At 53.4% G+C, this 136707-nt stretch overlaps 9 protein-coding genes and 1 long non-coding RNA gene across 15 annotated transcripts in view; 5 read left to right on the top strand and 5 right to left on the bottom strand.

Annotated features, from left to right (window-relative positions):
• GZMM (granzyme M) overlaps nucleotides 1–496 on the bottom strand; it is a 5831-nt gene extending 5335 nt beyond the window's left edge. Inside the window, exon 1 of the mRNA XM_037042273.1 lies at nucleotides 389–496. Within this exon, the coding sequence (XP_036898168.1) occupies nucleotides 389–455 (67 nt within the window). The 5' untranslated portion in view covers nucleotides 456–496. The remainder of the gene's footprint in view (nucleotides 1–388) is intronic.
• Nucleotides 497–6903: 6407 nt separating this feature from the next.
• CDC34 (cell division cycle 34, ubiquitin conjugating enzyme) lies at nucleotides 6904–16401 on the bottom strand. Of its 2 annotated transcripts, XM_037042271.1 has the most exons (5): nucleotides 15937–16393; nucleotides 12592–12678; nucleotides 12358–12455; nucleotides 11311–11445; nucleotides 6904–8065 (listed from the first exon to the last, which is right to left on the bottom strand). In XM_037042271.1, exons 1-5 carry the CDS (start codon nucleotides 16111–16113, stop codon nucleotides 7852–7854), a joined length of 711 nt encoding a protein of 236 aa, XP_036898166.1. In that variant the 5' UTR covers nucleotides 16114–16393; the 3' UTR covers nucleotides 6904–7851. The 2 variants fall into 2 exon arrangements, with proteins under 2 accessions (XP_036898166.1, XP_036898167.1); XM_037042272.1 differs by lacking the exon at nucleotides 12592–12678 and having other exon boundaries at nucleotides 15937–16401.
• A 2335-nt stretch (nucleotides 16402–18736) lies between these two features.
• TPGS1 (tubulin polyglutamylase complex subunit 1) lies at nucleotides 18737–25929 on the bottom strand. Its single transcript, XM_037042270.1, has 2 exons — nucleotides 25556–25929; nucleotides 18737–19559 (listed from the first exon to the last, which is right to left on the bottom strand). The coding sequence occupies exons 1-2, from the start codon at nucleotides 25927–25929 to the stop codon at nucleotides 19022–19024; spliced, it is 912 nt and encodes a 303-aa protein (XP_036898165.1). The 3' UTR covers nucleotides 18737–19021.
• Nucleotides 25930–26963: 1034 nt separating this feature from the next.
• On the bottom strand, nucleotides 26964–32138 carry MADCAM1 (mucosal vascular addressin cell adhesion molecule 1). Of its 2 annotated transcripts, XM_037042269.1 has the most exons (6): nucleotides 32033–32138; nucleotides 31520–31738; nucleotides 30804–30854; nucleotides 30033–30350; nucleotides 28270–28644; nucleotides 26964–27287 (listed from the first exon to the last, which is right to left on the bottom strand). In XM_037042269.1, exons 1-6 carry the CDS (start codon nucleotides 32091–32093, stop codon nucleotides 27178–27180), a joined length of 1134 nt encoding a protein of 377 aa, XP_036898164.1. In that variant the 5' UTR covers nucleotides 32094–32138; the 3' UTR covers nucleotides 26964–27177. The 2 variants fall into 2 exon arrangements, with proteins under 2 accessions (XP_036898164.1, XP_036898163.1); XM_037042268.1 differs by lacking the exons at nucleotides 31520–31738; nucleotides 32033–32138 and adding an exon at nucleotides 31368–31468 and having other exon boundaries at nucleotides 30804–31073.
• Nucleotides 32139–43882: 11744 nt separating this feature from the next.
• Nucleotides 43883–48556, top strand: CIMAP1D (CIMAP1 family member D). The gene is made up of 4 exons (XM_037042735.1): nucleotides 43883–44009; nucleotides 44810–44917; nucleotides 46880–46993; nucleotides 48021–48556. Exons 1-4 carry the CDS (start codon nucleotides 43883–43885, stop codon nucleotides 48503–48505), a joined length of 834 nt encoding a protein of 277 aa, XP_036898630.1. The 3' UTR covers nucleotides 48506–48556.
• Nucleotides 48557–51392: 2836 nt separating this feature from the next.
• On the top strand, nucleotides 51393–64223 carry SHC2 (SHC adaptor protein 2). The gene is made up of 13 exons (XM_037042267.1): nucleotides 51393–51904; nucleotides 54457–54527; nucleotides 54951–55011; nucleotides 55203–55322; nucleotides 55688–55741; nucleotides 55872–55923; nucleotides 56014–56140; nucleotides 57536–57698; nucleotides 58316–58373; nucleotides 58865–59008; nucleotides 60263–60570; nucleotides 62380–62513; nucleotides 64025–64223. The coding sequence occupies exons 1-12, from the start codon at nucleotides 51431–51433 to the stop codon at nucleotides 62506–62508; spliced, it is 1761 nt and encodes a 586-aa protein (XP_036898162.1). The 5' UTR covers nucleotides 51393–51430; the 3' UTR covers nucleotides 62509–62513; nucleotides 64025–64223.
• Nucleotides 64224–69369: 5146 nt separating this feature from the next.
• Nucleotides 69370–72938, top strand: C2CD4C (C2 calcium dependent domain containing 4C). Its single transcript, XM_037042266.1, has 2 exons — nucleotides 69370–69480; nucleotides 70045–72938. Exon 2 carries the CDS (start codon nucleotides 70085–70087, stop codon nucleotides 71342–71344), a length of 1260 nt encoding a protein of 419 aa, XP_036898161.1. The 5' UTR covers nucleotides 69370–69480; nucleotides 70045–70084; the 3' UTR covers nucleotides 71345–72938.
• Nucleotides 72939–87092: 14154 nt separating this feature from the next.
• Nucleotides 87093–101863, top strand: SPMAP2 (sperm microtubule associated protein 2). Of its 2 annotated transcripts, XM_037042733.1 has the most exons (9): nucleotides 87093–87400; nucleotides 88524–88640; nucleotides 88884–88955; nucleotides 89351–89412; nucleotides 93820–93889; nucleotides 96541–96658; nucleotides 97528–97687; nucleotides 101621–101767; nucleotides 101802–101863. In XM_037042733.1, exons 1-9 carry the CDS (start codon nucleotides 87093–87095, stop codon nucleotides 101861–101863), a joined length of 1116 nt encoding a protein of 371 aa, XP_036898628.1. The 2 variants fall into 2 exon arrangements, with proteins under 2 accessions (XP_036898628.1, XP_036898629.1); XM_037042734.1 differs by lacking the exon at nucleotides 88884–88955.
• Nucleotides 101864–103306: 1443 nt separating this feature from the next.
• On the top strand, nucleotides 103307–134899 carry MIER2 (MIER family member 2). 3 transcript variants are annotated; one of them, XM_037042263.1, is made up of 14 exons: nucleotides 103307–103361; nucleotides 115153–115243; nucleotides 116848–116990; nucleotides 121188–121313; nucleotides 121949–122072; nucleotides 122568–122659; nucleotides 123061–123130; nucleotides 128719–128870; nucleotides 129579–129660; nucleotides 129745–129839; nucleotides 131625–131749; nucleotides 131968–132095; nucleotides 133031–133460; nucleotides 133863–134899. In XM_037042263.1, the coding sequence occupies exons 1-14, from the start codon at nucleotides 103353–103355 to the stop codon at nucleotides 133882–133884; spliced, it is 1689 nt and encodes a 562-aa protein (XP_036898158.1). In that variant the 5' UTR covers nucleotides 103307–103352; the 3' UTR covers nucleotides 133885–134899. The 3 variants fall into 3 exon arrangements, with proteins under 3 accessions (XP_036898158.1, XP_036898157.1, XP_036898160.1); XM_037042262.1 differs by having other exon boundaries at nucleotides 133844–134899; XM_037042265.1 differs by lacking the exons at nucleotides 103307–103361; nucleotides 115153–115243 and adding an exon at nucleotides 115892–116150 and having other exon boundaries at nucleotides 133844–134899.
• Nucleotides 117998–123476, bottom strand: LOC118984368 (uncharacterized). The gene is made up of 2 exons (XR_005065922.1): nucleotides 123424–123476; nucleotides 117998–118147 (listed from the first exon to the last, which is right to left on the bottom strand). It is a non-coding gene; the product is annotated as an uncharacterized LOC118984368 (long non-coding RNA).
• Nucleotides 134900–136707: the final 1808 nt, after the last annotated feature.

Below are 136707 nucleotides of genomic sequence, written 5' to 3'. Positions count from 1 at the left end.
GTATGGTTGGTTAGAGTGTCCACCTGTTAAGCCAAGGTTGTGGTTTAAATTTCTAGTCAGGGCATATACAAGAAGCAACCAATAAATGCATAAATAAATGGAACAACAAATGGATCTATTTCCCTCTCTCCCTTCCCCTTCCTCTCTAAAGTCAATTAAAATTTTTTTTTAATGAGAAAAACTGAAAATGCCTGCCCTGATGTGACCTGACCTCTTCCTTGGGGCCCCTGCTCGGGCCTCACCTCCTTTCTGGAGCAGCTGCCATTTCTTCCATCGGTCCCCTTCTGGGGAAAGGGAATTTATTCCCAATCTCTGTCCTGACACCCATCCACGAACGTCCAGGGGCCTAAACCTTGCGCATTTCCTCCCTTGCTTTGCTCCCACTCACCTGCCCGAAGGGCCTCTGGGGCCAGCAGCAGCAGCAGCAGCAGCAGCAGAGAGAAGGGGGCCTCCATGGTGCTGGGGACTCAGCTGCACATGCTGCCTGGGCCTCCAGCACCTTTCACACCCCACCCACCCCTTCCTATGCGGGAGGGGACTTTCACAGCTTCACTCCCCACAGCACCACCCTGGCTGGTTTTACTTCACCCAGAAGCATTTCAGAAAAGTCCTCCTAAAAGACACAGGCTCTCTGGAGAGAAAAAGCACATTACACATCCCACCTGAGAAATCAACAAAAATTCCTCCTCCTCATCGCATATCCTGTCAGGTTCTACTCCCATCTCATGCACCTTTGCGTGTGTGTAGTTTTAACATGATTGTTTTCTTTGCCCTATTTCTTATCGTAGCAAAATACACTTAACCATCTTTAGTGTGTGGCTCAGTGGCATTCAGCACATCACACTGTCGTGCAGGCAACCCCTGCGTCCGTCTCTAGAACTTTCTCATCTTCCCAAGCTGACACTCTGACCCCAGTAAACACTGACTCCCCTTCCCCAGTCCCTGGCACCCACTACCTCCTTCCTGCCTCTACAGTAGAATCTCACAGTATTTGTTCTGTGTCTGGCTTATTTCACTGAGCATAATATCCTCAAGGCTCATCCACACTATAGCAGGTGTCAGCATTTCCTTCCTTTTTAAGGCTGAATCATATTCCGTTATATGATTGGACCACATCTTGTTCATCTGTTCATCGTTCCACGGATATTTGGGTTATTTCCAATCTTTGTTGCTCTGGATAAAGATGGCACACACATTCATGCGCTATGAACACTTGGGGGACAGCCACAAATCTGAGGGTCCTTGCCAGGCTCAGCTGCATGGAGTGCTGCCTGGAGCAGCCGTCACTCTCAGCTGGACTTGGAGCTGGAAGGACGTCAGCCTGGGGGTGGTCCCAAAGTGACAGGAGTCCCCCTGAAAAGGAGGCCCACACACAGAAAGTTGAGCTTGGGGATATTAGTTTCCTCTTGCAGCTTTAACAAATTAATGAATTGCTTCACATTCAGTGCCTGAAACCACACAGACTTATCCTCTTAGTTCTGGAGGCCAGAAGTAGTTAGCGAGTGTCACTGGGCTGCACCCAGGTGCATGCAAGGCTGATTTCCCTGGAGGACCAAGAAGAAAATTGTTTCCTGCCTTTCTTAGCTTCTAGAGGCACAGACTCTGGGATCAAGGGATGGACATCTTTAGGGCTCTTATTCTATTGACCACAGGTTGGGGGAGATAGAGTCTGGACAGAACCAATGCCTGGATCCTGCTGTGCCTGAAACCCCCAGCCTTGTCAGATACAGAAACCAATAAATTTCCTTTTTGCTTAAGTCGTTTTGAGTGGGGCATTTTGTCCTTTGCTACTGAAGGGATCACGGCTATTAGAAGAGAAGAGGCAGAAACATTGATCCCACATGGCAGGTGAATTCACCTATGTGTTGAATTCACCACTGAGCCAGCCCCTATGTGTTGGGGCTCTGGAAGCAAGTCACCATCTCTTCTCTGATTAGATAGCACCTGAAACATGAGGCTCTGGAGTTCTGTCTTCACCCAGTAGAGTGTATGAGGCTAGGGATGAGTTCATCAACCAAAGGTTGTCCCAATTCAACACTGATAGAAATCCTCAAATTGGGGTGAAGGGATACTTTTTTTTGCAGCAAACCAATGTAATTGTGATATGGCGTGGCAGTGGGAAGGCTTGGCTGTGAGACAACTCAATTATGATACAGCACAGCCGTGAAACAGCCCAGCCAGCCCAGCTCGGGTGAGATGGTCCAATGTTACAGCTCTTGTGTCCCAGCTCAGTCCTAGCAAGAGAGCTCTGTTCAGCCACAGTGTGGGAATCAGTCTCCATCAGGAACTGAAAGTGAGCGCCATCAAAACAGGGGAGACTACCACATATAGAGACGTTCCCAATCCTGGTTCCTGATTCATTCATTTTTATGCAAATAAGACTCCAAATCTCCAGAATTTTGTCCAAAAGGCAGTGTCCTGATTACTTAGAATGGAGCCACTCTAATTGGTTGGTAAAGATACAAATGAGATTATAGCTGCACAGCTCTGATTGGAGGGCAGGTCTTCAGCCTATTGGTGAAAAAAAAATTTTTAAGATTTTACTTTTTTTTACTTTTTAAAAATATATTTTATTGATTATGCCATTACAGTTGTCCCATTCCCCCCTTCATTCCCCTTCACCCTGCACACCCCTCCCCCACCATTTCCCCCCTTTAGTTTATGTCCACGTGTCACAAGTTCTTTAGATTCTATATTTCCCATACTATTCTTGCCCTGCCCCCTGTCTATTTTCTACCTACTTTCTATGCTACTTATTCTCTGTACCTTCTCCCCCCTTCTCCTCCTCCCACCCCCCTGTTGCTAACCCTCCATGTGATCTCCATTTCTATGGTTCCACTCCCTATCTAGCTTTCCTCTTAGTTTGCTTTTGTTTTAGGTGTGGTTGTTAATAACTGTGAGTTTGCTGTCCTTTTACTGTTCATATTTTTATCTTCTTTTTCTTAGATAAGTCCCTTTAACATTTCATATAATAAGGGCTTGGTGATGAGGATCTCCTTAAATTTGACCTTATCTGAGAAGCACTTTATCTGCCCTTTCATTCTAAACGATAGCTTGGCTGGATAGAGCAATCTTAGTTGTAGGTCTTTGGATTTCATGACTTGGAATACTCCTTTCCAGCTCCTTCTTGCCTATAAGGTCTCTTTTGAGAACTCAGCTGACAGTCTGATGGGAACTCCTTTGTAGGTGACTGTCCCCTTTTCTCTTGCTGCTTCTAGGATTCTCTCCTTCATTTTAATCTTGGCTAATGTAATGATGATGTGCCTTGGTGTGTTCCTCCTTGGGTCCAACTTCTTTGGGACTCTCTGAGCTTCCTAGATTTCCTGGAAGTCTATTTCCTTTGCCAGATTGGGGAAGTTCTCCTTTATTATTTGTTCAAATAAGTTTTCCACTTGTTGCTCCTCCTCTTCCCCTTCTGATAACCCTATAATTTGGATGTTGAAACATTTAAAGATGTCCTGGAGGTTCCTAAGCCTCTCCTCATTTTTTTTTGAATTCTTGTTTCTTCATACTTTTTTGTTTGGTCAGTTTTTTCTTCCTTCTGGTCCACTCCCCTGATCTGAGTCCCAGTTTCCTTTCCATCACTATTGGTTTCCTGTGCATTTCCCTTCATTTCAATTAGTTGAGCCTTCATTTGTTCCTCTAATTTGTGACTAAAATCAATCAGTTCTGTGAGCATCCTATTCACCAGTGTTTTAACTGTGCATCTGAAAGGTTGGCTATTTCTTGATCACTTAGAATTACAAGCTCTGGGGCTTTGAGTTCTTCTTGAGCCATAGTGTTTTGGTCTGTTCACACCTGTTATGTATGAGGGGTAGAGCCTTAGATGTTCACCAGGGCGGGCGACCCAGTTGCCGGGTTGTGATGCTGTATGTGGGGGCGGGGTCAGAGAGGCAATGGCGCGTGTTCCATGCTCTCTCTCGGATTTTGGTCCCTTCTGCTGCTTCCCACAAGCAAATTGGGCCCTTCTGGTGCTGGTTCCTGGATGTGTGGGCTTGTGCACCCCCCAGGACCCTGTGGGTCTCTCCAATAAACTCTCTGTGAGCATGGGAGCCTCTCCCAGCACCTTGACCCCTGAAAGTTTTTCCAATTGGTGCTTTTAGGCTTTATTTCCCAGAGCTGGGGCCCTGGGTGGTGTGGTCTATCTCACTGCTCACTCCTTTGCCTGGTTTATCTATGCGTAAATGTGTGACTGTGTGACTGAGCTGCCTTGTGCCCTCAATGGGTCCGCCCGTTGCTACCCCACGCCTGGGTTCTGCCAACCACTGCCTGCTCGCCTGGGTCAGTCAGGCCGCTTTTTCCTGCGTGACCCCACTCCACCCGCCGCTGACTCCGCCCCTCTTACCAGTCTAGCTGAATGGTTCAGTGTTGTCAGACTTTCGTACAGTTCAATTTTTTGTCTGTTTTGGTTGCGTTTTTGTTACTAAAACTTTGTTGTCTTTAAACTTGGTTGTGCGAGGAGGCACAGTGTTTCCACCTATGTCTCCAGTTGGCCGCCCCAGATTTTACTTATTTTTAGAGAGAAGGGAAGGAAGGGAGAAAGAGAGGGAGAGAAGCATCAATGTGTAGTTGCCTCTCATGCAACCCCTACTGGCGACCTTGCCTGTCACCCAGGGACATACCCAGAATCAAACCTGGGAATCAAACCAGCGAAACTTTGGTTTGCAGGCCAGTGCTCAATCCACCAAGCCACACCAACCAGGGCCTATCGGTGAAGTTTTGATCCCAGCTCTCTTATAAGGTCAGCTCACACGGTGGCAGGAGTAGTGTCGGAGGCTGGCAGCTCAGTTTGTGGCTTTTTCCGGACATGCAGCATTCATGAGGGACTTCCGCAAACAATGGTTGCTCAACTCTGGTTATGATTTTGGACCCAATTAACCACAAGGAGTCCTTTTTGGCAGATATATTCTTCTCGGAGTCAAGAAGTTAGAAAAAAATTTGTATTTATAGCACGAGTTCACAGGCCCATCTTGTTTAATCCTAACAGTCCTAGAAAGTAGATTCTATTAGTGTCAGGATGGTCAGATTTAGCAACTAAATGTCGAGTGTGCCTGGTTAAATTTACATTTCAGATAGTTAACGGATAATTTTTTGTGTGTAAGTATGTCCCAAATGCTGCATGTGATACCCTTATAGTAAACACTTTGTTGTTTATCTGAAATTCAAATTTAACCGGACAACTCTATTATCTCCATTTGCAGCTTACAAAACTGGAGTTCTTTTATTTTTATTTTGAAAGTACCTTTATTAAAGCTAGGGACAATGGAACAAGGAAGGGCTTAGGACAGAAGCAGCAACAGGAGAGGGTCCAGGTGAGGCTGCTTTGACTCTCCAGAAGTCAGGGAGAAGTGGGCCTTGGAGACCCAGGGTCAGGGGTTAGCCCAGGCTGAGCTGCCGCTGCCCATTGCTACCCTGGTTGCAAGTCTCATGGGATCCCTTAGAGTTTAGGAGATGCACGCCTGTGGGGGAAGAGGCGGGGAGAAGGAAAGCTGTGAGCAGGCTCCCGGGAAGGAGAGTTCGTGGAGCACTGGGTTTCTGACTGTTGAAGCCATTTGTCCTTGGCTTTGTCAGTAGAGATGATTCAAATCTGGTCTCAGATACTACAGTCAGATTTGTGTGTGCAAAACGTCTTTTGAAAATCATGTGGAGTACGGTCTGAGGAGGAAGAGGGCAGGTTGTGGTGGCTTTAGAACCACCGGTTCTTGGACATGTTCCCATCAAGAGGTGGGGTCTGTCCTCTCTCCTTGAATCTTGCTGGGCTGGTGCCTATTTCAACCAGTCATGTGAAGCAGAAGGGGCACGGTGTGACCTCCAAGGCTGCTCAGAAACAACCCTGCTCCTGGGACCCTCGTCTTGCAGCCTGTGCTGCCATGCTGGGAGGAAGCCCTGATGATAGATGTGGGGCCGCGTGAGGGCACTCTGTCCCACTGAGTCTGGCCTTGAAGTTGCCCCAACCCAGGCACCCAGCTTGAATGCCTCCACATGACTCCAGTCCCCAAGGCACCTGATTCCTGACCCACAGAAGCTGAGCACAAACTGGCCGCGGCTCTATGTCACCAAGTTCAGACGGTTCAGCAGCAGTGGTGGTGAGGGACAGGGAAGAGGTCCAAGGGAGAGGATAGGCTGAACCAAGTCTGAGGAGGTGGCAGTGGGTGCTAGCATTAGGACAGAGGCTGGCAGTTTTCTGTGGACAGCCAGACTAGGTATTTCTGGGGTTAGTATTGGGGTTACACACCCCAGGTTGCAATTACTTAGTACTGAAGCTGCAGCTCATAAACAGCCAGACACAGGTAAAGAAGCAGGCATGGCCAGAAGCGGCTCCTGGTTTGCAGACACCAGGGCCTTCTAGTGCAGGCCAGCAGCTCCTGGGCCCCAGGAGGCCCTTCCTTCCCACTGCCATTCTGGAGGCTGCCATCCACTTGCTGGGCTCACAGGAAACAGGAAACGCAGCCCAGGTTCATACTGTGGGTGACAGCGGCTCCCTCATTACCCCCGAGGTGCAGTTCACAGCTGCCCCCTCAGGAAATGCTTCTAAGACGAGGGGAGGGGAGGCTGCACATCCCCAGGTCTTAGCAGGAAGAGGTGCCTGTGAGTTAAAAACACAGGCGGGTGGCCTGGCCACGGCCCTGGCAGAGCATTTGGGGAGGGTTGCACCTCAGCTCTACTCTGGGAGTCCAAGGACACCTGTGGATGCCCTTAGAGCTGAGTCACCTGTAATGCAGTGGGGCCCAGTGGGGCCTGGAACTAGGCCTACAGAGGAGGGGACTGGTGTGCTTGCCACACAGATTGGGCTCAAATCTAGTTGAGAGCTATGGTGAATAGGTGTCCCCTTGAGAGTGGCCCCTCACTGGCCCTGCCCTCCTCCCCTCAGTCAGGTTTAAGGAAAGCCAGAAATTAAGACAATTAGGTGAAACCTTCCATTTTAATGTAGGAAAATCATTCATGTTAAAAAAACAAAATTTGTGAGGCCACCTGTGACAGCTGTACTGTGGCACCTAGGCTGTTGTGCATTTGTGGAGCGGGAAGCAGACGAGGTGTCCGGGCTCCGGCTGGTCTCTGAGGTGTACCTGTCCCCCACCTGCATGGGGTCATATAGGCGCCAGCCTCCTTGACCAATCAGGTCAGGGCTCACTCGGACTTTTGTCCTGATGACGCTATCCAGCTCTGAATCCAGCTTGTGCCAGGCTTTCCAGCTACACGGAAATAGTCAGAGGCCTAAATGTTGCAGCAACTGCAAGCAACAGCATGGGGCCACCTGGGAGCCGCAGGTCGTCTCCAGCCTAGGGCTCAGGACTCAGGCCCACAACCACAGCCTCACGAGAACACCCCTGGCTGCTGGGCCTGCTTTCGGGCCCCACACATTCAGCTGCTGCAGGGACCAGGCCTGGCCACTGCACCCCCATAGTCCTTGGGGGAGGTCAAAGAGAGGTTGGTTCTCTGGCTTCTTATAAAGTCATTTTATTTAGAATCCAAACAAACCAAAGCAGAGAGAAGAGGTGGCCACAAGTTCATCCATCCACTCATGAGCTGGGAACCCCAAGTCTCTGGCTCCAGCCAGCGGGGTAGCAGCCAGGACTGGGGTCTGGGCCCCTCAGGCCACCTTTGCCCCCAGGCCTGCCTGCAGGTGCCCAGCACTAGTGAGGCCCTGGGGACACGATATGCTGGCCCCTCCTCTCTGAAGCAGAGGAAAACCCAGAACAACCACAGGAAAGGAAAGTGAGACCAAGGAGACAACGCAAGAGCGGAGCCACCTCCCTGAGGTAGTCTCGGCGTCAGGAGGTGCCCGAGAGCCCACACAGTCTGGGCCTGGTGAGGTAAAATCTGTACGTTTATTCGGCGAAGGACTCGGTGTCATGACTCCTCATTGCCAGAGTCGTCTTCGTCGTCCCCGAAGCAGCTGTCGGCCTCAGCCTCAGCCTCGGCATCCTCGTAATAGTAATCATAGAAGAGGTCTGAGCCCTCGTCCGGCGCAGGGGCCTTGGTCTTCACACAGTACTCGGCCAGCGTGGTGGGCACCTTTACGCCATCCCGCTCTGCATCCACCTTGGTCCCTAGGACCTGCTTTCTGGAGGAGAAACAGGCAGGGAGTCAGGTGAGTTATGGCCTCGTCGGAACCCACAGCCAGGAGCCTCTAGAGGGAAGGAGGTGACCTAGCTTAGTGTGGTGGGCATTTGCACACTAGGCCGTAGGGAGGGCCCGACTGAGGCCACGCCAGGGACCAGGGCTCCAGAAGATCATTACACTAGGTCAGAGCGCTGCCAGCAAGCTGTATACTTAACCCTCCTGAGAAAATGCCAAGGGGGGTTAGTTCAGGATCGGAGGACTCTGACCAGCTGAGGAGTGGGAGGCAGGCACAGGGGGAAAAGGGGATGGTGGGGACAGCATTCTGGAAGAGCGAGAGGGGGTACAATGGGCTCGCCCAAGGGAAGGCGAGCTCAGCACCGCACTGTTCACGAGGCAGCAGGTGAGGTTAGGAAAATGCTTCTGTTGACAGTCAATGGGAGGACAAGTGAGGTGACAGAGGGTGGTGACACCCCATGGGCTGCATACCTGGTCATCTGATGCCCTAGCCCCACCACCAGGTATGTCTGAAACTGGAACCTCGAGGGACCAACCTGCACATGCTAAAACCTCTTAAGCCCACCAGGCACTCTGCCTTGTCACCGACAGAATGTGTGGGAACACAGATGGGGGTGAGCAAACAGGCAGACGGCAGCCGTCACAGCTCCCCACGTGGACACATGTGAGCTGGCCCGCAGGGAGTCTGGAGGGACAAAAATAGTCTGGATTTTTATTTCAGCACCACGTGGAAGGTGGTGAAGAAGAACTGGCAGAGGAGTGGGCCACGTGGGCAGGATACTCTGGAGGTGTCACCCAGCTCTCAACCTGCGACCCTGAGACCTGTGCACAATTGAAAGGCTGGCAGAGCAGGAGGTGTCTGCCAAGCACCCCCTGGGATGGCTGCTGGTGGACTAGCATGGTGACACTCATCACAGCTCTGCAAATGAAACACTGACTGCCCAGCATCAGGGACAGCTGTCCTGGGACAACAAGGGGACACAGAGAAGAAGGGCACACCCTGTATGCTCAGAGGTCCTCTGAGGACTGTGTGTGCATGTCAAAGTTGTTTAGAGAACTCTTACATAAAGCACCACAGAACAAGCAGCAAAAACAGCCCAGACCTAGGTAAGGAAGCCAGCTCAATCTAGTCAGGGAGAAGCAAGCGCAAGTAAAGAGAGAGGAAACCGGCAGAAGACCCAACACTGCGAGGTCCCCGATGCCCCAAACAAACACCTGTCTCTGTGTGTGCATGCACGTCTGCTCACACATGCATACGCCCCTGTGTAAGATGGGGGACTAGTCAAACTGCAGGGGGAGGTGAAACAGAACCAAGGGCTATTTAGAGACAGGGGAGAGCTGGTTTATTAGGAAGAAACAAAGCAGGCTACAACATGGAAGCACAGGGGCAGCCTCCAAGGTCAGGAACTAGGAAGCTACAGAAGGCTGTTTCCTACTTTCTAGGTAAGAGCAGTGGCTGATGGGGTGTCATGGGCAGGAAAGGACAGCAGAGTAGGAGAGAAGTTGGGGGGGCGGAGCTGGATCTGTGCCTTGGTGAGGAGGCGGTCACGCTAACCGTCAAAACTCACCAAACTGAGCCCAAAAGGATGAGCTTTATGGTAGGTTAATGCCGCAGTAAATCTGACTAAAAAGCCAGTTACAAAGTGGCATATGTAGTGTGGTCCATTTTTGGATAAGCATCTGAAGGACACACCTAAACATTGACCATTAGGTATTAGAATCATGGGGTTTTTTTTTGTTTGTACATTAATGTTCTTGCCTTATTCCGCAGCCTTATTAGCATGAACTGCACCATGTAAAGTATGCCTTGTGAAAGCACCCCACAAATGAGCTCACAAATGTACCCATCACCACCAGAGGCCCCCGGACCTCTTCAATTCCACATCCCTGAGGGCTACAGACACACTTCCTATGCCACCTGTCTGGGAGCATGCCATCAACTCCCACGTTCACCTGGCTTCCCTCCCGAAACTTAATGCCTGGATACGCGTCTACCTGGCTGGTGGAGAGGCCAGGGCTTGCTCACCCTTCACCTGAGGATGTACATTTGGGGTGTTTGTTTTTGGCAAACTGATGCTGTTTTGAGTAGTTGCATGGATGCTGGTACGTACCTGTATCTCTTGGGTAAATACTTAGGCCTGGGATGGCTGGGTCATTAGGCAGGGGTGTATCTAACTTATTTACTTTCCTAATTAAAAGATAAACTACAAACTGAAAAGGTTATTTGAAAAACAAGCCTAATAAAGGGCTGTTTGTCCTGAAACAAGTCAGTAAACCCCATGATGAAAAGCGACAATGGACAATAGACAGAGTAGCTCATAGAATTTGGTAAACAGAACAAGGCAGAAGCAGTGGGTCACGCAGCCTGGAGAGAAAGCTGGTGGCTTGCACACCCAGGGTATCACACAGGTCCTGTCCCCAAAGCGGAACCTACGCTGCTGAGGATCCACTCCGCAAAGGCTGTGGGGTGCTCACCAGCTCATTCTTGAGAGGAAAGCACTGGGAACTGAGAGGAGGACAGGCTAGTTCTGGCAAATCCTTAAGTTATATGCTGTGCTTATAACCAGGCAAAAAATTATTTTTTGGAAAGAATGCTACTTTCTAAATATGCTGACACCTTAATAGTTTTCCCGCCTTTAGATAATGATTCAAGTTTCGAAGTTACAAACTTAAGGGAGGCTTACAGCAACAAATCATTAAATGGAAAAATAAAACGTTACACAACGCTTTACACACAGTCTCGGTATGTGATAAATGAACCCATGAAAAACTGCAGTGGAAGGATGTGTGTGCACCCAGATGTGGGTCGTGGGCACCTAAAAGTGGACAGGCAAACCACACCATTTGCTGGACACACTTACTCGGGCCAAATGAACAGGAGAACCCCCATCCTCAGATGCGCTGCCTGGGAGAGAGGCGAGCAAGGGGCAAAGGAAGATCAGAAGGACTTCTTTCTGGAGCTTGCGTTAGACACCTGAGTGTCCATTTCTGTGACACACTACCGTGTCCCTATGTGGAACACACTCACACCCCAACACGCACCTGTATACCCAAGTGGGTACACGTGCATGTGATAAGTCTGTGGACTACACCAAATACACAGACTTCAGACTAGTATGACAGATAGTTCAAGAAAAACAACCAATTTTCTCTAAAAGAAGTTTCCCCATTAGTGACTCCTGCTTGTGGGTAGACATAAGAAGCGAAGCTGATCTGGGAGCCCTTCCTCACCGGATGATGTCTGTGTACTCCCGGTCCTTGCCTTTGCTCTCTTTCCATTTTCTGTACATCACAGAGGCGTCCACATTGGCTGGGGAGAAGGTGTTAGGCTCGTTGAGGAGGGAGATGACACTCAGGAGGATGGTCCTGGGGGAGGGAGCGTAGAGTCACTGGGTGGAGGGCGTGGAGTTTATTCACTGGCTGCACCACCCACCCTGGAAGCCGGGTTCGATGCTGCAGCAGGAACCACAGGCTAAACATGGCCCCCTAGCAGCTCCGATTTATGGGAAGATGCACCCAGCATTGCAGCCTTTTATGCCTGAGAGTCAATGGGGGAGCTCTGGGGTACACCCTGAAGCCAATTCGCATCCAGAGACCCCCTGGCACAACCCCCACCCCCCCAAGAGCCATGTCTGTCTGGACTTCACACTGGCCTGCCTACCTACTGGCCTCCTCCTGCCCTTTGCCACATGCCCACCTCCCTGGACAAGACATGTGTGGGCATCAAAGCCCCAGACCACCTTCCCCACCTGAAACATGCCTCTCCCATGCCCTAGTGCCCTGCCTGGCAAGTGGGTTTCTCTGCGCTACCATCTCTTATTGTGGCCCGGACTAAGGATATGCAGGCAAGGAGGCAGGGTGCCTGGCCCTGGGACTTGGGTACTCAGAGGAGGGGGGAGGGGGGCATGGCTCACTCATAGTGAGGAGTTCACCCCTGAGGATGGAGGTGGCTAGGCTCAGCAGAGGCTGAGGAAGGAGGGAAGACCTCAGGTGAAGGCAGAGAGGAGTCCCTGTGGGCAAAAGATATGGACATAGGATACCCACTGGATGGGGCAATGCACATCAGGAAATGGGGGGAGAGACCAGCAGAGATGGCCCAGGGCCCCCGAGGCCTTACCACCCTGGTGGAAGACCAGTTTTAATAGATGCCACAGTGCTGCAAGGACCTATGGCCCTGAGGACAACACAGGTGTGTCTCCCCGTGTCTGTGTTCCTAGGGCTAAAACAAGGAGGTCAGGAACGCCAGGGGTGGGGTACCTACCTGCTGACTAGCCTCACCTGACGTTCTGGGTGGGGTTCCACCGCTCCGAGGGCAGCTCACCACTCTGGGGGTCGTCGACAGGGGGGTGGAGAATGGAGATACACACATCACCTGTCTGCGGGGATGGGAAGGAAAGGGGTCAGTGCCCTTATGGGAAGATGCACCAGCTCATCAGCCCAAACAATGCCCCTCCCTTGCCCACTCCCATTACAGAGAGATCAGGAGGGGTAGGATGGGAGAGGCAGGCTCACCTCATAGATGTTGGGGTGCCACATCTTGGTCAGGAACCGAAAGGCTGGTGGGGAGTAAGGGTAGTCGATAGGGAACTTGAGGCGTGCCTGAGGGTTGGGCAGAGAGCGAGAGGACTCAGCCAGGGCCAGCCCTGTTGTCCCCTCAGTGCTGTGTATGGGTTCAGACTGGACAGGACGAGCTGCCTCTTAGACTCTGCCCGTAAACGCACAAGGACATTGGCCTGGGTGGACACCCCCCACTCTAGGAGGGCTGCCCAGCACTTGCATGTGTGAGAGGACATGTACTTATATGTGTGTGAGTACACAAGGAACCCTGCATGCTGTCCACACCACTCACAGGCCGGGGGTCAGGCACATAACAGGCTACCTCAGGCTTTTTGGGGGGTCCCTGAGCTGACCCTGATCCCTACCCTGCTACTGAGGATTGTGGGCACCTGCCCAGGTCTGTGGTCCAGGCCTGCAGGAGGGTCAGGAGGCCGGGCCCTAGGGTCTGGTGGGCTCACACCAGCAAACACCTCCGAAGACCAGCAGGGGCCTGGGGCCTTCTGAGAACTGTGCGCCTGAAGCACAGTGCTGGACTCCCTGCCTCAGCTCCTGGTTGCAGGGAGCATTAAAACAGATATGTGTTTACTTGGCAATCCTTTCCCACACCTCCGGGGCCTGGGCCTGCGGAAGGAGATGAGTCAATGCTGTGTGAGCTCTGACTCGTGTGTGGGCTCTCTGCTTGCAGGTGTCCATCTTGGGGAATCAGAAAGGCGGGCAAGGAAGGTCACAAGGTAGGTAGTGGAGGGCCACCTGACTGGGTGACAAGAGCTACACAGTCTCAGTTGATAAGGAAGCCTCATCTGTTTGCTGATGCCCCAAATCCCAGGCTTTGGGACATTTGGCCTGGGATCCTGGCAGTGCCTCAGGCTCTCAGGGGCGAGCGAGCGGTAGGCTGAGGGCCACAGCAGGGCACCTCTGCTGGGAAGGGGCCACTCAGGGCATTTGGGTCAAGTTTCTCTGTTCTTGGGTGAATGGTGAGGGCACTGGCCATGGCCTCAGAACAAGTCTGGAGCCTGGATCTCACCACCTGCCCTGCGGTCCCCCAACCCCAGCAATGGGCTTCTAAATGACAATCCTGAGAAAGGCCGAGGCCTCCACAGCAGGGAGTGGGAGAGGCCTCCCTGCACCAAGCACCCACCAATCCCCATCTCACCTCTTGTTTATCTCCAGGGGTGTCCAACCTTTTAGCGACCCTGGGCCACATATTAAATACACTGCAACACGTAATCACCAAAAAATCTCCTAACGTTTTAAGTAAATTTACAACTTTGTGTTGGGCCGAATTCATAGCCATCCTGGGCTGCATGTGGCCTGCCCACGGACTGTAGGTTGGACGCCCCTGGAAACCAAATCTCCAAGAAAAGCACCTTGCTCAAGAGCACACAGCAAGTGAGATGTGGAGGGGGCCACAGAACCTGGTTTCTCTGGCACCCCCGCAGCACAGTGCACTGCCCAGGGGCCTGTCCCGGGTCAAGAGCTCCCGTAAGGCTCCTGAAGAGAATGAGCGCTGTGTTGGACCTTGAGGGATGCGCTGCAGGAAACCATTGGGCAATGAAGGTGGCCCAAAGGCACTTCCCACCACTGCATTTCCACATCTCCTTCCTAAGGTTTCCCCCACTCCCCTCCTAACCACACTGGACCTGAATGGGAGGGTCGGGTGGGTGGCAGAACTGTTTCTTCAGGACAGATACTATGGTGCCCATGGCAGATGTGATCCAAGTCTGGCAGCACCCCTTCCCCAATCTGTACTTTTCTAGAAAAATGGGATTATGCTCACAACAGCCTGGGAGGTTCTACCCACAATCCTTTGCAACTACTTAGTTGGTAACAACTAGACACCTACATCCTTTCCTTCCAGTCCTGCAGTTTTGTTTAGGGTCCTGGCCTGACTTCATCTAAGGGTGGGACTTAGTTATCCTAGTTCTGAGAGAGCCTTATCTTCATAAGCCAGGTGATCCCAAAGAAGATAAAAAGGCTGATCAACCCCAAATCCATACCCTGGTTCAAAATGTGGAACTCAGCCCAGGGCTCTTCACACTCCTTTTCCCATCCCACCACCCCCATCAAGGAATCTCCCCATTTCCCCTTCCCCTACCAGCAGACCAGGGTGCTCCCTCATAGACAACTGAGCAGGTGAGGCCAAAATATTAGTCAAAAGTGCTAACAGAGGTATCTGTCTGGGCAGCACTGCCCCTCCCCCTTAGCCTGGCCTAGCTGTGGTTTCTGCTCCCCACCCAGGCCTCCCAGCCAGGCAAAACCTGGCAGGTCAGAGCCAGGATCTTGGCAGGCTGTGATGGGGCGTGTTCCTATTCTGAGGGCTCATTTCACACCTCTCCCACATGGAGACCCCTTGCCTCATCTCTCTGGCTCAAAAAGTCAAGTTCTGAGATCTGAAAGGGGTCCTTCCAAGGCCACGGTCTAGACTGAGATCATGAGGTTGAGAAAGCTGCCTGGTTTTTGGCCTGAGTTCTTTGTCACACCAGTCCCAGAGAAGGCACTAACCTTTCTTTCCTGACCCCAACAACAAAAGGGAACTGCTTGAAATCAAACCACCACAGAGTGCAGAAAAAATGGCCTACAGTGTAAGATTCTGGCCATTTGCTCAGTGGAATCTGAGAAAGGCCAGCTGGGGTTTAGGCCAGGGTCTGGATGATGGTAGGAGGTAGAGGCCTGGGTCCATAGGGTCGCCTCTGCATTGTGGCTCGCTAGGACAAGGTAAACGATGAGAGTGACGGCCCCACTTCAACCTTCCCAAGAGAACAAGTTACGTAAAGCTCTGGATAAAGCTGAGAGGGCTTGGCCCGCTGCTATCGGCAAGTGTGGCTGCTTTCCAACCAGGCCCTGGCTGCCAAGGCCCCATCCAGGCCTTTGTTAGAATCTGAGCAAGTGGCAGAGCCAGACTCCCACCCCCACCCCGCTGGCTTCCCTCCCTCTCTCCCTCCCCTAGGCCGGTGCGCCCCACAATAGTGCTGGCTGGTTCTGGGGAGGCCTCTTTGTCTCCTCAGGGCAGGGGGCTGGGAAGGGAGCTGAAGGCTGGGTCGGCTAGGCGGGGCGGAGGGAGGGGGCACCAGGGCTAAGCCCTTCCAGGACTTAGGTAAGCAATACACCTAAACAAAACAGGGAGTGTCTTGGGCCTCCTCTCTGGGGGGCCTGAATCTTAGAGGAAGCAAGGAGGTACTCGGGGACTCCTGAGGCCCTAGAAGGGGTGACAGAAGAACCCCATGAGTGACAGCGGTGGGCCTGGGCAGAGGGAGTGGGGGACCACTCCCCCGAGGCGTCCTAACTGGACTGCGGGCTCACCTTAAAGTAACCGCCCTCGTAGTAGGTGTTGGGGGGCCCGAAAATGGCTACCTCCCAGTTGTACAGATCGCCCTCGTCCACCAGAGTCACCCGGAAGCCCTCCACTGGTTCCTCCTGCAGCCCCTTGAGCTCGAGCAACAGCGCCTTCTGCGAGCTGGGAACCAGGGGCCGGGCCATGGCGGCGGCGGCGGCGGAGGGGCCTGGGATCGGGGGCGCGCTGGGTCGCGAGGCCGCCGCAGGGGCGCGGGACGGGCCGGGCCGCGCACCGGCCTGGGGGGCGCCGCTGGGGCTGCCGCCGCCTTCCTCCTCCTCTACGCCGCCGCCGCCGCTGGCTGGAGTGCCTGAGCGCTCCACTCGCTCTGGCGCCGCCGCCCGACCGGCGCTCCCTTCTGCCGGGTCCACGCGCCCCGCCCCGCGCTGCGCCTACTCGCTACTGCCGGGCCCCGACCGCGCCTGCGCCCCGCGGCCAGGCCCCCGACCACACCTGCGCCCTCACTCGCGGGACACGCTGGGAAATGGAGTTCCCCCCTCCCTCGGGCCGCCGGGTGCGCGTCGAACGCGACAGCCGGGAGGGAGGGGGCCAAACGCCCAGGCGCCTTGGTGCTTCTGACCTCCAGGGAGGCCCTAACAGCGGCCCGCTGGGACTGGCACCCCGGACGCCTGTGTGCGGGGAGGCGGGCGAGACTGGGCTGCGCAGCCGCAGCCCGGACGGCCGGGCTTTTGGGGTCTTTTTTGTGACGTCCGTGGGGCTGGGCGGGGCAGGGGCGGGAATTGGGAGCTGGGCCGGGGCAGGGCGGGGCAGGATCCCTCGGTGGTGGAAGGTTGGGGAAGCGACCCGCCCTGATTATGTTTCCTCATCAGTGGATGGACTGGCGGATTCCCTTACCAATTCGCTGAGGGCGACCAGAAAGGGCACTGGGCCAATTGTGAGGTGGGAGGGCAGGTGGGAGCCAGCGCTGGAGCCCGCACACCCAGTCCTAAACGGGCCGTGTCTCATTTTCCCGTCCGTGGGGCTGAGGCTAGGGCCCAGCTCCCGGCAGGTGCGAGGGCCCCACACAGGCAGTGTGTATGTGACGGAGGAGGCCTGAGCAGGGCTTTGGCCACTACTCAGATCGACAAACTGGAATCAGAAGAGATGGACAAGCCGCTGCTCCACCAGGAAACTGGGGAAGCAATCGGTGCACTCGTGTTCAGCACTCATTCAGCACCCATCCTGGGTGAATCCCCAGACGATCCCTGACCCTGGCTGGACCCTATTATCAGGCTGACCTTTGACCCCACCCAAGTTCTGACCCAGGGCTTCACCCTGATCTGCCTGAGCTCTGACCTAGTTGAGTCCTCAGGTCCAGACACCCACACAGCACTGGCCAGGACACTTGATCAGCACAGTGAGGTGTGGTCCCCTGGTATCAATCCCACCACCTCCACAGGGTGACAGCTCCCTGTGAGGGTGACCTGTTGTTGTGGCCCAGGCTTCCAGCTCTGCCTGTCTTGCTGGCANGACCCAGGGCTTCACCCTGATCTGCCTGAGCTCTGACCTAGTTGAGTCCTCAGGTCCAGACACCCACACAGCACTGGCCAGGACACTTGATCAGCACAGTGAGGTGTGGTCCCCTGGTATCAATCCCACCACCTCCACAGGGTGACAGCTCCCTGTGAGGGTGACCTGTTGTGGCCCAGGCTTCCAGCTCTGCCTGTCTTGCTGGCAGGTGTTCTGGGTAGCCAACACCTGCAACACCTCAGGCTGGACTGAGGTGACTCCCTGCCTGCGATGTCCCAGCACCTGGCACCTTGCTGACAGGCAGGTAAACCTGTCTGGGGAAAGGAAAATAACATGTCAACCATGGGGTTAGATGGAGGAGTCAGAGCCCTGGCACAGCAGCAGCTCAAATGGCTACCCAGTGCTGGACCTTGGCTTTCTCAGCCATAAAGCTCTAGGCTTCATCTCTCAGGCCTTCTGCCCTGCACCCTGAGGACCTAGAGTGGGCCCCCTCATCTGTCAAATAGGCTGTTACCTTTGTTGCATGGTCAGGGTGTTCTGACCCTCATTGTCTGCCTATAAAACCAATGGCATAGCATTGGCATGTGGCAGCTCATCAATAAATATTTTTGCAGAGAGGTTTCCCAAGGTCTCTCCCTATGTACACTTCATGTCCCTAGGGAGTACCGGAAATGTAAAGGAAGGCACCAGGTTTTTGCCCCCCTCTCTCTTGGGAGTGGTCCCACATGGGGCCTCGTCCCTCAGGAAAGTATTCCTCAAGCTCTGAAACCTGTGATGGTAGATGTCTAGGGTTTCTGCCTGCCTGTTTTCTGGCCACACCACCTAGTTTTCCTGTGGGGTTTCCTCATCTGTCAAAGGTAGTGACTTACCTTATAGAGCCATGGTGAGAGTCAAACAGGACATCGCAGGGCTTGAACACGTTAGCAGTTTCTGTCATCACTGCCATTAGGATCTGCCACTGACCTCTTCATCTCACAGCTGGTGACTGAGGCCCAGGGAGGAACTGCTTGGGTGGGGCATATGTAGAGAGCAGGGCTGGGGACCAGGTCTCTGTCTTCCAGAGCAGTTTGCCATGAGGGCCCATAGACCTGGGGTAGAGCCTCCTGGGTCCAGGGTTCCTTACCAGATGCCCCTTTGCCCTCTGCTTCCATAAAGCTGTGTCCAGGGGCACCTGGCATTCCCGTGGCAAATCTGGCCTCTGGGCAGTAGTGGGCCTGTTGGGGGTGGCTGACGTGCATGGGAGTGGAGAGCGTTTCTCGGCACGGGGCTGGGGAGTGGGGAGCGCACACACACATCAGGTCTGCCTGGGACACAGACTTTATTACTGCTGAGAGGAGGCTTTGCAGATGTGTGGGGAAGGGTGTCCACTTCCAGGGGCTCTCGGCCTCCCCTCTGAAGGGGGCTGGAGTATCATTCCAGGTCTGAATCTGGGTGAGGGCTCCGCACACCACCCCTGCATGCAGTAACACCAGTCCTGGTTCCAGACCCATGTTCCTCTCAGGAGCAGGTAAGCTAGGCCTGAAAGCATCCCCAGCTGTCTGGGTGGAGGAGACAGGTGAGGTGGGTGGGGTAGGCGGGGCACATTCAGCCCACTGGCTTGACCTTGGCAATGAAGAGGGCAGCAGCCTTCTCCAGAAACTCCTCCCGGGTCATAGGGGAGCTAGGCCGCTGAGCCACCAGAGCACGGTCCATGGCCAGCGCCAGGTTGTCAGGCCCCAGGAGTGAGCCAGCCTCCAGGTAGTGGGCAGGAGCAGTAGCACTGTTGCTGGCCTGCAGGGCCCCCTCCAGGGTATCCAGCACGGCCTGGCCCATGCGACGGTCAGCAACAGCCAGGGTTGGGTCCTCCAGAAGCTGGTAGAGGGCACTGGCTCGTGCCACAAACTCCAGGAGTACAAAGCAGGTGAGCATGCCTGTGCGGAAGACATCCAGGGGTACGGCCTCGTGGTCCCGGCACTGGATCTTGCGCAGCAGGGGTGCCACCACCTCCTCCGGGGCTTCCCCATCTCGGCAGATGCGCTTGAGCAGCTCACTGTAGGTACGCCCATCCAGCCCTGGCTTCTTCTTGCGCCCACTGGCGCTCAGGCACTCGTAGGCCACACCGACATTGTTGTTGAAGGCGGTCCTGCAGGCAGACAGGGGTGTTGGGCTAGCCCAGCAGACCCCTCAGCCCCCATGCCCACCTGCCTAGCCCTAGTCTCCTGTCCCCTTACTCTTCCTCCCACAAGCCAGGCTGGGTCCAGCCTCAGGGCTTTTGCACAGGCTGTGACCTCCTCCTGGTGTATCCTTCCCCCAGCTCTCCCCATGGCTCCCTGAGTCACTTTTCTGGTGGTGCCCTCCCCTCCTTAACCCTTTCCTCCTGTTTTTCTTTGCAGCAGTTACCACCATTAGATTCACTACATAGTGTGCTTATGAGTTTCTGTATTTACCCTCCAAATGTCCAGGAGTCCACACCAGGGTGTATCTGTTGGTCACTGTACAGCCCCAGTGCCTGGCCCACAGCAGCTGCTCAATAAATGTCTGTTGAATCAGCAGATGGGCATCTGCCCCACGGGACCCTGCAACCGCCTCCTGATGAAGGCATTTACACACACAAGGTGGTCACTCTTGGACAACACTGTGCCTATCCACTTAACATGGGTTAGCTTACTCCATTCCCCCAGCAAACTACAGCCATGGGTCAAATCCAACCCACTGCCTGTTTCTGTAAATAAAGTTTTATTGGCACACAGCTAAGTCAATCCACGGACATGTTTGTGGCAGTTTTCTTGATGCAATAGCAGAGTCCAACAGTTACAGCACATACTGGCCTGCAAGACTCACAGTACTTGCTACCTTTACAGAAGCCTGTCAAGTCTGCTGTCAGCTGTGACATGGGGGCTATGAGGTGGGTATGGTTCCCCACCCCATGAGGGACCTGAGGTCCTACCATGTGCCCTGGCCATGCTGCGAGCTTTCTGAGCAGAGTAGGGGAGCCCTGGTTAAGTGTGTGGGCTATCATGTGAGCCTGGGTGGCTAGTCACCTCCCCTGATGTCTCCCTCTCCTTGTCAGATTGACGGCCCAGCACCTGGCCTGTGGCCCAGTGCTTAGGGGAGCTGGTGGTTTACTAGTTCTGCAGTCATGACCAGGAAGTGAAGTTCAGAGCAGGCTGAGGGTCAGGTCAAGGATCCCAGGGAGTAAAGAGCTGAGCCCGTGCCTCATCTCCACCCTTTGTGGGGGCTCAGCTCCATGGTAAGGGAAGGCCACACTTATCTCATGTGTGACCTGGGCACACCACTTCACCTTTCTGTGGGTCAGTGTGCAGTAGATGCCTAGTAAATACTGGCCAGTATGCAGTGGGAGCCCAGTAAATGGTGGGCAGTGTGCAGCAGGTGGCCATAACCTTGGACACTGGTCATCTCTGCTACCTAGTGCAAGGCCATGGACGGATGTGCTGACCCGGTGAGCTATGTGGGTTAAAGCACCAATACAGACGGAGCTGAGGCCCAGAGGCGACGGGGCAGTGTCCTGGGAGGTTGCTCTCCCAGCCAGCATCTGGTTTGCATCCATCTGGCTATAATCTCTTTCTTCCCATCTTGGGACCTCTGCGGAGTGAGACCATGCAGGGAAGCATGGAGGGTGGTGCCAGACGCAGCCTCATGATCCAAAACATTTGTTCTGATGGCTACTACTGTTTCCACATAACAGCCCTTTGTAGGAGATTTTACTAACTCCTTTCCCCAGAAGAAGGAAGTCAAGGAAACCCAGTGTCACTGTGGTGGTTGTGAGGGCCCGTGTCAGTTACCCACTGCTGCGTAACAATCTACCCTCAAACTCAGTGGTCTAAAATAGCAGTAATAGTTAATAATGTTGAGGTTTCTGTGTGACAGGAACTCCGGGGCAGCTTAGCAGGGGCTTCTGATCTATTCTCTTGTGAGGCCGAGGTTAGGGTGTGAGCTGTGGCCGGGGTCTTCTGAAGGCCCGGCGGGGGCAGTGTTTCACATGCTGGCTCCAATCGGAGGCCTGGGCTCCTGGCCTTGGGCATCCCCACACACATCCCTAGGGGATGGTTTAAGCACCTCTTCCCATGGTGGCTGTTCCCCCAGAGAGTGTGCTCCGAAGAAAAAGGCACTGTCACATCCACGACACCTAGTGTTGACACAGGCTGGCCCTGTGGATGTGGAAGACAAGTGCATGCAAGTGCAAATACCAAGAGATGAGCCTCAGGGACGACCTGAAGGTCTCCACCGTGCTGTGCAACTCTCTCCGCCCTGTGACTGAGCAGCGACTTGCCTCGGCCCCTGAAAGGTGAGTGTGAGTGAAGTGTGGGCCAGCCACTGCGTCCCCCACAGTCCACTCACCATTGCCACAATGTGTAAGCTCACAGCAGCCTCGTGGCATGAGACAACACAACCTTTGCTGTGTTGAGGCCACCGAGGTTTCAGGGGTGTTTGTTCCTTTGGTGGAACAAAAAGATAGCCCACGATCCACCCAACTGTGGCCCCTGAAGCCTCTCTTCCAGGAACCTGGTCAGCCCACAAGGGGTGCTTGCTGGATCCCCGGTGTTCACTGAGCACCTTCTATGTGCATGCCTGTGCCCTGGCCCCAACTTAGACCTGTGCCAGAGCCCCAGCCACTGCCTCTCACCTTCCTCATCTGGAGGACAAGGGTTGCAGTCCCTGTGCCTTGGGAGTCTCATGAGGACAGAGGGTAGATTTTGTGCCAAGTGCTCAAGACTATGCCAGCACATGGGAGCGGCCCATGCATGCATGCCATTCGCTATAACTTGGGCTGCATTTCAGCTGGGTTGTCAGGACACTGTTTATCTTCGACTCATAAGGGGGTAACTACAGCCCAGCCTGTGAAATCAGAGCTGACAAGGATTGGGCAGGAAGCCAAGAGGAAAGCACCACCCAATCTCTAGGCCAAGGCCTCCTAACAGGCCCTCTGGGTGCTCCCCTGGTGGTTCCCAGCCATCTCCTGAATCACGGGGAGTGGAGGCAAGAAAGCAGCCTGCTTTGGACTTGGTGGTCTGGGCTCTATCTTGGCTCCACGGTGGGACGCTGGGCCTCAGTTCCTTATCTGTGAATTGGGACTGGGCACTTCCTCCATTCCTGTCAGCAGTTTGCAAATATGTGAGCATTTGTTAAAACAAAGGAAGAACATGGGACGTCTCCAGAAAGAGCCACAGAGATTTGTTCTTTAGACCAGGGCTTCTCATCATGGGTGACTCTGCTCACAGGGCCCACTTGGGTATTATCTAGGGACACCTGTAGTTGTCACACTGAGGGCATTCCAGGCATGGAGGGGATGCAGGCCAGGGATGATGCTCAGGACAGTGCCCAGGACATCCCCCAGAGGTGATGTGAGCTGAGAGCCTTGGCCTAGTCCTGCTGGTGCCTTTCAAGTGCCTTCCCAGGTCACAGGGACCTGCAGGGGATGGCACTCTTGCTGTTACTATTAGCAATGTGGTAGCTTAGAAGGAGGCCTTGCAGCTTCACGTGGAGCCTGGGTCTGACTCTGGCTCTGTCTCTTTGTGGCCATGCAGCCTTCACACGTCCAGATGACGCCCAGGGTCTTAAGGCCAGCGGGGCCAGGGTCGAGAAGAGGATGATGGAATGCAGCTGCAGCTATTACCACTCCTGCAGGCCAGCAATTGACTTCTCAAGACACTGGCAGAAGGGGTTTAAGTTGACTTCTCCCCAAATCTTTCGTGATAGCATGCTCAAAAACAGCCCTCCGATGACCTGGTCAACCTTGCAGCATCAGACGAAGCTATTCAACCTTGAAGCACCTGTCTCCCACACCTGGGACTTGCCTGGCCAGGTTTCTGCTCCTGACCCGTCAGGCATGGTTAAGGGCCTCTTGCCTTTACCACTAGCTTGTCTCTGGGGAGATGCATCTGCCACCAGCACTCACGGCGCAATCCCAACTGCCTACAGCAACAGCCCCAATGTCCCTGCAGTGCAGTAGCTCGTGTCCCCACAAAATGCATGTCCATCTGGAATCTGTGAGTGTGACCTTATTTGGAAATAGAACCTTTGATGTGTAGTTAGTTCAGGATCTGGAGATAGGATGAGGTGGCTCTAAATCCAATGCCAAATGTTCTTAGAAGAGATGGGAGAAAGGAGAGACACAGAGGAGACGCCCCGTGATAATGATGAGGCAGAGGCTGAAGTGATGCTTCCACAAGCCCGGAGCTGCCCAGGAGTGGGAAAGAGCAGGAAGAACCCTCCCTTAGAACCTCCACAGGGAGCTCAGCTCAGCCCTGCAGTTCCTTGATTTCAGACTCCTGGCCTCCAGAACTGCGGGAGAGTATTTTTTCTGTTGTTTTCAGCCACTAAGTTTGTGGTAATTTGTTGGAGCAGTCACAAGAAACTAATTTAGTTTCCTGTTGACCCTAAATCCGACTTCTCAGCCCTCATCCACTGGGCTATTGGACATTAGGCTGCCACCAGCCCACAAGATGCCTTTGTATGAATTAGGGAAAAACTCTGCAAAAAGCCTTCATACAAATGTTCTCATCTGTGAGGTCTATGGGGCAAGTGGCTTGTGCATTGCTTGACCTGAACAATTGTGGCCCTGCCAATCACCACTTTTCCTCTTTCAAAGGGGTCCTGGGATACCACTACCTTCTAGTTCCCTCCTTCACATCTGGCCTTTGCATGTTTTTTTTTTTTGGTGGTGGTGGAGGGGGTTCCGAGGCTGCAGCTACTAGAGCTGGGGCCTGGGCTCTTCTCAGGCCTTCACAACCCCTCCCCCTCTTGTCCCAGTGACACAGCTCAGTTGCAGACCTGCCTGCAAGGTTCTCCCAGCTCCTGACTTAAAGTCCCCAAAGGACTCTGGGAACTTCCTCCAAACCAGTGCCCTTCCATCTAAGTAGGCAGCCCCATGGGCTCACCTGGGACTGTCCTGCACACTCCTTTTCCATCCGGGCTCTAGCAAACTCATCAGCTTGGCCTTCACAGCATGTCTCGAGCCCACATATGTCCCACCAACCTGTTCCTCTTCCCAGGTCCCTGTCTCAGAGGTAGCTCCAGCCCCTAGACACTCCACTGCTCCCTTGTCTGGCTGTCATCTTGTTTCTTTCCTTCTGTGGTGGAGATGTGACTGTTCTGCTCAGATGCCCGCTATCCATACATACCCCTGGGCTTCCCCAGGTGCTTCCCCAGCATCTCAGTGCTTTCCTCCTCGTGGCCTGCACCTGTGACTCTCTTGGGACTTCTGCCCGGAAGCACCTGGGAGTACCCCAGGAATCAGACGGAAACATTCCCTTGTTTGGCTTCTGCCCCCTTCTGAGGCCTCGTGGGAACACCCCTTACAAAATCACCCCTACATGAATGCTTGCCTTAGGCTCTGTTTCTGGGGATGCCCCTAGCCAAGACCCGGCCCATTCACATCCAGTCACTGACTTCGTCTGGTTGATATTGCTTCTCTCCAATCCACCTAATGCAGACGGTGCATACAACACATATTCCTCGCCCACCTTCCATGGGCTCACAACTGTGAGGAAGGAAAGATGCCTGGGGAGTGGGCGGGCGCCATCCCCTCCACCCCACCATGCTTCAGCTGTGAGAAGGCTGTGCACCCCACAGTGCCAGTGCGCCTGAGGCACCACCTCCTTCTGTGCATCACAAGGGGTTCTTCCTGGACACCCCTCCTGCACACTGGGAGCCTCCCCTCCAGGACAGGGGCTTTGGGGTTGCTCCAAGGGTTGAGACAGGGTTGCTCTCTGTCTCCACAGCCCAGCCCTATAAAATACTCATTTTCTGGCAGAATGGACAGGGATGCTATACTTGTAACGAGCTAGCTAGGAGGGACAAAGCTCACAGGGCTTGCTCTGCGACATTGGGCTAAGTCCTCTCCGGAATCCATGGTTTTCAAAAAGGTACCGCAAAAGACGAAGCCAGCAGCAGCTACGGACGCCGGCACATGGCCGTCATGCAAACTGCTAGGCAACGCTGGGGACCTCCAGGCAATCGCGGTCCGGGCCCATCGCGCGCTAGAGGCACTGGGGACTATAGTTCCCAGCATGCCACGCGCTCAAGCGCCAGGCCCGGGGCAAGGAGACGCGCAGAGCACTCTGGGAACTGAAGTCCGGTTGGGGCCCCTACCCGCCCAGGCCCGGCCCAGTCCCGCACCTCTGGGAGTGGTGAGCCAAGCGAAGGTGCCACAGCGCACGGCCCAGGCGCTGCTGCTGCAGCAGGAGCTGGCCCGGGGGTTCCCCGGCGCCGCCGTTTGCAGGCGTACTCAGGCCCATGTTCTCGAAGTAGTGCGCCAGGAAGGAGATCGGCTCCTCGGGCCGTGCCTCTAGTACCTTCAGCAGGGCTGCGCGCAGCATCTTTGTCACGCCGACCTGCTGCAGGAAGTCCTCTTCGCTCTCGGCCGTTGCTGCTGCCCGGGACATCGACGGCCGGCCGCTGTCTGTGAGACCGGCCGCGGGGGTTATGGCTGGCCGCCGCTTCTCCACTGCCGCCATCTTCGCTGAGGGCAGCGGGACCGGAAGCCTCGCCATATTCCACAGTGCGCTGGCGCCTCCTGGCGGTCATTTTGGTTAAGGGCAGAAGACCCCGGATTCCCCTGGGAGACGGGAGAATGACTACTACAGGCCACCCTTTCCCATAGGTTCTAATTGACATTCTTCCTCCAGTGTTTTCTTTACGTATACTGCTTAGGTCCAGAACCTGAACTTTGCCAGGCTCCAACATGGCTCTCAAGGAGGGGCTTGGTTTCTGGCATGAAGCTGGATTGCTTGCCATCTTGGTAGTGGTCTAGTCCTTTCTTAGCGTGGTTCCCTAGCAACCAGTCTCCTCGGTTACCAGAGAAGCTGTACTGCGCTGGAAAGGGAGATGGATCTACTCAGATTGGAGAATTGATCTCTGCTCTGTCCCATTTTTCTGAGTTTCATCTTTGAAACTTTGGGTTCAGCCTGGCGTTTACCGGCTGTTGCTCTGATCTCAGTTCTTGCTCTGAGTTTATAGCTCATTTCGTGGGGACCCGCCCCTCAACCCGGCCCCAGCCACCCACCAGGCTGCGTTAGAGTCTGCTCTGGCCTCCCACGGTCCCTAAGTCACTGTGCGTGTTCCAGGAATTAGTAGACCACTCAAGGCCTCGGGCTCCCTGTCCTAAGCTGTTACCTTTCCTCACCACCGGATGGGTCTTTCTCACACTGCATCCTCGAGCGTTTTCAGCTCTTCCGAGAGCCCACAGGCTCTGCTGACCTCATTTCTAGTCTCTGTTTCCCCCCTCTCTCTCCTCCTTAGCTCCCTTAATAAGCCGCCTCTCTACTGTGTCTTTGCCCACAGTGCCCCGCAAATACATTCGCTACTTCTTTTGATGACTCCTTAGTTATTCCTGAAGCTACAGGGTCCCTGCACCCAGGGAAAGGCACAGCATTTGTATTTTCCCTCCCCAGGCAGAGCGCACACCCCTCCAACCCAGGGCCGGGGGGGTGGGGTGGGCTGGGGTGTCTGTCCATCCTGTCTCCCCAAGGAGTCGCCCCTGGGCAGAGGAATCCAGAGTCCTTGTGCCACAACGGAAGCCACTGAGGTCAGACCAGATGCTCTTTATTCTCCCGTTGGGGAGCGGCTCCCCAGGGGTCCCGCGAAGGTGAAACCCAGCCTGGTGGGGAGCCTGGATGTGCCAGTCATCAGGGCGAAGAACCCTTAGCCCTCGTGCTGTCCAGAACCCTGCAAACGTCCTCCAGTCACAACTGAGTTGAAGGAAAGGCAGGCCACTTCAGAGGCACTGGTGAGCCTGGCGGTCAGGTGGCCAGCTGGCAGTGTTTCCACAGGCGATAGGCGAGGAACGCCAGGAGCAGCAGCCCTAGCACCAAGCTGCCGACCCACAGGGCTTCGGACGTGTGTGAGGAGCCTGGAGAGAGAAGTGGTGGGAGCCTGAACACTCTTGGCAGGTTGTGGGGAGAAGCTCAGTGGAGCTTCCAAATTTACCAAGTTCCCTAGAATTTAACAAAGGTCTTAATGGTTTAGAACAGCCATTTTCAGCCTTTCTCATCTCCCAGCACACATAAACTAATTACTACAACTCTGCAGCACACCAAAAGTATATATTTTTTGCCAATCTGAAAAATTGGTGTGATTTGATTAACTCACAGCAGATGATTATTGCTCTGTTGGCTGTTGTAATTTTTTAATTTGACAATCTAAGGAAAAAAAGGTTGGCACCCCTGATTAAATAGGTATTGCATGTGTTAAAAATTCTTGCAGTGTACTGGTTGAAAATGTCTGGCTTAGAATGTCTTTTGAAATGTACGAAAACCACTGGAATATGCAAAGGACTTTGGAGTCAATCTTTTGAAAGGGATGTGGGGCCTTATTTTTAGTAAGATGTGGGCTGTTCAGGGAGGCGGCCACTTGGACGTCTGTGCTTGACATGTGGCTCATCTGGGCGGAGAAGTGCTTGCATCGGTGTAAAATACACATCACAGACACATGCAATATATCATTCATACCGTCTTAAAGATTACATGTCAAAATGATGATATTTAAGATATATTGGGTTAAATAAAATGTATTATCTAATTTATTTTTACTTTTCCCCCCTGAATGTGGCTAGAAAATCTGAAATGAAATAAGTGACTGTCTTCCGTGTTTACCCCACAGGCTGTTGTAGTCTGTAAAGTTCAGAGTTTACAAACTGCTGTGAAATCTACATAGTCCCTGAAATTGATAGTGATTGCGATGCCAGGCAACTGTAATCTTATCGTGTCGGTGAAGCCTCCTGGACAGTTGGGAAAAGTGAGGCTGGGCAGGGGCACCTCCTTGTCTAAGGTCTTTATGCAAGGCTTCCTCCCTCCTAGCCTCCCCTAGTGCCCTCCCCAGTCCCCCAAACTCACAGATTTCTGGGAGCAGGTACAGACTGGCCATTTGGCCCCCTGGGTCCAGGCGACATTGGAACCAGCCCTCGGGGTGGCATTCAGCCCACAGCACTCTCAGCCAAGCCTGGCCTCCAGCTCCCCACCTCTTATAAGCTTCGAGATCGCCGGGTGCCTGGGTCCAACACACAGTTGTGCCAGGGCCACAGGCTGCTTCGCACAGCAGCTCCAAACCCCCTGATACTGGCGACTGGTGGATCTCAGGGCGGCAAGGCCTGGTGGAGCTGTTTCCAGGCTTGGGGTCAGGACTCCAGGGGCTGCGGGTAGAGTCCTGCTCCAGGGTGGCCTCCAGGGAGGTTGTGATGGGGGGCTCCTGGGAGGTCAGGATGTGCAGAACTGGAAAAGAGGGCAGCCATTTATCTCCCTGCTGCATCAGCCCCCTTTCTTGCCTGTCTAGCTGGACCACAGAGTTGGCCCAGTACTGCTCCAAGCCCTGACCTGGGCCACTTGGGTGAAATGCAGTGTATCCCAGGGGGCAGGAGTTAGGTTGGTCTGTTGTGCTCCACCCACCGCCCCGCCCCCTTCCAGGGAACTTTTGAATTTCTTTGTCTCAGTTTTCCCAGCTGTAAAGGAGGTGAGAGCCCTTACCTAGGCCCATACATGCGCCCAGGTCAGTGAGTGCTGGGTTTCACTATTATGGGATTGGGAGGTGCAGAGAGGGGAGGATGCATCTTACACAAATTGAGCACCTACTGTGTGCCACAGGCTCATGTTAAATATTATCATTCAGCAATTATTTATTGCCACCTGCTATGTGCTGGGCACCATGATAACAGTTACTCATTTATTTAGAGTGTATCTACTCACACTGACCATGCCCCGGCACTGGCTTAGCCACTGGGAGGACAGCTGTGAGCAAGACGCACATTTCCATCTTGGTGAGGCCAAGAGCAGGGGAGACAGTTAATGAAAAAAGATAAAGAGACATACAAGATGTCAGATGTTGATAAAAGGTGTCAAGAAACACTCAACAGGAGAGAAAGAGCTCATGTGTGCCTGTGTGAGGGGTGGGGGAGGTCAGGGGAAGCCTCACTGGGCAGGTGACCTGAGGGAGGTGAGTGAGGGAGTCATAGAGAGAGCTGGGGGGAATGCATTCCCAGTGGAGGGCACAGCACATACAAAGGCCTTGAGGCTGGACCGGGCCTATTAGAAGAACAGTGAGGAGGCCTGTGTGCCTGGAGCAGAGTAAGTGAGGGGGGACATGGGAGGGAGGAGGTGAGGGCAGGGATGTGACTGATAAGTTGTGCAGGGCCTTCGGGGCCTCTGGGAGGACTTGGGTTTTTATTTGGGTGGAGGTGGGAGCCCTGGAAAGCTGTGAACAGAAGAGGGGTGAGCCCTGACTCAGATGCTCACAGGCGCCCTCTGGTGGCTGCTGTGCAGAGGACAGACTGGAAGGGTGAGGGTGGGAGCCAGGAACCAAGGAGGGGGTGGGAAGGGCTGGTAGGTACCCATGGGACCTGGCACAAGTAAAGTGCTCAGTAAATCTGTCCACTAAACAAATGATTAAGAAGTATCACTCTGGCTGCCACCAGAGGACAGACTACAGATGGAATGCAATTTTCCCACCTGCCAGTAGATGCACTCAGCAAATGAGGGGGCAGAACCAGGATTCCAGGGGAGCTTCTAAACATCCATCATCAAGGCTCACAGGAGCTGGGTGGCATGACTTCTCCCACTTCCAGGGGACACTAAGGTGCAGGGCAGTCAGGACCCTGCAGACTCACCTGGAATGGGCTGGTTGTGGCTCTGCTCCAAGCCGGGCAGCCTCATGGTCGCCTGGCAGTGGAGGGCAGGTGGGGCAGGTGTCCACAGAGGGGGCAGCAGCCAGCGCTCTGTCACTCGGAACAGCGAGTCCTCGCCCTCCTCGGGCTCCTCCTCCTCTTCCCGGCCCAGGGCCTGCACCCCCTTCAGTTCCTGGTCTCCCAGGAGCAGGGACAAGGAGAGGGCTTCGGGGTTGGTGATGTTGTGGGCCGTGCAGGCCAACTCCTGGTGCCGCCCAGTCACCAGGGCCACTGGGAAAACCGTCAGCTGGTTCGGGAAGGCTGTGTAGGGAAGGGTGGAGGAGGGCAGGCTGAACGGAGCGGATCAAAGCTGGGCCCTGAGGAGGGGGCTTGGGGGTGAGGCCAAGTGGGGAGTGGGGAGTGGGGAGTGCGGGTGCACAGGGCCAGGAAGACCCAGTGGTCACATCCTGTGTGGCTAGAATATAAGGTGCTGAAAAGGGGTCAAAAGCAGGAAGGGCAGGGGCGTCAGATACGGGAGGTTTGGGGGTGGATTGGGGGGAGGGAGTGAAGACTGAGAAGCCTGGAGATAGGGAATGTGGAGAGGATGGAATGGATTGGAGTGACTCAGGAGCTTCAAAGCAGGCTTTGAGCTGAGGTAGGGCAGGCAATCCAGGAGGGCTCTCAGGAAGAGATGGAATAGGGATAGAGCCAAAGCAGGGCTGCTGGGTGGGCCCGGCTTGTGCAAAGGTGGAAAGAGGAGGGGTGGGGGCTTACCGAACACCAGGAGTTTCACGGTCTTCTGGAAGGTGCTATTCCCGCAGGAACCCACACACACGCGGGTCCCCGCAGCAGAGAGAGAAGCGTTGTGCACGGATAGGACGCTGCTGTTGGGGCCCGACTGTACTGCTCCCAGACTGGTGTCCAGGCCCCGCCACTGCACCGAGGCGGCCCTTGCCGCGCAGGTGAGGCGACAGGTGAGTTGCGTCGATTCGCCCAGGGCCAGCGCCACCACCGGCTGGCGGGGCTCCACCTCCAGGGACCCACCTGAGGGCAGACGGCGCTCTTAGCCCCGTCCCCTTCCCAACCCGCGCCCTCAGCCTCAGACCCCTGCCTTGAGCTTCCTCTCTGCCAGAACCCCCAAACCACTCAGCCCCGTCTCCTCCACAGGGCACCCTCATGTGAAGCCCATTACCCTCCCTGAACTTCTCCCACCTCCCCTCGCCGAACTGCCTCCACATCCGACCCTTCTCTTTCCTAAGACCCCCTTTCTCAGAGCACCCTTTTTAATCTAAGCCCCCTCCTCTTCCGAACCCCTCCACATTGGCTCCCTCCTTTTACCCTGCTCACTGCGGCTTTGCTGGAGGAGCCCCATGAAAAGAGGAAGCAGCAAGGCTTCCATGCTGGGTCCCCTGCTCTGTCCACGGCCCTGCAGGGAAGTGGCTTAAATAGTGGTGCCTCTGGCTCCTTCCCGNTGCTATTCCCGCAGGAACCCACACACACGCGGGTCCCCGCAGCAGAGAGAGAAGCGTTGTGCACGGATAGGACGCTGCTGTTGGGGCCCGACTGTACTGCTCCCAGACTGGTGTCCAGGCCCCGCCACTGCACCGAGGCGGCCCTTGCCGCGCAGGTGAGGCGACAGGTGAGTTGCGTCGATTCGCCCAGGGCCAGCGCCACCACCGGCTGGCGGGGCTCCACCTCCAGGGACCCACCTGAGGGCAGACGGCGCTCTTAGCCCCGTCCCCTTCCCAACCCGCGCCCTCAGCCTCAGACCCCTGCCTTGAGCTTCCTCTCTGCCAGAACCCCCAAACCACTCAGCCCCGTCTCCTCCACAGGGCACCCTCGTGTGAAGCCCATTACCCTCCCTGAACTTCTCCCACCTCCCCTCGCCGAACCGCCTCCACATCCGACCCTTCTCTTTCCTAAGACCCCCTTTCTCAGAGCACCCTTTTTAATCTAAGCCCCCTCCTCTTCCGAACCCCTCCACATTGGCTCCCTCCTTTCACCCTGCTCACTGCGGCTTTGCTGGAGGAGCCCCATGAAAAGAGGAAGCAGCAAGGCTTCCATGCTGGGTCCCCTGCTCTGTCCACGGCCCTGCAGGGAAGTGGCTTAAATAGTGGTGCCTCTGGCTCCTTCCCGCCACCGCCAGGATTCTGCTTCTCCGCCCCCTCCTCCCCCTGTTCCTCGGGGGTTTCCCGGGGGGGGTTTCCCACCCTGACCCCCGACCCTGGAGGCGACAGAGAGGCAGGGACTGGGGGCCAGAGGTGGGAGGGCGGGGCCGAGGTCACAGTAGATGGAGCGGAAAAGTCTAGATAGATTCCGACCTAACTTCCAGAGACGGGAATATCAGAACATGGGGCCGGAGAGGGGTGACTGTCAGGTCAACTGAATGGAAAACCGAGAGTCCCTGCCACCCACCTGTGTGCTAAGTTGCCCAAACCTCTCCGCCTTCACTGCCCTGAGCACACGCACCAGTTGGAGAGCAGCCGCCTTCTGGGTCCCTCCTATGCGGTGCTGTGGGACCTCCTGGGGGACGATGGACTCTGGCGTTGGAACCTCCTGGGGCAGGGGGTCCTTCGAGAGGTGGTGGGGTCTCCTGGGGTCATGGAGCTGAGTCCCACCCTCGCCTGGGACACATCAGGACCTATTGCTGAGCATGTCTTCCCTCAGTCAAAGGGGCAGGCTGGTGGAAGCCTAGGGGGGCTGGCACAGGGGTGCCTCCACACTCTGTTCCAGAGATATTGGGGTCAGGGTTCCTCAGGAGAGGCCTGGGAAGGGAGCCTGGCCAGGCTCCCCACCACAGCAGTGGTCAGCCCTTCCTGAACACCTCACCTTCCCAACACCCGAATCCATCCTATGCTCTCTCGGAGCCCCCAGCCTGGTCCTGTTTCACTGTCTGCCCTTCCCAGCCACTCACCACTTGGCACCCAGAACGGTTTCCGAAACACCCTTCTAAACACACAGACATCCCAAGACTGCCTGTGGCATAAAGGAAAAACCCCAGCTCCTTGCTGGCCAGAGCCCTTCAGCATCCGGCAGCCTCAGGACCTTCGCACGGCTGTGTCCTCACCCTGTTCTATGTCCAAATATTATCTCCTCAGAGCCCTCCCCAACCACCTTCTCACAACCCCCACCTTTCACTTGACCCAGGTACATTTTCCGCACAGACCTTAATGAGGCCGTGTAGCTGAAGCCATAACTTCCCCTTATGGGGGCGGGGGGGGGGCTTGTCTGCCATGGCTCTCTCCGATCCCAGACCCCAGACCCTGTCTGTTGTGGCCTGCACTGACCACAGCAGGCACGCAGGAAGGAAAGAAATGAGGTAGCCCGTGTGCCCAGCCTCAGGGTGTGGCCTGTGCGTGTTTCCCTCTGGCAGCAGGAGATGGGGTCTCTAAGCTCCACTGCCCTGCTTGTCTGTGTCTCCTCAGACTCTTGTCAGAGGCAGAAACTGAGGCCCAAGAGGAGCGGAAGGGGCACACTGGGGCTCAGAGGGGCTGGAAGCATAAAAGGGAACCTGAGGCCTCAAGAGGTGAAAGTCCATGTGTGTGAACCCAAAGTCCATCTTCCTTGGTCCCAACCCCCCACCCCCTGGTGCCAGGAAAGGCCCCGCAGGAAGGTAGACTCTAAGCTTCAGTCCTCCCAGCCCGGAGGTGTGGGCCCCTCTCGGGAAGCTGGGCCCTTAACCCCTGCTGGGAGCAGCTGGTCTGGTGAATGGGCCTCTTCACAGCCCCTGACCCCACTTCCTGCTGCCCTGGCAGCCGAGGTCCCTTGCAGAGTGTAACTCAACTCTCTGGCCTTGCCTCCCCCCTGCGACCCATTCCAAGCTGCCAGATCTGAGTTCTATCTGTAGGAGTAGCGGGTGAGGCTTTACATTCAGACTCACATCGCTGGGGTGGGTGGGCAGTCACTGCTGCCACCTTGAGGACAGGTGGGCTGAATAGATGAAGATTCTGGGAAGAGGTGAAGCCTGGGGATGGGGAGAGGAAGGGGGTGGAGAAAGAGATGGAGAGGAGGGAAGAGGGGGGAGGAAAGGGATGGGGCAGCATCCTGGGGAGTCTAGGCTGATCCCAGGCACATCTTATGAGAGGTGAGAGAGGGACCCCTGGGAGCCCGAGGCCAGCAGTATCTGGGGGCTGAACCAATTTCATGCCTGTGCCTGGGATGTGTGCTCCTGTCCCTGGAAGGCTGACTCCATGGAAGCTGCCTGGTTTGGGGCTAAGGTCCTTGCTGTACTGCTCCCTGGCCCACCCCCCATCCCCGGCCTGGGCTTCCCGAAGAGCCTGCCCTCAGATCCCCCTTCCCGTCACTGTCCCCACCCTAGAGGAAGTCCTCAGTGGCCTTGGCAGGAAGCCTTCTTCCCACAGAGGGTCCCAGCCCCCCTCCCCCCGCCACCCGTTCAAGATCCAATATCCTGCCCTCCCCATCCACTGCAAGGGACTCGGGCCAAGGAGGGTGTCCAGGAGAGAGCATCCTGGAGATGTCTGTTCTCTCCAGGGACACCCTTCCCACTCGTCTGGGCAAGTTCCCCTCACTGGCACCGCTGGTCAAGTGGAGGCCTTGAGGCTCTTTCTTTGGGGTCAGCTGCAGCCGTGCGAGCAGGGCTGGGTCATTTGGGACCCGTGTCGGATCCTCTACTCAGGTCTGCTGCTGGAGGCCCCAGAATGGAAATGTCAGCCCGAGTCATGCCCGCAATTGCCACTCCCTGCTTTGGTGGGTCTCTGGGATGGTGGAATCCTGGGCAGGTCTGTTTAATAAATAACCACACAGAAAGCTCTAGAATGGGAAGGGCTGTTCCAGTCCACAAGACCTTCGATCTCCTACTGGCCCTTGAGCTAGGCCCAGGGGGCGTGGCAGGAGGGGTGACACTCAGGGTACCAAGCTGGGGAGCCAAGACCCCGAATAAATAGCATGGAATGTCTGTGAAGACAACATTGCTTGATGAATCTGTCTGTGAAGCTGAACTGAAGTTTAGCAAAACAGAGTCTGTATGGTGGCCGGCCCCTCAGGCCATCTGGGGGCCTGAGACATAAGTCATCGGCAGTGTCAAGGGAAGTGGAGGCTCTGAGTGGTGACGTCTGCATTCAGACTGGATGGAAAGGCCAGGAAGCGGGGCCTGACCTGCCAGGGACTGCAGCTGGTCCCCAACTCCGGGAGGCAGGCTCAGGCAAGCAACACCAAGGGAGCTGGGCAGATGAGGGTGGGGGCCTTTGAGGGTGTGCAGGCCCCTCACCTGTCCCACAGGGCAGAGAGGCACATCTTATGAGAGTGGATTTGGGCGTGCTGGTTCCCCCACTCTGAAGCAGGGGGACCTGAGCAGAAAGTGGTGGGGCTGGGGCCTCAAGGAGCTCTACTCCGATCTCAGGCCCTGTGGCTACCTCAAAACATGCTGTCCTTCAGCAGCAGCTCCTTGCTCATGGGGCCCTGGCTGGGGAACTGGGGGGTGGCGCAGGGGCCCACCCCTGAGCTTCCTGCGTGTGTTGGGCCACAGGGCCAGGTGAGCATGCTGGGAGATGGAAGGGCACTGGGGCTCTGGGAGCGGGAACAGAAATGGAAGGATGGTCTGAGAGCAGTCTGTTTTGGAGAGAGCGGGTGGTGGCGATGAATTCAAATAGAAGGATTTGGCATGGGTACCACTAGAGCTAGCTTTGGGCTCGCTGTGTACAATTTCCTGCCCCAGACCAGGTGGCTGCGGCCCGGATGATCGACCCCACCCAGCAGAGACATGCCAGGGTCACATAACAAACTCAGGTCAGGGCAGAGCCCCCCAGCCACCCTCAGGTACTGACCACCTGAAATGCAATTTTTAATGTAAATTTCAACTTAAAAGGACACACAACTCAGTTACCGGAAAACTTCAGGCAGGGAAACACGGTCCTCAATGGAAACTGAAAGTGCCCTCCCTGGAGACAGTGGTAAAGCTGCTCTATATAAACAAGAGTTCCAGCTTCATACCTGATTGGTTCTCATGTAAATGAGGATTCAAAATCTTCAGTTTGATTGGTAAAAAAAGACACTGTGGAGTAGTTGAAATGGAATGCTTCCATTGGTCAATAAAGATGCAAATGAAGATATAGCTGCACAGCTCCAGTTGGGTGTGGGACACCTCAGTCCCATTGGTCAAATTTCAATCCTACGAGTTCTCTTATAAGTGCCGACTCGATGGGCAAGGAGCACAGTGTAGGAGGCTGAGGCCCAATCTGTAGCTTTTCTCTGATGCGCACCTTAGGTGAGAGACCCCCGGAAACAATGGCTGCTAGACTCTGGTTATGAAGTTGAGCCTAGTAAATCACAGGGGGTCCTTCCTGGCAGTACACTCTTCTCAGGGTCAACATGGGTTAAAGTACATTTTATTTTATATTTTATAAAACTCATTTCACTTTATGCCACCCATTTCACTGTGTTTTTCAATGAGGTTGCTGGAGAATTTAAGTGACCTGTGCAGCTCAAATTCCATTTCTGGCCGGCAGGGGGCTCTGGCCCCAACCTGGGTCTATGGCCTGTCTGAAGCACAGATTAGAAACATTCTTTGGTTACAAGGGGAGGTCCCCTCTCCACCACACCTCAGGTTGAGACCTGGGCACTCCACTGTTTTAAGAGATTGGGACAGTGGTTCTCACCTGGGGGTAATTCTGCCAACACTCCCCCTCCCCCCAACAACCCTATGGAAGACACTGGGAGGTATCTGGAGACATAGGTGGTTGTCACCACTGGAGGTGCTCCTGGCATCAGGTGAATGGGGGCCAAAGGTGCTGTTCGCCGCATCCTGCAGCCCAGAGCCTGCGATCGCAAGATCAAGGTCTGGCTCTAAGCATGGTGCCTTGGGAACATTGCCAGCAGTGCTGGGAATGTCAGAGTTTGGGAAACCCAGGGTGGAAGAGGCAGCTGGTGGAGGACTTGGGAGAATCACATGCTCCTAGCTGTAGAGAAGCTGTTAGGGTCAAGGTCAACGCCCAGACCAGAACCCCCCAGGGGAGTTTTTTGCCCAAGGAGCTTCACCCAGCCAGGCTCAGTGTCCGCACCTGCAACATGCGTGGAGCCAGGGGGCTTGGGTGGGATGGGAGCCCGGCAGCCTGGTCTGGATGATAATGAGGTGGGGCCAGTTTCAGAGAAGGGTCAAGGTGGAGTTGAGGGTGGATGGAGAACTGGGGTTGCAAGACTGTACCTGGCTGTCTGGGGCAGGGGTCTGGGTGGACAAGGCTGAGTTTGGGGGTCCTGGGTAAGGAATGCGGCCAGGGTTCAGTTTCTAAGGCCGACGCTGAGTTGACGCTGAGTTTCCGCTGGTAGAAACAGGCAGGTCCAGGTCCAGACCTCAGGGGCAAGGGCGGACGGGGTCGAGCCGCGCTTGGGTATTCAAGGCACCACCAGCCTTGGGGACGATCTTCTTGGTCAGTAGAACGTTGATGTTCACCCGCTCCTTCTTCTCAACTGGTCTCGTTGCCCAGGCTGCTGTCCCCGGCTCAGCACCCGGGGGGCAACCGCATCCTGCAGCCCAGAGCCTGCGATCGCAAGATCAAGGTCTGGCTCTAAGCATGGTCAGCACCAACGATCCAGAGTCTGCCGCAATCTCCAGGTGCTCTCGCCTGCGCCCACAAGTCCCAGCAGCCCGTGCGCCCTCTTTGCCTCTATAGGACTACAGCACCCAGCATGCTGCGAGGGTGGTGGTGTTGGGGTCTGCGTTCAGGAGTTTCGCTTTCCAAAGGCCAGGGGCGCCGTGTTGCTCTTCTAGCATACCCCTCCCTCCACTCGGTGCCGCAAACCTGCGGGACCTTACTTGCTCAGCTCCGGAAGCGGGCGTAAGGACATAATGCTACTTTTTAATTTCTCTTTTTTAAAAGTCCTCACCCAAGGGTATGCTTGTTGATTTTTAGAGAGAGAGAAAAAAGGAGGGAGAGAGAGATATTGATGTGAAAAATAAACATTAATTGGCTGCCTCCCTTTACGCGCCGGGGGGCAAACCGGCAACCTAGGTACGTGCCCTGATGGGGGATCAAACCCACAACCTTCTGGTGTAGGTGGGGGGGGGGGGAACACTCCAACCAATTGAGCCGCCCACCAGGGCACTTGGTGCTTCTTGAAACCAACCCCTCCTCCGCAGTTCCTTAGCTGCATTGCATCGTCTGGGCCGAGGTAAGAGGCCAGGGTAAGTCTTTTTTTGCCTTGGGTCAGGTCCCTGGGAAGGCAAGATGATGGCGAGGTAGTTAAGATGATCTCTTAACTCAGATGAAAGAAGACGCTCCTTAAATAGGTGCTGAGGCTTTTCCCTGGGACTGAAGCCTCACCCTCAGGGCTGGCAACGGGACACCCGGAGATGCTGGAGCATCTCAAGTTGCTGTGAGGCGGGGCTCATGATAAGTTCTTGTTGCTTGGACGGAGTCATGTCGCTAAGGTGTCCAGGGTCTTAATGCCTGGCCAAGGTCAGGATGCTAGAGAACACCACTGCTTTGTTTAAGGGTGAGAGGGTGTTTCTGGGGACTGGCACAATGGGGCTAGAGACTGGGGCGTGCTAGGGGTGGTTTTGCAAAAGGGTCTTACTTTCAGAGTATGAGTAACTGTTAGGGAGGAGGATCACTCATTAATTCAAAAAGAATTTATTGAGTGTCTACTAGACACCCAGCATTGTTCTAGGTGCCAGGGTGACAGTAGAGAGCAAGGAGGGCAGACTCCCGCCCCAGAAACTTACATCCTCATGGGGCCCTGGGTAACCAGAGATCGTGACCACTAAGCATAGTAAACAGGCAGTTGTGTGCCTATAAATGTCCAACGACTGGCCAAAAAAGGCAAGGGGGCCAAAGGGGCTGCACCAGAGCGATGGATAAAGCCAGAGGGGAGAAAGGACCTGGTTGGGTAGGACTTTGTGGGCTTCAGGAAAGCCTGCTGGGACCCCTGTCCAGTCCCCCAGTCTTCTGAACATGAGCCCTTTCTCTCTCTGAACCTCTGTCCTGGTCTGTGAAACACAGCGGTGTACCCAGCGGAACTGCTCCCGTCCCTGCTCGGTCCCATATAGAGAGCCAGCTTTTTCCAGGATAGAGGGAGGGGGAGGCGGGCAGGTTCTCTGCGTTTTTGTCCTCTGGGAAGAACAAGGCTTCCTTGTTAGAGTCCCCAAGGAAAAAGGGGCAGGCAGCCACAGAGGCGCGTGAGGCTGAGTCAGGGGACTGGCCACTGGACAAAGGACAATTTTGAGGCACTGGGGAGGTGGGAAGTGACATATCAACCGTGAGCTGACACTGGATGGGGTGGCAGCCTCTGTGAACACCTGGCCTGCCGCCTCCTATGTACCAGGGATGGAAGACAACAGGTCATCCAGTAAACCCAGCCTCCTGGGGTGTGTCCTCGCTTTCAGCCCTGAATGGTTTTTAGAAAAGGGTGGTGAAAACTTGGACCAGCAATAGCAGCAATGTTGGTGAGAGCTCCCCTCTGCCCCTTCCCTTCTTTGACAGGTGTGTGTTGTGCACCTGCAGTGGGCAAGTGATGTGCTGGACCCTCAGGACACAAGGGCTACAGCTTCTGCCTCTTCCTGTGCATGTGCGTACCTGTGTGTTTTATGGAGGGTCATGGAAGAAATGGATAACGAGCAGCCAAAGAAATCAACAGTGATTTTGACTCTCCCTTTCTTCTTACACGCCCCTCCTCTGCCCCAAACCTTCCATGGCCCCCAGCCTCACTTGGGATAAAGGCCATATGACCAGAAGCCGACAGCCAGCAAGAAAGGGACCCCCAGTTCTATAAAAACAGGAAAATAAATCCTGTGACAATCTGGGGGAAGCTGAGAGTGGACCCTTCCCCAGTCCAGCCTCCTGATAAGGCCCAGTGCTGGCCAACACCATTGGTGCTGACTGAGCAGAGAGCCCAGCTCTGTGGCCTGAAAATCATGTGTTGTTTTAAGCCACTGCTTTTGGGGAATTTGTTATGAAGTGGAGAGAACCAACCTCCTGCATGGATGGCTGCCCACCAGCGTCCACATGCACCTCCCACCAGAGCCTCACACTCACATGCTGAAAAAAAAACTTAAAAAAATTTTATTTATTTTTAGAGAAAGGGGAAGGGAGGGAGAGAAACTTGGATGTGTGAGAGACACATCATCAATCTGTTGCCTCTCACACGCCCCCAGCTGGGAACCTAGCCGGCAACTCTGGCCTGTGCACTGATGGGGAATGGAACCAGCGATCCTGTGATTCTCAGGATGGCACTCTAATCCACTGAGCCACACCAGGCAGGGCCAAAATAGCTCTTGATCTTCTCCTAAAACCTGCCCCTCCTGCATCTTCCCCCCTCCTCCTTACAGAAGCTCCGTCCTCCAGGTTCTCTGGCCCAAATCGTGGAGGCAGCCTCAACACATCTAGTTCCCTCAATCTCCCTAGTAAATCTACTGCAACCTTTCGGGGTCTATTTTAAAAATACACCCCAAACCAACCTGTTTATCAACCCCATCCTCCAGCTCCACCTGGATGGAGCCCATCATTTCTCCACATTATTCTCCCCCAGCCCCCCACCCCCTGTCCCCTCATCCCTCCTCGCAGCCTTCCCCACTTTCTTCTGGACCAGCGCAGTCCCCTCCCCAGCGCCTCCCACGGCCTGTTCTCTGCAGCCAATAAAAGGCGCTCCTGAGTCCTGGAATCAGATTTGGCCTTCGGACCCCACAGCCTGTCCTCCCAGAAGTAGCCACCAGATGGCGCGAGAGAGCACCGAGTGGGTCTGGTCCTGCTCTGCCCACCGCCCTCCATGGTTCTCCTGGCTCTTAGTGTAAACAGCCCAAGTCCTCCCGCGTCTACAGGACCCTGCACGACCTTCTCTGATAGTTTCTTGCCCTCATCTCCTCCCTCTCACCCCCTCACTCATCCCTCCAGGGTCACATCCACCTTTCTGCTGTTCCCCCAACATGCCAGGCATTGTCCAGCCTCTGCAGGTGCTGGTGCTGCGACTTCTGCTTAGCAGACTCACCCTGGCTCCCTCCTCACCTCCTTCAGGTCTCTGCTCCAATGTCACCTTCCCAGCAGGGCTTCCCCTGACCACCCCATTTCAAACGGCAAACTCCCTGCACCTCCAGCTCCTCCTTGCCCTTAATCTTTTTTTCTTGGCGCTGTTTGCCTTCTAAAGTAATGTGAAACTCACTTATTTGCCTCTCCTGACAAAGACATGAAGAAGAGAGCTTATGTGTTTTGACTGTACCTGTTTACCCAGCACCTGCCAGTCAGTGCCTGGCGCACAGAGGGAAAACAGATAAATACCGGCTGAGTTAGTAACTAGGAGAAGGCTATAATTTAGGGAACACCAACTGTATTGATTCTTCAGGATCCTGAGGCCCAGGGAGGTGGCCGTCCTCCCCTCGATCCTCACACTGTCACTCCAAATTCAGCCCGTCCCCCATTTTTTTCTGATTTGCTCTATTCTGTAAGTGAGTCAGACTGGATTAAAAGCATAGCTTGTGAAAGCATATGCTTTAAAATGAAATAGGAGCTCATTTGCATGTCATTTACTTGGCATCTGGAGAAGAGCTCTGAGCCGAATGTGAGCCACGTAGAGAAGTGGTGCCATCAGTGAGGGACCTGTGGAGGGGGCTGATCTCTGGTGAGGTGGTGGCCCTGGGGTCCTCAAAGCTGCCCTTCTCAGGTTCAGGCGGCCATTCCACTGTGGCCCTCCTCCGTGTTAGCTCTCGTTTCCTTCCCAAGTCACAGTGGGGGAACAGGCAGTTGGGACCGAGTCTGGGCTGGAACCAGTGTCTCCAGTGGTCCACACCCCACGGCTGGCCGATGTAGCCTCGGCATACAGCAGGCTGGGTTCAGGGAGCAACCTCCAGGGGGACATTCGTCTTTCCTGTGCCTGGCTGACCTCCGTGGTGGGGCCTTTGGGCTCCTGCACTCCTTGGTCAGCGGGAGGCTCTGCCTGTTCATCTCCCTCCTCAGTGCCCAGTTCTGTCCACAGCTCTAGGGTTTCTGCTGCTTCTAGGGAAAAAAATAAAATGGCTTGTCCAATTAGGGGGCCCATGGGTGACTGAGGGTGGAGCTGACTGTGGGCTCATTTGTCGGCCAAGGCAGCCATGTGGAGGGAGGACAAGTAGGGGCGTCCAGGTGGAGAGAGGGCAGGTGCAGGCCCTGAGGTGGGAGTTGTCCGGGTGGCTCAAGCAATAACAAGCTAGGGCTGATGCTGCCAGAGCAGCGTGAACGAGGACTGAGGGTGGGGGCAAGGGCAGAGGGCTCAGGAGAGCTGTGTGTGGCAGTGAGGACTTGGCTTTTATCCTCAGGGTTGCGGAAATCCACCGGGGATTTTCAGTGCCCCCAGAAAGCTGAGCTGGGGTTAGAACCTGGAGTAAACCTTTGACCCTTAACCCTCCACTTTGATCTTCCTTTTTTCTTTTTCTTTAAAGATTTTTATTTATTGATTATTAGAGAGAGGGGAAGGGAGGGAGAAAGAGAGGGACAGAAACATCACTGTGTGGTTGCCCATCGCATGCCCCCTACTGGGGACCTGGCCTGCAACCCAGGCATGTGCCCTGACTGGGAATCAAACCAGCGACCCTTTGGTTTGAAGGCCAGTGCTCAATCCACTGAGCTACACCAGCCAGGACTGATCTTCCTTCTTTTCTAATAAAAGCATTTAAGACTTGTTTTATGATCTTTTACATAGACTGTAACATTTTGATTAAAAAGTTTAAGTGTTACTGAATGTAACTTATTAAATGTAATTAATTAATGACAATTAGATTGGGGAGTGAATGGTGCAGCATGTGAATTATAACTCAATAAAGTTGTTAAAAAATTACAGTGCCAAAGGGTCCAACGATACAGCTGTAAACAAGGATACCGTGGAAGGGACCGGACTGAATTCTGTTCAGCCAGGTTTCGGAGCCCGGCTTTGCAGCCTGACACAGCGGCAGCCTTTGGCGTGGGCAGTGATGTTACTCTAGATTAACTCTGGTTTGGACTGCAGTAGATTCCTGTTAGCTTCTGTGAGGCAGTGGCCGCGCTGGAGGACCAAACTGCCTCCTGGCCATTCCCTTGTGCTCCACTCATCCCTCCTCAGCGCGGCGCCCTCTCATCCTGCCCTAACTGGCACTCGGCAGTCCTCTCTTTGCTGCCTTGAACTCATGACCCTGCTGTGTTTCACAGCACATTTAACACCTTGTAGTACACTACGCTCATTTACTATTTTTTGTTTATTTTCTCTTTCTCCTCCCAAGAACATCAGCTCCCTGTCACGCATGTTGTGACCCCACCAACCCAAACAACTTAGTACACAATTGGTGCTCCATGAATGCTTACTGGACAAAGAAAGGAAAGGAAGGAAGGAAGGAAGGAAGGAAGGAAGGAAGGAGCAAAGCAAAGCAAAGAAATGAAAAGAGAAGAGAGGAGGAAAGAAAGGCTTCTTGGCCCAGTGGCAACTTGCTGTGGACCTGGGGCCACACCTCAGTTTCCCCAGCTGCAGAAATGGGGCCACGCTGCCGGTGACCTCACCAGTCCCTCCTGCTACAAGGCCGTGGGTGTTGTGTTTGTGGCTCCAGCTCCCCCGGGGCCTGCTCTGGCCCCAGCTGCCCAGCTCCACCGTCTCCCAGGGGACCCGCTCTGCTGACACCGGATTCTTCCCTGGACTGTCCAGCCATCTGGCCGACACTCGATCCCAGCCCCACTTCCAGGCCAGCGTCTGCCGACCGGCCTGCTTGGGCCAGGGCCCCAAGACTCCCTGCTGAAGGACAAGGGGCCGTCTGTGAGGTCCCTGGGAGGGTGTGGTGAGTCCAGGGCTCTGCCAACACAGGCAGAAGCCTCGAGGACTGGGGACTGCACTGGAACTTGCGGCCCAGAGCCACTGCAGTTGAAGAGACAGTGTCCAGTGCGTGTGCTGTGCAGCCTCGTGCTCCTGCTGCCATGGGGACCCTCAGCTGCGACCCTGCTCCCCGGTTGACCACCGCGCCCCTGGGCCGGCGGGCCACAGAGTGCCAGATCCCAGAGACAGGCCTGAGGAAGACCTGCAGGATGGCCACCTTGGAGAACGGTACATCAGACCATGGAGGAGGGGGGTCTCGGTAGTGGGGCCCTTTCTGGGAGCCCAGTGGGAAGGCAGCAGCCTCTCTGGAGAGTGTCTGCCCTTCAGTGTTCTGCCCAGTAGGACAGGGTGATCCCAGTGTTTCTGTGGCCCCTGAATATGCCTCCACCCAATGAGAACTGAGCATTTTATGGGCCATGTGCCCTTCTGGGGGCTGAGTACACAGCCAAGAACCAAGCAGCTAAGGGCCTGTGGCGGGTGGATGGCCAAGCGAACCAGGGGGAAGAGTTTATGGTGTATCAGGCAGTGAGCCGACTATCCCAACTGTGACATTCACTGTGGGATCCTGGTTATGGTCTTGGCCCGTGCCTCAGTTTCCCTGTCTGTAACAAGACACCTGGAGTTGGGCCCCATGGCAGTATTTCCTGGCTCTTGTGGCACTGCCATTCCTATAGAGGCCGCCAAACATTGCAGCTGTGATACTATCTTGGTGTCTGGGCCTCAGTTTCCCCACCTGTGACAGTGTGTTTCTATAACTGGGCCTCAGTTTCCCCACCTGTGGCAGTGTCTGTCTGTGTCTGGGCCTCAGTCATCCCATCCCATGTGCCTCAAGGCGGGAGGAGGATGCTGCCCCGCAGCCCCTCCCGCTGTGATTCATGTCCGACACACAATGCTTGTCTGCAGCAGGCAGCTCCTGCTCCCCCCAGCCCTGCCATGGAGGATGGCTGGTGGCCATGGTGGGGGCTCAGGGGCTGGGCCCTGAGCTCCCCTCACAGGCCCAGGTTGTGACCGGAGGGCTTTGGTTGCAGGCTCTGGGCCGGGCTTGTACGCCCTGCCGTCCACTGTGGGCTACATCGACCATGACCGCACCAGGGCGGCCGGTCCGGCCTATTCGTTGCTCCGGAGACCCAGTGAGGGTAAGGCTGGTCGGGGTAGGGAGGCAGGGGCAGGGAAGGGGGTTCTGGGAGGCCTCCTAAACCTCCAACCTCCACCCAGGGAGCATTTTCTCACTTGATAGATCCAGGCTCCACTGAGTGAGGCAAGAATCCGGCTGGGTCACTCGATCCCTGGCTTGCTCTGTGACCTCAGGAAGCCACTGTGCCTCTCTGGTCCTCTGCTTCCTTATCAAGGGAGAGTGGAAGGAGTAGTGTGGGGTTAGGACCTGCATTTGCCTCCTGCACTTTGCACATTTCTTGCCCCTTGACCGCTCTGTGCCTGTTTCCTCCTCTGTGAACAATGGCAATACACTCCTTGCTCAGCTGTCAGGGTTAAGTGAGAGTTAAATGCCTTAAAAGTAGCTGCAGTGCTGGGTATCTTGTCAGTGCTCAGAAAACGGGGCTTGGAGAGTGAGTGCCAGCCTCAGTTTCTCCATGAACAAGCCAGGGGGCTCCCCAGGCCTTGCTTACCGCACAGCATGTGGTGAGGGTAGAATGAAAATTCTTTGTTGTTTAGGCAGTCAGGGGTGGAGACTGCAGTCTGTGGGCCTCTCCTGGTCAGTGGGTGACCTGACCTCTGTGATGTCTGCTTTTCTCCTGGCCAGAATGTGGGTGAAGGAGTACTGGGCGCAGGGATGCCGGTGACCCCTGGCCATGGTCAGCTCTCCGTGGCTATCTGTGGAGTTATCACCATTCATCCGCAAGCCTGCACTTCTCATATCAGTGCCCATGTGCTCCTTCCACCCATTTTCCGGAGCTGCTCTGCAGCCCCAATGAGGCCAGAGCAGGGACCAGAAGGGGCCCGTGTGTGGAGTTCGATTCTCGTGGATAGAGGTTGGGAGGGAGTGGCTGGCAGAGGTGCTTTCAGAAGCAGCAAAAACCCCAAGCCAACTGAAAGAGAACTCAGGGAGTGTCCAGAGGCCCCAGAAGACAAGTAAGGGAATCAGTGTCACATCTGTCACCAGGAAGGTTAGGGACTTAGCTGATGGCTCAGAGCAACCTGGGTTCCCAAGTCTAATTCTAGCCACAGGACATACATGGGGAATCAGCAATCAGGGTGGACATGGTTGGTGTAGACTTTTCTGAATGCTCAGGGACTTCTTGGTGGTAGAGCATGGGATCTGGGCTTTGTAGGATGAGTAGGAGTTCACTGGGCCCCCCAAGAGAAGAAGGGGCTCCAGGAGAGCCTGCAGCATAGACAAAGGCCTGGAGGTGGGAAATGGGCTGAGTTGGGATGTGCTCATTTATCAGGAACATGCTTCAGGTGTGTGCTGGTGTCATGTGTGTACATATACATGTTCATATGTCAACCAATGAGTATTGATCAAACCTACTATACATTTGTACCTGAATGTGCCTATAACTAGTAGTAATGGCCTTCATAGTCATTGATCCCAATTACTAAGTGTCAGGCATGGGACTACCCCTTCCATGGATGGCCTTATTTTTCAAGCTTCGCATCCTACTACTGAAGAAAAGGAGGTGTTGACAGGTCCAAGGACATGCGCATAGAGGCCCTGCTGGGATTTCAATGTGACTTAAAGCCCCTCCCCTTAAGTGTCCCCATGCCAACAAGCCCAGGCACTAAAGGGCCCTGTGCAGACTCTCAGTCAGAGCCTAGTCACTCTCACTTTCTGTGCAATTCTAACCAATGCACGAGCTGGTTTCTCTACAGCTGATCCCCCAGCTCGAGGCAGAGGTGAGGCTGAGGGGTGGCACAGCTTCCATGGGGAGGGGGCACATAAACACTTATCACAACAAAGTCAGAGATCCAGGTCCCGGGTCAGGGTCATCAGACCTCTGCAAGCTGAGGCGGCCCCTACTCTCCCGGATGGGGCCAGGGGCTGCCTGGAGGCCGGAAAGACTTGGAGCTAACCAGCAGCACTGAGTGGGGGCGGTGGGGCCATCAGAGGTACACTCAGGACCCTGGGTCCCTCTTCCCAGCATCTCCACAGGACACCAGCCCTGGGCCAGTCTACTTCCTGGACCCCAAAGTCACCCGGTTTGGTAGAAGCTGCACCCCTGCCTACTCCATACAGGGCCGGGGCAAGTCTCGAGGTGAGTATGTGACTGCTACTCCATGAGGACCCTGTCCCTTCAGGGTCTCAGTGACTCTCCTGCCTCTGTCCTCTCCTTCTGATCCTATCCCCAAGTTCTTAGAATGCCGGTGTCATTGGAATGACAAAATATGAGACCTCCGAAGAGGGGCTGGGGGCCCTAAGAAAACCTGAATGAATGAAGTGGGCCAAGGTGATGGTGACCCTGTGCATACACAGTGCCTCGAGGACAGCTGGGGCTCATCCTCAGCATTAGGAGACAATAGGGAGTAGTGGGGACTGTAGCAAATGTGGAAATCCCCTTCACAGGCTGTGAACAACTTACTTTCACCTAAAGTGCCTGATTTAATCATCTGACTCCAGTCTCCCATCCAACCACCATTCATCTTTTCATCTATCACCTCTCTATCTATCTATCTCTACTCCACTTATTCACCCACTGATTCATCCATCCATCCATCCATCCACCCAGGATCCATCTATCAATCTGTCTACCTACATACTCATGGAGCTGTTCATCTCCTCATTCACTTCTTACCCACCACTCACCACCCATGCTCTACTCACTCATCTTCCCAAACATGTATAGACCAGCAGATGGGAGTCACAGTAGATTTGATATGTCCTTGCTTTATATGAGGCCGCAGAATGGTGGAGTTAGACCCAGGCGGGGACCATCCCACTTCCGTGTGGCTGTGTCCAGAGAGAGGACTTGTCCTAGAAGGACTGTGGGGGAGGCAACAGGGAGGAGGGTCCCTGGGGCTCTCCGGGAGGGTGACAAGCAGCTCCGGGGAGGTGGGGATGGGAAACAGGAGGCTTGCCTGGCAGAGGGTTGAGCTTGGGCAAAGACTTGGAGACTTGAAAGAGAATAGCCTGTGTGGCAGGGTAGGGAAGGGGGAAAACTAACTCGGGGCTTCCTCAGAAGTGCTGTGAACTCCAGGACGAATGTGGGCAGTGGGGAGCCGTGTGATGTCCTGGATCAGGCGAACGCTCTGTTCACCGACAGCCTTCCTGCCCCATTTTCACAGGTCTGGAGGTGACACCCGGCCCTGGGGCCTACAGCCCAGAGAAGGTGGCCCCTGTGCGCCAGCGGACCCCTCCGGCTTTCACCCTGGGCTCCCGCCTGCGTCCACAGCCTCTGGACACCTCAGCCCCCGCCCCCAATGCCTACACCTTGCCCTCTCTCTGGGGCGCCCAGATCTTCATCAAGCCAAGTAGCCCCAGCTACACAGTGGTGGGCCGCACACCCCCCGCCCGCCCTGCACAAGACCCCGCTGAGATCCCTGGCCCGGGCCAATATGAGAGCCCAGATCCCAACACCTACCGTCAGCGCCGGCCCGCCTTCACCATGCTGGGGCGGCCCCGTGCCCCACGCCCCCCAGATGAGACGCCTGGCCCTGGCACCCACAGTCCCGAGCAGGTCACCATTACCAAAGCCAGGGCCCCGGCGTTCACCATGGGCATCCGACACTCCAAACGGGCCTCCACCATGGCTCCAGACACAACACCCTGACACCTTTGTGGGACAGGATGCAGGCCAGCACCTGGGTTGAGCCTCAGGTTTCCTGCACCCTGAAGTACAGTGTGGGCAGGCCCCACCTGGGCCAGGCTTTCACGGGGGTGGGACACCTCAGAGAAGCTGAACTGTCTGAGGTCCTTCTAGGCCACCTGCTTCCTCCAGTCCCTGGGGGCTGTGACCCCATGGCCCTGTGCAGGGTGAGCCTCCTTCCAGCGCCCCAGTTTCTTCTCTCCTGGTCATGCCAGGCTAAGTGAGGCCAGGTGGAGAAAGGGACACCCCTGGCTCTCCCCAGTGGCTGGCCGGAGATGGAGCTTCCTGTGTCCTAGAACTCAGAGTCCGCCCTGCTAGGGCCTGGGTCCCCAGAACAGCTCAGGTTTCTGCCAAACTTGGGCTCTAACCTGTTTTTCATGGAAGCACAGCTTCCTGACCTGGTCCCAGCCCAAAACCAGGCTGGAAGCAGCCTTGATGCCCTCCTCTCCCCACCCCACGCACTAGCTGCTTGCCAATAAATCTCTGTGGCACCAGGAGCTGTCAGCAGCACACATGGTACTCATTTAATCCAGGTCTGTTTACATCACCGGAGATCAAAAACACTGCTCTCAACAGCCAGCCTCCTGATCAGTAGCTGCCTGGGGTCTGGATGGGATCAGAGGAGGCATCCAGAGCTGGGGGAAGGCAGAGGTGGAGCCAGAGCTTTGAGTAGGGCAGTCAGGTAGGCTTCTTGGAAGAGGGGACATTGATGTGAGGTTTTGAAGGATGTATAGGAGTTTGATATATTCTAATATTCATCAGATTTTGATAAAGACCATTTAAGCTTCACAGCAAGTCAGAAGGTAGGTAATGCTTGCTGAAAGAAGGTGGGCTGCAGAGACCGGCCGCTGGTCTGAGGGCGAGCTATAAGCCCTAGTGTTGCCTAATGCCAGGATCTGAATTCTGGACTCTGGGCTCTGCTCCTGCCATTCTTTCCTAGGGATGGTGTCATGTGACCAAGCCCTGTGTATGATGACACCTAAGCCCAGGCCTTAAAAACTGCAACGCGGAAAGACCCTAACTCAGGAACTCGGGAGGGAGAGATGGCCATTACTCATTTCCCTGGAAGAGGTGGCCGCGGGGGCAGCACACAGGGCCTGGGGGGCGTTAACTCTTTCCTAACTGTCCTTTCCCCAGCTGGGGCATGCCAAAGTCACACCCCCGCCTTGGACAGACGTCGAGACCTCTACACACATGCACGAACACACACCAGGCCCTTACACACATGCATGGACACACACCAGGCACCTACACAGACACACACCAGGCACCTACACACCTACACAGACGCACCTGGCCCCTACACACATGCATGGACACACACCAGGCACCTACACACACCTGGAAATAGACCAGGCCCCTACACACATGCATGGACACATACCTGGCTCCTACACACATGCATGAATACACACCAGGCCCCTACACACCCACCTTGAAATGCACATGGACCCTCTAATCATATACTGGGAAAACCAGAACCCCTCCTCACATGCACACACATGTTCACATCTGTGTGAACACAAATGTGAATACACACACAAACCCAATCCTCATACAGACCACATATATGTAAATCACAAAAGATACACAGCACACACAGTACAGATCGGGTTCCCACCTGGACATGCCTCCCCCCAGCACAGACCCAAAGGCCGACCCTCTGCACTCACACACCCCAGACTCCGGCCCGGAGGAACAATAGCGACTACAGCGTGGCACCCACAGCCTCTAGCAGCAACGTCGACTCCCTCCCTCCCCCGCCACTCCTGGTTGTAGTCCAATCGCAGCCCGGCCCGGCACCCCCCCCCCCCCCCGTGTAGCCCATTGCCACCTCCTCCCGGCTGGCTTGCGGCAGCCGGCCGGGCTGTGATCTCATCTCTCTGATTTATTGATCCGCTCCAAGGGCCTCGCCCCTCTTTCCTCACCTGCCTGCGCGCCCTGGACCCCTCCTTTTGTTTTCCAGCAGTCAGCCCTGCCTGGGGTGGGGCCGGAGCTGGAGGATGATCAGTCGAGACAGACTAGGAAGCTGGGTCTTGGAGTGACGGGTGACACCCAGCTCCCAGGTAGAGAAGGAATCAAGCCTTGAAGCTTGGGTGTGGACGAAGACGTTGGGACCGGAGGGGCCGTCAGGCCTGGGAGGCTGAGGCCCAAGGACTCAATGGGGTTGCTGCTGGGCAGGGCTCCCCTGAAATGGAGGAGCCCATGACCTAGCCCATGTCCTTGGCTTACAGCCTGGGATACTGAGGCCCAGGGAAAGGCAGCAGAGCAGGAACTAGGCTTCGCTCCGAGGCTCCCCACCTCCCAGACCCAGCCAGCCCAACCTGGCACTCCTGGGTCCAAGTCTCCTCAGTGTGCCTTCACACCCCTTCCCCTCTCTGGTCTCAGTTTCCCCATCGAGGCCTGACTTTTCAAGTATCTTCCGGCTGGAACAATGGGAATGGAGGGGGCTGATCTTGGGGTTAAGGCTCTCTTCCCTGCCCGGGCCTCCGCTCCTCTCCAGGCCTCAGTTTCTCCATCAGTCAGAGAGGAAGGAAGGGAAGTCATTTCTAAGCCTCTCCCACCTCTGTCATTCTAGGAACTTGGTCGACGGATGGGGGGCCAAGTAGGGGATCCGTGTCCAGGTGTTGGGTGGGAAACACCTCGCTCCCGGGCTGCCCGATCCGAGTCAGCTCCGTGCCCTCGGCAGGCCTCAGTTTCCCCAGCCACCCAGCCAGGCGCCGGGATGCCGAGGGCCGGGGTCCCAGGGGCGCAGCCCCCCGCGGCTGCGCGCTGGGCAGGGCGGATGACATCACCGGGCCGGGGGCGGGGAGGGAACGAGAAGGAGACAGAGGGCCTCCTCCGCGCCAGGCTCAGCGCCCGGTCGGGCTCTGTCCGGCGGCCGCGGCCATGACGCAGGGTCCGGGCGGGCGCGCGCCCCCCGCACCTCCTGCGCCCCCGGAGCCCGAGGCTCCCACCACCTTCTGCGCGCTGCTGCCGCGCATGCCTCAATGGAAGTTTGCGGCTCCCGCCGGCTTCCTGGGCCGCGGCCCGGCTGCGTCGCGGGCGGCGGGGGGCGCGGGGGCCGCGGGAGGCGCCGATCCCCAGCCGGAGCAGGCCGGCCCGGCTAGTGTCCCTGCTCTGGCGGCCGCGGTCCTGGGTGCCTGCGAGCCGCGCTGCGCCGCGCCCTGCCCCCTGCCGGCTCTCAGCCGCTGCCGAACTGCTGGGACGCGGGGATCTCGGGGCACGCGGGGGGCTGCCGGGCCCCCAGACTCCGTCGCCGACGAGTGGATCCGCAAAGGCAGCTTCATCCACAAGCCGGCGCACGGCTGGCTACACCCAGATGCCAGGGTCCTGGGGCCGGGGGTCTCCTACATCGTTCGGGTGAGTGCGCTGGCCAGGACCGCTGGGATGCCATTCTCGGACCCTCCAACCTGGGGACTGGGGCTCCCTTCCCTCACTTCTCTGAGCCCCGGACCCTGAGAACCAGGTATCTTCTCTCCATCCTTCCATATCTCCCCACCACTCTGGACCCCCACTTCCAACCAAAGCTCCGCTGGGCGCCCCCAGCCGGGAAGCACTGGGGTCTGGGTTCCCAAGGCATCATGTGACTAGAGGCGGGGAGAGGGCTGCAGGTGGGTGGGGGACACGCATGCGCAGGATAAGCATTCCCCTCCCCATCCCGGTAGCTCAGGAGAGTTTAGATAGTGGGAACGAGGGTGTCCTCTGTGCAGCCTCCACTCTGCTACCCAGACCCCCATTAAAAGCTCCTTCGTAGAAGACAGAATCGGAATCTGCCGAGATTTTGGCACGAGGTGGGGGCGGGGGCTCCCGAGAAAAGGTATCTGCAAACGGGCGGCGCCCAGCCGGACCTCAGGATTCGAGTGAGACTGGAGACCTCGAACATTGTGTAAAAGGATGGGTCTTTATCCTAGTTTTTTTTTATTATAAACCTTTCAAACATACGGAAAAGCCGGATGAATGGATCGCCTGTGCGCCTGCAACCATGACTGTTAAAATGTCTGGAGGCAATTTAGCCCTGTGCGGAGTTTTGTGAACCACTAGGAGGTTGCCAGCGTATGACCTTCGCTGTTAGAAGTGTGCGCACGATCTCTCGAGCTGGCTGTCTTGCACACCCATAGTCCGCTCTTTCACGTACAAAAATTACCAGGTATCCCAGAGTGTCATTGACCATCTGGCGGAATTCACATCTGTGCTGGCCTCTTGGTTACCAGCACCCTGGAAGTTGATGTGTTTGCGATTAGTTGTGCCTTTGCTGCTTTATCACAGTCCCTCCCCCGGAACTGTGTCGAATACTTCCCCTCAGATTCATGTCTGTTGAACCTGCGAATGAAGCCTTCTTTGGAAACAGGGTCTCTGTAGATGTAGTCAAGTTAAAATGAGGTCATCCTGGAGCGGGGGGGGGGGGGGGCTAATTCAATGACAGTTGTGCTTATAAGAAGAGGGACATCTGGACACAGACATTTAGGGAGAAGGCCGTGTGAAGATGGAGGCAGACGCTGGACTGATGCGCTGGACTGATGTGGCTTGCAGCCACCACCACCGGGAGCTGGATGAGACAAGGAGTGGCCCTCCACGAAGCCTTCAGTTGGGGTGCGGCCTGGAGACCACCTCGACTTTGGACGTCTGGCCTCCAGAACTAGAGAGACGACATCCCTGTTGTTCTAAGCTGCCCAGTTTATAGTGTGTTGTTGCAGCTGCCCCAGGAAAGTAACGCATTGGTTAAAGCGACGTTTCTCCCTGGTAAAGTCACCATTTGTTTCCTTTGTAATTCATATGCATCTGTGGGCGGACTGTTTTTCTCGGTCAGACTGTAAACCCGAGGGACAACACACACACAGTGCAGTGTGGAAACAGGCCTGAGGTGCCTGGTGCCCTCCTGGTCGGCACCCCCACAGCACTCCCAGTATCCCAGCTTCCGTCACCATAGTTCACCTTAAAAATTGCGGTAAAATTCACACAGCAAATTTAATCATCAATCATCCTAAAGTGAACCATCCAGTGGCATTTAGTACATTCACCAGGGTGTGCAGCCATCACCACTATCCAGTCCCAGGATGCTCCATCCCCCTGACGGGAAGCCCTGTCCCCATGAGCAGTCATCCCCATTCTCCCCCACTCCCAGCCCCTGGCACCTGCAAACCCACTCTTGTCTTTGTGGATCGGCCTGTTCTGGACATTTTGTGCTGGTGGGGCCACGTGACAGATGCCGCCATGTGGCTCTCCAGTCATACCATTCACTTCACGACAGCCTGGAATTTGGAAGGGTGGTTCTGGCCATCGTGTGGCCCTCGTGCCCCTGCCACTGGCAGCTGCAGAAGCTGCCCAGGAACTCTGCTGGCTGTTGCCACCTCCTCTGATGCTCGGCATTGTCCCTCGGAGATTCTGAATTACTTTTCCATGGAAATGGTGGTCTAGGCAGGAGTCCACATGCTTTTCCTGTAAAGGATCACAGATAGTCAGCATTTGGGCTTCACAGGCCAGGGGGTCTCTGTCCTACCTGTTTGTAGGCCCTGGGCTGGGCTCTGGGATGCAGAAGTGGGCAGGATGACCGCCATCCTGGTTCTCCGGGACTTGCGTCTCAGTGGAGCAGAAAAAGAGAATGAGCAGATAGTTAAGTGAGCCTGGGGGAATCAATGGGCTTCTGTGGAACTGCTTATGTAGAGTCAGGGAAGCCAGCTCTGGGGAGGTGACGCTGGGTCTGAAGATGAGGAGGAATCAGTTCAAAGATAGTCAGGGGGACCCCAGGTGCAAAGACCCCCAGTTTGCTGGGTGGACATTGCCAAGTACAGAGGGAAGGACTTGAACCCAGTGGGTGCAGGAGAGAAGGGTGGAGAGCTCACCTGCCAGTTCCAGCTGGGCTTCTCTGCTGGGTCTGGGGGCCTCACCCATTTGCCCCTCCTCTCTTCCCGCAGTACATGGGCTGCATCGAGGTCCTACGCTCCATGCGCTCCCTGGACTTCAATACTCGTACCCAGGTCACCAGGTGAGCCTCCCAGACCAGGTGTGGAAGGTGAGACTGGACAAGGGGGTCCGGGAAGCTGGTCTCATTGGCTCTGCCTTGAGCAGAGGTCTTCTCATTGCCTGTGGCCACCCAGAAGTTGGATCTAAGTTTAGGGGCTGTGTTGGCCTCACCGAATCTGAACCCACAGAGGGAGACAGGTGATGGGGGTATCTGCCAGATGGCTGGGAGCACCCTCTTCTGGGCCCCTGTCTCCTCCTCTTCTCCCCAGTTCCCCCAGAACCCTTCCCCCTCTCATCCCCCCTCCTCTGAGCCTCTCCCCATCTCAGGGTTCACTGCATCCCTTTCTCAGCTCATTGCCCTCTCTCCCCACCCTTCCTGAGCTCCCCCCCATCCCCAGACCTCTCCTCTCTAAGCTCTCTAAGCCCCCTCCCAATCCCCCCACAGGGAGGCCATCAACCGGCTCCACGAGGCTGTGCCCGGAGTCCGGGGCTCCTGGAAGAAGAAGGTTGGTGAGGGGCTTGTGGTCCTTGAGTGGGGCTGCTGGGGACGTCTTGGCCCCCCTCGGACCCTGCCCAGCTGGAGCCTCTCTGCAGTCCCACCCCCACCAGGGCCCCACCCTTTGCTAGCCCTCCAAGACCCCACCCTATAGCCCTCTGCCCCCTCAGGCCCCTCACCCTGTGGCCCTTTGCCCTTCAGGCCCCCAACAAGGCGCTGGCCTCCATCCTGGGCAAGAGCAACCTGCGCTTTGCCGGCATGAGCATTGCTGTCAGCATCTCTACCGATGGCCTCAACCTCTCTGTGCCTGCCACGCGCCAGGTGAGGGCCGCATGACAGAGTGGCCTGTCCTCAGCCCCCAAAGGGTAGGCTCTGTGGGCTCACATGAGGTGAAGCCTGGAGGGATGGGGGTGCAGAGCTTCATGGATTGTGTTCTCTTGGAGCCGAACTGAGGCCCCACCCTGGAGCCAAGGAGGGAAGTGGCCGCTGCCCTCACAGCACCCACAGCTGTCCCTGGGGGTGCTCCTGGCATCCAGTGTGTGTCTGTGTCTGTGTGTGTCTGTGTGTCTGTGCATCCCTGCTTCCCCACCCCACCAGTCCCCTCCTTGTGGCCCTGGCCTAGTGCCTGCCTGAGCCTAGGGTCCCCGACCCCAGGACCCCTGTGACCTGGTGTGTCTCTCCAACAGGTCATCGCCAACCACCACATGCAGTCCATCTCCTTTGCCTCGGGCGGTGACACGGTAAGGGACTGAGTGGGTGGGCTTGGCTTCCTCTGTTGCCTGCCTTTCTGGAGGTGGGCAGTGGGGAATCCAGGCCAGTGGGTCCAGGCAGGTCCAACTGGCCCCTTCCACCTATCCCCTCTCTTCCCAGGACATGACAGATTATGTGGCCTATGTTGCCAAGGACCCCATCAACCAGAGAGGTGAGGCCCAGTGGGTGGGGTAGGGGGGCCCTGTGTAGAGTGTGCCGTTGCCAGGCCACACTGATGCTGTGTCACCAAATGACCCCCCAGCCTGCCACATCCTGGAGTGCTGCGAGGGCCTCGCCCAGAGCGTCATCAGCACCGTGGGCCAAGCCTTTGAGCTGCGCTTCAAACAGTACCTGCACAGCCCCCCCAAGGTTGTGGTCCCCCCTGAAAGGTACCAGCTCTCACCTGCTCCTCCTGGGCTCGGCTCCACTCTGCCCCCACCCCTGTGCTCCCCGTGAGCTAGCTCATCACAGCTGCCAGGATCCCCACTCCCTGGGCCATGAAACCCCGATAACAACAGCCGAGACTCGCTGGGTCGAGGTGAGGATCCGGGTGCCAGTCAACACTGCCATCACCATCATAGTGCGGTCAACGCCACTGCACAGAGCCACACGCTCAGTGTATTGCGGCGTTGTGGCCAGACTGCCTGTCATGGCTGTCATCTGTGGAAGCAGCTGCGGAGGGTGCTGAAGCTGTGGGCGGCCCTGGTGCCAGCAAAGCTGTATTTAGAGACACCGAAATCTGCATTGCATTAACTTTCCCCACATTGCCAAATGTTCTTTGGATGTTTTCTTAACCATTTAAAAGTTGTGTGGTTCCTGGGCTGACCCCTCATCTCAGCCACTTAAGTTAATTGTTAGACATTAGTAAGTGAATGATAAGGAAGAGGAAATTCGTGGTGCAGCAGGAGGCCCTTCCCCAGGGTGAGGTGGCCTTTGTTGCCTTTCTCACGAGTTTGCATGTCACCTGCACCTGGTGGGTTTCACTTGCTACTGCTGGGCACCTGGAGCTCCCCCTGCCTCCACGGGCCGCAAGGTCCTGCTCTGCTGCCGAAATGGAATCTGAGGTTCGTCCCCGACTGAAGGGCAGGTAGTGGCCTACACCATTTTGTTCTTAGGTACCATGCTCACCTGAATGATCACCTGTGGGATGAATTTCTACAGGTTCGACCACAGGGCAAACGGCAAGGGCATTTCTTTTTTAGATTTTTATTTATTTTTAAAGAGAGGGAGAGGAACATTAATATGCAAGAGCTACATCTATAGGTTGCCTCTTGCACACCCCCAGTTGGGGACCTGACCCACACGCTAGGCATGTGCCCTGGCTGGGAATCGAACTGGAGACCTTCTGGTTCACAGGCCAGCACTCAGTCCACTGAGCCACACCAGCCAGGGTGCAAGGGCATTTTAAATGCAGAAGGTGTTCCACCTGAAGACATGGCAGGCATCTTGGTCCTGGGTGCAAGTCGGGGGTGTTCTGGCTGCCTGGCCAGGCCAGAAGCAGGTGGAAAGGAGTGGGGACCAGCTTCCCTGAAGGACCTGTAGTAGCTATGCCGTGTCCCATTTTATAGCTGAGGGAAGAGAAGCACAGCACCCAGTAAGCATTTCCTGGACAAAAGCTCAGCCGATAGGAGGTGGGGTCAGAGTCCCCTTGGGCCCAGCTTTTTCCACCCACCCTTTGAAGCTCTAGCCCCAAGGCCTTGGTGTCCCTTGGGTGCCCCTGTTCCTTCTGCTCTGTGTCCTGGGGCCTTGCGCCACCTATGCTTCCACTTGCTGTCTGTCACCAGGCTGACCGGGTTGGAGGAGTCGGCGTGGGGGGACGAGGAGGACACGGAACACAATTACTACAACAGCATCCCAGGGAAGGAGCCGCCCCTGGGCGGGCTGGTGGACTCCAGGCTCACCTTGACACAACCCTGCGCCCTTGGGGCCCTAGGAGCCCTCAGCCAGGTCAGCCCCTGGGACTTTCAGGGGAAGGATGGTAGCAGCTGTCCCCAGGTGCTGATTCCTTGGGCTGTGTCCCTAGCTTTTCCTTCTGCTCCTGTTCTTGATCCTAGAGTAGGGTCTCTCACACCCCCTACTCTTCCTTCCCCAAACTGCACAGATCTGCTCCACCCTGTTCTAGACACTTCAGATGTGGTTCCTCCCCTCAGACATTGGGGAAATGATCACATCTATGCTGTGAAAAGGGTTGACAAAGCAGGTAACCAGAGTGCACAGAGGGAGACCACTTGTCGGTATTCAGGAGGGCTTTCCTGAGGAAGCAGTGTTTGGGCTGGGCGCTGACGGGTGAACAGGAGTTGCCCAGGAGAGCTGTGCAGGAAAAGAGGGAACAACAGGGTTGGGTGCAGGAGACGGCTTATGAAGCTATAGCAGAGATGGGCAGTAGGTGCGAAGATGGGCCTGGGCGGTGCCTGGCAGTTAGAGAGCCAGGGCTGGGGGGAAGCCATAGGGGTTGTGAGCTGGGCCTCCCATCTGACTTATGTCTGTAGTGATTTAGGTGTTTGGGTAGGAATACTGGCAAGGGGCTTGCACACCTCAGGAGGGACCCTTACTCTCTTTTTCAGGGAGCGTCTCCTCCTCGGAGAGACACCCGAGGACTGCTTTGGGAGCTGGGCCCCTCAGGTAGGGCCGGATGCCCTGGGGCCACAGGAGTGCCCCAGCCCTCCCCCACTGGGTGCCTGGGTCCCCTTCACAGATTCTCTTCCTGTACCCTTTCACGTTCACCCGCAAGACTGTATTCACAAGCTCTTAAGAGATGTGACAGCATCAGTTTCTTTTTTCTTTTTCCCACATTTTTGGCTTCTTTTGAAACTGGAAAGCTCTGGCCCCCTGGGTCACCTTCCTGCCTGGCAGATGGGGACAGGCTGGGTGGGTGGCTGTCCCTGCCCTAGGTATGGACCTCTGGTGTCCTACCACTATTGGCTGGGCTTTTTTGGTGCTTTTCACTCTCAATGGTGCTGCTCAAATGGGCATGAGGCTTCCTTCCTGGAGGGAGACAGGTGTGGGTGGGGCTTCCGGGGGGGGGTGGTCCTGCACTGCCCCTCTCTGCACCCTAGGGCCTCAGTGTTCCCTGGCTCCCCAGCTGACTCCACTACCCCTTCTGCCCTCCTCAGCCTCACCGGGGGATGGCTACGTGCAGGCGGACGCCCAGGGGCCCCGAGATTATGAGGACCACCTGTACGTCAACACGCAGGGTCTGGACGCACTGGAGCTTCTGCAGCCCGAGGACAGCCCCAAGAAGGACCTGTTTGACATGCGTATGTGGGGGCAGTTCAGTCTGAGGGGGGAGGCCACCTGTGGTCCTGATAGGGGAGGTCCAGCCTCCTTCCCTGGGGACTCTTCCCCTTGGGACTTTCCACGTTGATGTGGGTGGGGTGGGAAGTCTGTTTTCTATGGAACTCCCTGGTCCGATAGGGGAGGCTCAGTGTTCCCCTCCATGGGAGTCCTCAGTCTCGGGGTAACCCAGCTTTCTCTCTATGGGGGGTCCCCAGTCGGATGGGAGGCGCCCAGTTCATGCCTTGAAAAAGTGGCTAGTGTCTTGGGGGAGGCTCAGGCCCTTCCTGTCCGCGGGGCTCCTCGGTCTGTAGGGGAAGGCCTCGCTCCCTTCTGCAGGACCTCCCCGGTCTGAGCAGCGAATTTGAACTCCACCCTCATTTGACTCCATGGTCTGAGGGAGGAGGCCCAAAGCCCTTCTTAAGGAATCCCAGCCTGACGGGGGAGGCTCTGTCTTCTACCTGGGGGACCCCTAGTCCGATGAGGGAATCCTAGTCCAGGTCCTGACGGAGCAACTAGCTGATGGTAGAGCTCCTTCTTTCCTTCTCTGTGGGCCTGAGGGAGGGCTCAGCATGGTGGAGGAGGTTTGCGTCCAAAATGCCTTCTCTTTTCTCATGTCAACTCCGCCCTCTTCCACAGCCCTGTGTGAGTGTTGGCTCCGTCCTGGCCAGGCAAGGTGGTCCCCCTCCCTCAGGACACCTCCCTAGTTGGAGGTCCCCGAGAATCTCCAGAGCCATTTGGAAATTTCTTCCTTTACAACATTTGTAAAACCTTGCAGTGATGACGGACTAGTACTTACTGAGCGCCAGCCCCACTGGCTTCCTCCAGTGGGGGACTGCTGGGCGTTGCTGGGCTTGAGTGCCTGTGAGGCCTGCTGACCCCCCTGGTGACCACAGGAACCCCTGTGGACAGAGTTGCTGCCTGCCAGGCTCCTGTTAGCACACACTGTGCATATACAGCACACATCCAGCATACATGAGTATACCTCACACACAACATACTCAGCTCACAGCACGTACAAAGCACACAGCATGCACACCCAGCTCATGCTTGGCCCTGCCACAGCGCACAGACAATGACCCACTGCGCTGGGTTTAGTGCAGGTCGGGCATCGGGTAGGTGCTCAGTCAGAGTTGCCCGGCACCCGAGGGTGGGTCCTTCCTCCTATTCAACCCCTTCCTTCCCGGTAGGAGGTAGCTGCCCACCTCCTGCCTCCCGCATTTCGTCCTCCCCTTCAGGACCCTTCGAGGATGCTCTGAAGCTGCACGAATGCTCTGTGGCAGCGGGCGCGACGGCCCCCCTTCCTTTGGAGGACCAGTGGCCCAGTCCCCCCACCCGCAGGGCCCCCATCGCCCCCACAGAGGAGCAGCTGCGGCAGGAGCCTTGGTACCACGGCCAGATGAGCCGTCGGGCGGCGGAGAAACTGCTGCGAGCCGACGGGGACTTCCTCGTGCGCGATAGCGTCACCAACCCCGGGCAGTACGTCCTCACAGGCATGCACGCCGGGCAGCCCAAGCACCTGCTGCTTGTGGACCCTGAGGGCGTGGTAAGGTGGTCGTGGGGCGGGGACAGGGGCGGGACCTAGGGGGCTGGGTGGCTGGAGGGGAGGGGGAGGGCTGAAGGGGTGGGGAGGCGCCAGCGGGGGCTCGGCTGAGCCCGGTATGGGAGCCGGCCATGGGTGGGCCTGAAGTAATACCGGGGTGGGGTGGGCACCCCCGCTCTGCCCAGGGTGCCCATCTTCTTAGTGCCCTTTAGTTTTAGTGAAGTATTTTCCCGACTACAAAGCTCTTTATGTTTACAGATTCTATTCCGTTTATCAGGTACTTTAGAATTACATATTGTTTTCCAGTTTAAGAATTTCTGGGTTTACAAAGTATTTCCCAGCTTATAAGGCTTTATGGGGTTACCAAACCTTTTCCAATTTCAAGCTCTTTGAGGGTTTCAAAGTATCATATTCCAACAATTGTAAGATGCACTTTTTTCACATTCTATTATCACTAATGCATCTCACAAATAGTGATGTCTTCGGTAAATGTAGCTTTTTTCCGTTTCTCATGTATTTTAGGGCTCCCAACGCAGGTTTCAGTCGATAAGAGTCTTAGGGTGTGCAAGTTATGGAATGCTTCAGCTCTGATACACACTTTGCTTTCCTCCCATCAATCGAATCTTTGAACAGCACCATTATTTCGTTGGGAGGGTCCCCCCCGCCCCCAGCCATCGTGAATAATGGTGATGCATCTAACAGGTGCTTGGAGTCCATGAGATTTGGTCTTTGACGGGTCCTAAAGCGTTTTAGACTTGACCAGATATTTTCCAATTGACAAGCAGTTCTCGGGTTTGTGAAGTATTTTCCAGTGTCCAAGGGCCTTGGGTTTTCCAGGTTATTTCTCAGGGGGGAAGGTGCTTGGGGGTGTTAAAAGCCTTCGAGTGTACCAGCTGCTCCTACCCCTCCAGCCCTTATAGCTGTCCTCGGTGGACTCCATGTCTCTTTGTACAGGGCATGCTCAGGTGGAAGGTGGTTGTGTGATTGAGCCCAGAAATGTGCATTTAAGCCTGCCATCCAGGGAACATGTGCCCAGCGAGCCCAGCAGCATGCATGAAATGTTGGCAGCGTGGGGGCCAGAGGGTCTTTGTGCTGTACCCACTATGTCTGGCACACAGTGACGCTGAGATTTTCTCATTCTGAGATGCAGATGGTTTTGAGATCTGGTGACTCTGAGTTTCGGACCTATGTCTCTGATATTCCAGGAGGGTATTCCTTTCCTAGGGCTGCCCTACCAAATGACCAGAAAATGGGCGTCTTAAAACAACAGAGATTTATTCTCTCTCAGCTCTGGAGGCCAGTCTGAAAGCAAGGTGCTGGTGGGGCTGTTCCCTGGCCTGTTGTCATACCTCTCTGTCACTTTCCCCATCTCATAGATCCTCTTGTGTCTCTGTGTCCAACTTGTTCACTTCTTTTAAGGACACGAGTCACTGGATTTGGGGACACCTGGCTAATCCAGGATAAGCTCATCTCTGGAACCTTCACTTAATCACATCTGCAAAGATGCTTTTTCCAAATACGTTCCCATTCACGGGTTCTAGGGGTTAGGACATAGATATGGCTTTTGTTTAACTTGCTAGGGAGTATAGCCCCAGAATCCCCATGGTTTGGAGCCTGTGTCCATACCTAGTTGTAGAATTCTGAGGCCAATTCTGTAAGTTGGATCCAATGATTCTTACACTTGGATGTGCATCAGAGCCACCAGGAAGCTTGCAGAAATGTAGGTCCCAATTCAGCAAGTCTGGGACCGGCCCAAGTTTGCTCTCCGACAAGCTGCAGGTGGTGCTGATGCTGAGGCCTCTGGACCCGCAGGTGCGGACGAAGGACGTGCTGTTTGAGAGCATCAGCCACCTGATCGACTATCACCTACAGAACGGGCAGCCCATTGTGGCTGCTGAGAGCGAGCTGCACTTGCGTGGCATGGTCAAGCGGGAGCCCTGAGCCAGGTGCGTAGTTGGCCCTGATGACTTCCGGCAATTGCCTTTTGCCACACTTCTCATTTTAAAAACTAAGAAAGAATTCACATGCTATACAATTCACCCATTGCAGTGGACACATCAGTCGTTTTTAGTATCTTCCCTCCTGTCTAATTCCAGAGCATTCCATCACCCCTGAAAGAAGCCCTGTCCCCCTTAGCAGTCACTCCCCATCTGCTCCCTAGCTCCTGACAACCACTTCCTGTCTCTGTGGATTTGCCTGTTCTGGACATGTCATGTAAATGGAATCACACACTCAGCCTTTTGTGTCTGGCTTCTCACTGAGCATCATGTTTTCCAGGTTCATATATGTTGTGTCGAGTGTCAGCACCTCACTCCTATTCATGGCTGAGTAATATTCCATCGTGTGGATGGGCCACGTTGTATTTATCCATTCATCTGCTGATGGGCACTTGAGTGTTTCCGTTTTTTGGCCACTGTGAACATGTGTGAAAAGGTTTTTGTGTGGATGTGTGTTTTCATTGCCCTTGGGTGAGTCTGTACCTAGGAGTGGAATGGCTGAGTTATTATGGTGACTCTGTTTAATTGGTGATAGAAATCTCCAGAAGGAGGCAGCATTTGGTTATGCTGGAAGAGGGACCAGCGTGGCCTGGGTCCAGCGGGGCTGGGTTTTGATGAGAAAGTGCACTCTTGGCCTTTTGATTTTGGTGCTGGGGAGCCACAGCAGGGTTTTGAGTAGGGGAGGGACGGACAGGTATAGGACCTCTCTGGTGAGAGAGGAGGGCCCCAGGGTGAAGTGGAGGGTGGTCCAAGCAGGAGAGGACATGGGATTCCAGGATCTGGGGTTGGGACCTGGGCTCAGGGAAGGAGGAACCTCAGGGGAAGGGGACTGTCAGATTTCCCCAAGAGCTTAGTGAGAGGAGCTTCTGGGCCTGGTTGGGCTTCTCTCCTGTCCCCATCACAATGATCTCCTTCCTGCCTCTCCCCCACTCAGTGCAGCCTCCCCTGTGGGACCAGATGGGCCTGGATGCTGGCAGAGGTGGGGTTCCCAGTCTGGGAAGGGTTTCAGGGGTTGCGGGTGGTCCTATGGAATGCCTGAAGTGATTTGCAGTGCTCTGGGGCTGTGTGTTTGCGTGTGCCAGGGCATGATCTGCTTTCCTTCTGACCTTAAAGTCGTTGGTAGCCTGAGAAATAACCGCAATGGCATTTATAATAGTTGCTAATGCAGCTGTGTCTAAGGACTGTGCTCACCTTCTCCCACATCTCCATGGACTCCCATGAGGTTCTGAGACAGGCACTGTTATCAGCATTCCCATTTTGCAGAAGAGACAGAATAGAGATGTTAAGTCACTACTCTAGGTCACTTGGGGGAGCCGGGACTTGAATCCGGGGCCCTGAGCCTGAGTCTCCCTGCTGAGCCACTTCACTGCAGTGTCACTGAAGTTGGAGCACCTGGCATTTGAACTCAGGTCTCTGATTGCTGTCTCCGCTGACCCAGACTTCTCTGCTTTCTCCTCCAGGTGATGGTTCTCACTCCCGGCTCCTGTCCCTGCTCCCCAGACGTCCTTGTTGTGGCCTTACAGCCTTTCTCAGGACCCTGGTCAGACCTAACCGCCGCTGCCTCGCCTTTCTCCACATGGGCCTCAAATCTCCCTTCTCCAGCCCCCTCTTGGCTGGGCCAGGTCAATCATGCCAGGAAATGGGGGCCCAAGACCCCTCTCTCCCACAAAGCCCCCCACCTCCTCCCTTCTGCCTGAAGTGAGGTTATACGTACCAAAGACAGAACCGTCTCTCGCCTTTAACGAAAATATATCAAAAAGCAGCCCTTGGTGCCCTGTTGAGGGCCTGGTGGGGTTGGGTTTCAGCTCATCTCTCGGGAAGGGGGAGGTTCCCAGGTCGCTGGCATGGAGCTGGGGTCCTATCCTGGCTGGGCTCCGTGTTCCCACCTAAAAAGAATTGGTGCCTAGTTTTTGAGGGAGAATCGAGGTGCTTTGGGTCCTCAGGGCAGGACACACGCTGATGTGAAAATGGGGGGCAGCCTTGGGAGTACTGATCTGGACTGGACATTTGGAATCTGTTTGTAATTAAATCTGGGAATGACCACAAGGAGCACTAGCCCACTGCACATTAAAGGGCCCTCTTCAGTGTTGTGGGGGGTGGCTGAAATCAGTTTTCACAGTGGAAAGCCAGGCGGCACCAGATTTGGCCTCCTGGGGGCTGGAAGAGGTGGGGGCCCAGGTGCCTGGAGACGGAGAGAAGAGAGCTGCCTGTGGGTGTGCCCGTAGTGGGGGGAGTGTTTTAGGGGGGTCTGCTCTCCCAGAATCCACCAACATCTCAGAGAACCTGTTTTTAGGGACAAAGTATACCCCTAACTCCTCTATTAAGTACACCTTAAGTTTTCTTTGGAAACACCTAGTTTCCAAATGCTACAAACCTCTCTTGTGAGATATCCCAGTATAGCTGACGAAAAACTCCTGTGTTTTTCAAGTTGCCCCTAACTTGCTCCTAAACATGGCCTGACCTCTCAGGGATCCCAGCTTCTTTCCTCCCTGTTTCCTTGAGATGCCTTCGTTGCCCTCAAAGCCCCTACTTGCCTGGACACTTGGCTTCCTCCTCTAGCACCCAGCGCCTGTCCTCCAGAACTTCCTGCACGTGGTCTCCGAGGCTCCCTCCCAAAGACCCTCCACTCTCCCAGGACTGTCCTCTGATTCCTCCCCAAAACACCAAGGCATCTCTGCCAAAGATGTCCCCAGCTCTCCCCACACCCCACCAGGGCCTCGTCCCTGTCCAGGGCCCTGGTCTGAGGAGGGATTGTGTTCTCCCTGCAGTTAGTTGGCCTGGGGGACCCGATAAGGGTGTGGGGGGTAAAAGCCACTCTGCTCTGACCCCAACTAGGGGTGAAACCATCGGAAGCTAAAGTCAGAAGGGGATTCTGATGCCATGTCTCTTCAAAGACATGGAGACTGAGCCACCAGTCCATCCATCTGGCCATTTGTCTGTCTGTCCATCCACCCATCCACTCACTCATCCATCCCCCTATTCATCTATTATTCATTCCATTCATATGCCCCCTCCACCTGTGCCCTGAGATCCTTTAATTGCCTTTGTTAAACTTCTCTTATTTGCCAGAAGCTCTGGTGGGTAAGGAGGATGCAACAGTGAGCAAGACAGATCTGTCCTCACGGAATTAACAGTCAAGTGACCTTAACCGGCAAATCACCACAGAGTGTCTAATGACGACTGTGAGAAGGAGGGAGTCTTGGAGCTTAGAGATCCCAGGACACCCTGGAGGCTTCTGTGTGGGAATGACGCAGGGACTTTGATCTGGAGGTTGAGTAGGACAGTCCTGGGTGGTGGAGCAACATTTGCAAAGGCCCTGCCATGTGTGGGGCACAGCCCACTCAGGGGCAGAAGGGTGGCCAGTGGTTGGAGGTGAAATCAGGGGTGGTGGGGTGGACACAGTGGAGGCAAAGCTGGGTGACAGGGAGAACTGGTAGGGACTTTTTAAGCAAATGGGAAATATGCTGTGGAGACAGGATAGAAAACATGGGGGCTGGGCCAAGGAGTGTCAAGAAGTGTCAGATTCCAGAGAGAGGGGTCCAAATGCACTTCATTCACTCATTCATTCGTTCGTTCGTAGCCCTGGGTCCTCTGGGGCCCAGCACCCCACCTTCAAAGTCTCACCTAGCACTCCCTGTAGGCATGTGCTAAGAACTGCACAAACTTAGGGTGCTCAGATTCTCCCCACTTTAAAGGTGAGGAAATGAAGGCTCAGGGGGTCAAGGGGCTTCCCAAGGACACACCACTGGGAGGAAGCAGAGCTGGGGTTTGAACCTCATTACCTCCCCTTCCTTCTCCCTGACCCAGGAAAGCCAGGGCTGGGATTCCCGGTGGCGACAGGAGCTGGGAGCCTGGCTCTAGATGGGTTCCTGCACTGTCTCAAGCCTGCTTTACCTGCAGTTTTTCAGTTAGCAAATGCTTCCGGCCCCATTCCCACCCTTGGAGGGCCTTGGGGTGGGAGATCGTAGAGATTTTGGTTCAAATCCTTCTGTGCATCTTTGGACCAGTCCTTCCCCTTCCCGGAACTGCGCACTGTGCAGAATCAGGCTATTCCCCCATGCTTCAGTTTATCTAGAAAATGGGGATGATGCCCCTCCAGTGCATGGTTGGACCTGGGTCCTTCTTGAGAGCGTGCAGACATGCCTTCCCTCCTCTCTCCCAAAGGAGAAGATGGCGCAGAGCCCAGAGCCGCACGGGCCCACGTTGGCGCCTCAGGCCTGGCCCTGGGCTCTCAGGCTCTTTGTCTTTGAGCCGCCTCCCTGTGTGTCCCCCACGCCTGTCTGCCGGGTGCCACAGGGAGCAGCCTATGACTCAGGCCTGGATCCTGGGAAGCACCACCTTCCCATGTCTTCTCTGAGATGTGCCACTTTGTCCTTTCCGTATAGCGTGTCCCTGGGGGTGGGGGAGAGGGTGAAGACTTGTTTGGGGGGGAGATGAGGACCCAGGCCACCTAGCATGAAGTGGCCCGACTCAGGGGGTGGGGCTGATGGGTACCATCTGGGCCCCCTCCCCAGCTGGGGCCTGCAGCCTCCTTTTCTCTGGTTCCAGGGAGGCTACAGGGTCTGGGGGAGTCCTGTGGGGCCGCCATCCCTCTCAGCCCTAGGGCTCTGCAGAGGAGGCAGAAGGTTTTGTTGACACCTAGAGGTTCCTGTTTGTAGTCAAAGCCTGTGGCCTCCCTGCCTCCGCCCCCTTCCAGGGTGGGTTCTGCCGTAGCCCACAGGGCAGGTTTCTGGGACCTATCCCTCAGTACTCCGTTTCCTCAGCCGCCCAAATGTGATGGGGGTAGGGGAATGGGGGCGGGGCTTATGGCTGAGCTAGGCTGTGCTGGGCTCAAGGTGCTGGGATTCACTCTGAGGCCCGGCAAGGCCTCCCCCTAGCTGAGTCTCTTTCCTGACCCGTAGCAGCCTTCCTGGTGACTGACACTTACATCACATGTGTTTAGGGCCTGTTCTAAGCATTTTGCAAATAGTAACGCTGATGCTGTGATGCCCACGGACCACCGAGGTTACCGAGGCAGAGAGATTTGGACACTTGCCAGAAGTCACAAAGCAGGAAGTGTTGGTACGGAACCCTGATTGAGTGGTTCCAGATCTGTGTCCGAAATGCTTAGCGCAGGTGGAACAAGCACAGAATAAACTCACTGCCTCCCCTCCCAACCCAGGTGGGAGGAGAAACGCTGCCCCCAGCTGGGCAAGGGTGAGTGGGGACTGAAACCCCCAATTCTCAGGTCAGCCTAGCACTGCCCCTCCTTGCAGATTCTAGCCAGTAACTTCCCTTTCCTGCGTCCCACTGTCCCTGGTGGGGCAATGCAGGAAGGTGGCTGAGGCTCCTGAGGCCCCGGTGTGGGAAAGAGCGCCGTTCCAGGAGTCATCCTTCCTGTGCTCTGTTCATCCGTCCTGCCAGTTTTCACTGAAGACCCCAGCGTCTTGCGGACACTGAAGGGCTAAGGCCACAATCACTCTTCCGACAGCAGCTCCGGGCCCAGCAGGGCCAATGGGATCACCCGAGGACTTGCTCTGGGGCCGTCTTCATGGGGCTCTGCCAGGCTGAGCCACGGGGGCTGGCCCAGGCCCCGGTGAGGTGATGCGTTCACTGAATCTGCCTCCTCGGGCAAGAGGTGTGGCCATGCTGGAGTTGCCCCAGCACAAGGCGGGGCCTCCGCGTTTGCTGGGTGAGCGTAGCTGGGGCAGGCCTCTTGAAGTCATGGTCCCCTCTGAGCCTCGCTGTCCCCTCCGGGCCCGTGGGACTCCCACCTCAGTCCAAGGTCCAGTGGGTGTGTTAGAGGGGCTCCCTCCATCTGGCCACATTATCTTGCTGGCTCCTCACAAACTGAGATAGGACTTGGGACTGCTCAGCCTTAGGCCGCAGAAGGGGAAACTGAGGCTGAGAGGGAAGGCAAAGAGTGAGGGAGCAGGAAGGTTGGCGCTGGCAGATCACAAGGCAGGGGGGTGGGATCCCAGAAGGACCCCGAAATCTTAGGAGCTGTGGGACCTGGGATTGACTGCCCTGGTTTCTCCATCTGTGTGGACAGTACGCGGGTGCTCTCCCTCCTCTTCCCCAACCACATCTTCCTGTCACAATTCTTATTCACCTTTCTGCTGGCATCAGTCCCCTGGGATGCATCACAAAGTGGGTGCTACATCCTTGGTCACAGCTGTGTCCCCAGCGTCTGGGTCATTGTCCAGCATCCAGTAGGTGCTCAATAAACATCTGTCTATAAAACGGAGGAACAGCCCCTCCCTGGCTGCTGGGGTAGCTACACCGAGTAACTGCGCGTTCAACAGGAGGAGCAGGTTTAGGGACCTTATTTCTGGAAGGAAACCCTCGCCTTTCTCATATATAAGCGCGGGAGAGAGTTGGGGGGAGGACGTTAGGGCCTGGCACCGAGAAAGCATCAATAGTAAATTTAGCTGCAGTTATTTTTATTACTATGCGTTTATTCATCATTGTAAGTTGGGAAAGCTGCTGGCAGCGAGCATGGGTCGGCGCCCCTCCCCAAGTGAACAGAGGCAGGGGTTTGGGGTTTCTGCTTCCCCTGCCCTCCCATCCCCAGGCACGAGCGCTAGGGGTGGTCATCAGCAAACTGCGACCACCGCCTCCCTCCCACCTACCCTTGTCAGCCCCTAGGGTCCCCGCGAGGATCCTGGCTGCGACGGACCCCGGGGCGGCGCGGGGGGTGTGCCGCGAGGCCTGGGGGCGGGGGCGGGAGCGGCGGCGGTACTAGGGAGAATACGGCGGCGCGGCAGCCAGGCAGGGCGGTTTCCCGCCGCGGCCGGTGAATGAGTCCGACTGCGCTGCTGCCGCCGCCCTTGTGGAAGCTGCGGCTGCATCCCCCCACCCCTAGCCCCGGAGCTTCGCGCCCAGACCCCGGCGAGTCCGCGGAACGGCCTCGGCCTCGGGCCACCACCTCGGGCAGGTGAGCACAGGGACCTTGCCACGTACCGCGGGGGCTGCTAGGACCCCACCCCCACCCCAATCGGAGTTAACGGGGGGGGGGGCAGAGGGGAGGGTCAGGGGCCTGCGCCATGGGTCCCCAGACTCCAGTCCTCTCCCTTCCTCCACCCTGCTTGCCTGGACCCTCAGCCTAGGGAGAAGCCACAGGTGGGTGGGAGCCTGAGGGGGGGCGGAGCTGGGACACCTGGGGGTCCACCCACACCCTGAGGTATCGTTCTGTAGACAGAGCGCGAAACCCTTTAAAAAGCGCTTTGAGATCCTCAAGACGGGGGTGGGGGCGGGAGAGGGGCCGCTCTCCCTTGGGAGCTACCCTGGAGTCGGAACAGCACCCCCACCCACCTCTTTGGCTTCGCCTGGGTGTTTGGAAGTTAAGCGCGATCCCTCTGGGGAGGGGGAGGGAGAGGGAGGGGAGAGTCGAGCCCACCCCACTGCTGCTCTGGCTCCCCCAGGCAGGTGCCGGGAGCCCCTCTCTCAGCCCCACAGTGCATGAGGGCCTGCAGCTCCTAGCCCCTGCCTCTCTTCCCAGACTCCGCAGAACCCCTCCTAGCCTTCCACCGGCTGCCCCTATGAAGAAAACCAACATGTGGTTTCTGGAGCGGCTTCGGGGGTCCGGGGAGAACGGTGCTGCTGGGGGCGAGGCCGGGGACAAGGCCTCCAAGGGGCCTCTGTACAGCAACGTGCTCACGCCCGACAAGATTCCTGACTTCTTCATCCCCCCCAAGCTCCCTGCCAGCCCCGCGGAGCCTGAGGGGCAGGGCGAGCTGGGCCCGGCCGCGGAGCAGAGCTCAGCCTCTGCCTCGCCCCGCCGAGCCCCCCGGAGCCCTCGGCTGCCCGCCAAGCTGGCAGCCGAGAGCAAGAGCCTGCTGAAGGCGGCCACCCGGCATGTGATCCAGATTGAGAGCGCCGAGGACTGGCCGGCCGAGGAGGCTGCCACCAACTCCGACCCCCAGGCCCAGGGTGCCATGTCCCTGCCCTCGGTGCCCAAGGCCCAGACGTCTTATGGCTTCACCACGCTGGCCGAGAGCCCCCACACGCGGCGCAAGGAGTCTCTGTTCCACAGCGAGCACGGGGCCCTGGCCCAGGTGGGCTCCCCTGGAGCCCGGCGCCGCCGTGGGGGTGCCAAGGCTAATGGGGGCGATGGGGTGTCCAGGGAGGCTGGCGGGGCCCTCATGAGCCCCAGCCGCTACTTCAGTGGTGGGGAGAGTGATACGGGGTCCTCGGCTGAGTCCTCCCCTTTTGGGTCCCCCCTGCTCTCGCGCTCTGTGTCGCTGCTCAAAGGCTTCGCCCAGGACAGCCAGGCCAAGGTGAGCCAGCTCAAGCACTCCGTGGCCCGCCACGGCTCCCTGTCGGCTGATGACAGCACTCCGGACACCAGCCCTGGGGCTCGGCGCCGCCTGACTCGCAGGGCCGCCCCGGAGCCAGGCTCGGAGCCAGGCCAGGTGCCCCGCGCGGAGCACGCCGTGCGCATGGGCACGCGGGGCAGCGTGCGGCTGCTGGCCGAGTACGAGGCGGCGCAGGCGCGCTTGCGCGTGCGGCTACTGGCCGCTGAGGGCCTGTACGACCACCTCTGCGATGCCCGAAGCATCAACTGCTGCGTTGGCTTGTGCCTGGTCCCTGGAAAGCTACAGAAGCAGCGGAGCACCATCATTAAGAACAGCCGCCACCCCATCTTCAATGAGGACTTCTTTTTCGATGGCCTCGGGCCGGCCAGTGTCCGCAAACTGGCCCTCAGGATCAAGGTGGTCAACAAGGGTAGCAGTCTCAAGCGGGACACGCTGCTGGGGGAGAAGGAGCTGCCCCTGACCTCCCTGCTCCCCTTTTTGTAAAGGCTTCTTGCCGCCCATCTTTTGTCCCTCCTGCAGGTGCCGAGGGGAGAATCCCACCTCCCCTCTGCACCCAGATTCTGAGAGGCAGAAGGCCAGTTGTCTGGGCCGGAGCCTGGGAGGGGGAGGTGGGTTTAAACTAAAGGCGGGCTGGGCCCTGATGCTGCAGGTGGGGCTTTCCCAGGTTGCTGGATCGTCACAGGATGCTACTTTTCATGGATTAGGTTTTTGAAGGAGAAAGAAAGGGGGCTGCCAGGTAAGAGAAGGCCATTTGCAGGGTTGAGCATCCCCCCTGTGCCCCAGTTCCGTGCCCAGCGACGTGGTCTCACCCCCTGCAGAGTTCTGGAAAGGGGCTCTCAGGTGGCTGGGAATCTGCTGGGAGGTGGCCAGGGTGGGTCACAGGCCTAGAGGTCTCCATTCCTGAGGCTAAGCTGAATCTTTTGCTGTGTTGCACGAGTCCCCCTCCTCCAGGCCGGCCAGCCAGACCCTGGAAAGCAGTGCCAGGCCCAGGGCTCTGCCCCAGGGGGCTCTGGGAGGCAGCAGTGCTGTGAAGCTCCTGGTGGAGGAAGTCCCTAAAGATGCAAATGGGAGCAGTAGTTCCTCTTCTGTCCCTGGGGCCAGACAGCCCTCCTGCGGGCTCTTTTCCTTCACCTTCCCTGCTTGCTTTTTGGGCACAGACCTGCCTGGCTTGTCCACTGCACCTGCTTGGGACCTCCGGCCCTGCTGGAGCCTCCCTCCCCTGGAGGGGGTGCCCAGAAGGCACCCAGAGAGCAGCCCCCCATCCCTCCTAGGCTGTCACCCTGCCCCCTCCTGCCCAACACCCTTGCCAGCTGGACACCTGGGAGTGATGCCCAGTGACTGATGGCTGTGGCTTTTACTCCACACGTGTAAATAGGTTTTAGTTAGGGTGGGTGGAACAAAGGGGCGAGCAAAGGGGGTCCCTGGTTATGGCTTTTCATGCTGCTGGGTGGCTGCATGGGTCTGCTTGTTGTGTCTGCATGTGGGTTCCTGAATGATTTCTGTGGAGGTTTTCCAGTTCAACAAAACAGAAATGGCACCGTTGGAAGCAGGGCCCAGCCAGACCAGGCCAGCTCTGCCCCTTCACCTCTCCTGGGCTGCCTGCTGGGCTTGGGTGGACCAGGGCAGTCCACTGGGATCCTGGGATGTCCCTCCCTGCTCAAACATGATCCGCCCTGATTCCAGGTTTCCAGGTCCCCCAAAGGGAGAGGTGAAGAAGCATATTTCCCCTCAGTGCACCCTGCAGACTGAGATGGAGGGGACTTCAGAACTGGGGTCCCTTTTCATGCCCCTGTGGCCTCCATCCTGTGACTGCTCCTTCAATGCTCCTGCTCCTGCCTTCATAGGGGCTCCCCCTTCACTCTAGAACCTGGGGACCACTAGGGCCAGGTTTGTGGGCCAAGGAGGTGACAGGGGGCCCTGCATAGATGCTCAGAGCTCACACCCCTCCCCATCTCCCTGACCCTGACCTTGCCCTTCCCCTGCTTTTCCTCTTGGGCCCCTCCTTTTATATGCCTGCACTGTTTCATACCTTTGTGTTCGAAGTTGACTGTGGGTGAATCTCCCAAGTGTGTTTGTTTATAAATGCTGTTTTTAGTGCAATAAAGGTGTTTCGGGAATGCGGGGGTGGAGATCTGCCTTCTTTGCTGTTTAGTAACAAGTGAGGAATTTTGTCTTGAATTCCAAGGAAGGCGGCAGGAGCCTTCAAGGTCAGTGAAGTCCTCGACCCTTTCAGACCCTCTGCTTGGGGTGGAGGCAAGGAAACAGGATTGCAGAGGGTGATGTGGCGGTGGCCCCCAGGCTCCGATACAGCAACAGCAGACATTCACTCCGCAGGTGTCCGTGGGCGCTGCTCTTACCCCCCCGTGACGTGGGCAGCCTTCACAGCAACCTCTCAGAAGGCCGCCCACATCCTCGTCTCGCTGATGGCAGCCGGGACTCGAACCCATGCCCTCACTGTAGCCACTGAGGAGAGGATTGACAGGATCTGTCCCTTCCTGGCTCTGTCCCCTGGGGACAAAGGCTGGACATATGGTGCCATCACTAATGGGGACCCTCCCCTTGGATCCCATCAGCTGCCAAAACAGGAGTGCCCCCTTCCCCGCCACTGACCCGACCTTCATGTTCACCTGGCCTGCCCCAGCCCCTTCGATCAGATAGGAATTAGAAAGCAAGTGTTCCAGCTGGGCAGCCAGCCCCCGCCCTTTTGTCCCCCTCACACCACCCAGGGCAGGCTGTCTCTTCCCAGAGCACCCAGTTCGGGGACCTGTTTTCTGCTCTGACCCCAGGCCTTTTCCTTCTTCTGTCTTTATCCCACCGGGGCCCAGACTGGCAGGGCTGTCTCGAAGTCACCAGGAACCTTTGGGGGAGGGGGGTTGGGGTCCTGAATAGCCCTCCACCTGCTGCCAGCTGCCAGATGAGCCGCACTAACAAGGCCTGGTCGGGACCCAGGATGTGTTGCCAGGGCAACCGGGTACCTTCTCTCCTCTTCTCCACCAGCCACTCATCACTGGCAGCCTGTATGTGTGCTTGTGGGACTGTGTGTCTGTGTGTGCGTGCACGCGTGGACCATGTAACATGTGCTTCTGCAAATGTGTAACTATGTGTCTACCTATGTACATGTGTTTACATGCCAGTGTAGTGATGTTCTTGTGAGAGTTCAGTGGTGTTTGTGCACAGGTGTCGCAGTGTGGGCAAAGCCATGCGAGTGTATGCATGCACACAGTTGTAGCCATGTGTGTGCCAGCATCCACATTCACAGTGTGTGCATATGGGCTTGCATGTGCATGTGTTTTCGGCACACATATCCTTGTATGTGCACATCCAACCATGTGGATGTGTGCATGGATGTTGCTATGTATCTGTGCACGTATGTGTCACTCTGTGTGTGCTTGTGTGTATGTGCTGTGGCTGCCCAGTGCCTCAGAATGCCCAGAAGGACATAATGGGACCAGTGGCTTAAGAAGCCCCCCTCCCTCCTCTGTGCATGCTGGCTTCTCACTGGGAACATTCTTGCTTAACGTCCTCTCTGCCTTTGGGTCTCGACCCACTGCCTTTCCTCTGGGCAGCCCCCACCCCGGCAAGGTCAGACCCCTTTTATACTCCTTGTTAGCGTAACACACTGTCTTGTCCTGTCACTCCAATCAGAATGATCTGTTGTCTGCACCTGCCGCATCCCAGCACTCTGCCGTGGTGCAAACAAAGTCAGCATTGGCACTCTCCTTCCAGCCCAGCTGCCATCCCGAGTCTTCTTACTTTTGGAAGGGCCGTGAGCACCCAGGGCCACACCTAGCAGGAGGCACCTCATTTGGTGCAAATCACAAAATGGTATTGCTTTCTCAGAGTGGATCCAGCACAGTGGGCAACAGAGCCAAGAGATGAGGGGTTAGATGCCTGGACACCTTGTGGGCACTTGGATCTAGTTGTACCTGAAGTCTGTAATTGCATACAATTTCAGTTCAGAGGGACCGATAAAATCCATTCTTAGCTTAAGCCAGTTTAACTTAAAAACAATTTGCAGCCAAGGAACACTGATGTGGTGAAAGTCCAGTATGAGGAAGGAGGAAAAGCACTGAGTTAGGTGCCCCAGTCTGACAGGAAAGAAGGCAGCATCCCAAAGCCTGGGATTTGTATATCCTGGAGAGCTGGAGAATGTGGCCGTGGGGTGAGGGAGTGAGTGTTAATCAAGGAGGGCCTTTCGGGAGGAGCAGAAACTGAAATAGGGAGGAAGTATTAACGTAGCAGGCACATTCCAGAGGTAGAGGGAAGGGGCTTGGGAATCCAGCCCACTGAGGCCTCCGCCCCACCCACCCCAGCCTCAGCTGCACTGCCCGCCCCTATCTGTCCACTGTCTTCTCCTGCTGCCCTGCTTGGAAACCTTCCATGGCTCATCATGGCCTCACACACCATGAATGCCCCACACCGAAGCCCACGCACCCTTCCTGCAGCCTTTGCTTGTGTGGTGCTGCCTCCCCGGATCATCTAGAGGCCTGCAAATATGAACTCCGACATGCCTGGGGAGTGTTCCATGATCGAATCCCAGCCTGGGTCTTAACCACCTTGAAATGTAGGGTGGTCTTGGGCAAGCCACGTGGCTTGTGTGGGTCTCGGGCTCCCCACGAACAATACTTAAGCCCTGGGAATGAGGCCCGATCTCACGTGAGGACAGAGCTTATGTACATGCGTGTCCCCTGGAAGCAGGCACAATATGGCAATGGTAATACAATCACATTAGGGGGATGATTACAGGCTACCATCAGACCCACTGAGGCCTGGGGCTTTCTTGGCCTCCCTGTGCTGAGAGCCTCTTCCTCTGCACCTGCCCCTCTGTCCAGCTGCCTGCACCCCCTCCCCCCAGCATGGGATTCAATTAAGCTTTTGTTTTCTTCTCAGCTCTTCTGAGAGTGGGAGGGAGGGGCTGCTTGCAGCCAGTTCTGACAGGAGGAGAAAAATGACTTCAATAAAAAAAAGGAACTGGCTGCAGAGGAAAACCTGCATGTGCACACCCTCCCTCCCAAAGAGAAGTAAACCCCCAAGGAGGTCAGGAGCATGGGGCAGGTGTCCAGTGTTGACTTGGAGAAAGAAGATACCTTACCGAGAAGGGCTCCTGGTGGCTAACTGGGCTCAAATGGAAAAACAGAGCTTAGCTGCCATTTCTAAACATTTCTGAACCGGGCCTCTCACATAGACTGCACTTCAGGGAGAAACCTGCACCGACCTGCCTGCCAGCTGTACCAACTCTTTTATATAGAAGTTGCTGGAATTAGATTTCAAATGATAGGATTGAGGTTTTCCCTGTCCAATTGGTGCCACAAGACTATATTATCTCCAGTAGCATCTTTACTGACCAGTCAGAGCAGCTCCATTCCAACCAATCGGGAGAGTGCTTTCACTATCAATCAAACTGTGATGTTTAAGGTCCCTGTTTGCATGAGGATGGACCAATCAGGGATCAGTGGTGGGGACTTCTGTCTACATAAGTCAGCTCCCCTAATTCTAGCTGGGCATCACATTTTCCCTTTCCACTGAGGTCTGTTTCCTTGGCTGGGGCTGAAGCTCCGAAGCAGTGCTGGTGGAGTAGAGCCGTCTAGCTGAACAGTACCTTGCCGGATGGCCACCTTACTTTGATGCGGTCCAACTGTTGAACTGTTTGTTTACACTGAATACATTTACCTTCACCACATCTGAAATTGGAGGTTCCTGCCGGTGCTGAATTGGTGCCAGTGACCACAGGTCAACACCAGTTGCAGAAGTGCAAGTCCTGGCTCCACTGCTCACAGTGGGCTGCGTGGCTCTCTGGGCCTCAGTTTACCCTCCCCTGGTCAATGATCACTTCTCTCCAGGGTTAGATAAGGTATACATCCACACTGTAGGGCCATGCTGGTGAGAGGATGACCCACTGAAACTGCTCCAGGACCCTGTAGACCCTGTTGACACATGGGGAGACTGAGGCACAGCGAGGCAGAGTGACATGTCCAAAACCACCCAGCTGGCAGGTGGCAAGATGACAATTTGAACCAGGGCTGGTGCAGACCCCAAGCCCTCAAGCTATTCACACTCCCTTCCCATATTCCCATAGGCCCCTCCTTCCCTGAGACACCCTGCCCTCTACACTCTGCCTGGGTGACACACCTGGGTTTGAATTCTGACAGTTCATGCTCTTTGCTGTGACTCAGTTTCCTCTACAGTACCCTGTATTCCACTCTGTGCCGGGGGTGAGGGCTGACTTGGCACTAGCGTGGCACCCAGATCTGGTGCTGGGAGAGCGGCAGGCCCGATGGAGGGCTGTGGGGTGAGGCTCTGCTATGTATTCCCTGACTGGTAGGGAATGTAGCCTTGCCCATAGACTAAGGATACAGAATCTCAGGGATGTGCTGGGTTTGGGTGTGGGAGATGAGGGGTGGGGCATGAAGAGTAAGGGTGAGGCATGGGTGAGCCCATCGACTCCTGTCTGTCAGCCCTGCTCAGTCTCACCCACCAGCGAGCCCAGGAGGCTCTGCCTTTCAAACACACACTGAGCTTGCAAAGAGCAGCTACAGCACACAGTGGGCTGGACGGACCTCAGCACTGGTGTTGGGTGAGGACGCTGGACACAAAGGACACGTTGTGCAATTCCTTTTTTGAGAAGTTCAAGAACAGGCACCTTGAATCTATGATGATGAAAATTGGACAGCCACCTGGGGAGTGGCGGCTAGAGAGGGATGAGGACGGCCTCTGAGAAGCTATCACTGTCAAAATTTCCATCTGGGCAGTGGTCCCTGTGGTGAGTCTATTTGTATTGTTCACTGAGCTCATAAGGGTCAAGTACCTGGAATATGTTTTTTAAAGTTTTTACAACTCAGTAACAAGAAAAACCAAATGGCCCAATAAAAAATGGGCAAAGCTACCCTGGCTGGTGTGGTTCTGTGGATTGAGTGCCGGCCTGTGAACTGAAAGGTCGCTGGTTTGATTCCCAGTCAGGGCACATGCCTGGGTTGCCGGCCTGGTCTCTAGTAGGGGGCCTGTGAGAGGCAATTGATCGATGTATCTCTCGCACATTGATGTTTCTCTCCTTCTCTTTCTCCTTCCCTTCCTCTCTCTAAAAGTAAATAAATAAAATCTTTTAAAAAATGGGCAAAGAAACTGAATAGACACTTCTCCACAGATAAATGGCCAATATGTCCACGAAATGATGCTCCACATCCTCAGTCATCAAGGAAATGCAAATCATAAGGAGATACCACTTCGCACCAATGGGAGGCTGTGAGCAAGAGACCGAAAAATAGCGAGCTTGGTGAGGATGGGAAAAAGATCCCCGCCAGGTTACATATAGCTGGTGGGAATGTAACATGGTGCAGCTGCTGTGGGAAACAGACTGGCCCTTCCTCAAAAAATTCCACATGGAATTACTACACGACCCAGCAATTCCACTCCTAGGATACCCCAAAGAATTAAAAACTGTTCCTCAAACAAAAACTTGTACATTAACGTTCATAATGGCACTATTCACAATAGCCAAAAGGTGGAAGTATCCCAAATGTTTATCAATGGATGAATGGATAAATGGTACCTTCATACAATGGACTATTACTACTCGGCCGTGAGAAGGAGGGAAGCTCTGACACTCGCTACAGCGTGGGTGGACCTTGAACACATGATACTCAGTGAGAGAAGCCAGATGCAAAAGGCCGCACCGTGTGTGATTCCATGTATGCGACACGTCCAGGACAGGCAAGGCCTCAGAGGCAGGAAGTGGGTTAGTGCTTGCCAGGAGGAGGGAGGGGGAGAGACTGCTGATGAGGACCGGGCTTCTTTTGGGGATGATGAAGAGGGTCTTGGAATTAGACAGGGTGATGGTTGCCCTTTGTGAATGTGGTAAAGGACACTGAATCAATCACTTTAAGTTTTTATTTTATGTGACTTCAATTTTTTATAAAAAGTTACTGTGTTTGATACACTTATGATTTATGCACTTTACTGTAAATTATATTTCAATTAAAAAGATATAAGAATGTCCCACCTTCCCGCTTCCCCCTCTTTTCCATCCCTGCTGTTATTGAGCTCAACTCTCTGCTTCCACCATTCCTCCTGGACCAGGGCAGTCAGTCCCCCCAACCCTGGTTGTCCTGGGTCTGCCTGTAGGCTGTGCTCCCTAATAGCCACCAGATGGCACTTGTGAGCACCAGAGTCAGGTTTGGCTTTTGGACCCCACAGTCCGTCCTCCTGGAAGGAGATACAAGAGGGCGACAGTGAGCGCTGAGTGGGCACAGTCCTGCTCTGCCCACCATTCTCCCTGGCTGCCATGTCTGTTGATGTAAAAGCACAAGTCTCCCCTAGCCACAGGACCCTGCACGACCTACTGTGTCACCTCCTTGCCCTCACCTTCTCCCTCTCTCCTCCTCACTCATCCCGTTCCAGCCACACGGGCCTCCCTGCTGTTCCCCCAGCCTGCAGCACCGTCCTGCCTCACGGCCTGCCCACTGGCTGTGTTCTCCTCCTGGTGTTCCCTTTTCCCCACGTTTCCACAGCACCCTCACCACAGAAAGGCCTTCCCTGGGCATCCATCCAAAATGCCCATCCCGCCCCCTTTCTTCCTAGCCTTTATTTTCTTTCTAGCTCTCTTGGAGGGCCACCTCCGCCCTGTCTTTCCAGGTCTAGAGCAGTGCTTGGCACATGGCAGGTGCTTGACAAATATCTGCTGAACGAACAACCCAGTGAACGACGATGATCAAGAGGCTAAGGTCCTGCACCTTCCTGAGAAGTGGGCAAGGGGTGGGGAGGGCGGCCGGGCCTGGCCTCCTCCCGCCTCCAGAGGCAGTTGCACACCCCAAACTCTCACTCCCAGGCTCTCTCTCTGGCTGGTCAGGAGGGGCTAATTTTTACTGCCTAATCTTCCACCTGAGTGTTTTAACTGCACAATAATAATGAGGGTGAGCTGATGGGTGAGCCAACATAAAATTATACTGGCACAAGCAACAGATCTGTGGGTACCTGCTCAGCCCAGATGGTCCTTCACATGTCTGCCCCCCTGTTAGATAGGACAAGGGTCCTTAAGGTCGGGACAGTACTAAATGTTATTACCCAATGTTATTCTTGGTAAGTGTTAAAGTGGAGCACAGTATTTTGCAGGCCAGCTGTAAACAGAGAGAGCTGACAGGAACTCACTGGGATGAAAGTCACACACAACCACAAAAAGAAGTCAACATGTAATTGACCAAATAGTGTATATAAGAAACTGGCTAAGCCTTCCTTTTAGGAAATAGCTCTGAATATGTACTCATGTCTTTTACTTGCTGGAAGTAAATTAAACTACAATAACCATGGCTCATCCTTTTTTTTTTTTAAATCTTCACCTTAGGATACGTTTTATTGAGTTTAGAGATGGGGAAGAGGGGAGAGAGAGAGGAGGACATTGATGTGACAGAGAAACATCAACCAGTTGCCTTCAGCACACACCCCAACTGTGGGTCAAACCCGCAACCTAGGCATGCATCCTGACTGGGAATCGAACCTGCAATCCTTTGGTGCGGGGACGATGCTCCAATTGAGTCACCCAGCCAGGGCCCATGTTTCATCTTGAATGGAGCACCCTAAGCAACAAAACCCTTACAATTCATAACATTCACACACCCTCTCTGCAGGCCGGAGAAGCCTTCCCGTGCAGGCGTAGCCTGGTACGGACCACACGCAGGGTGGCAGGCAGGTCCTGAAGTCACAGCACCAGTGTAATGGGGTCTCCTATGTCCTCCTCCCTAACCCCTCATTCTTCTCTGACCTCAGTGTTTTCATGGGGTCTCTCTGGGCTCCAACGACCCTCACCTCAGGTCCCTTACTCCATCTGTGCCCCACACCAGTGTTGTCTCCCAGGCCCCAAAGCTTCCTTCCTCCCATCTTTGTGCAAAGTCCCTTTCATGGTAAAGCCCCCATGACCGACTTACTTAACCAGCACCCACACCACCTTGCATCCCTGCTGGCTTTCTCCCCTCCTGACATACTTCCCTTGTGTGTGTGGTCATCTCCCTGCTAAGAAGTCAGCTCTAGCACAGAGATCTTCATTGGTTTTGTTCACTTCTAGGTTTACTCTCTGCCAGTGAGCACAGAGTAGGTACTGAATACGTGCTTGAAGTGTATGTGAGTGAATGACTGTCCAGGTTCACAGTGAGCTCTCCCTGGCCAGTGCTTCCCAGTGGGCTGAGTGGGACCCAAGGGGGTAAGGTCGTCCTACCACTGCCTCCCCACCGGACATGCCCCCTGCACTCAGCTCCTGGGTGGCTGTATCAAATGGCTGCACACTGGATGGCTTCAACAACAGCAACTTACTCTCTTACAGCTCTGGAGGCTAGAAGTCCAAGATCAAGGCATCTGGAGGGCTATTCCTTCCAGGGCATCGTGGGGGCAATCTGTTCTAGGCCCCTTTCCTGGCTTCTGGTGTCCCTCGTCTCCAGTTACCACCTCTGTCTTCCATGACCTTCTCTTCCATGTGTCTGTGTCCATATTTCCCTCTTGTATTTTTAATTTTAAAAAAACATTTTAATTATTTATTTTTAGAGAGAGGGAAAGGGAGGGAGAAATAGAGGGAGCGATATATCAATGTGTGAGAGACACATCGATCTGTCGCTTCTCGCAAGCCCCTACCTGGGTGCCAGGCCCACAACCCAGGCACATGTCCTGACTGGGAATCAAACCCGTGACCTTTCTGGTTTGCGGGCCAACACTCAATCCACTGAGCTACACCAGCCAGGGCTACAGTTCCCTCTTCTTATAAGGACACTAGTCATTGGATTTAGGGGCCACCCTACTCCAGTACGACCTCATCTTGATTTAACTACATTTGCAAGCTCTGTTTTCAAATAAGGTCACAGTCACAGGTGCCAAGAATTGGGACTTGAACATATCTGTCTGGGGATGATTCAACCCACAACATCCTCCTTGTCCTCAGCCTCTGGTTAAGTCGGGTCCTAGACATGTTGAGACCTGCAAAGTCAAGTCTCTGAGGGCCTTGGATGTTGTTTTCACGACTTTAAATTTTGGTATAATTTCAAACTCACAGAAAATTTCAAGGTAAGTACCAGAAACTCCTGTCACCTCTGCCCGGATTCCCCAGTTGGCTGCATTTTGCCTCATTTGCTTTGTCATGTTCTGCATCTACATGTGCCTGTGCCTGGACCTCCCTCCATCGGTTCATTTATATCAGTATATGCACGTACATATACTGATATACATTTCCTGAACCATGTAAGATGACATTGGAGGTTCAATGCTTCTTCATCCACAAACACAGAACCACATATTTTCTAAAAAAAAAAGATTTTCAATAACCTGGTACAGTTATCAAGATTGGGAAATTTCACATTGAAACAATACTCATATCTGACCCAATGACTAGGGGGACCTTGGTACCGGAGCAGGTTGCCATGACAACAGATGCATGCAGCCAGATCAGTTGGCAACTGCTCAGAGGAAGGGGCCCAGGGGGGAGGCAGAGGCCACTCCAACCAAGCTTGAGGGAGGTCAGGGTTAAGGGTACTTTGGGAACCACAGAGAGTGAAGTTCCTTCTGGTCCTTTTAGCTCAATGGTTGGGGGGGGAGAGATTAATTAAGACTTAAAATATGTCTTTTTGAGGAGACACAATTCAACCCAGTCGAAGCAGAGTCTAAATTCCTGGAGCCATAGGGTTTGGGTATTAGCCACATTGCCACTGGGCAAGGCAGTGGGCCTCTGATCTGCAGTTATAATAAGCCCGTGCCAGCCATCTCCAAACGGCCCTTCGTCCTGTAGGTCCTCCATGACTGCTCCATGCACACGAAACACCTCTCTTTGCTCCATCCTTCATGCTTCCAGGGTCATGGTCTGCCCACCAGCCTCTCTTTTGCTTGTGGACTAAGCATGACTACTGTTTGGGCATCTACTCCCTACCCCATGTGACTTCTGGGAAGCCTATCCAACCTGAGTGCTAAAAATCCTTATTGATGTCCCACTCCTTTGCTGGAGATTGGTTTATGTGTGGACATGTGACTTCCTTCTGGCCAATGAAATGTGAGGGAGAGTCATGGAGGCAGCTTCTAGAGACCTCTGCATTTGGTGGCTCATGACCCCTTCTACAACGTGGACTCATTCCTCATGTTATTATCCCTGTTCTCTCTCTTCTGCCTCCTGCTTCCACTTATAAAGGCCCTTATGCTACATTGAGACCATTTAGGTAATCCAGGTTCATCTCTCATCTCAAAGTCAGCCGATCAGCAACCTTAATTTCATCTGGAACTTTGATTCCCCCTTGATACACAACAGAACATATTCACAGGTTCTTTAGGCATTGTTATTCTGCTGACCACAGAAGTTTCCCTTGTTTCTAAGGGAGGCCCAGGAAAATGGTCCCTTTCTGCCTATGGCCACTGCAGCTTCATGATGAGATGTCTGGAGCAGCAGCAACCATATTGGTGCCCATCTGAGGATGAATGCAGTGCAAAAGTAGGCAGAGCCAAAATAATCACAGAGCAGCAGAGTGGAGCCTAGGAGCCTCTTTTGGGAGGTCATAACACATTGCTTCTCTGCTTAAGCCCATTAGAGGCAGGATTTTCAGTTGCCTACAGCAAAGGCACCTACAGAGCAGAATGCCAGCTGCTTCTTAGATGCCCTGGAAATAGAATGACAGTCTTTATCTGTATGTGTGTGTGTGTGTGTGTGTGTGTGTGTGTGTGTAACTCAGAAGACTACATTTCCCAGCTGCCTTGCAACCGACCAAGGCCCCATAACCCTGTTCCAGCTACTGGAAAACGAGCGAGAGTGTCTGTGCCTTCAAAAGTGAGAAGTGCACAAAACCTGGAAACTACCCAAATTCTATGAACAGCAGAATGGCTAAAGCAAGCATGGTGTGCGCCCTCAGTGGGACGCTGCCCATGGTGACAATGAACATGGAGGAATCTCACACAATTTTGAACTAAAGAGACCACACAGAACAAACTCAATACCAAAAAAATTCCATTTATATACAGTCGAAGTCAGCCAAAATAAACAATGCTCTGAGAATTCAGGACAGCGGTCACCCCTGTGGGGAGTAGGGAGGGGAGGCGGAGGGGCCGGGGGCTTGGGCGCTGTTACACAGCTGTGGTCTGTTGTGGAATGTCCCGCACTGTGGGTGCGTGGCATCTGACACCAAAAAGGAAAAACCTTCCAAAAGGATGGGGAGCAGCCTCTCCTCCTCTCTGTCTAGAGCTGGCCAGGGGTGGGCTGCAGGGACCCAGACTTTTGTGAGAATGAAATTCTCCTGGGTCTTTGCTGCAAAAACAGTTTCCTCATCAGGGCCCAAGAAATCAATCACGAGTGTAGTGCCCTTTTCAGAGCTGAAGTTTCTTAAAAACGAGGGAGAGAGATGTGCTATTTTAGACAAGAGCAGATGGTGTGCATTTCATCCCACTGTTACTAATTGGACGTACCATGCTGGGCCCTACCTCTGTGAGCCGTTCTCACTCAGAGACCCTGGGCAATGTCCAGGGCATCTGTGGTTGTCACCCCCGGGGATGCTCCTGGGACCAAGTGGGTGGGGCCAGGTGTGTTGCTGGGATCTCCACAGTGTCCAGTATGGCCCTCCACAGAGACTGTGCAACTGCCCAGAGTGCCTACATGGAGAAACCCTACTACACATCAAAGAACATGCAGCAGATGGAGAGGCCCCACGCCACCTCCAGGGCTCTTCAGAGAAGCAAGACACTGTCCACCCCCTTCTCAGACCCCACAGGCCTCCCTGGGTCCCTGTGTGCCTCTACCACCTGAGTGGGGGGTAGGTGATGGGTCCCCAGGCCCTTTCCCAGGACCCCCATGTGGACTCACTCTCAGCTCCTTCACCCCTTGCATTGTTTTTCCTCACCTGAGGACATTTTATTCATTGCTTTTAGAGGAGGAGAGAGAAATATGATGCAAGAGAGAAGTATCTGTTGGGTGCCTCCTGTAGGCACCTGAACCAGGGATTGCACTGGGGTGGCATGTGCCCGGACCAGGGGACCGGGATCGAACCTGCAACCCAGGTATGTGCCCTGACCAAGGATCAAACCTCAGCCTTTTGGCTATGAGATGAGGCTCCAACCAACTGAGCCACACTGGCCAGGGCACCCCTTGCATTTTGGGAGGACTAATTTGGTCTCAGGCAGAGAGCAGGGCAGGGAGGCTTTATGTGTGGTTTTCACTCTTTGCTTTTCCATAGGAACAGGACTGTGCTTGGAATTCAGCCCTGGAGGGTCTGGTCCTGAGTCCTTGTTTCTGCTTCCACTGAAACACCTCCTTCCTGGAGGCAGGGAGGGCAATGGATCAATCAGCTTTTGCCACACACACACAAAAATGCCCTCTGATCAAGGGCCTTTCCCATTATTACCGAATTTTGCAAACACTGAAATTTGCAAATGCTGGGGGCCTCGCCAGAGGCAGCCTGACGCTCCATGCTGTGCAATTTTGGGTAGTGATTTGGCCTCTCTGGGTGCCATGGGGATGACAACACCGAAATCCTTCTCAAAGGACGGCCTTTTGGGTGGCTTCAAGACTACTACGAATAGCACCGGCAAAGGGGCCTACATGCCCTTGAGAGGGGCGACCTCTTTTGGCCGCCCTGCAGTACTGCCGAAGATAAAATCATTTGAGGCGTTTACTGAAATCGCCAGGGGCAGACCTGTTCTGGATGCAGGCCTGCCAGGCAGGAGCAAGACAGGCACGGTCCCCCTGGAACTAAAGCCTGTACTCTAATGTGGTAAAAAGACGGTTACAAATGAGAAGTAGAGTAAGATCGTGGGAAATGCTGTGGAGCACCACCAAAAGTCCCCATAGATTCAGGTAGGAAAACGCTTACCCTACTTCAGGTGAGTGGTCAGGGAAGGGTTTTTGGAGGAGGTGATGTTCAAAGCGGACCTTGGAGGACTCAGCTGCATGAAAATCGAAAGGTGGGCTCACTGCAAAGTGATAAGAGGTGAGCCTGGTGGGGACGCGGGGTCTGACCAGGCCAGCAGGAGGCCAGTATAGCAGACATCAGGCGTTCTCCCTCTGGAGGACCCTGCAGGACTACCAAGACGCTTTGACAAACACTCAGGGCAGGATTGTTGCATAGCAGACAGCCCCAAATTAGTGACTTAAAATGATGAAGGTGCATTACTCCCCCTGATCCTGCATCCTGGGCTGGGCCCAGCAGGTTAGCTCTCATTCTGTGTGGTGTCTGCTGAGGCTGGAATGCTGGAGTGGCCCCTTCCCTGGTTGTCCGGGAAGCCTCCCCCCCCCCCCCCCCCCCCCCGCCCCCGGGNCCCCCCCCCCCCCCCCGCTTGCCCAGAGAAGGCTCCAGAGTTGACAAGTTCACAGGCTCGGCAATGCCGCCAAAGACCCATCATCAGCTCATCATTCTCAGACTAGCAGGTATCATGGTCACGGTATAGTTGCCTGAGCTCTAGACATCACAGACAGTCTAAAAAAAAAACCCCAAAAACAAAAACCAAAAAAACCCACACAAGAAGAGACAGGCTTCTTCCTTTTGTATCCTTGTGGTTTCCCCCCTCAGGTCTCCTACATCAATCAGTCCTGGGAAAATGACAGAAACTCTGGTGACTTAGGACCACCAGCACTGCCTCCTTGATCTGAGCCCAGATGGGACCTCTTACTAAGAAGCAATGAAGAAGGAAGTCAGATCTCTCTAGCATTGAGCCCTGATCCTAGCTTGACTGTTCATTCAACAGTTCTTCCTGAGAGCCTTCTGTGGGTGGCTGCCGTCCTGGGTACCAGGACCTGTGGAGTGGGACGGTCTCAGGCCCAGGTCCAGAGAGGTGACTTTCTACAAAGCAGAGTAGAAAACAAGTAAGTCAACTTGTTTTAGCTCCTACCGAACACCTCGGAGAAATCAAACAAGATGCTGGGATGCAGAGAGACCCAGGATTGCGGCTGCCTTCCTGAGCAGGAGCTGACCTGGGACGTGTGTGGGCAAAGAGTTAAGGACCAGCAAGTTCAAAGGCCCTGCAGAGAGGAACACACCTGGCATGTTCATGGACCAGGAGGGCAGAGTGACAGGAGAGGACAAATGAGGGACTGAGGTTGCAGGAGTAAACCAGCTCCACAGGACCTGGTGGAGGGGGCACCAGCAGAGCTTCGACAGTACCCAGGTGACGGGCACCTGTAGAATGGAATGTGGATGCTGAGAATGTGGGCGGGCCATTCTCCTGTTGCCTGGTGATCACAGACTCATTGGGTGTGTTGGGAGCAAGGCTGAGAGGCTGGGGAAGGGCCTCCTTCATGGGGGACCATCGGCAAAGTTCGCTGCCCAGACACCACACCTCGGAGGCCGAGGGCAGGTCAGAAGAGGGGGGATATGACGACACCCTGAACCTCCAGAGCACGGGATATGAGACCCTAGGGTCCCAGGACCCCAAAGACCAGGACTTAAATAATGGGGAGGTGGGACTCGAAGACCAAGAAGAGGAAATTCCTCCTGAGGAGGTGTCTGAGGAAGAGGTCCTGGATGCCCAGGACCCAGGAGAGGCCCCTGCAGAGTTGAAGAGTATTCTGAAGAAAGACGAGGAGGACGATGTACCTGAGATGAGGTTGGCAAGGGGGTGGGGCTTACACAGGCTGGGGTGGGGCCATGCGCTGGGGAGAGAGTAGTATCTCCATGCTCACCCCTGCCCCTGTGGCCTTGGTGTTGTCGCTGCTGGCGAGGGTCTCCCCAGGGTCCATGTAGTCATTCTAGGGTGAGGGTGTCAGATGGGTTAGGCGGCACCCTCATTGGCCTCTGAGGCCAAGTCGACAAACATGTCCAGGTTGCATGTGGGTTATTGTGGAAAACCCTATAAAAGTGCCAATTTGGAGTTGGAAAAAGTTCAGGTGCCAGAGTTGAGAGGTCAAGAAGGGTGGTCCTCACTTAGGGAGAAAGGGAAATGGGGAAAATCACCCAGCTCAGAAGCTGCAAGAATTCCAACCATTGCAAATTGTAGAAATGTCTAACTAAGCTGGCTGGAAAAACATGTTCTGGATGAACTGAAAGTTGGTGAATCGAGCATTTGTGGGAGTGATTTTTGGAACTAAGTGGCACCCTGGAAACAGCCAGGTATCCCCTGGCAGATTTAGTGTGTTTGTCCCTCCCTCCCTCCATTGGGCCACGTTCCAGGCTCTTCTGGACAGTGACTGGCCAGGCAGGAAGGAGCCCAGTGGGTCAGCAGGAGCTGGCTGCTGCCCTCTCCTTCAGCAGCCCTCTTCATGAGCCATGCTGCAGGTGGCCATCTGCTGGCGTGATCTGTTATGTATCTGGAGGTGTTGTGGGGGAAATGGTGCAGGGCAGTGACGGGGGGCCCAGGGAGGACATTTGAGTCCCTGGCTGCAGGGAGTGAGAAGTCCCTGCCCCTCGGTTGTCTGACGGCTGCCTGGGGCCTCTCTTTAGCCCAGTCCCACTTGGAGCCTGGGTGCATGTGAGGTGAGAAATCCTCTTATGTAATTACTTCCACCATCCTGTGAGGTGGGGCTGGTCTCCATTCCATTGTGCAGAGGAGGGGGCGGGGCCACCTGGCCAGAGTCACGCATCTGGCTGCTGATGGAGTGAAGGTTGCAGTCCACATCTTTTGACGCCAGAATTCGGCCCCAGAGAGGCCCCTTCGTAGGGTGAGGAGATTCAGGGGGGCGGGGGACCAAAAAACCAGCAATTCTAGCCTCACCACCCAACTCTTCCCAAAGCCGGCTATCCATCACCCAGAGGTTCCCCGGAACCTCCACGGGAAGAAGGAGGAAGAAGAGGAGGAGGCTTTCTGAGTTGGCAAAACCCAAGACCAACTGGCAAGTCCTGAAAGACAGGTGAGGGGTGCTGGCAGTCTTGCTGGAGACAGGGATGGGGGTCCGCAAGGAGGACTGCCGCCCCGGGGATCCCATCTATTTACATACATAGTAAATATGGGGTGAAAATCCAGGGTGCCAACAGTGGGGACGTGGGGGGGAGCAGTGGCCGACGGTGGCCTCTGGGTGCCAGCCCAGGAAAGAGAGGCATTTGAGCCCATGGGAGCTGCAGAGCGAGGCAGGGGCTGGGCTGTCTCACCGCAGGATGGGGTGCTGCTGCAAGGGCTATGCCTGGATCTCCCCATGCATGAGGACCTTGCAGTTCTGTGTCTACTGGTAAGTCCCAGGGTGTCTCCTCTCACCATCTCCTGCCCATGTTGGGGGGAACGGCCAGGCCCCCGGACCCTTTCCTTAGTTCCACCTTCTTTCCCAGCTTCCCACTTCTCCGAACGTCAGCCTCACTCAGAATAAGCTGCACTTCCCCGTTTTTCTAAGATTTTCTCCCTGTGCCCCTCTTTGACCTGCTCCTCTCTTGAGCCTCCTTGTTCTCTCCTGCTTTCCCACTGGCTGCTCCACCCTGTCTTCCTCCAGCTGCCCTGCCTCTGCTTCAGTCTTTCTGTCCTAGCATGTGTCTGTGTGTATGGGGTGCCCAGAGTTCTGTTTCAGAGCAGGGCGCAGGAAGCCTCTGCCCTGGCTTCCCTCACCCTGAGCCACGCCTGGGTGCCTTCCAGGCCATCTGTGTACTGGACAGAGAAGTTTCTGGAAGACCCCACTCTCACTGTCACGATGCCTGGTAGGTTGAACCCACCCTCCACCTCCACTCCTCCGTTACTGGCTGCTTGGCTCAGGGGTTGGCCAGAGGTGGCCCTTGTCCCAGCCATGGCTCCTGGCCAGTCTGTCTGACATGCTGCTCCTGGCCTCCTGGTGTTGGGTCATACCCAGCTCACCCAACCAGTGCCCTGCTCTGAATGGGGAGACCTCAGGGACTCCCCTAGCCCTAACGCCCCTGGGAGTCCTTGTGGTTCCTCCCCTTCTTCTGTCTCCCAGGAGTGTCTGTCCCCCACTATTTCAGGGGGCTCATCTCTGGACTGTACCCCTCGAGGAGCCAGAGCCGGCTAGCAGCTAGTCCTAGGGGTGAGGGGTGTGGGCAAATCCTCCAGGGGAAATCCCAGTTTGCACCGCAGTCAAAAGGGGGTTAGTATTAACTTTACAAACAGTCTTCTTTCTTCCCTCTCACAATGGTTTCTATCCTTTTTGAGAGCACTGGATTCCTTCAAATAAAATACTTCAAGAAACTTCATTATTGTAGAGAAGTAGAGGACACAGTGAACATAGCCTCTGGAAACCCTAGGCCTGTACAAACTTCAGACCAAAATCTACTTTCCCAACCAGGGGGTCGTGGGAGCCACATGAGCCCTGTCCATGAACTGACGGGCCTGAGCTCCTGTTTCAGCCCCGCCGCTCCCATCCTGCGTGCTTGAGTAAGGGACTTCAGGCCTCTGAACCTGTTGTTTCCAGAGCAGGGACAGCAAAAGTCACTCCTCTACAAAGTGTCTGATGCTGAGCTCTCTGGGCCCATAGTTCCTCACATCACACCTATTGCTCTAGCCCAGGGGAAGCTCAATTCAGTAGGAAGAAAACCCCTGGGAGTGTGATTTGGACACCAGCAAGCAGTGTCTGAGGTGTTGTGGCTGAGACAAGGCAATTCGCACGGACTACCGAGTCCTGTGGAGGAAAGGGGATGGCATGGCCACTCTCTCAAGAGGAGAGTGCACTGACCCTTTCCTGGACAAGCTTTTATTGCTTTTCTGAGCACATTACATTGAGGATGCTCCTCATTTACTATGCACAGGTTTATTTTAGGTGGTTACCTTTTACAGAAAACAAAGGAGAGGATGTTGCTAATCACATCACAGAAGAAGGATATTTGCAAATGCAAAGGGAAAAGTTGTTGAACTGGTTACACTCTCCTTGGAAGGTTTAGCATAGATTTTAGGAAGTTACTTTAAAGATATACAGTAAATGTTTTCTGCCTCAATTCAGGGTGAGGGAGTTTGAGCAAAAAGCAAGTCTGAAAGCAGCTTAGGTTCCCCAATGGGAGAACAATGCAGGCCTGATTCCCCATGGGAGAACCAATCCATGGGCGTGGGTCTTGTGCACCGGACCTCGCTCTCCACTAGCATTTCCGAGTGGGAGCTGGACCCAGGCCATGCAGAATGGTCTCCTATATTTCCCCCCTTGTTTTCATTTAGAACCACTATAGATCCCACAAAGCTTGCTACTTTCTGGTCTCTCACAGGACCCTGGGAAAATAATTTGCAAATGCGTCAAAGTACACAGAGCATTATTACAATCAGTAAGCAACCAGCAGCTCCAAAGACCCACATTCTCAGATTAAGCCCATCAATCATTGTCAGACAGTAATGATCAAATAATAGATAACATTCAGAACTTCCGCCAAGATGGAGGCATAGGTGGAAACACTGTGCCTTCTGCCACAACCAAGTTTGAATAAAACAAAGGTTTGGAGAAACAAAGACACAACCAAAGGACAGAAAATTGAATTATACGGAAGTCCGACTACATCTAACCGTTCAATGGGGACGGTAAGAGGGGCGGAGCCAGCAGCGAGCAGGGTCAGGTAGGACAGGGCCCCCGACCCAGGCGCGCAGGCAGACGAGAACCAGTTGGGGTGCGGGGCAGACTGCGGGCGCATATTCGCGCACAGTGAGACAGACCACGCAGGCCCCAGGGGGTGAGGGCTGATGGAGGTGGCACACTCGCGAGCAGTGGGACGAAACGCGTGGGCCCGGTGACGGCAGCAACTGCGGCACCGGTGAGGGCCGTGGTGGCAGGTGGCGGACAGGACGCCATAGTCCCTCTTTGACCCCGCCCCCACATACAGCGTCACAACCCAGCGACTTAGTTGCCCTGCAATACCGGTGAGAGCCATTGTCGCTCTTTGACCCCGCCCCCACATACAACGTCACAACCCAGCGACTTAGTTGCCCTGTTCTAGTGAACATTTTAGGGCTCTGATCCTGCTATGGAACAGGCACGAACAACCCGAAAGATGGCACAAGAAGAACTCAAAGTCCAAGAGCCAATAACTCTAAGCGACCAAGAAATTGCCAGCGTCTCAGAAGCACAATTCAGGACACTATTTATCAGGATGCTCACAGAACTGGTAGATTATAGTCACAAATTAGAGGAACAAAGTCACAAATTAGAGGAATATATGAAGGCTAAACTAATTGAAATGAAGGGAGATGCACAGGAAACCAATAGTGATGGAAAGGAAACGGGGACTCAAATCAATGGAATGGACCAGAAGGAAGAACAAAACATCCCACCAGAAAGGAATGAAGAAATGAGAATTCAAAAAAATGAGGAGAGGCTTAGGAACCTCCAGGACATCTTTAAACGTTCCAACATCCGAATTATAGGGGTACCAGAAGGGGGAAAGAAACAGCCACGAGTGGAAAACATATTTGAACAAATAATAAAGGAGAACTTCCCCAGTCTGGCAAAGGAAATAGACTTCCAGGAAATCCAGGAAGCTCAGAGAGTGCCAAAGAAGTTGGACCCAAGAAGGAACACACCAAGGCACATCATAATTACATTAGCCAAGACCAAAATGAAGGAGAGAATCCTAGAAGCATCAAGGGATAAGGGGACAGTCACCTACAAAGGAGTACCCATCAGACTGTCAGCGGATTTCTCAAAAGAGACCTTACAGGCAAGAAGGGGCTGGAAAGAAGTATTCCAAGTCATGAAATCCAAAGACCTACAGCCAAGATTGCTTTATCCAGCAAAACTTTCATTTAGAATGGAAGGACAGATAAAGTGCTTCTCAGATAAGGTCAAGTTCAAGGAGTTCATCATCACCAAGCCCTTATTATATGAAATGCTAAAGGGACTTATATAAGAAAAAGAAGATGAAAAATATTAACAGTGAAAGGACAGCAAACACACAGCTATTAACAACCACACCTAAAACAAAAGCAAACCAAGAGGACAGCTAGATCAGGAGTGGAACCATAGAAATGAAGAACACATGGAGGGTTAGAAACAGGGGGGTGGGAGGAGGAGAAGGGAGGAGAAGGCACAGAAAATAGCATAGATGGTAGGTAGAAAATAGATAGGGGGGAGGGCAAGAATAGTGGGGGAAATATAGAATCCAAAGAACTTGAGACACGTGGTTATAAACTAAGGGGGGGAGAATGGTGGGGGAGGGAGGGTGCGGGTGGAAGGGATTGAAGGGGGGGAATAGAACAACTGTAATGGTATAATCAATAAAATATATTAAAAAAAACAAATAATAGATAACATTCAAAGAACTCTGAGCAGCCCTGGCTGGTGTAGCTCAGTGGATTGAGCGAGGACCTGCAAACCAGACAACTGCGGTTCGATTCCCAGTCAGGGCACGTACCTGGGTTGCAGGCCAGTTCCCAGCAGGGGACACACAAGAGACAATCATACATTGATATTTCTCTCCCTCTCTCCTTCCCCTCCCCTCTAAAAATAAATAAATAAAATCTTTAAAAAAAGGAACTATGAGGGCTTATTAGAGTCAGGGTCAGATAGCTAAAGGGTCATAAAACTTTGGGAAAACAAACTCATTTCAGGCTTGGGCCCTTATCATTTAAATTGAGGGTATTAGCAAAGCAGGTTTCACAGGATTTTATGCGTTCTTTCTCTAGCCTGATTGTCCTGGGGAACCTACCCTTTCCAGCACAGGGCCGCACCCACCTCCAGCATTGTTTCAGGCTTAGGTCAAGCAAGGGAAGTAAGGCAGCCAAGAGATTAGGAGACTTCTTTCAGACGGAATGAGGACTAAGGCTCTGTCAAAGCTGAGGGGGAGGGTCCATCACCTCCTTTTTTTATAGCCTCCCAAGTCCTTCCCTGAGGGACTCCTTGTGGCCATGCTTGTCTTAGGTTGTCCCTCCCTTGAGGAATCTTACCCATCATTGGCTAACTGGTCATGCACTGGGGGCCGGGCAGGGTGAAGTGGGGTGGTCAGAGGTGGTGCTCCTGCCCGAGAGATAAACTTTGTCTCCTCAGTGGCTTAGGGTCCCAAGGTCTCTCCTTTAGCCTTAGCCATGGGGGGGGGGGTGTTACAGCTTCTAAAAAACCAGGCAGTGTGGTTCCCAACAGGGGTGGACGTATTTCAAGTTGGTGCTGTTTCCCATTTGTGTAGCAGTGTCCCGCCGAGTGGAGGAGCTGGCTCGACCTAGAAGGTTCTGCTTGGAGTATTACAGCAACAATAGGTGAGGAGAGGAGGGTTGGGTGAGCATGCTGAGGACAGAGTTTGGCAGAAAACTTTTCCCTTTAATTGAAGTGGTATAGCTTGGGGAGTGTTCAGCTCCTGAGACTAGATAACCCAAGGCCACACTGGATGCCTGCAGGCAGGCCCTTGACCCTGGAGGGTCTTTGTTCTCCACCTGCAGAACAGGTGGCAGTAGAGAACACACAAAATACACTTAGCACAGTGCCTGCCGGAGGACGTGCTGAGTAATGTCACTTATCACCTTCATGGGTTTTGTTGACTCTGAAAGCTAGTAATTGTAAGAGATTGTTAGTTTATGTACAAGGAATGAATTAATACTTTGTTATCATTTAGAACTTTCTTGCTTGTCACAACAGTGAGGGGGGTTGGTTGGAGTGTGGAGGGCTTGAGCAAAAAGGAAGAAAGAGAAAAATCATGGACACGGACAACAGTGTGGTGACTGTGGGGAGGAATGGGGCATACGTGGTGATAGATAGAGACTTGACTTGGGGTGTGAACACACAATACAGTGTGCAGACAGTGTGTTGTAGAATTGTGCACCTGAAACCTGTAGAATTTTGTTAACCAGTGTCACCCCAATAAATTCAATAAAAAGAAAAAATGATCTTTAGTGTTATTTAGACATAACTTTTAATTACTTATCTTGATGCATGGCCTAATGTCATAGGTGTCCTGTAGGGGCCAGTAATGCAGGCTCTCAGATCACTAAGCTGGGCCCTTGAGGTGCACCCTCTGCCCCTTATGGGCTGTGTCTCCCTCTTCTTGTTGCAATACCTTGATTGCCGTTGGCAAATCCATGGGAGGAATTCATCCCCTGGCCTGTCAGTCTGTGGCCACCATGGAGGACACACTGTGCAGGGGCCCACTTGTGAACAATGTTGGGTGGTGGTCCTTCAGTGCTCTGGGTGAGGAGCACTGAAACTACCCACTGGGTGCTCTGGGCTAAGTCCATCACCATCTGTGTTTTGCAGATGGCTGCTGCTTGTGCTGGGCTTGAGGGCGCCTAGGTGAGGCCAAGTTGTGAACCAAGGCTGGCTGCTGCTAATGTCAGGCCTGGGGATGCTTAGGGTGAAGTTATGGGCCTTGCTGAGGCCAGGTGCTGGTTGTTTGAGAGATTTTAGGAAAATCTGAAGCAGGAGCCAAGATAGGTCATTTGCATGAAATAGCCACTGGAAACAGCTTGGGTGGGCCCACAAGTTGGGTTGGGTGGGGCCTCAAGGAATCACCAGGGTGGGGCAAACAGTGTGAGCCAGGTTGGTAGAATCTCAGATATGGCGCCACCTGCTGGTTCTGTAGGAAGAAGGCTCATGAAAGGAACAATGACCTCTGCCAGCACTTCTGTCTGGGAGAAAGCTTCCCTCCTCTTTGTTCTCACTCTGATGTCAGATAATTCAGGTCCTCCCCATATGTCTCTGGTGTCCTTCAAGCTGCTGCCCCAGAGCAGGAACTCAGAGGGAGTGAGTCTCAGTAAGTTTGTGCATGGGCCATTTAAGAGGAATTTCTGGGACTCCAGAAGCCCTCCATCTCTCTCAATCTCAATCCCTGCTGGTTTTTGCAGCCAGAAGTTATGGGAATTTCTCTTCCTGGCATTGGAACCCATGGCTGGGGGACCTGGGGTGAGGCTGGGACCTTTTGCTACTCAGGAGGGACTTCTGCAGCCAAGATATCTTTCCCAATTTTTATCTGCCGCAAGTGGGTGTGGGACCAGCCTGTTCCACGTCTCTGCCCCTCCTACTAATCTCAGTATGGCTCTTTTAATTCCCTCGTTGTAGAACTTCCATTCAGCAGATTTCAGGTGGTTCTGAATGATGGTGTTTCTATAATTTAGTTGTAATTTTGATGATGTTGTGGGAGGAGGCGGGTACCCCTTTTACAGATGGCATCACCTTGACTGGAAGTTTGAATTATTTTTTGATTCAGAGATACCACCATGTTCCACACACACTGTTTTTAAGCCTGTTTTTGTGAAAATAACTTTTTGCTTTAATGCTGAATCATAGTGTAATCTGATGGTAATTTAAACTGCAATTAGACTTAATATCTGTAAAGCCAAGAATGCACATAGCTTGACCGAGGTTACTTCAGTGAGAACAGCTACATCCACACACAGACAAGGATGACTGTGGAGCTTCTGGTGTCCAGCTGGCAGCATTTATAAGCTGCATCCTGACCTCAGAGATGTGATAATATGAGAAGTTTGCCTTAGATCGAGGAAACACAGCTTTATTTCTGGAGCAGAGGCCTAGCTGAGACCTGATTTTAGGAGGCGTGGGCTCAGCAAACCCAGTGGAAGTGCACTGTCCCAGCTTTCTGTGCCAGCTGCTGGATACAAACTATTATCCCTTGTATTCAAATCTGGACCCATGCCCTGATAGTGGGGGTGTGGGGAGAAAGCCGTGGGGGGATGACCTCGGGACAGTGTTGCCTGGTTTTGAGAACACACAGGAACTCCTGTTAGGGATTCTTTTATGAATCCCTTCTTGGAGGTGTCTTCCAAACCCTCCACTTTCCCAGGTTCTCCCTTCTCCCAAGAATCAGAGAGGAGCTGAGAAGGAGATGACACACACCCAGAAATGTGCAGACATGTACCTCTTTGGCTGAACTAGTGTCTCAAATGCCGATGTACCCTAGGGTTACCCCCAAGCATCGCATTTCTCCGTCTACCTTGGACTACCGATCATCTAGCCGCCTGAGGGAGCTAGCCACCCCGAGGATCCGGAATAACATTTGGAGCATAAACATGTCTGAGGTAGGTGCTTCACACTTCTGGGACCCTCACCTCAACAGTCAGGGTACTGACCCCACTCAGTGGGGCTGAAATCAGGGGCCTGGATGGACAATCGGGAACAGACTTCAGAGCAATAGGTGTGTGACTTTGACCAGCTGTGTTATTTTCATTTTATACTTTATTACGTACACAGACCCATAAACCACAGTCATCATATTTTTAACATATATATGTGGCATCTTAATTCTTGCTTTCCCTCTCAATATTTGTTATCTAAAGCATTTCATGCTGATTTCTATAGAAACAACACTTTAACTGCGGGGTCACATTCTATCCCATGAATACACCAGTTAGCTTGCCCAGTCCCCTCCTGATGGACACTGGGTTGTCTCCAGCTGCAGTGAGTACCAGCACGCTCAAATCCCCGTACCACTCCCCCAGGCGTTTTTCTGCACAGCGGTCATCACGTGTGCACGTGCTCAACTTCACCTGAGATGGACAAACTGCTCTCCAAAGTGCTTGTACTCATTTACTCTATCACCAGCTGTGCATGAGGATGTCTCTACCCCCACCCTCCAGGGCTTGACAATGTCAGACTCTTCAATTTTTGCCACATTTGTTTGCCTGCAGTGGTATTTTGTTGTTTTAATTTACATCTCCCTGGTCAACAGAGAGGATTGTTGACCATTTAGGTTTAGGATTTTGGGGCTATTGATCTAGAGGTGCTCTTTACATATGATAGTTACCAAGCCTTTTGCTGAACACATGGCAAACTAACAACTTTCCATTCACTCATCTGTCTCTTGGTGTTGCTTATGAGGTCTCCCTGATCCAGGGACTCTGAGGAGTTATGGACTGTTTTACTCTTTCCCCTCTCATTCTGTTTCCAGGTGTCCCAAGTGTCCAGGGCAGCCCAGATTGCCATCCCCAGTTCGAGGATCCTCCAGTTGGCAAAGCCCAGGACTCCAGCCACCCTGCTGGAAGAATGGGACCCTGTGCCAAAACCCAAGCCGCGTGTGTCAGACTATAACCGGCTCCTTCACTTGGCCAGTAAGTAGGTCCTCGTGTTTGTCCCCACTGGAAAGCGGTGGGGAGGGGAACAGTCAGAAGACTTGGACTTAGGCTCATGTCTGCCAGATCAGTGCTTCCCTCTTCCTTAAGGAAGTTAGAGGGGACTGTGGTCCTGCAGCTGAGTGCTGTTGGAGTGGGTCTACCAGAAGGACAAGTGGCTGCAGAAGAGAAAGTTGTGGGGACAGGGCTGGGGACAAGGGAGCCAAGCCCAGGTGAAGGGCAGCTTGGAACTGGTGTTGGCCCGATTCTTCCCTGTCCTTTAAAACAAATGAAATACTGGGTCCCCTCATGACAACAGTGACACGCACTAACTGTGGGGAACTGTGAAAATGCGAGAGAGGCTAAAGGAAAAAAGAATCCCACCCAAAGATAATGCAGTTCAGTGTGTTGCATTCTGGGCATAACACGGGGTTACATGCAGAGCCACAAATGCATGCAGCCGCGTGTGTGCCTGTGAGTGTGCACCTTCCAAGTGCTCTCCCTGCGAGCCCCTTCCCGTCGCGGCCCACATCCAGTGCCCTGAGAACTCCTGTGGGCTTGGCCTTCTGAGCATATTGGGAACCTGCACTCATCCACGCTCATCTGCTCCTGGGCCAGAGCAGCGGCCTCCACTGCTGCCCATTTCCCATGTGACAGCCACAGAGGTCTTGCTGAATTTAAGTTGGGTTCCACCCTTCCCTGCTCATGACTCTCCCAGGGCTCCCGTCTCACTCTGCGTGGCCCACAGGCCCTTGGGATCTGCTCCCCTCTGCCCCTCTGCCCCTGTGCCTCTCCAACCAGGGTCCACTCCTGCTGCATGGAACCCTGACCACAGACACCTGCAGGCTCACTCCTCTGCCTCCTGTACGGTGGTGCTCCAGTCTGTCCTCTCGGCGAGGCCCGTCTGAGCTCCCCACTTAACCCACGAGCTGTGCCCACCTCTGGACTGCACCTGGGCTGCTCTCTGTGCTCTTCTCCTGTAGTGCCTGTCGCATTCTAGCATGCATACTTACTGTATATTTATGTGTCTATTTATCCTTTGTGGTCTGTCACACGCAAGGCCTGTGATGTTGGACACTTTGGAGACCCTGTGTGTCCCTGCTCCTGGCACACGGCCACCAGAGAGTGCAATTGGCAGTTCTGGTTTACTCTGTTCTATCGTTTTCCCAGTTCCCTACTTCCTGTGTTTTTGGTTATTCATTTGCAGCATTAAAATTTTTATTTATTTTTTAGAGAGGGGAAGGGAGGGAGAAAGAGAGGGAGAGAAATATCAGTGTGTGGTTGCCTCTTGAGCGCCCCTCATTGAGGACCTGGCCCACAACCCAGGCATCGGCCCCCAAAGGGAATTGAACCGGTGACCCTTTGGTTCGCAGGCTGGAGCATTTTTTTTTATATGTATAAGATGATCACTAATCCTTTGTTGAGAACATTGCAAAATAACTTCTCCCCAGTCCATCTCTTTTCTTTTAACTTTGTTTACAGGATCTTTTGTTTGTTTAATTTATTCATGTATCCATTTCCTTAACACTTATTAAATGATTGGTTAAATGAATGAAAACATGCGTACATCTTCACTGCTGCATCAGACTATTCTGTTTCTGTCTCTCTCACACGTACCTGGGATATAGACATGCACACATTTGTGCACACACACTTGCGCATTTATGCGTCCATGCTTTAGATGTACCTGTAAATACACGTTCGTGTGTTTATAAGAATGGGGTCAGGTCATGCCTTTCAAACAGCAAACTCCTGCCCGCTAGTGGGTGTGACCAACATTTTAAAAAATGAAATGGCGACGAATGAAGAGCATGAGCGGTGTGGGTGAGTGTGAATCCATGTTTCTCTGTGTGTCCACATGTGTGCTGTGTGGCACTGGACTCGGTCAGCAGAGTTTAAAAGCCCAGACTTATTACAACAGTAGAAATGTTCCAGAATTCTCACAGAAGAGTCCAGAGAAGGCCAAGTCCTGGGCATGGTCTTCCCAGCACCCCCAGGGACCACCAAGCTCCCCTTCCCTTTTGGAAGGAATGGCCATCTGCCTGGCTAAGCTCTGGTACTGGCTTTGCCCAGCAGTGGGCCTGTGTGGGCTTGGGCCTGCCTGGAGGAAGGGACCCCACTCTCTTTCATGAAGGGCCCCTCCCCTGAGCCAGGGCCTGTTTCCTGAGAACAGGGCTGGGGTGGTGGCCTTTTCCATGTGCACAGAGGCTCTAAACAAAGGGGTTTAGAAAGGAGGCTGCAGCACCCCTCAAAGCCGAGGATCCTGAGGCTCCCAGACCACGAAGGCTACGGCAGTGGTCAGTGGTGATCCCCTACCTCCCTTCCAGTCCCTAAGCAGGCCACGCGCTGCAGCTCGCTGTAAAGGAAGGGGTGGCAGAGCGGTGGCAAGGAGGGAGTGGGGCTGAGCCACGGGTCTCTGCTCCTGAGATCGGTCTGTCCCTGACAGCAGCCACAGGCCATGTATGGCTGCTTCAGTGAAATTAAAACCAATCAATCAGTTGATCTAAATACACTGATTTCATTAAAATTAAGTAGAAAAGCCCTGACTGGTGTAGTTCAGTGGATTGAGCACTGGCCTGCAAACCAAAGGGTTGCTGGTTTGATTCCCAGTCAGGGCACACACCTGGGCTGTGGGCCAGGTCCCCAGTTGGGGACATGTGAGAGGCAACCACACGTTGCTGTTTCTTCCCCTCTCTTTCTCCTTCCCTTTCCCTCTTTCTAAAAATAAATAAATAAAATCTTTAAAAAATAAAAATAAAATTAAGTAGAAGAGAACTCCAGTCCATATCAGGTGCTCCCACATGTGGTTGGGAGGAGCCGCATCGCGGCACTTGTGAGAGGGCCTGGCTGAGGCTACAGTCATGTTGGACAGTGAGGGCAGGAGCCCAGAAGAACGAGGTGAGAGGCTGAGTCCTGCAAGTGCCTGTGCATCCAGGGAGCTGCCCCTGGGCCTACCCAGCAGGCCTGCAGGACCAGCCAAGGGGAGATACTTCCTCAGCCATTGCTCACCCCTTCTCGCCACCGTGACACCAGAGCAGGGAAGAGAGTGTGAAAGGGCCTACTGAACCCCCACCTAACCCTAGCCACCAGGTCATTTTTGGCCAGCCCTCTGAGTCCCCCTGTCTGGGACATGGGCATTTAAAATACTTTTTCCCTTTACAATTCACTCTCTCTGTTTTTAATTATTTATTTTTTTTACAGCTCACCCTTTAAGAGAAGTATACAATTCATTATATCCCCATAAAAAATTGCCTTGCCTCGTGTAGCTCAGTGGACTGAGCGTGGGCCTGCAAACCAAAGAATCACGGTTCAATTCCCAGTCAGGGCACATGCCTGGGTTGCAGGCCAGTTCCCAGCAGGGGATGCATAAGAGGCAACCATACATTGATATTTCTCTCCCTTTCTCCTCCCTTCCCCTCTAAAGATAAATAAATAAAATCTTAAAAAAAATAGAGTGTGCATTCATTGATTCTTAGTACACTCACAGAGTTGTGTACCCACACTACAATGGATTTTAGAACATTTTCGTTACCCCAAAGAGAAACCCCCTGACCATTAGCAGTCCTTCTCCATCCTGTCAACAGCCCCTGGCACCTACTAACCCACTTCCTGCCTTTATGGATTTGCCTGTTCTGGGCATTTCGCATGAATGGAATCACACACCGTGTGGCCTTTTGTGCCTGGCTTCTCTCTTTGGGCTTCATGTATTCAAGGTTCATCTATATTGTGGCCTTTGTCAGTGATTCACTCATTTTCATGGCTTAGTAATATTCCAGTGTGTGTGGATGGGACATGTGTTTTTTCATTCCTTTGTCAACAGAGAGGCCACTGAACTTGGGGACTTTGACCCAGCAGGTTGATCTTCATAAAGGGAGTGGCTGCACGTCCAAGGCTCTGGTGCCTTATGCTGTCTCTCTCTTCTGCCCTCTGTAGTGCCCAAGGTCCAGTCAGAGAAGTGTGTTCCTGACCGGAGTGCGCGCTGGGAGGTGCTGGACATCACCAAGAAGGCAGTGGCCAGTCCCCGGATCATCTCCCTGGCCAAGCCCAAAGTGCGAAAGGACCTCAACGAGGGCTACAACCCCTACTACATTTCCCCAGCTTCCCTGGTGGCTCGGGCATCCCCTCGCTTGTATGAGCTCGCCACCCCCAAAAGCATCACCAAAAAAGTTTGAGTGACCCAGGCCTGGCCTCCAAGGCCCCATTCCCAGTAAACACCCAAGTGCTTCCTAACCTTGTGTGTGGCTGGCTCTAAACATTTTGGCCTGGAGGAGGGAGGGCAAGCTGGAAGGCCAAAAGATTGATTATAGGAAGAAAATAATAATATTTATGTTCACATCCACCTGTGATTTGTACAGCCCTTTATTTTCCAAATCACTTTCCTCCACTGTCTTGAGTTTCTCTGATGTCACACTTCAGTCTCCCACAACTTCATAATTTATCCCCAGAATGTCTTAGGTCCAGGCTTGTTTATCCAACTACATGCTGGGTGTCCACAATGACCTCAGACTCAGCATGATCTACATAATTAAACCAACCCCCCCACTCTGTGGCCTCCTCTCCCTCCTACTGGTCTAAGAAGAGCAACTTGTCACCATGACCCCGGCAGTATTCTGCTGGCTGTCAACTGGAAAAGGAATGGGGTTCTTCAGTCCCCCACCTCCCTAATTCCATTTGTCCCAGTCTCAGTAGGAACCACCATCCACTTTTTTGTGCAGGTCAGAAATCTGGGAGCTGGCCTTCACGCCCTCTCCCGCTTCACTCCATCAGAGATTTTGTGGGTTGTACCTCCCCAGCTCTCTCCATTTCTCTGTGCCCTGCTACCACTTGAGTCCTGTTGGATACCTGTGCCTACTCACTGCTCCCTGCTTCCTTACTTGCTCTCTATAAACCTCCTCCCTGACGCTTACACTTGTCGGTCTGAAATTTAAAATGTAGCAAACCCCTGTTAGGACTGTCCTGTTCAAACTCTCCCCCAGCAAATACCACAGGCTTACAATGTGCAAGTGATCCATAAACATTTTATGAATTCAGAGCCAAACGCCGGGGGGTTTGAATTCACCTCTGCAGGCTGCCCAGTCAGCACTCTGGCTCCATGCTGCTCAAAGCTCGTCGTTAAGTTGCATCTCCCAAGCATCCAGTTGGTTCTTCGGCACACTGGATGGATCATCGCTGGTGCAAAACTAAAGTTCAAAAACCACGCTGCCCAGACTTCAGTCCTGGCTCTACCACTTATGCATTGGGTGGTCCAAGTCCTGAATGGCCCAAGTCATTCCAGGACTTAGTTTCCTTACCAGTTAATACCTGGGTACTAATAATATTTAGCCAACCTATTGGAAGGAGGAAATGGGACAAAAGTTCCCTACGCAGGTGTGCTTATCAAGGCTCAGTATTTTTATTAGTACCATCCTTCACCTCCCATGCTAAGACTGAGAACAAGGGCAGGGTTCTGCCAAGACCCTCGAACCCTTGCTTCTCGAGCCCGCCCCGCCCCCTCACTCATCCCGCGCATCCCAGTCGGCGCACCTACTATGCCCCGCCTGCGCCCCGCCCTCCAAGGCCCCGCCCTTCACAGGCCCCGCCTTTCAGGGCTCCGCATCCAATGAGCCCACGGCCCCGCATCCGGGGATCCCGGCGCGGCCACCGCCTCCCGCGCACACACACGGCCATGGCGGAGGTGAGTGAGCGGGCTGGGGGAGCCGGCCCCCCACCCCCGCGCACCCGCGTTCCCCGCCGCCCGGCCTTGGCCATGTCCGGGGTTTGGGAGTGAGACTCCTCCGCCCCAAGAATCCGAGGCAGTGCCCGGGAAGCCGCGCCCTTGGGGACCAGAGGGGCGCGGGGCTCAGTCGGCAGCCGCCCCCGGCCCTGGCCCCCCCCCTCCCCGGTTCCCCGGCTGCCACATCGCGGGCTACAGTGCGCATGTGCGGGGGCGGTGGCTCGGCGGGGGCCGCGGTGTGGGGAGGGGCCAGGGGGCGGGCAGGCGCTGGGTTGGGGGCGCTCCTGTGGCTCCTCGACAGTCCCCAACCAGGCGGTGCTCGTGCCGCCCCTCCTCATCCTTGACCAACTTTGTGAAGCGCTCTCTGGTTCTCCGGTAGCAGCGCAGCGCGCTCACACTGCCCCGATCCAGCGTGGGACCCAGCGCCGCATCCCGCTCTCTAGCCCTTAGGTATCGGGCGTCGCGGATTAGCCCTCCCGCCAGACGTCGGGCGGGATTTGAACTCCGCACGAGGTGTGGGGTGCATTTGGGTTTCCTCAGGGCAGGCAGAGTTAGACTAGCCTTTACCGGGGGCTAGAAGTTACTTCTTGGAGCCTCTTCTGTCGGTAAAGCAGGCCCAAGACCCCTTACGCGATATCCTTGTGGCCTGATATATTTTAAGATTTAAAGTTTTTTGGATTTGAGTAATTGTGGGATTTGGGACTGTGATGCTTGATCAAACTCTAGGACCATTTGGAATAAAGAAAGACGTTTAATAGCTTCTTGTCAAAGTAGGTATGAAAAACTTTTACTTTTGGGGTTTCTCTACTTCGGAATATTGAGTAGGACCTGCTCGCACCTTCTAGGGCTCTAGTGAGGATGAAATGAGGTAATGCACCAGCTAGGGGCTCAGTATATGTGATGCTTATTGCATGAGGATTCAGTCTAGGGATGCAGGACATAGGGACACCGGGAAACAGGTCTGCAAGTAGTCCTCTGCAAGTAGTCCTCATCAAATAGGTCGGTGGTGCCACTGAGGCCACCAGGGCAGAAGGTACTCATCCAGTGTGGTGCAGCAGGTTCATGGGATATTCGGCCTGGTCATGGCACCATGTTGAGTGTTTGCCTTAGCAGGACATGGGTAGGTGTTGCGGAGGGCGGGACTGGCCATTCTTTCCCACCAGTGGCTTTCTCTGGGGCAGCAACAGGCTCTGCATTTGTGCCGAAGAGGGTGTGGGCATCTGGGTGTAAAACTAGAACTCACCAGCCAATTTGGGCCTGGCCTTTTGCTGGGTGGGTGCCTGGATTCAAAGGGTTCTTAGAGAGTTAATTTCCTCTCTCTCTCTCTTTCTCTTTACAGAGCATCTAGGGAAACAGACATCATGGGGGCAGTGGCTGGCCTTGTAGGTTGGAGGCAGAAGCCAGGTCTCCTGATGACCCAGGGTCATGTGTAGTGTTCTTCCTGGGCACCAGGTGTTGTTTGGGCAGTGCTATTGGCCTGGAAGGTAGCTGTGTCATGAGGGAAGGGCCAGACTCCCTAGCCAGCCTCCCTTGATTGTCGCTGACTTTGCCTTGTCCAGTGCCGAGCCTCTGGAATCTCACAGCAGCGAGGTGCTCCGGGTGCTCCTGTTACCCCTGTTGACAGTTTGGGCGGTGCCCTTTTGAGTCAATTTGAGTTGGTTTCTTGAGAAAATCTACGTGTGAGGTCCCCTCTGTGCCTGGCTCCGTGGGAGGCCCTGAGGGGTCTGGCTGTGAGTAGAAACCCAACAGTGACCTAAAGGGCCTTTAGAGGCTGTTGGTCAGTAAAGGACCAACAGGTGTGCAAATGTCACATATGATGAGCCATGGCCAGCCTCTGCCCAGGAGACTTGGGGCTCTGGAGCCTCTACTTTTGTGACTTCGGACAGGTTGCTGAACATCTCAGAGCCACAGTTTCCTCGTCTCTGAAATGGGAAAAGATGGGAGCAAGAATCGTATGATATTTGGGTTCAGGGCCTTGCAGAGAGAAAATGAACCTGATAAAATCACTGGTAACCAGCTGTCTGCCAAGTGAAAACGGTGCTTGTTACCTAGCAGTAAGTGGTTGATGAGGATTAGTTGACTGCTTTTTGTCGTCACCAAAGTAGCTATCAGCACCAGGTCAGTACTGTGAGAGGAGAGGGGGTGCTTTGTATTGTTTTCCTCACACATACCTAAGTGCATGGGCTCTGCCTTGTGCTTAAAGTCCCCAGTGGTTCTCGTTGTTCTTGGGTGTGGTGTACCTCTCCCTGTGATCTCTGACTGTTGGTGTGGCTTCCCACACATCTGCCCAGCACTGAGCCAGCCCCCTGGGCTCCTTCTTTTCCTTTGTACTCTGTACCCTGGAGGGACTCAGTGTTCTACAGCCCCTGTGTAGAGATGCCCTCAGGGTTTTTTCCTGAGCCCAGTTGTGCAGGCCCCCATCCTGTTCTCTCCCTCAGCCCTGTACATATCCACTTGTTTGAGATCTGTGTCATCAACTGGACTGGTAACTTGTGGGTGGAGATGGGAGGAACCTGTTTCTGGATTGACTGCTGTGCATTCAGTGCCTGCTGTCTCATCTGGCCCAGAGGAAGCACTCAGTAAGCACTGGGCAAATGGAGTATTGCAGTGCCTGAGTGGCCCAGTGGGATGAACCACCTCTGTTGGTGTGGGCGAAGGGTGTTCCAGTATCACCTGGAAACTCAGTTTTTCAAAACAACAATTAGTTATTATTGTCTTTCATAGTTCTTAGGGGTGACTGAGCTCAGCCAGGCAGTTTTCTCTCAGGGTCAGTCATGTAGTTGCAGTTGGGTGGCAGCTGGGGCTGGAGGAAAGCTTTCTTGCTCAGGTGTGGCTGCTGGTGCTAGCTGCTGGCTGGGGCACCTGTATGTGGCCTGTCTCTGTGGCTTGGTCTTCCTCACAACATGGCAGCTGGGTCCAATGGTGACTGTCTTGGAAGATTCCAGCTGGAACCTGAGTTGTGTTTTATGACCTAGTCTAGAAGTCACATAGAATCCCTCCCACCAACGTTACAGGCCCAGCCAGACGGACAGGCAGGGTCACAGAGCCCTACCTCTTGAAGGGAGGCAGGCATATCAGTGTCACATGGAGAAGAGCATATGGATGCACCGTCTTGGAGAATTGGATCTGCCACAGTGTCACTGGAGTGTCACTGGGGTTCAACCTGGAGGGGGTAAAGTAGCAATTAGATGCAGCCCTGGAAGAAGGGTTGTTCTGCCCCTGAGGGGTCAGGGCCCTTCTCCTGGTGAGACTGGATGGAACAGTCTTCCTGCTGATAAGCTGATAGCTCCTTTGTGCATAAAAGACCTGGTCTGGACAACAGGTTCTGCAGCCTGCTCTTGTTTGGGATCAAGTCTCTGGAATGCGGTCTTCCTTCTTTTCTTCCCCCCACTGTTTTACCCAGAATTCTCTTAGCTGGCTCCCCCTTCTCTTTTTTCCATCTTGACAAAGGGAGCAGTGGCTGCTGGCACCTGGACTCTTGTGAACCAGGGGGTGTAGCCTGTGGGAATCCCACAGTGGGCTTAAACTGGAAATCGGGGCAGGGAGAAGGAAGAAATCCATGAAGTCTATATTCCTCAGTAAGTTTTGAGGAACTTGGAGTCACTTGGGAATGAACCTGGGGGATCCGAGGCCCCTGAAGCCTCATGGGAGCATGCTGCTCAGAGCCTCCTGGGAGAGGCTGCCTCCTTGTTGCTCCACTGTCATTCCAGCTACTGTCACTGCTCCCCTGCCGGAGCTCCCATGTCAGATGGCAAGTCAGACATGGGCCAAGTTCTCCTCAGCCCCTTCCTGGGGGCTGTGCACTTGAGGTAGCATTGGGGCGAGCTGGCCTCCTTTGCTTTTTCTGGGGAAAGAGCCATCCATACTCTGTCCTCCTCTGGTTTCCTCTCTCAGTCAAGGCTCTTGGTGGCAGGACACAGAAAGCCAGTCCTGGCCGAGGTGGGAAGGGAGCCCAGGGAGGCTGGTGTACCTGTGTAGTCAGGTGGGTTCTGGGGAGGGCCACAGTGGTTTCAGAGGACACTTAGGAGGCTGGCCCCATGGCTGTGCACTATGTATAGCCCTGCAGGGTGGCCTGCAGGCTGATGGCCACCTGGTGAGGCTGCTTCTGGTAGGTCACAGACTCGAGCCAGAGTGCCAGGTGAGAGGCCCTGCACCTGTGAATCTGTGAAGGGTTTTTGAGTCACAGAGCCTGAGTTGTACCACTTACCTTCTGTGTGAGCTTGGGTAAGTAACTTGACTTCTCTGAGCTTTGATTCCCTTCTTTCTCTTATGAAGAGAATAATTATATAATCTCTTGAGGTTTTCTTGAGGACCCAGTGAGAAAATCAGCATGGAAGTTCTTGCTAAACTTTTTTTTTCTCTAAATTTTATTGTGGTAAATATTTGATTTTATTGGCTCTGCAAAGTGCTTTACTGGTATATGATGCATTTGTTTTAATGTGTACAATCCAGTGCCTTTTATTATACTTGTATTCACAGAGTTGTGCAATTGTTACCTGTCGATTTTAGAATATTTTCATTACCCCTATAGAAGCCTTGTACCCCTTGGTTGTCACTCCCCGTCCTCCTTCCCCAGTCCCTGGCACCTTTGAACCCACTGTCTGTCTCTGTGGATTTGCCTGTTCTGAGCATTTCACATAAATGGAATGAAACATTTTGTGACCTTTTGTGTCTGGCTTCTCTCAGTGATCATCACGTGTTCAAAGGCCATCTACGTTGTAGCGAGTGTAAGTGCCTTGTTCTCTTTCATGGCCAAGTAATATTTTATTGGTCTCTCTGCCATTGCTCCTCTTTGACCCCATCCCCACGTAGAGCGTCACAACCCAGCGACTGAGTGGCCTGTCCCTGTTGAACACCTAGGGCTCCGCTCCTCATACGTAACAGGCACGAACAGTCCAAAATATGGCTCAAGAAGAACTCAAAGCCCCAGCGCCGATAACTCTAAGCGAAAAAGAAATAGCGAACCTCTCAGATGCACAGTTCAAAATACTGGTGATCAGGATGCTCACAGAACTGGTTGATTATAATCACAAATTAGAGGAACATATGAAGGCTAAACTAATTGAAATGAAGGGAGATGCACAGGAAACCAATAGTGATGGAAAGGAAACTGGGACTCAAATCAATGGAATGGACCAGAAGGAAGAACGAAACATCCAACCAGAAAAGAATGAAGAAACAAGAATTCAAAAAAATGAGGAGAGGCTTAGGAACCTCCAGGACATCTTTAAACGTTCCAACATCTGAATTATAGGGGTACCAGAAGGGGAAAAGAAACAGCCACGAGTGGAAAACATATTTGAACAAATAATAAATGAGAACTTCCCCAGTCTGGCAAAGGAAATAGACTTCCAGGAAATCTAGGAAGCTCAGAGAGTGCCAAAGAAGTTGGACCCAAGAAGGAACACACCAAGGCACATCATAATTACATTAGCCAAGATTAAAATGAAGGAGAGAATCCTAGAAGCAGCAAGAGATAAGGGGACAGTCACCTACAAAGGAGTTCCCATCAGACTGTCAGCGGATTTCTCAAGAGAGACCTTACAGGCAAGAAAGGGCTGGAAAGAAGTATTCCAAGTCATGAAATCCAAAGACCTACAGCCAAGATTGCTTTATCCAGCAAAGCTTTCATTTAGAATGGAAGGACAGATAAAGTGCTTCTCAGATAAGGTCAAGTTCAAGGAGTTCATCATCACCAAGCCCTTATTATATGAAATGTTAAAGGGACTTATCTAAGAAAAAGAAGATGAAAAATATGAACAGTGAAAGGACAGCAAACTCACAGTTACTAACAACCACACCTAAAACAAAAGCAAACCAAGAGGACAGCTAGATCAGGATCATAGAAATGAAGAACACATGGAGGGTTAGCAACAGGAGAGTGGGAGTAGGGGAAGGGGGGAGAAGGTACAGAAAATAGCATAGGCAGTAGGTAGAAAATAGATAAGGGGAGGGCAAGAATAGTAGGGGAAATATAAAATCCAAAGAACTTGAGACACGTGGTCATAAACAAGAGGGGGGAGAATGGTGGGGGAGGAGGTGTGCCAGGTGGAGGGGAATGAAGGGGGGAATAGAACAACTGTAATGGTATAGTCAATAAAATATATATATAAAAATAAAAAATCAACAACAAAAAATATTTTATTGGTCTCTTTTAGTTTATCTGTCTATCAGCCAATGGACACTAGGGTTCTTTCCACTTTTGGCTGTTGTGAACAGTCCTGCTGTGTACACTCAGGTACAAGTTTCAGTGTAGATGTACATTTTCTTGTGGAGATCACAGGGAAGGAGGAGCCTACCGTTCTCCCTCTGCTCGCCTAGGTTCTCCTCTAGGCCCTGTGATTTAGACTGACAAAAGGCAGGCGCACATCAGATGGAGTAACTAGCTGATGAGTAACTGGGGTGGTGAGGATTTGGCCTTCTGTAGCATCTGAACAAAAGAACAATGAATCTTAGAGGAGACAAAGGAAAGGGACCGAGGGCCTAAGGGCATCGAATTGTGGGAAGGTAAACATGGGGGAGTTTGTGAAAGATCAGGTGAGATAGGAAGGTCTGTGTGTGCAGACTCTCGGTGCCTTCTTGCCTCCAGTGATAAGGGGTCTTCCTTCCTGGTTTGGGGGCACCCTCATAGAAGTTTATGCTTTGCTTTCAGGCATATAGGGGCAGAGAGCTCAACCTGTGTTGGGTTTTCTCAGCTACCTTCAGCTTGAAATAATTCTCATGCCACAGTGGTGTATTTTGGAGTGGCATACTCTGAACCCCTTCAGTGTATGCCCAGGAGTGAAATTGCCAGGTCACGTGGTGATGCGCTAACTTTCAGAGGAGCTGCTCCATCCCAAAATGGCTGTGCCATCTTACATTCCCACCTGGATTGTCTGTGTTCTTCCTGACACACTTGTTATGTCTTTTTGGTCATGGTCATATTCATTCTGTGTTTACAAAGTGTTATTTGTGTTTTTGGTTAGATTTCACTGGATGTTGAGCATTTTTTCACATGCTTATTGGCTGGCCATTTGTGCATCTCTGGAGAAATGTCTATTCAGATCCTTTGCCTATTTTGAAATTGGTTATCTTATTATTAATGCATTGTAAGAATTCTTTATATATTCTAGGTGCAAGTCCTTTTTCTGCTATATGGTTTGCAAACATCTTTTCCTGTCCTGTGAGTTGTCTTTTCACTTTGTAGATGTTGTCCTTTTTTATTTTGACGAAGTCTAGTTTATCTGGTTTTTCTTTTGTTGCTTGTGCTTTTGGTGTCTCATCTCAGAAACCATCACCTAGTCCAGTGTAACGAAGGTGTATCCCTAATTTCCTTCTAATAGTTTTATAGCTTTAGCTCTTATAGTTAAGGTCTTTGATAATTTTTAAGTTAATTTTTGTATATGGTATGTATATGGTTCAGCTTTATTATTTTTCATGTGAATATCCAGTTGTCCTAGCATCATTGTTGAAAAGACTATTTATTCTCCATTGAATTTTTTTCTCACCTTTGCCAAAATTCAATTGAATGTAAATGTGTGGGTTTATTTTTGGATTTCCAATTCTATTTCTTTGATTTAAATGCCTAGCCTTATGTCAGTACCACACTGTTTTGATTACCATAGCTTTGCAGTGATTTTGAAACCAGGAAGTGTTCTTGTTTGAGATTATTTTGGCAATGCTGGGCCCCTTGAGTTTTCATATTAATGTCTTTGGAACCTGTCTGTCACTGTCTGTGTAGAAGCCAGCTGAGATTCTGGTAGGCACTGCGTTGAGTCTGTCCGTCAGCCAAGGCGTATTAACATCTCAACAGTATTAAGTCTTCTAAGCCATGAATATAGGATGTCTTTCTACTTATTTAGGTCTTTAATTCCTTTCAACATGTTTTGCACTTGTTATTTTTTAATTGAATAATTAATTATTTTTATCCTGTTTTGCACTTTTTTAGAGTATAAGTTTTGAACTTCTTGTGCTAAATTTATTCCTGAGTGTTTTATTCTTTTTGATGCTATTATAAATGGAATTGTTTTTATTTTTTTAAAGAAATAGCCCTGGCTGGTGTAGCTCAGTGGATTGAGCACAGGCCTGCGAACCAGAGGATCGTGGTTCAATTCCCAGTCAGGGCACATGCCTGGGTTGCAGGCCAGTTCCCTGCAGGCCAACTCCCAGCAGGGGACGCACGAAAGGCAACCATACATTGATGTTTCTCTCCCTCTCTCCTTCCCCTCTAAAGATAAATAAATAAAATCTTTAAAAAAAGAAAATTATTGATTTTGCTATTACAGTTATCCTAATTTTTCCTCCTTTGCTCCTTTCTGCCTAGTACCCCCATTTCCTCCAGCAGTAACCTCCTCAGTTCATGTCCATGGGTCATGTTCTTTGGCTACTCCATTTCCTATACTGTTCTTAACATCCCCCTGTCTGTTTTGTACCTACCAATTTGTGCTACTTAATCCCTGAACCTTTTCCCCTTTTCTTCCTCCTCCCCACTGATAACCCTCCAAATGATCTCTATATCTATGATTCTGTTCCTGTTCTGCTTGTTTTGCTTAGTTTGTTATTCAGATTCAATTATTGGTAGTTGTGAATTTATTGCCATTTTAATGTTCATTGGTTTGATCTTTTTCATAAATAATTCCCTTTAGCATTTCATGTAATAATGGCTTGGTGATGATGAACTCCTTTAGTTTACTTGTCTGGGAAGCACTTTATCTGCCTTTCAATTCTAAATGATAATTTAGAATAGAATAGAATAGCTGGATAGAATAATCTTGGTTATAGGTCCTTGCTTTTCATCACTTTGAATATTTCTTGCCAGTCCCTTCTAGCCTGAAAAGTTACTTTTGAGAAATCAGCTGACTGTCTTATGGGAACTTCTTTGTAGGTAACTATCTGCTTTTCTCTTGCTGCTTTTAAGATTCTGTTTATTTTTAACCTTTGGCATTTTAATTATGATGTGTCTTCGTGTGTCCCTCTTTGGGTTCATCTTGTTTGGGACTCTATACTTCCTGGACTTGTGTGTCTATTTCCTTCACAAAATTAGGGAAGTTTCTTTCATTATTTTTTAAAATAAGTTTTAATTTCTTGTTCTTCCCCTTCTTGCACTATGACTGGGGTGTTCGTACGTTTATAGATGTCCCAGAGACCCCTTAGCCTCTACCCTTTTTAAAAAAAATTATTTTTTCTTTTAAATGCTTCTTCCTTGTGGTCCAAATCATTAATTTGATTCTCAGCTTCATCCCCTACCTGTAGATTTTTAAAATTTCACTTAATGTAATCATCATTTCTGCCTGTGTCTTTTTTATGCTTTTGTAGCACCCGGTGAGTTCTTTGAGCATCCTGATAACCAGTGTTTTGAACTCTGCACCTGATAGGTTGCTTATCTCCATTTTGTTTAATTTATTTTCTGGAGTTTTCTTCTTTAATGTTTTATTTATTTTTAGAGAGAGGGGAAGGGAGGGAGAAAGAGTGGGAGAGAAACATCAATGTGTGGTTGCCTCTCACGTGCCCCCCTCTGGGGACCTGGCCTTCAACCCAGGCATGTGCCCTGACTGGGAATTGAACGAGAAACTTTTTAGTTTGCAGCTGCTTTGATTCTCTGTCTTAGTAGCGTGGCCTATTGTAGAAGAGCACACCTATAAGTTGTATGGGGCAGAGCCTTAGGTAATTGCCAGGGTGAGGCCACCCATGTCACCTCTCTGTGGCTCTGTGTGGGGGAGGGCCCACAGAGGGGACAGTGCTGCTGCCTGATCTCTGGAGTTTTGCCCGTGGAGAAGCTGTCTCCCAGCACTTGCCTTGCCAGTCTCTTCACTTTCTCCCTATATGCCACTGGTGCCTTCCGGTCGCATCCTGGTGGTGCCCTTGTGCCAAATCCCAGATGGGGAGGGTCTGTGTGAGTCATAAGTCTGTTGCGGGCCCTTTAAGAGGAATCTCTTAAGAATCTCAAAGTTTTTTTCTGCTGCCTCTATCCCTACCAGTTTTACAGCTAGAAGTTGTGGGGACTTATCATCCTGGCGCTGGAACCCGGGGCTGAGTGATCTGGTCTGAGGCTGGGGTCTCTCACTCACAGGGTATCCCTGCTGATATTTACCCAGCACACGTGTATGTGGTACCACCTGCTCGGTATCTCTGCACCTCTCCGTGCCTCTCCGCCCCTCCTTGTCTAGATGAATGTGGCTTCTTTAAATCCTTGGTTGTCAGACTTCTATACAGCTCGATTTTCTGACAGTTGTGGGTGATCCTTGTTTTGTAGTCTGGTTGTAATTTTTGCTATAGTTGTGCAAGGAGGTGAGGCCTGTTTACCTGTGCTTCCATCTTCATTCCCCTGGAATTGTTTTCTTAATTTTTGGTGGGGTTGTCAATTTCTGGTATATGGGAATAAAAGTGATTTTTGTATGTTGACCTTGTATTCTGCTACCTTGCTGAACTCAGTTATGAGTTCAAATATGTACATATAAATATATATTTTTCCTTACCTGAGGACATTCTTTCATTGCTTTCTAGAGCGAGAGGAAAGGAGAGAGAAACATCAATGTGAGAGAGAAGCATTGATTGGTTGCCTCCTGTATGTGCATGTGGACCGGGGATTGTGTGGCCCATATCAGGGATCGCATGCACCCAGACCAGAGATTGAACCCTGTGTGGCTCATTTGGTTGGGTGTCATTCTGCAAAGCAAAATGTTGCCATTTTGATTCCTGGTTGGGGCACATGCCTGGGTTGCAGGCCTGGTCCCCAGTTGGAGTACATATGAGAGGCAGCTGATCAATGATTTCTCTCTCACATTGATATTTCTCTCCCCCTTCCTCCCTTCCCTTCTCTCTAAAAATAAGTAAATAAAATCTTTAATAAAATTTCAGCTTACAAAGTTGCAAAGACTATTTCATCTGTAAAAAGGAATAGTTTCACTTTTTCCTTTGTATTTTGGATTCCTTTTATTCCATTTTCTTCCCCAGACTAGAACTTCTAGTGCTGTGTTGGACAGTCGTGGTTTTCAGGGTTTATCCATGTGTCAGTGTTCAGTTCTTTTCACAGCCGAGTAATATTCCAGTGTGCGAATGGGCAGCTTCTTGTTTATCTAGTCATCTGCTGAAGGACTCCTGGGTGGTTTTACCGTCTGGCCTTTGTGAATCCTGCTGCTGTGCACGTATATGTTTAGTGTGGATGTATATTTTCAGTTTTCTTGGGTATGTACCTAGGAGTAGAATTAAATGCTGGGTTGTTTGATAATTCTATGTTGGAGTCCTCTATTCTACTTTTGGAGGACTTACCAGATTTCCCTAAAGTGGCTCTTTTGTCTTTTGAAGGCTGGGACCCTTGTGAAATGGGCTGTCGTGTTGGGCGTGGCTATCAGTGAACACCTGTTGGGTGTGTGCAGTAGGGCTGTGTGCAGGCCCTGGTTACCTGGTCCCTATGTCCTGGGTGGGTAATAGCTGCCATTGGCTCCTGGCTGTGCCAGGCTCATCGCAGTCCCTGTGGGTGCTGTTTTGCCAGTTGGAGATGAGGACATCGAAGTTCCAAGGTTGTTGGAGCTGATGTGTAAACCTGCATCTGTGCCTTCTCTGGGTGCTTGACCTAGGAGCAGGGGAGTAACTTTTCTAGCTGCTGCATGTCAAGTGCTCCCTCCTCAAATCTTGGAGGCAGCTCTTATGCGTCACCGCTGGAGTCCAGATTAGTCCACTTCCTGAAGCCACCTGGGGAACCAGGCTCTTGACTGTGCTTGCTCTGGGTGGGTTCTGGGCTGGCTGAGCTAACCCTGCTTGTCTTCCTTTGCAGGCCTCCTCACTGGAGAGGCAGAGCCCTCAAGTGGTCTCCTGCCTCACTCATAGCCTGTGCACTGGGGAGCCTGGATTGCCTACAACAGCAGGTGCCTCCTTGCCCTACCTCCCTCTTGCCCAGGGCTGTCAGGGCCACTGTAGTTGTAGGAGATAGAACCTTGCTCTGCCTGGTGAGACAGAGATGGCATACTGGCCCCCCAGAGTCCAGGGACAGTCATGCGGAGACAGTGGTCTGGGCCCTGTTTCTCATTCCAGGGGAAGACCAGAGTTCCTCAGCCGAGGGTGGGGCTGGGGTTCCTGCTGGTATCTGTGCTGAGGCTGAAGGAAAAATGGGGGCTGTGGAGGTGGAATGGGTGCTGTGTGGGCACCATTCCTAGGTGCCTGCATCTTCCCTGAGCTGGTCGTTTGCCTCTTTCCACTTGGCCCCTGTAATTCCTCCTGCTGCTGGGTGCTTTGGACCCACGTGGAGGGCCAACCTTCTCCTTCATGGCTTCCTAGCTTGGGCTGATTGAGACTGAACTATTTTTTTGTTTGTTTCTTTTAAAATTCAACTTACTGCCCTGGCTGGCATGGCTCATTTGGTTGGGCATCATTCTGCAAAGCAAAAGGTTGCCATTTTGATTCCTGGTTGGGGCACATGCCTAGGTTGTGGGCCTGGTCCCCAGTCAGGGCATATGTGAGAGTCTGTGATTGATGTTTCTCTCTCACATTGATGTTTTTCTCCCCCCACTTTCTCCTTTCCTTCCCTTCTCTCCAAAAATAAGTAAAATCTTTAAAAAAATTCAACTTACAAAGACCAGTCATGGAGAGAGAGCAGTGAGCACATCCTGACACTTTTGGAAAAAAAAAATCTGGTGATACCTGCTACCCAATGGGCTGTGCATGGGACACTGCTGTTGCCCTGCTGAGGGAGAAGAAGGGACAGGCATTTGGTGGGCCTACTGTGTGCTGTTCCCTGGCCTACTCTCTGCACTGTGCCTGCAGTGACTCATGGAGGTGGGTGTACAGCATCACACCTGTGTTTCTGGAGCTGAAGGCCTTGCTCAAGCCATGCAGGTGCCAGGGACCAGGTGTGCAGCCAGCTCCATTGAGTCCCGGTGTTGTGTTCACACAGACTCACCTGGGGCTCATCTCTTTCTTGTCCACTTGCTCTCTCCCCAGACCCTTCTGTGTAGGTGTCAGGGAGACTAAACAGTCCCCCAGGAAGACACATCCCTAAAATGCCTAGAATTCAAGTGCAGTTAGCCAGGTGTGCTCTTCTGTCAGGAGTCCTTCCATTGGGAGTTCTCACACGGCAGACTGACATTGCTGACCACCAGCCTGTACTGACATACAGCGTCATAATGTGCACACTTACACACTTGTGTGCACACAGCTGTGCACATGCATACATGCACATATATATGCATGTATGCATGTAAGCATGCACACACACAAACAATACTGCTGCATGTATGCACATGCATCTACTCACAGTCCCACACAGACCCACATGGCCACCATGGCAACATGCACGTGTATGTGCACACAGGCTTTCATGTATGCATATGCACACATGGCCACATGCTGTGGGCTTTGTTCCTGGTGACAGGCAGGCCACTGTTCCTTTCTCTACCCTAGCCATGTTCAGTCTCAGTGCAGTGATGGGGATGGGTGGGGTGCAGAGCTCACACAGGTGGTGTCCCTTCTGTAGGTGTGTCCATGGGCTCTGCAGACCAGCAGTTCAATCTTGCAGAGATCCTGTCACAGAACTACGGCATCCGGGAGGAGGGTGAAGGGACTGCGCGACGCCCAGAGCCACCTGAGGAAGAGCTGGACAAAGACTTCATCTCCCAGGTACTTGGCTGAGCTAAGCCCTTCGCTCCATGTGGGTAGAGCCCTGTTGGGCAAGCTCACAGTTTCTTCTTTGGGTTAAATTGGTCTGTAGGCTGCTTGCATTCTACAGTAAGTTCTGCTTGCACATCTGTTCACGAAGCTCCAAGCCCTGTGCTAGGAGCTGAGGTCGCAGGGGATAGGCCAGACCTGGACTTGCCTTCAGGGGGCTCTAGGGCTGCAGACCAGAGGGGTAGCTAGACTTACCATTCTCAGACTTTGTGGCCTCAGAACCCCTTTATCCTCTTAAAAGTTATCGAGGATCTCAGGCAACTTTATTGATGCAGTGTATATGCAGTAAGTTAATTGTTAATGGAAATAATAGATTTTTTAAAGGTTGTATTTATTTATTTCTAGAGAGAGGGGAAAGGAGAGAGAAAGAGAGGGAGAGAACCATGATGTGCGAGAGAAACAGTGACCAACTGCCTTTCTCACTCTCCCAACTGGGGACCTGGCATGCAACTGGGAGGCATGTACCCTGACTGGGAATCAAACCAGCAACCCTTTGGTTCACAGGCCAGCGCTCAATCCACTGAGCCACACCAGTCAGGGCTGGAAATTTTATGAAAATGAAAAATATAACTTCTAAAACGAAACAAAAAAATTAGAGAAGAGTGGAATAGTTTTTTTAAATTAATTAATTTTTTAAAATTTTATTTATTTATCTTTAGAAGGGAAGGGAAGAAGGAGAGAAATATCAATGTATGGTTGCTTCTGGTGCATACCCTGCTGGGAACTGGCCCCTGCTTGGAACTGGCCTGCAACCCAGGCATGTGCCCTGACGTGGAATTGAACCGCGATCTTTTGGTTCACAGGCCTGTGCTCAATCCATTGAGCTACACCAGCCAGGGCATAAATTTATTTATATTTAGAGAGAAGGGAAGGGTGGGAGAAAGAGAGTGGAAGAAACATCAATTGGTTGCCTGTGCCCTGACTGGGGATCAAACCGGTGACCTTTTGCTTTGCAGGATAGTGCCTAACCAACTGAGACACACCCAGGTCAGGGCAAGAGTGGAATAGTTTTACAGTTTTGTAAATCTCTGAATGCAGGAACAGCTAAGAGAATCCAGCTGGTGTTGTAATGTGTTCTGATTGAAGCGTGAATCTGGCCTCATACAGATCTGTCATGGAAAAAAAGGTGGAGTTTTTAACAACCTTTTCAGAGAGTTTCCATTATTCTTTCATTCTAGACCAAAATTCAGCAACTTGTCATTTTGTAAAGCGTGATTGCAGAGTGGGTTCTGTAGCCACATCTAGTGAGCTTCCTGTACTGGGTTACGTTGCAATTCAGTGATCTTGAAGTTGGTGTGGATCTTAACCCAAGTGTGATCTTGTCACCTCTGCACTGGTGACATGTTTGCAAAACCCTGGTTCCCCAACATGTAGATCTTCCACATGTTGACAGAGTTCACACTATAAAATCTGAAAACACACATTTTTCAACCCTGGCATTTATTTTGTCACAGTTCCAGAGGCCAAAAGTCCCAGATCAAGGTCTTACAGGACTGTTTGTGGGGAGGTCCCTTCCTGGTGTGCAGATGCTGCCCTTTTATGGGGTCTGTACATGGAGGAGAGAGAGCTCCCTTATTGAAGCAGCGATCAGGCCCCCACACTCATGACCCATTGAACGCCCATTTCCCAATACAGGCCATCAGGTTGGGGATTAGGGACCCGACATATGAATTTGCGGGGAGGCACATAAACATTTAGTCTGTAACAGTCAGTATCAACCCTGATCTTACCAGATGCCTTTTAAGTGTTGGGATTTATTTATTTTTGTTTTATTTTTTATTTTTTTAGGGACTAACCACAGGGCATATGTTTAGCTCGGTGTTGTGGATCGCCTGGTGCCAGTTTGGTCTTATGACCAAAACAAATGTCTTCTATTCAAAAAAGAAAAAATGATGTAAAAAAGTTCAATGTGAATTTATAACTTCTTAAAACTCTGAAACATAAATCAGCTAATTATCAGCTAAGTACTTAGGTTTAGATTTTCTTAAAAACCAAGAAAAAAAGGACTGTAATACCCTATATAAAGCAATAAGCCTTCCATTTTGTATTACCTTACCAGAGGCTATGGAATCTTATCAAGTTCATATTGTCAGATTCCTGTTTTCCAAAATTAGAATTTTTTGCTTAAAAGCCCTTTTCACCCCCACAGCAACCACAGTCAGTCATGTCTTTAAAAGTAACCAGCCACTTATTTTGTGTCTGAGACAGTGTCTGCCTGGTTACCAACTGACAATGATTTTCTGCCCACCATTTAAAAAAATTTTTAATTGATTGATTTTGGGTGAGGCAGGAGGAGAGAGAGAGAGCAACGTTGATTTTTGCTGTTCCACTTAATTATGCATTCATTGGGTGCTTTTGGTTTTGCCCCGACTAGGGATCGAACCTGCAGCTTTGGCATATGGGGACGACACTCTCATCAACTGAGCCACTTAGCTAGTGTTGCCCTCCATTTTATTTAACCGAAGATGGTGCCACGTGATGAAGGCGGCTTGCTCACCTCACAGCTTCACAGTTACAAGTGCATTTCTTAGCAGTCACCACCTCACTTTGGGATGTGGCTAGTTCCTACAGGCTTCCCATTTCCTCACACAGAAAGTTAAAATGACATCTGCACAGGATGTAAGTTAACAAAATCAATAATCTTATACAGGATATTCTTAAGTGAATCGGGTGTCTTTTTAAAACTGAGTTTGGCCTTGGCTGGTGTTGCACAGTGGATTGAGTGCTGGCCTGCGAACCAAAGGGTTGCCTGCTGGATTCCCTGTTGGGGCACATGCCTGGGTTGTGGGCCAGGTCCCCAGTAGGGGCGGGGTTTGAGGGGTAACCACACATTGATGTTTCACTCCCTCTCTTTCTCCTTCCCTTCCCCTCTCTAAAAATAAACAAATAAAATCTAAAAAACCCCAGGGTGTGGCTGCAAGGAATGTGCATTGGGGACTCATGCACTTTGTGCTCCTGCCTCCAACAGAGGGTGCTGTCCATGGACCATTGACTGCTCCATTAGCGCAAGTGCCAGTGTAGTGGAAGACTGGTGTCACAGTGTTGTGAAGGTCTCAGGGAACCCAGGCATCTTTGGGTCACTATGTGAACCCCTCCAACAAATGCATAATTAGAAACTGTGATGGGCAGAGTGAGTGTTTTCAGTCCTGTGTCATCATGTGAGAACTTGGTTGGGAGCAGGCAGCATGTCCCTTGAGAGGAAGGGCTGGGAGAAGGCTGTTCGGTCTTCTACAGCGATAGAAGTCCCCGCATGAGGGCAGGAGTTGGGGGAGGGGTGGCAGATGCTGACTCCTGTGAGAATGAGAGAATGCTTAAGAGGCTAGAGGCTGACAGTGGCCTTGGGGTCAGGACAGAGTGTGGTCAGAAGGCACTGGCTTCAGGGGAGCAGAGGCTTATAGGACGGTCAGAGAGAATGGTGATTTGAAAGTGGTATTGGAGAGGAAGGTAGTGATAGTTTGTGTCTCTTCTTCCCAGTAACTAAATACCTTATTTCCATTTCTTGTCCTATCGGGTGGGTTCGAAGTGTCAAAACAGTGTGAGTAGCTCTGGTATTCCCAGTCCTGCCCTTCTGTTCTGAGAGTGACGGGCGGTGTTGCTCTGGCCATGCGTTGTCGGCCAGCCGGTGCTGACAGCACCTCTGCTACAACGATGGAGCACCCATCTCTTTACTTGGTGAACTGAGGGCTTTGTGAAATCAGAGGTGGGCATTGGATTTTACCAGGTGCCTTTACCACATTTATCCAGTCATAGGTCTTTGCTCTCCTGATATACTGATGTCATGAGTTGTGATAGATTTCCAGATAGTGCACCATCCTTGCTTTCCTGGAATCAAGCCTGCACTGGTTTGAGCAGGGAAGCTATTCTGGGCGGTGCAGCATGGACTGAGAGCCAGTCCTGGCTCCATGTGTCAAGGATGGTGACCTTGGGCATATACCAGACCTCTCTGGGCTCTGGTGTCTCATCTGTGCCTCTCCTGGGCTCATAAGGGAGTCACTGGGTCAAGGACTGGGCTTGGGGTCAGGCTGGGGTGAGTTGCTGTGAATGTGACAAACTGGCCCTGGTTGTGGTGGCCAGTGGGGCTCAGACAGTAGGAGGCGGGAGCAGAACTCCTACAACAGTCCCTCCTGACAGAGCCCTGTCCCCCCTCAGAGCAGTGACATGCCCCTTGACGAGCTGCTTGCCCTCTATGGCTATGAGACATCAGACCCCATCTCAGAGCGGGAGAGTGAGGGCAGCGATGCCACAACCAACCTCCCGGACATGACTCTGGACAAGGTGAGAGGGGTCTCTCCCTGGAAATGGTGGGAGGATTTAGGGAGGACAGACATGACGGCCTTGGAAAAGCAGAACTGCTGTCAGTAAGTGCGAGGCCTGGACAACTTCATAGAAGTCCTACTCTCCTGTTCCTGAATCATAGCTGATGCATCCGGCTGTGGCCACCCACCTAGCATTAGAGTGGCCACAGGGAGGGGTTTCAGGCAGAGACTGTGACCACTGGCTGAAGGAGGGGCAGAGTGGAGCCTGGCCTGGAAAAACAGGGCTGGGAAGAAGGAGAACCAGGGAGGTCCTGACCCTCGGGGTCCTACCTGGGTCAGGGGTGGTGCCAGGAGGAGGGCTTTATTGCCAAAGTTGAAAACCAAATGCACAAGAAGAGAGAGCAGTCTCCAGCCCGGTGGAGGCGATGTCCCTTTCCAGGCTGCAGGAGTGTGGGCTTGGGGACCACATGTATTCATGCTGGTGCCCTGGCTGCCCTGTGCTGGTGTGTGGTCTCATCTGCAAAGTGGGAAGAACTGGAGCCCTCGAAGCTCACATAGGGAGGTCCGTCAAGTTAGTGTCACTGTTGTTATTGTTAGTGTTATCTTAAGCTTGTTAACCAGACTGCAAAAATGTTCTTTACTTTTTGTTAAAAGGAGCAAATAGCGAAGGATTTGCTTTCAGGGGAAGAAGAAGAAGAGACACAGTCCTCCGCCGATGACCTCACCCCCTCTGTGACCTCCCATGAGACCTCCGACCTTTTCCCTAGCCAGAATGGACGTAGGTGTCCTGCCTGTTCCTCGGCTTGGGCTGGGTCGAGCAAGGCTCTAGCGATGCAGACGGAGGGGCCCTGGGCTTTTGGGGGACAAAGAACTCAGGCATTGATGCCTCAGGGGTGCCCTGTTCTCCATCTGAGCCTCTTTGGGATTCCCATCTCTATGGCCTGTGAGCTGAGACTGAGTGGCTCTGGTTTACATGAGAAGGGAATGTGTTGGTTCCTGCAGCCAAAAGCCCGTCAGATATGGGGAGTGTCTTGGCAGCATGAGGTGCTGGGGGCCTCACGGCTGGTGATCAGCACATTTCCATTCCTTTGTCCATTGTGAACCTATTATCGGTCAGGGCTTAGGACACGCTTCTTGTCAGGAGTGCCATAATGGCGGGAGGGGTGTCAGGTGGGTATAGAGTGGGCTGCATCAGTGAAGACCCTGGAATCCACTAGCCTGGGAGGCCACCCAGTGCCACAGATATGTCTCACCTGCTCCCCTTTTCCCATAGCCCGCTTCCTGACTGGCACAGACAAAGAGCTGTGCTCTTCCACATCGTCTGACAATGAGGAGGACCCTCTTCCTGCCAATAAGTGTAAGAAGGTGCGTGGCCCTCTGCAGAGACAAGTGCATGGCTTCTGAGAGGTGGGCTGTGCTGGGACTTGACTGTGGTGTCGGGATCTTGAGCCTGTGCTGCTGGGGCATCGGCTGACCCAGGGATGTGGCCCCAAGGTCCTTTCCTGTTGCTCAGGGCTAGCCATCAGGACACCAGGTCCTCAGGCCTCGTCCCCTTGTCACATGACTGGCTATACTGAACAGACAGACAAGTGGGTGGAGACACGCAGTTGCTCACATGCCCACATATCCCCAGGTCTCTGCCTCTCATTCTCATACCATAGGACTTGGAACCTGTGGGAAGATTGCACAGGTTAACGGTGCTCTGGGCTCCGGGCATGGCTGGGCCTCGCACCTGCCCTGACTTTCCTGGGCCTTTGCCTTTGCAGGAGATCATGGTTGGGCCTCAGTTCCAAGCTGACCTCAGCAACCTGCACTTGAACCGCCTTGGTGAGAAGAGTAAGTGGGGGCCTGGATCATTGTGGGGGCGGGGGAAGAGGATATGAAAACTTCACTCCAGCCAAGAAGGAACTTGTTGCACATTCAGCCAGAGCCAGTTCCCAGATCCTCAAGGGAATCTGAGGGACCCAGCCTGTGTCGGGTGCTATCCTGCACCAGTTATGGTGCAGCGGGTTTGCAGGGTGCTCTGTGGGTGGGAAGAAGCAGGGAGACTTGCCTCTTGCCCAGGGCACTGCACCTGTCCTCTGGGCATTTGTGTTCTTCCCTGCTTAGCCCACAGACCTCTTCTTTACCTTGTCTGTGTCCTGTGCCAGTCTTCCAGACGCCTGTGCCCCTCTCCCTGCTCTGTCCTCCAACCTGGACTTGATTCGTGTGCTGATCCCCTACCACATGCACTGGCCTCTTCTTTGAGAGAGGAATTGTCACCTCCATTTAGAGGTGAAGAAAATAGTATGAAGTCGTGTGCCTACTGAGTCTTGTTTTTGTTGCCCGAAAGCCTCCGAAGGCCCTGGTCTGGCACTCTTGGCCCAGGAGGCTTTTCCCAGATGACTCTGCAGCTGGGATTGGGGGTGGAATAGGACAGACAAGGAAGACAGGGACCCTCAGTAAAGAGTAAGGCCTCCTGGGGCCAGAGGCTAGGACATGGGTGTGATGGGATGTGCTTGCTCTGTTGTAAGCAGTTTGGACAAAGGGTGGGAGATAAAAAAGTAGAGCTAAGCTGGGCCACAAGGGACACTCCTGGAACCCTCTCTCAGAGAGAGGCCTCTGTGCACGCATCTGAGCTACACCCCCAGAGGGACTGGAGCCTCTACCAGTCTTGGTCGGGAGCCCAGCAGTGAGGTCTGTCCTCCTGTCCTTTCCCCCAAGCCTACCCTGCATGGAGCAGCTCTTTGGTCCTGTTGGGGGTGGAGTTGGCCTCTCACTCATGTCACACTGTGAGATGAGATCTGCCATGTGGCGTGTGCATCTTGTATACTGTGGTGTCGTGTTCCCTGTATGAATGTGCTATGTTGCTCATCCCTTCTGTTGGTTGATATTGTAGTCGTCTGCAGTTGTGGTTTATGCTCGTCCTCAGATGTGTCTTAGTGGATGGATAGCCGGGAGGCGTCTGGTGGCCTTCGTTAAGTCTGTGGGTATTGCTTAGGGGTCCTGCTGGCAGTATGCGGGGCCTCAGTGCCCTCAGTGACACTGGATATTGTCTGACTGATTTTAGCCCTTCAGTTGGGTTGAGTGATGTCTCATGGTAGTGTTCATTTGCATTTCTCTGATGAATGATAATATGTCCACTGGTGGATATCTCTACTCAGTTATTTCTTGTGAAGTGCCTGCTCAGTGCTTCCCCCCACCTTAATCCTCACCTGAGGACATTTTTTCGTGGCTTTTAGAGGGAGAGAGACAGACAGACACGTACTGATGTAAGAGAGAAACATCAATCAGTTAGCTCCTGTACACACCCTGATGGGGGATAGAGTCCATAAACTAGGTATGTGCCCTGACGGGGAATTGAACTCACAACCTTTTGATGTACAGGATGATGCTCCATCCAACTGAGCCACCCGGTCAGGGCTCCCCATTTTTAAATTGTGTAGTCTTTCTCTTTCTTATTTGTGGAGTTCCACCTGTGTTCTGGATACAAGTCCTGTGTGGGCACCGTGCACTGCACATTTCCTCCCGAAGCCCAGCTTACTGATCTGCATTTTAACCTGCTGTGGAGGCTGTTGAAGGAGCCTGCAGGTCTGGAGATAAACTCCTTTGTTTTCCCTGTTTCATTTAAGGCTGTGATGTGGCTTAATTTGGTTTTTGTATTATGGTTGGAGGTTGGGGTCTGGGTCCGTTTTCTCCTCGCATGAGTCTTCACTTGCTCTGGCACCACACACTGAGAAGGCGTTCTCCCTGCACTGACCGCAGTGGAGCTTGTGTGGAAGCCTGCTGCCGGTGGTGCATGTGCTGTTTCTGGGCTTCTGCTCCCACAGTGTCTGGGCCAGTGCAGGGCCTCCAGCCTCGAAGTATCACCGCAGCACATCCTTGTAAGCTTGTAGATTACCTTGTCTGTTGCCGTGACCCTGCCTGTCACTTTTACTTTGTGCTTGTCCTTGCCAGGCTTTGGGGTCACGCATGCTGCTGTCACCAAGTATGCTGGCAAGTGCCTTTTAGATTGTTACTGTTTCTTGTTTACATGTTTGGAAGAGTACCTCAGTGAAGCTCTCTGGGCCTGAAGTTGACTTTGGCTTCATGTTTTTGGAAGGTTTTTAATTATAAATTCAGTATATTTAATAATAGAGTTCTGAGTTGCATTTTTGAAGTGTTTATCACATGAATAAGTTGCTAACTTTATTGTAAAAAGATCATAATATCCCTTTATCTTCCTAATACCCGTAGAGTCTAGGGTGATGTCCCTCTTTGAGTCCCGATATTGATGTTTTGCATTTTCTCCTTTTTAGTCCCCATTGATCAGTCTTGTTAGGAGTTTGTTACTTTTATTATCCTTTATAAGGAACTAATTTTTGGCTTATTGATTTTTCTCTGTTGTCTGATTGCTATTTAATTGATTTTTACTTTTATCTTTATTTCTTTCCTCCTAGCTTATTTCATTTTGGTTTGTCATTCTTTCGTTCACATTATGGTAACTTCTCTGACTTAGAAGCATTCTGTTTAATTTCCAAATAATGGGAAATTCTTTGTTTTCCTACTGCTACTGATTTCTAGTTGAATTCCAGAGAACATACTTCGTGATTTTAGTCCTTTGAAATTAGGTAGCCTTGTTTTATGACCAGTGTTTAGTGTATTTTGTAAATGCTGCTTTCCATGTTTTCATATTTCAAGTTGTATATTCTGTAAATGGCATATTTTTCTATCTAACTTTTTATCCAGTCTCATACTCTTTTGCCTTTTAATAGAGAGTATGTAGCCCAGTTCCATTTTGGACTATTTTTCTTGTAGCTGTGAAAACACTTGGGATAAGTCACCATGTTTTGTTTTCTCTTTGTTTTATGCTTTCTTTTTTCCTTTTTTAATTTTCTCTTGTGTACTTAAAAAAGTTTTTTTTTTTTTATCCTTACCCAGCGACACGCTGATCGATGTTAGAGAGAGGGGAAGGGAAGGAGAGAGAGGGAAATACTGGTGTGAGGAGAAATACCAATTGGCTCTTTCTCGTGTGCGTCCCAAATGGGGACCGAACCCACAACCTTTTGTTTTACAGAGTGATGCTCCAACCAACCACACTGTCCAGGGCTTGTCTTCTTTTTGATTAATGAAGTAGTTTTTATTCTACTTTTTCCTCCTCTTTGAGATCATAAGTTTTAATCTTCATGTTACCTCTTCAGTGATTATCCTAGTTTAGATCAGTGATTTTCAGTTCCACTTGTGTGCCACACGCAGTTTTACAGCATACAATACCTGGCTGTTTAATCAGGGACACTGCTCTCTTTTCCCTTAGATTGTCAAGTGAAAAAATGACAGCAGTCCTGGCTGGGTGGCTCGGTCGGTTGGAATGTTGTGCTGCGCACCGGAAGTGTGCAGCGGGCTTGATCTCTGGTCAGGGCCCATGTGTGTGTTGTGTTTGACCCTGGGGCTGGACATGTACGAGAAACAACCTATTGATTTTTCTCTCTCACGCTGATGTTTTTCTCTTTCTCTCTTCCTTCTTCTCTCTTTAAAATCAATAAATACATATCCTCAAGTGAGGATTGAAAAAAAAAGACAGCCGACACAGTAATAACCATCTGGTGTGAGTGAATCAAGATTATACCTATTTTTTTTGTCAGATTGACAAAGAAATGCATTTTTTGGTGTGCCGCAGAATTTTGGTAATTAGTTTGTATGCCGTGAGACGAAAAAGGCTGGAAATCGCTGCTTTAGAGAAGCGCATTCTAGTCTTCACACCCTCTGTCCACTGTGCTGCTGCCACCGCAAGGTCTGCAGGTGCCACGGCGAGTGCTGCGCTGTAGGCGGCGGATGGTCCCCGGTTCAGGCACAACTGCCTGGACAGTGCTGTTCCCTCCCTCCAGCTTCCATTTGGGATCATTTCCTTCTGCTCAAAGAACTTGCTCTTTACTGTTTCTTTGATGTTGATTAATTAATTCTTTCAGCTTTCAGTTGCCTGGAAAGTCCTAAGCTTGATTTCACTTTTGAAGAATGTTTTTATGGATCTGGATTCTAGATATGCCAGCTTTTTTCTTCTCACACGTAAACCATTTAATTCCATTGTCTTTGACATCTGTTGTTTTTGTGAAAAAGTCAGATGTCTGTCTTACTGTTTCTGTTGAAAATCTTGTTCACTGTTTCCCTGCAGGCTGATTGCATTTTTCTTTTGTCTTCTAGCATTTTGCCCCCAGATTTGCCCAGGTGTGGTTTTCTTTGTGTCTGTCCCAAGTTTCTTGGATGTGTAGTTTTGTATTATATATCATTTTGGAGACTTCTTGGCTGTCGTCTCTTCAGATTTCCTCCTGCCCATTCTTTGTTCGTTTCTTCCATCTCTCAGTTACATATGTGATTGTCTTCTGCCTCCCCTGTGTTCTCTCTAAATTCAGTTTGGCTTCTTCTCTTTGATTTTTATCGAATTCTTTTTGATTTTACTAATCATGTCTTCTGCTATGTGGGTTCATAAATTCACAATTTGTATTTTCCAGTCCTAGAAAATTCACGTGATTCTTTGAAGTCCTGTCTGCTAATTCTGATTTTCAGCCATTTGTGGATTTACTTCTGTTGTTCCATAGTTTTCCTCCCACATTCACACACTTGGTAGATGGAGGCTAAGGTTATAGGATGATGTTTTTTCCCAGAGAGGGGCCTCTTGTCCTCTCAGGCTAGCCACTCTGGTCCAGGCTGGACTTGTGTGGAGGGGTAGAAGGTAGCTCCAGGCCCACAGGGGCTTTCTTACCAGACAAAGCCACCGCCCCTGTGGTTCTCAGCACCAACCCAAGAGTTGTTTGTTCCCAGGCAGTTTTCTAGCCAGAGAGATTACAGTGTAAGAGCTGTTTTCCCAAGTGTGTTTTTCTGTTTCTGGCCACTGTACTGGGTTGGTTGTTTGTATTGTTTGCTGTTCAGTCCTTGTGCCTCTTCCTGTGTTAATTAAGAGGTGCTGGTTCTGGGGGCTTCCCAGACTGGCCCTGAGCTCTCCCTTCAATCTCTTCCTCATCACATCCCTCCCTGGCTGGAGGCTGACGTCACCTGCTGCCGTGGGGCAGGACTCCCCTCCCCTGGGCAAAGTACATTTATATGTGGCTGGTGTGGTGCTCTGGTTAGAGCAGCTGTGTCCTAAGCCAGACCACTGGGACCCAGGTCTCACTGCTGGCAGCAGGTCCAGGCTCCTCACTCTGCTTCCTCGGGACTCTTTTTCGAGGCTTTTAAACTGTGCAAATGGGTTCATCCTCCCTGATCCCATTGCCCACAACTCCCTTCCCAAAGGCCATGCTCAGAAGTCCCCCTTTTGTCAGCCAGGCCAGTTGCCGCCTCCTCTAGGTGGTAGCTGTTCGTTGGAGGTGCCGTGATGGCTAGCCTGGTGGGTGCTTGTGGGGGGAGCATGCACTCTTTGAGATGTGGGTGTGGACCACATGCCCACGGCTGACCCTGGCCGCCCTTCTGCATAGTCTATGAGAACGAAGACCAGCTGCTATGGGACCCCAACATCCTCCCTGAGAGGGAGGTGGAGGAGTTCTTGTATCGGGCAGTCAAGCGGAGATGGCACGAGACAGCTGGGTCTCAGCTCCCGGAGGGAGAAACAGTGAAAGATAGTGAGCAGGTAGGCAGCATGCTGGATGGTGTGAATACCCCCAGATCCCCACTCTGGTAAGCAACCCCCCATCTCACCCCCAGTGGTGGTGCGAACACCCCTGTATCCCTGCCCTGATGGTGGTAGGAGCACCCCCACATCCTAGCCCTGACGGTGGAGTAAGTGCACCCTGATATCCCATCCTGGTGGTGGTGTGAACACCCTCATGTTCACGCCCCTATGGTGATGTGGGCATCCCCATATCCCTGTCTCAAAGGTGGTGAACATGCCTCCCATGTCTCCACCCTGATGGTGAGGCAAACGCCCCCTGCTGTCCTCACTCTGATGATGGTATGAATGCTCTCGGTACCCCTGCCCTGACGGTGATTCAAATGCCCCTGACATTCCCACCCCCATCAGTGGGGTAAATGCCTCCGATGTCCCTACCCAGATGATGGTGTGAACAGTGGTGTTGTAAATACTCCCCACATCCATACCCTGATGGCAGTATGATGCCCCCAAATCCCCTCTCTAATGGAAAGGTAGATGCCCCCAATACCCTTGCCCTGATGGTGGTGTGACTAGCTCCATATCCCTGCCCCAGTGGTAGGGTTAAATGCCTCCCATACCCCTTGACTGATGGTGAGGTCCATGCCCCCAATCTCCCTGCCCTGATAGTGAAGTAAATCCTCCTGCTGTTGCTGGTGAGCAGGTCGGAAGAGGCTTTTGCTCCCCCAGGCACTGTATGAGCTGGTGAAATGCAGTTTTAATGTGGAGGAGGCTCTGCGGAGACTGCGGTTCAACGTGAAGGTGATCCGAGGTGAGCTCCCCACCGGCCTGCCTGACCCTTGCCGGCGGTCCTGGTCTGGGCACTGCTGATGCCACTGGCTTCTCCTGTCTGCAGACGGGCTCTGTGCTTGGAGTGAGGAGGAGTGCAGGAACTTTGAGCACGGCTTCCGCGTGCACGGGAAGAACTTCCACCTGATCCAGGCCAACAAGGTGAGGACACGGCATGGTCCGCCCCCCTGCCCCCCACTTCCACTGGGCTGCACATGGCACCCTGTACCCCACAGCATGAGGTCACAGCTCCCCTTACCAGGTTCCTGTGGCTTCTCTGAGCTGAGGGCTAAAACTATGGTTTCTGCCTCTCACTCTCACATGCCTGTTGTCTCACTCTAGTCTCCTGTGCCAGGTCACTTACTTCCCCTAAAGAAGGTTCCATTATGGGAAACAGTTGGCCTAAGGGTGAATTTTAGCAGTTGTGCTTGTATTCACCATCCACCCTCAGCCCTTAGCCATGGGGGTCAAGGGTCTCCTAGTTTGATCAAGTCAAGGAAATAGGTCTCTCCTGCCACCTGTGACAACTGCTCATGACCAGAGGGGCTGCTGAGTGCCAGGTCCCTGCCCTGTCCTAGACTTGAGCCCATCTCTCTTCCCCTAGACCTGAATTTCTTGTCCTCCTTAGGCCTGAGTTCGTGTCCTCCTCTGGGCCTGAGTCCCCTGTCTTTCCTAGACCTCAGTCACTCTCCCCAGACGTCTGGCTGGATATGCTCCATGACTCCGTCTCAGAGCCCGGACTTCCCTTTGTCTTTCTCATCTCAGCTCCCCGACCTCCCTCCTTCTCCTAGTGCTTTTTCTGCCTGTCTAGGGAAGCAGCCCTTACCCCTTCTGACTATTCATGGTGACACAGCATGTGGAAAAGCAGGGCCTGGTGAAACCTAACTCATGTTTGGGGCCTCTGTCCTCTCTTTGGAGGCTGGAGTCAATGAGATACCTCTGCCAGGCTGCTGTAGGGACGGGACTGTGCTCAACTGACCTTCCCAGTGGTGTGCCAGGCAGCGCGGGATCCTCTAAGTGGATCAGCTCCTGCTGACCTGATGCAGCACCCTGTTCACTGTGTTTCCGTGGCAGCCGAGGCTGCTTCTGTGAGCAGAACTTTATGTGTTGTCTTCCACACACCGCCCCCCTCATTCCCAGTTGGACCCCTGATGCAGAAGGGGGTCATTGGGAAGAGGAGACAGCTTGTGTTTGCCTGGCCTATCTCCCTGGTTCCCCAGCCTCCCAGGACTCTGGTGTCTGTCCCTCATCCTGGGGAGCAGCAGTGGTTCTCACACGCTGTAGCTGCAGCACAGCAGTGGCCTTGCTGTGGGGGCTTCTCCAAATGAAGATGCCCCCAGAGGTGTTGCTGGGGGTGTCTAGCCCTGTGCTGGACCTTTTTCACACTGTGTTGCCCTTATTTTTGGGGTGCTTGTGTGTGATCTGAGTCTGGGGTTCGTGATGGCTACTTTTGTGCTCAGGGACGGCTACCCACTAGGGTGCTAATGATGTTCTGTGTGGAAAGCAGGCTTGGCTGGGTTGCACCTCGCCCTCTCTGGGTGGGGGCTCTGCGCCTGGTGTTCGCACCACTCTTTCCCCTCTGTTGGGCCTGTTGTGGTGAACAGGGAATGAGGTGGACACTGCAGTCCTTGGGAGCCTGGTGAGGTCTGGGGTGCGGGCAGTGGGCACTGGACATGCGGGCCCAGAGTGAAGAAGAATGGGGTCCCGTGCCAGCGGGTGGGGGATCTCTCTGAGATTGCGGTGCCATCTTGTTTAGCTTGAAGGGATAAGCCCTAGACATGGGGGTGGCCTGTGGGCCTTAGATGGGGGGTGGAGGTGAATGCAGAGAACACGGGGGGTGTGGGTAGGGTCTTTGAGAGCCACAGTTGCCATGACCTCTTGCCACTGTCCTGGGAAGTGGAGGTGGCTGGGCGTGTGGGCCCCAGGTGACACCGCGCTGCCCTTCAGGTGCGTACGAGGTCTGTGGGCGAGTGCGTGGAATACTACTACCTGTGGAAGAAGTCCGAGCGCTATGACTACTTCTCCCAGCAGACGCGGCTGGGACGGAGGAAATACGGCCCATCGGGAACCACGTATGTGCAGCGGGCTTCCCCCAGGCCCCAGGGGCAGGGGAGCACTGGGAGCCCCAGGGTTGTACTTCGCCCTCTCTGGGTGGGGGCTCTGCGCCTGGTGTCCGCACCACTCTTTCCCCTCTGTTGGGCCTGTGATGAACAGGGAATGAGGGAGCAGGGAGCCCCAGGGAGCACCTCCTGCCTGAGGTGCCTGTCTCCATGGTGCCCTCTTTTCTCAGGGACACAGACCAGGACCTAGATAGCAGTGACCCTGATGGCCTCACCCGTCCCCGCTCCTCACCACTGCTGCCCCCTGCCACTGACAGCCTAGGCCCTGAGCAGGACCCTGTGGCAAGGATGCACATGGGTAAGAATGTGGAGTGGGCCCTATGCTTGGGGGCCCCCTCATAACTAGCACCCTGACCTGTGCCAGTGGACACTAAGGAGCAGGTGTCTGGGAGCCACTGTCACTCCACCTCATGAGGCATCACACACATGAGAAGCCATAGGGGCTTGTTGGCTTTCCACATAGAGGGGAACTGTGTGTGCCCTGCAGCCCAAAGTGGGGGCTCCTCTCTGGGTGCCAGGTGTTTGGGGGGGCCCCTTTTTGGCCCTAGGTCAGGGGGCTTCTCTCTGGGCCCTGATGGTGATTGCATAGCCTCGGCTGCCACGCGGGATAACTGGGAGTGCCTGGGTCCCCCAGGGTCTGGCCCAGGGCCACGCCAGAGTGAAACAGGCCTGGTTCATGGTTTCAGTTTCTGAAGGTGACCATGGAGGGAAGGAGGAGGGCCTTCGTTCTCTGGGTCTGCGGGACTCTGATTTATATTACCCCTGGTTCCAGAATGTGGTTTGCTTGGTGGTTTGCCTGGAAGGGCACCCACAGCTCCCAGTCCAAAGTTGCCTGTCATGCCCCTGTGTGCAGAGCCCCACAGGCCCCATGCTTACCCCGGCTGTGCGGTGCACTTAAGCGTCATTTTGTCATTTTGAATCTGTTGTGTTCTGTCCTGAGAAGCAGGAGTTATAGCCTTTTGAGGCAGGGCCTTAGTCTGGTTGCACAGTTGAATGTAAGTGGTTTCCTTGTGTTCATGTGTACTTTCTGCATCATTGTGGAAACATTTGTGAAGAGGTCTGTAAGCTTTGCCGTCCCAGACAGGTTTGGCCGCAGCCTGCATAGGTTGCGGTGTCCAGGCAGAAGTGTGTCTTTAAGCAACTGCGCCTTAGCCAGGGTCATTGTGGGTCCTGGCAGGGCTGGGCACGGGGTGCCACTGGGGGCCTGGCCACAGCTGTGTTCTCCCCCTGCAGAGCCGCTGAGCATGGACAGCATGTCTGGCAGTCTTGGTGAGCCTGAGGAGGGCTCCAACGGCCTCCCATCCTCGGAGGCAGGGCCCTGTCTGTTCCAGCAGCTGGACGCTCCCCCCACTGTGCCCCTGCCCCAGCGGCCCCCAGCCCTGGCCGAGCCGGCTTTCTGCCCCTCCGCTGCAGCTGCTCCAGAGCCCGATGCCAGCTCGAGACTGGCTGTGGACTTGGCCCTGCCCGCAGCCCTCCCTGAGGAGATGCCCCTGGTCTCCAGCCACGTGGATATGGACGGAGAGCCTGAGGAGGCTGTGGCCCCTGCACAGGTGGCCTTGTCGGTCACTGAGTTTGGACTCATTGGCATTGGGGACGTGAATCCTTTCCTGGCTGCCCACCCAGCGTGCCCGGGCCCTGGGCTGCACTCGGAGCCCCTGTCACAGTGAGTGCAGCCCCCACCCTAGGGCCCCAGCCTCAGGCTGAACTGGGGAGGGTGGGAAGGGTCTTGCTTGAGGGCCTGCGGGTGGCTCAGCCCCATGGAGAAGGCTTTAGTTTGTTTGTTTCTTTAGTTTTATTTTCTACTTTAAATTTGGTTTATTTATTTTTTGACTAGGTAATACATTCATGTGGTTCAAAACCCAAAAAGGTATCATTGGGGCCAGTGCTAGTCTCCTTTCACCCCTGCCCCAATCAGCAGCCCTCCCAGGCACACGTGAAAACATGGTCTACTGGGGGAGGCGTGGCTGGGAGCCGTGCGTTTGGCCCACAGTGCTCGAGCCCTGCAGCCTTGGAGACTGGACTGACCCTCTCTTGGTCTCTCTCTCGGTCTCTCCCCTCACTGCAGCTGTAACGTGATGACCTGTTGATTCCTGGCCACAGGCGGGCGTGTGTGGCCTAGACTGGACTTGGGCCACTGTGGGGCCTGCCGCAGCCCGTCAGTCTTCCCGACCCTTTTCCTCGTGGGCTTCGGGTAACGCCTTCTCTGCTTCAGAACACTTCAAGGACTCGGGTGAGCAGTGGCAGGGCTACTAGCCCTGCCCCTCCCCACACGCAGACCGGCACCCTCAGCACCGGGCACCACTGCCTGGCTTTAGGCTGCCACTCACCGTGGGACCTGTTGGGCAGCTGGGTGCAGAGGGCCGGGTCCCCTCTAGCCAGCAGAGGCCAGGAAAGGCATCCCTGCCTGTCAGGGTGAGATGGGGCAGGGTGATGCCCTCCCCGCCACCCCCACCAGCAGTCTCTGCCCAGGGAACCCCCAGCACTCTACTTGGCTCTGTCTCCCCGCACCTAGCAGGGCCATGGGCTGCCCCAGCCCGGGGGTCGGCGGGCAGCTGCTACTCGGTGCCAAACCCCACGGGGCACAGAGCCATATACCTCGATGTTGGCCCCGCCCCACCCTTGACCTCACCCACTCTGTCCACTTCAGGAAAAGCCGCACTTTATGCCCATCTGCCTCCTTTCTCTATCCGCCCCAGGGCCTCTCAGCAGCCTTGTGCGGGCATGGGTTCCAAGAGACAGGTGGCTGACATCCCCCCTGTTGCCTGCAATGCCGAGGGGCCGGGTTCCAGCCTGTTCTCCTGGCTCTGCAGGTCGTGTTTCTGTTGAAGCTCCCCAGCAAGATGGTTTGGGGTCCTGGTCCTTCTCTTCACCCACCTCCCTTGTTTTATTTATGTTTCTGTTTACAAATTGAAGTGAGGTCCTCAGGGGGACAGGGCAGCTCTCCCCAGGCCCTGGGTGTCACCAGGAGAGTTTTGGCTCGAGCCCTTCTGCGGAGTTGGACTCAGCCTTTCCTGTCACCCCACCAAGGACCACACTGTGAAGTTGACAACTGCCTTGAACCCCTTGCTGTTTTATTTATTAAACTTGATTTGAAGCCCTTGATTTGACTTGATTTATTTTAAAGATTTTATTCATTTATTTTTAGAGAGATGGGAAGGGAGGGAGAAAGAGAGGGAGAGAAACATCAATGTGTCGTGTGCCCCAGACCAGGGACCTGGCCTGCAACCCAGGCATATGTCCTGATTGGGAATCGAACTAGTGATCCTTTGGTTCATAGGCTGGCGCTTAATCCACTGAGCCACATCAGCCAGGGCTGATTTGATTTATTAATTAAACTTGATTTGAAGCCTCGTGGTGGATTGAGCAGGACAGGAAGAGGTTCAGGGGAACCACAGGTCACCCTTGTCACGTAGTCGCTGATAGGAGGGAGGTGGTCAGTTAAGTGGAGGGGACATTTAATCTGGAATATGAAGGTGAATTCACCCTGTTTTGGTGAGGGCCATGTGAGTCAGGCCCAGGTTACCGCCAACACAGAGGAAGGCAGGGGTCTGAGTCCCAGGAAAGAGGTGGAGGGCGGGAGGGAGAGTGGCAGAGGGGCTAGGTGGGCAGGCCAGCAGGTTTTGTGCTGAAGCCCTTCAAGGGGTGAGCAGGGGCTCTACCAAGATGCGGTTTTCAAAGCTCCTTTAGTGGTTGTGCGGACAGGCTGGACACGGGCAGGGGCACGCCTGGAAGGGATGGGCCTGGACTGAGGGAGTAGAGGCCAAGGGCAGATGGGTTGGGCTGGTTGTGCCCAGGTGCGTGGGAAAGTCAGGTGTCTCCCTGAATTCGGGCGCAGTCCTTCAGAGCCAGTGCGCCAGCACTGGGAGTAGGGGCTCCTATGGGGTGGGCTGCCAGGGAGAGTGATTGCCCCTGGAGTTTCCAGTCTCTTTTTATTTTCTTGAAGCATTTTTAGGGCCCTTGCTCTACCGCATTCTGGTTTGCTCTGCTTCCCAGAGAGCTGCCATTGTCCTTATCTTTGTGTGTGTGTTTACTCTGACTGCTGAGATTTGTGTCTTTCTCCCTGGTTCTTAAAAATTTTAGTCAGTTCACATTCAGTGTTACTTTGTGTTAGTTTCAGGTGTGTAGTATAACTTTTTTTCTCCCTGTTTTTGAACCATTCGGTGCGTAGCCTTTCCAGGTGGGCTCCCATCACTTGGTGAAGCGCATCTAAGGCTCCTCCACACCTCGTGGCTCTGTCACTCTTTATTGCTGAGCAGCATTCCACCAGGTGGACTCACCTGCTGAAGGAACTCCCAGTTGCTTTCAGGTTTGGGCACTTACAGATGAAGCTGCTGTAAACACTGATGCAGGTTTGTTTGTTTGTTTTTTTAAGATTTTATTTATCTTTAGAGGGGAAGGGAAGGAGAGAGGGAGAGGAACATCAGTGTATGGTTGGTTGCCTGACATGCATTCCCTGCTGGGAACTGCCCTGCAACCCAGGCATGTGCCCTGACTGGGAATTGAACCTCAATCCTTTGGTTTGCAGGCCCGCGTTTAATCCGCGTTTGCAGGCCACACTAGCCAGGGCTGACACAGGTTTTTGTTTGGACACAAGTTACAAGTTCTCAGCTCATTTGGGTAAATACCCAGTAGCTGAGTCTTAACAGTAAGAGGGTTTTCAGTTTTGTCAGAAACCACCAAGCTCTTCCAAAGAGTGGCACCATTTGCATTCCCACTGGTGCTAATGGAGGGTCCTCGCGGCTCCTGGGCCTCGCCAGCACTGTATCGTTCTCGGTTTGGGTGTCACCTGTTCTGACAGCCATGTGGTGGCACCTCATTGTTTTCCATAGCCTTCAGAGATGGGCCCTCGTTTCTTCCCACAAATGTTCTTCACTCCCTCTTCCTGGCCCAAGAGATCCTCGAGGATTCCT

This window comes from Sturnira hondurensis, unplaced genomic scaffold (genome assembly GCF_014824575.4).
Source record: "Sturnira hondurensis isolate 20B ecotype Veracruz unplaced genomic scaffold, ASM1482457v3 Scaffold0003693, whole genome shotgun sequence".
Lineage (NCBI taxonomy): Eukaryota > Metazoa > Chordata > Mammalia > Chiroptera > Phyllostomidae > Sturnira > Sturnira hondurensis.
Note: the sequence above shows the minus strand (reverse complement) of the source record. Positions and strands in the feature narration are given on the sequence as shown.

Bases quoted from the DNA above. Each gene is read 5' to 3' on its own strand.
- SPMAP2 (XM_037042733.1), top strand. From the start codon at position 87,093: ATGGGGGACCATCGGCAAAGTTCGCTGCCCAGACACCACACCTCGGAG. The intron at 88,641-88,883 runs GTGAGGGGTGCT...GTCTCACCGCAG, and splicing joins TGGCAAGTCCTGAAAGACAG to GATGGGGTGCTGCTGCAAGG. The intron at 93,890-96,540 runs GTGAGGAGAGGA...GATGTACCCTAG, and splicing joins GAGTATTACAGCAACAATAG to GGTTACCCCCAAGCATCGCA.
- C2CD4C (XM_037042266.1), top strand. From the start codon at position 70,085: ATGAAGAAAACCAACATGTGGTTTCTGGAGCGGCTTCGGGGGTCCGGG.
- MIER2 (XM_037042262.1), top strand. The intron at 121,314-121,948 runs GTGAGAGGGGTC...TTTTGTTAAAAG, and splicing joins CGGACATGACTCTGGACAAG to GAGCAAATAGCGAAGGATTT. The intron at 122,660-123,060 runs GTGCGTGGCCCT...TTGCCTTTGCAG, and splicing joins CTGCCAATAAGTGTAAGAAG to GAGATCATGGTTGGGCCTCA.
- CIMAP1D (XM_037042735.1), top strand. From the start codon at position 43,883: ATGGGGACCCTCAGCTGCGACCCTGCTCCCCGGTTGACCACCGCGCCC. The intron at 44,010-44,809 runs GTACATCAGACC...CTTTGGTTGCAG, and splicing joins GATGGCCACCTTGGAGAACG to GCTCTGGGCCGGGCTTGTAC. The intron at 44,918-46,879 runs GTAAGGCTGGTC...CCCTCTTCCCAG, and splicing joins GCTCCGGAGACCCAGTGAGG to CATCTCCACAGGACACCAGC.
- SHC2 (XM_037042267.1), top strand. From the start codon at position 51,431: ATGACGCAGGGTCCGGGCGGGCGCGCGCCCCCCGCACCTCCTGCGCCC. The intron at 51,905-54,456 runs GTGAGTGCGCTG...CTCTTCCCGCAG, and splicing joins GGGTCTCCTACATCGTTCGG to TACATGGGCTGCATCGAGGT. The intron at 54,528-54,950 runs GTGAGCCTCCCA...ATCCCCCCACAG, and splicing joins ACTCGTACCCAGGTCACCAG to GGAGGCCATCAACCGGCTCC.
- CDC34 (XM_037042271.1), bottom strand. From the start codon at position 16,113: ATGGCCCGGCCCCTGGTTCCCAGCTCGCAGAAGGCGCTGTTGCTCGAG. The intron at 12,679-15,936 runs GTGAGCCCGCAG...CCCAACCCTCAG, and splicing joins ACGAGGGCGGTTACTTTAAG to GCACGCCTCAAGTTCCCTAT. The intron at 12,456-12,591 runs GTGAGCCTGCCT...CCATCCCCGCAG, and splicing joins GGCACCCCAACATCTATGAG to ACAGGTGATGTGTGTATCTC.
- MADCAM1 (XM_037042269.1), bottom strand. From the start codon at position 32,093: ATGGAAGCCTTGCTGCTTCCTCTTTTCATGGGGCTCCTCCAGCAAAGC. The intron at 30,351-30,803 runs GTAAGCCCCCAC...TTCCCTACACAG, and splicing joins CGTGAAACTCCTGGTGTTCG to CCTTCCCGAACCAGCTGACG. The intron at 27,288-28,269 runs GTGAGTTTGGGG...TTCTCTCTCCAG, and splicing joins GTACCTGCTCCCAGAAATCT to GCTCCTCACACACGTCCGAA.
- TPGS1 (XM_037042270.1), bottom strand. From the start codon at position 25,929: ATGGCGAGGCTTCCGGTCCCGCTGCCCTCAGCGAAGATGGCGGCAGTG. The intron at 19,560-25,555 runs GTGCGGGACTGG...GTCTGCCTGCAG, and splicing joins TTGGCTCACCACTCCCAGAG to GACCGCCTTCAACAACAATG.